The 139,029-nt window shown below is 53.4% G+C and overlaps 1 protein-coding gene and 1 long non-coding RNA gene across 17 annotated transcripts; one reads left to right on the top strand and one right to left on the bottom strand.

Moving 5' to 3' along the window:
• The first annotated feature begins 61,566 nt into the window (after positions 1–61,566).
• Tle3 (transducin-like enhancer of split 3) lies at positions 61,567–101,957 on the top strand. 13 transcript variants are annotated; one of them, XM_013518996.1, is made up of 20 exons: positions 61,567–61,649; positions 62,138–62,238; positions 62,716–62,779; positions 63,634–63,678; positions 79,118–79,180; positions 80,665–80,769; positions 87,787–87,991; positions 89,475–89,491; positions 92,590–92,709; positions 93,465–93,515; positions 94,085–94,237; positions 94,562–94,703; positions 94,955–95,154; positions 95,788–95,864; positions 96,661–96,910; positions 97,176–97,423; positions 98,128–98,275; positions 98,942–99,092; positions 99,366–99,442; positions 100,090–101,957. In XM_013518996.1, the coding sequence occupies exons 1-20, from the start codon at positions 61,626–61,628 to the stop codon at positions 100,195–100,197; spliced, it is 2,349 nt and encodes a 782-aa protein (XP_013374450.1). In that variant the 5' UTR covers positions 61,567–61,625; the 3' UTR covers positions 100,198–101,957. The 13 variants fall into 13 exon arrangements, with proteins under 13 accessions (XP_013374450.1, XP_005393705.1, XP_005393704.1 ...); XM_005393648.2 differs by having other exon boundaries at positions 94,955–95,139; XM_005393647.2 differs by having other exon boundaries at positions 94,562–94,694.
• A 10,950-nt stretch (positions 101,958–112,907) lies between these two features.
• On the bottom strand, positions 112,908–121,608 carry LOC102015069. Of its 4 annotated transcripts, XR_262534.2 has the most exons (5): positions 120,555–121,608; positions 120,032–120,313; positions 119,527–119,807; positions 114,202–114,323; positions 112,908–114,065 (listed from the first exon to the last, which is right to left on the bottom strand). It is a non-coding gene; the product is annotated as an uncharacterized LOC102015069 (long non-coding RNA). The 4 variants fall into 4 exon arrangements; XR_262535.2 differs by having other exon boundaries at positions 112,908–114,323; XR_262537.2 differs by lacking the exons at positions 112,908–114,065; positions 114,202–114,323 and adding an exon at positions 117,502–118,308.
• Positions 121,609–139,029: the final 17,421 nt, after the last annotated feature.

Below are 139,029 nucleotides of genomic sequence, written 5' to 3' on the forward strand. Positions count from 1 at the left end.
ATGCAGTAGAGTGCTCCTGGGTTCTAATCTCTGAAGGGGCAGCCTGGACACAGAGAGCTGCTTGGAGGGATGGGAGGGGCGGGATCCTGGGTCTACACAGCCCACCCTCCCCCCTCAGCCCTCTAGGGAGCTCACAGCCCAGCATCCGGCCCACACCACTGCGCAGAGCCATCCCTCTGGGGCTGAGCCTTCCTACACAGGAAGTCGCCCGTTATTGCATGAAGCCACCGAGCTGTGGGCTTGTGTGTTGCCGCACCTCAGCGGGGCCATCCTGACCGGTGTCAAGCTGGTACTTGTGCGCTGCTTCCTCCGCCCCAGTCCGGCCCCTCTGCCCTTCCCAGCCCAGCCCTGCATGCTGCCTGCGCCCCTGCTGCCTCAGACTCCAGGAGCCCCGTCTCCACTCGCCATATCATTATTCACCCAGCTTCACCATTTTCCCAGAGAAATGGGGAATGTGAGCCTCACTTACTGAGCTCCCAGGGCTAGAATTGGGCCAAATACCTCCTTGCGCCCCTGCTGGATGTGTGGGCACGGAACCAGGAGGCCACGAGCGTGACTGGGCCACGAGAGATCCCTGCTTGCCTGGCCTCTCTCTCTCCTTCGGCCCTTCCCTCCACCCTGCCTCTGGGATCCAACCTAGGGGAGGAGAGAGCCATGCCAGGAGATGGAAAATATTCCTGGTATTGTTCTAAGGCCGCAGCCTGTGGTTGTGGAGGGAAGCGGAGGGGGCTGGGAGCTGGGGAGGAGAGGTTAACAAGATTAAAAAAGCCATAATGAGACCGCAGCACAAACCCTGCAATTATGCTCCCAAATTTAATCAAAACAGCTTCCCGCACTGGGCCTGTAACAGATCTAACAGGCCCCGTCAGGTCCTGCCTCCCAGGCCTGGCGCTTGAGATGCCGCGGAGCCTGGTGTGGAGCGTGCGGAGTGCGAGGGCGGGACGGGTGCGCCCCATCGTCTCCTGCCCTGGGTCCCCCGCTCCTCCAGCCTTTGGGCATGGGCTGAACCTGTGCCGTCAGCTCTCTGATCTTCGGCCTTCAGCTGAACCATGACCTTTGGGCCCCCAGTGAGAACATGGGGTCTGTCTGCCTCTGTGAGCTCAGGAACCAGGACCTGATCACAGATCTCTTCACATCTCTCTCCTATCGGTTCCATTTCTGCAGGGAATATCGGCTACTACAGCCGCTCACCCCGCTGTGGATCCTCCGGGGGCAAGAACGTGCCCCTGACTGTGACCAACCAGGGCGACACGGGGGCGCACGGTTACTGCCCTGCAGCCAGGCCCCGCCTGACTGATAGAGACCTGCTGCTGAGAGAACGGGAGTATTCCCCCATCCAGCAAAGGGCGTGCGTGTCCGTGTATGTGCGTGTGCGCATGTGTGCATCTGCTCCCAGGTCAGGAAACCTGACTTCAACGGCCCTCTCAATCAAAACCTCCAGCACGCCCTTTAACCTCCGAGGGCCCCAGTTCCCTCAGCACCTGGCCTGTGGCGGAGTCGGATGACACCACGGCTTGTCCCAAGACAAGCAATACCAGAGAGGCTCAGGCCAGTGGGGGAAGACCTGCAGTCTCTTTGGGACCTGCTCGGACCGCCGGATCCGGAGTCAAGCAGAGGATGGGCTGGCGATCAGAGGTGACGCTGCCAGCCGAAGTCCTGCTGGCGGCTGAGTCTGCTGGGGAAGGGGGACACGCAGGAAGATGACCATGCTAAAACCCAAAGAGGTGCAGCAAACTGCTCGAGGCGGCACAGCGCCCTAGTTCCACAGGTGCCTCTTGTTCCAGGGTCAACCCCTTTGGCACAGAAAAGCTCAGAGCCCAGGTAGTGATGTGTATCCGTGAGTACTGCCTTGTGAGGTCTATGCCCTGCAAACCACCTTCAAAACCATTGCCTCACCTGGCTCGACATTCCCCTTAAGGAAGTCAGGGAACAGGACAGACCAAGGCTCGGATGGCAGAGGTGACCTAGCGCATCTTCCGGCCCACGGTAGGTCCTCTGCTCTCACACTCCATCTTCCAGGACCAGCAGCAAGGCTCCCTCTGCCCACGGCCCGTTCACAAGAAGCATGGCCACCACCCCACCCCCTTTCTGCCCCTCACTCCTGCTCACTGTCCCCAAGCCCCTTCTGCCTGAGGTCAGAAGTCAAGGGTCCCCTGCTCATCGGAAGCAGCCCTGTGTTTCCTGGGATTGAGCCGAGGGGCCTGGGCGTGGGAAGATGATTAGGTGTCTCTCTGATGGGGACGGTGGAAATGGGGCCTCTCAGCCTCGCTGGCAGGGGAAGGAGAAGGCTCCAGGGCGTTGGCCCAAGATCAGCGGGGAGCTCTGGCCCAGGCAGGGGGTCAGAGTCTGAGTATTTCTGGGTTCTGAGGCAACACCGTGAACTTTGGGACAGTCCGCCAGGCTGGGCTTTCCTACAAGGGCCTTTGCTAGAAGCAGCTCAGAGAGGATTTCATCAGCCCAGCCCTCCGTTCCTCCAGCAGACATGGACGGGGGTCAGAGCAGGGAGGAGGCAGAACGCAAGGCAGGGTTTCCACCTGGAACTCTTTCCAGCCGGGTGGCCTCGGGCTGCTTCCTCAGCCTCTCTGGAACTCCTCTGCAAAACAGAGCTCGTGACAACGCCCAGCTCCCTGGACCTCTGGGCTGGTTTTGACAATCAAGAGACCTTCTGTGACAAAGTGGCTCGTGGGCTGTTCTGAAGAGCACAGAACAAGCACTTGTTGGGAAGGCACACAAGAGAGACAGCCCTAAGTGCTGTTCCAGAGGTCAGATAAGCCGAGCAGACGGAGGGGGCGAGAGGGCTGGGGAGGCGCAGAGCCGGAGCCTGTGGAGCGGAAGGGCAGACGCGGCCCCCTGGGCAGGCACGGCCAAGGCTCTTCCAGCCGGCAGCAGACAGGGACAGCAAAGGCACAGGAGCAGAAGTGACAGGCAGCTCCGCGGGTGTTGGGGGCCGCGGGGGAGATGATGTGATGGTATTTAAAGGCAGTGACAAGAGACAGAGGCACTTGGAGTGTGTGTGTGTGTGTGTGTGTGTGTGTGTGTGTGTGTATGTGTGTGTGTGTGTGTGAGACACAGTAGCTCCCACCTTGCGCCCAGGGCCACCACAACATGTCACTTAAAAGTGTGCTAAAAATGAACTCATGCCTGGTATGGTGGCACACGCCTGTCATCCCAGGAGGCTGAGACAGGAGGATTGCCATGAGTTCGAGGGCAGTCTGGGCTACACAGTGAGATCTGGTCCCCAAAAATGTGTTCTCTTCAGCACAGCTTAGGTCAGGTTTGGGCACCTGCGCCTCACCCGTCCTTCCTCCTGCAGGAGCAGCACCTGGGGAGCAGTGCAGGGATGCCTGGCCAACCCTTGGGCATATTCTCTGGCCATGGAGTCTGCCCTCTCCCAGCATGGGAGCAGTGCCAGCTGAAACACTGGCCCTGGGTGCCCACAGTCACTGGTCACCGGCTTGAAAATGCCCCTGTGTGCAGGGGACGCCTTCTCACCCCTCCCGTGTCCCTGCCACAGTTTTCTGGAATACCTCCCGCAGGAGCCATCTGAACTGACTCTTTCACTCCTCAGCTGGGAGAACCTGACCTCAGACCACTTGTGCGTACGTGTGTGTGTGTGCGTGCATGTGTGTGCATATATGGGCGGGCATGACTGTGTGTCCATGTATGTACGACTGTGTGCATGCATGCCTGTGTTTGAGCCTGTGTGTGCCTGTGTGCCTGTGTGTATGTGTGCGTGCGTGCATCCGTGCTTGCGTAGTCAGGCTAGTGGCAAAGAGGCACCACCGACTTCCTGCCCAGGCAGCGGCACGGGCAGGGAAGAGCTGGGCAGGTGCAGCGGTGCCTGTAGGTCGGAAGCAGGATCACGGGCACTGGCCAGGCCTCGGAGAGGGTGGCAGAAGGGGGGAAGGCCTCTCCTGCAGCACAGCTGCCACGCCCGGGTCCCCGCAGGCCACGGGGCAGGGCCACATCTAACTCTAGCACCTTATCACTGACCATGGCCCGGAAGGAAGAGGCTTGTGGATACAGTCACCTGCCCCAGGCCAGGCCTCAGTGCTGCCCAGGGTCTGGGGTGGCAGACCTATCCTGCCAGGCCCGACTGGGACTTCCGCCCCACCCTGGCCATCCAGCCCCCAAGCCTCATTTACCTGGTCCTGTGTCTGCTGCTCGGGGAGCCTCTGATCGATGGAGTAATCTGGGGTCACCTCTGGACAGGGAGGGGCTTGCTCGGTAGGCAGGGGTCCCCTCCACCCTTTTGGGTGCAATCAGTGGCATCGCTACAGTGTCAGTGACAACTGTACCACTAAGTTAGGAACATAAAGGCTCAGGATTGGGCCTCTTATCAATTGTATCCCCAGCTAATCAGTGGCAGAGCTGGGATTCGAGACTTAAGAACTCCTGGCCCAAGGGCTAAATGCTGCACCCTGAGAGGCAAGGGCACCCACCAGGAACCTGGAAGAGTTTTGTTTGCCCTGTTGCTTTTTTTTTTTTTTTTTTTTTTTTTTTTTTTTTAGGACCAGGTATCGAACTCACAACCTCGCACTTGCCAGGCAGGCGCTGTGCCTCTGAGCTAAATCCCCAGCCCCTTGCCCTGTTGCTTTTTGAGCACAGAAATTTCCTTTAACATCTCCCTCCAGCTGTGGCCCCAGGGGGTGCAGGCCAAGGGACTGTTCTAGAAACCCATCCCTCACAGGGGAGAGAAACAATGTCTTTGAACAGGAATCAGGTCAAGGAATTTGGACGTGGGCTTGCTCGATTGCGACTTTCCTTTGTGACCTTGGGTAGGTCACATGCTTTATGGCCTCTGTCTCTTCATCTGTCAAATGGGCACAAAAATCCCTGTCTCTCTTCCCAGGTTGTAGGAAAGGCTCAAAGAAGAAGACTTTCTTTTCTTTTCTTTCTTTTTTTTTTTGGAGGGGGCAGGGTCTTGCTATATAGTGCAGCTGGTCTTGCATTCACTGTGTAGCCCAGGCTGGCCTCAAACTCTTGGCAATCCTCCTGCCTCAGCCTCCCAAGTGCTGGGATCAAAGGTGTGCACCACTTCAGGAGCCTGTCATTCTTCATGTAGAAATATCTCAGAGCAAAGGATGGAGCAGTTTCAGGAACACTTAATAGGTGCTGGGCACTGAGCTAAGGGCCACAAGTTAGATTCCAGTGGGTCTCACTGGCACAGGGCTTCTCACTTGGAGCTTACCATTCAATGGGATGGATGGGGTGAGAACTCCTAGAGAGATTCCATGGGAAGCCACACTATTGAACAGTGGAGACACAAGATCACTATAGAAGCACGAAATGCCATGGAAACCAAAGGACCTGTTGGGTCTAGCACAAAGGTATCACAGAGGAGGAGGTATTTGGCTTGGGTTTTGAAGGATATGTAGAAGTTTTCAGGCAAAGTCAACAAGGTCTTCTAGAACAAAAGATGTAACAGAGGTAAGGCAGGCAGAAGTCAAACAGCTGGAGGAATCACAAAGGGTCTCAGCCACAGAGAGGCCGTCAGAGTGCACGTGGTAAGCTCAGCAGGCATTTCCCAGCTGTGCAAACCTGAGCAAGTTGCTGAACCTCTCTGAGCCTCGGTTTCTTATTTTGTTCCATGGACCTAGTTGTGCCTGATTCACAGGGTCATTAGGTTGAGATGAGGTAAATAGGGAGAACTTTGAACCTATTGTTTGAGTTTCATCTTTACGGCCCTGGGAACTGAACTGGATGCCAGGGTTATCTCACTTTTGGAGATCAGAGAAGCAGACACTTGCTCAAGGGCCCACAACAGATTCAAAATTCAAACCCCAAAGGCTCATTCCAGAACAACCTGTTAGATAAACACAAAATCTTCAATAAATTGTTAGCAGAGCCAAGCCAACTTTGAATGAAAACATTAATGGTCTATGATCAAGTGTGTTTTTTTTTTTTTTCCAGGAATGTGGATATGATCCAATATTAGCAAATCTGTTAGTAGAAGATGCCATATCAATAGGCTGAAGGAAATGCCCTGGGATTTTGGCTTGGTTCTGCTTTGTTTTCTGAGACAGGATCTCACTATGTAGTCCAAACTGGTCTTGAATTCACTACATAGTCCAGGCAGTCACTAACTTGTGGTGATCCTCCTGCCTCAGCCTCTCGAGTACCGGGATTACCGGCGTGCACTATTGTACCTGGTTTAGAACTAATTTTTAAAAAATAAGATCAACGTACTACACTGATCTTAGCCAAAAGGCCGAGAAGCAATAAAAATAAGATCAACATAAAGATCTCATTTAAGGCTGGGGATATAGCTCAGTGGCGTAAGTGCCTGCCTGGCAAGCATGAGGTCATGAGATTGATCCCCGGTACCACAAAAAAAAAAAAAAAAAAGATCTCATTTAAAGCATCCTAAGTGAACTACAAATCAGAGACTGCCCTAGTTTGACTTAAAAAAAAATGGTTAAAAAAAAAAAACTTTCTCAAATCAGACAGTCAATATGATAGTTATTGGTAGAATCCTGCAAGTATTCCTTCAAAATTGGAAAAAGGAAATGATCTGTATAATATTCTGGTTTTTTTGTTATTTTTTTTTCTGGTACCGGAAATTGAACTGATGACCTCACACTTGCCAGGCAGGTGCTGTGCCACTGAGCTAAATCCCCAGCCCCAATACTCTTTTATTTAACTTATTTAATGCTGTTTTGTGAGCCTTAGCAAACAAAAAAGCAGAAAGAAATGAGGCTTAGCAGGGGGAGGTACAGTTATCAGATGATGCGATTATCCACCTTAAAAAAATTCTCCCAACAAACAATCAAAATTTCTTAGAACTAATAGTACTCAAATGACTAAATGAAAGATAAATAAATGTTTCTCAATTATTTTTCCTCATGTGCCAATAAGAACCAGTAACAATTTAACATTGGGGTAGTCCCCCATCAACAGCAGCCAGAAATACTACCGTAAATGTGAATTACCTAAACCATGCGTGTGCGGGACATTGTGGAAACATTGGAGCAGCAGGTGTGGTGGTGCATACCTGTAATCCCAGCACTCAGGAGGCTGAGGCAGGAAATCACTTCTGAGCTACATAAAGACTTCAAGGCCAGCCTGAGCTACACAGCAAGACCCTGACTCAAAAATAAACAAACAAACAAAAAGTAAAATAAAATTTTAAAAAGTACAGTGGAAGCCAGGTGTGGTGGTGCATGCCTGTAATCCCAGCACTTGGGAGGCTGAGACAGGAAGATCGTTGGGAGTTCAAGACCAGCCTGGGGTACAAAGTGAGCTCAAGGACATCCTGAACTATATAGCGAGACCCTGTCTCAAAAAAACAAAAAAAAGTATAGTGGAGTCTAGGCCTCGGTCAAGTTACTCAAAATTTCTAAATTATTCTAAATTTCATCTGGAAAAATGAAGAGAAGCTAGCCAAGAAATCTGAGGGATTACATGTAATGACAGACAATGTACCCTACAAAAAAAATACAGCACAATACAAAGTGAAAGTGGTTATAAAACAGGATGGTCCTAGCATAAGAAGTATGAGAGAGATAATGAAAGAGGAGAAAAATAACCTGAAGGTAAGGTTGGGAATATCATTGTGCCCACACATAAATAAAACCAGCCGAAATAAGGTGAAAATTCATAGCAGCAAGGCAAGGGAACATTACTGATTAACTGGTATGGGGCACTTGGTTAGCTATTTAGAAAATTAAATAAATTCAGTGATCTTCACTTCATACTTGATGCCAAAATAAATTACAAAGGATTAAAGCGCTAAACATAAAAAGCAAAGCCATAAAAATCTAGGAGAAAAAGAAGATAAATATTTACCAGCTTGTATAATGAGGCAGACCAAAGTCCTAGAAGGAGAAAAAACATAAAAGCGAAGAAGATAAAGATTTGACTGAAGGAAAATTGAAATCTTCTAAACTCTCAGTAACACTGTAAACAAAGCTTAAACGGTTCATCCCAAACTTGAAAGCATGTGTAATAAATAAGACAGAAGGATTGATCTTAGTATATAATTTCATTCAAAATGATAAGGAAGGGCTGGGGATTTAGCTCAGCGGCACAGCTCCTGCCTGGCAAGCATGAGGTCATGAGTTCGATTCCTGGTACCAGAAAAAAACCGAAAAACAAAAAACAAAAACAAATTGATAAGGAAACAACTGATATACCAGTGGAAAATCAACAAGAGTATTCATGCAAATTTACAAGGGAAATGCTAATGAATGGCCATCAATATACAAATAATTAAAACTGTGCCATAGTGTATTTAAAATCTTAAGTGACTAAATTAAAATGTTTCAAGCTGATATTACTTGATATGGACAGATAGAGGCCCATCACGCCTTCATACATTAGAAAGCAATTTGGTATTACCTTTAAAGAACCCCCCAAAAGAGTCAGATGTGGTGGTCCTCACCTCTCTCCCAGCATTCAGAGGCTGAGACAGGAGGGTCATAAGTGTGAGGCCTGCCTGAGCTACATAGCAAGACCCTGTCTAGAAAATCAAAACACAAACAAAAAAACACCCCAAATTTCCTCTGGCACAATGAATCCGCTCTTGGAATCTGATCCAAGGAAATTATCAGCATTCAGAGTATAGATTTATGCAGGTAAAACAATGCTTGTTAGCTGGGCGTGGTGGCGCACGCCTGTAATCCCAGCACTCGGGAGGCTGAGGCAGGAGGATCGTTGGGAGTTCGAGACAAGCCTGGGCTACAAAGTGAGCTCAAGGCCAGCCTGAACTGCATAGTGAGACCCTGCCTCAAAAAGACAAAAACAAACAAACAAACAAAAAACAATTCTTGTTGGAGACCTACAGCAGCAAAAAAATGAAATCTACACAATATGGTAGAAGAACGGCTTAGTCTTCTCAATGCTGGTGGAGCATATTCAAAGGAAATGTAACAGAGAAAATGTAACCATAAAACATTTTGGGGAAAAAAAATCTGCATTTTATAGGCAGCAAGATTTAAACTTTCTAATATTTGTGCTTTTTTTTGGTACTAGGAATCAAACTCAGGACCTTGCATTTACCAGGCAGGTGCTTGTGCTGCTGAGCTATATCCCTGGCCCTTAAACTTTGTCATATTTAAACCAAACAAACACTTCAAGGATTATGGCTAGCTTTTTACCACCGTCGTTAGACCTGTCTGTATTTTTCAGATTTTGAACAATAAAGATGGTCTTTTTATTTATTTATTTTTAAAGCCTATAAGATTACACCTTGGCCTGAAATGAAATCATGTGTTTGGAGATAAGAGGCTCTGTGACAAGCCTGAAGTCCTCTGTGGTTCGTGCTCTTTCTCTGGAAACCTCCCGGTGACATGACAGGCGTCTGGGAGGGCCCCTTCAGGTGTCACTCGCAAGCGTTTGCTCCCGGCCGCCAGCCCTGGCCACGCATTTGGGTTAGAGACCCCTGGCTGCTGAGATCCCAGCTGGCCAAGTCGGCTGCCCTTCCCCCCTGCTGTTATCATTAAAAACAGGGATCTCTCTCACACACACACACACACACACACACACACACACACACACACACACTCACGGCTCTAGTAAACAGGCAGTGTGGGCCAGCCCTGAAGGTCACTGGTTTGACCATGACCCTGGCTGCGAAGGACCTTCATCTGTGCCGCTTCACACTGATCAGCTGAGGCCCTGCACCCCCCTGATCTGTGCACCCCCTCTTTGTTTCACCCCCTGCCCCTGCCTGCTGCCCCTGTGACTTTTCCTGCTCAGTGAGATGGGACAGCTAGACAAGGGCGACTCGCTCCCGGTCGGGAGTACAGCGGACTCCCAGTGGTCCAGCCTCCCTGCTTGCTGTACCGTCCTGACACTCATCCAGCCTGGCCTCCTGGGACCCACCCCGTAGATGTCCCCCAAGCAGGGACAAGCTCTGACTGTCCTCTGCTGGGGATCAGAGAGGGTTCAGAGAGAGAGGGAAGCGGGCACAGAAGGAGGGGCCTGGGGGGCAGAGACTCCAGGACAGCCCCGGTGACGGGAAAGGAGAAGGCAGCCTCCCGGGTCATCTGGACTCCAGTTCCACAGCAGACTGATGACCACAGGCTTGGAAGTTGCCAGCCTTGCTCACGAATTAATGGGCCTTTAAGAACATCTGGGCCAAGAACAGCAAAAGGTCTTTTACAATGTCTCCAGGCCAAGTGGGGGGAGAGGAAGAGGTTGTTCCACTAATAGACAGAACCATGAAGGCGGAAGGAGAGCTGGGGAAAGCAGACCACTTGCTTGTCCCAGAAGCAGGAGGACAAGGTCACCGGGAAGGGTGTCCGCTGTGTGTGGCTTACCACGTGCACACCTCCTGTCTCACAAGACGGAACAAGAGCCAGTGGTGGCGGTGCACGTCTGTAATCCAAACACTCACGAGGCTGAGGCAGGAGGATCGAGGTCTTCCTGGGCTATGCAGTGAGACCCTGTCTCAAAAAACCAAAAAAGAAAAAGACGGAGTAATTCCAGAAGCCGCAGCAGGGGTGGAGTGTGCGGGTTTCCCCACTGCCCGGCCAGCATTCAGAAGTCTTGTTTCAGACCATTTCTCGCTCATTCAGGAAGCTGATTGCTATTCCTCCTATTTGATTCCTATCTGCGAGTTTCACCCAGAGCCCACCAGGTTCCAGGTACCGGATCAGTTGGGGGAAGAACCAAGATGACCAAGATGTGGACAGAGCAAAGGAGCGAGCCTGGGCAGAGGCCAGGCTGGGAGCTTGGGGGCAGAGGTAGCCTGGGCCAGGGCCTGCTCGGAGCTCCGGTGCTCGAGGCTTGGGAGAACTGGGAGATAAAAGAGCTGGTATTTCCTTGTCACTTACCATGCGCTGCTGCTTGTACGCTGCGGGAGGATTCTTGAGGGCTTTATCTCTGATCCCATGGCACCACCCCCTGTAGCCACCCTGCTCCATATCTTGCAGGTAAGGAAAGAGGAGCAGAGATGACATCGCTAGTCCGGGGTGGTGGCCGCAGCCCTGCATACGAGGCCCGCCCAATCCCAGAGCCCGGGCTCCTGTTTAAGCAGAGAGCAGGTCAGATCATGCCAGGCTGTGTGTTGTTTGGCCCGAGTGAGGCTGTTCTAAACTTTAGAAATTTTGGGGCTGGGGATTTAGCTCAGCGGCAAAAGCGCCTGCCTGGCAAGCGCAAGGTCGTGAGTTCGGTTCCCGGTACCGGAGAAAAACCAAAAAAAAAAAATAAAAATAAAAAAAAAAAAAAATAAACTTTAGAAATTTTTACTGAAACCCAGCTCCTGGAGTAGAATATCGAAAAATCTGGCCCATGGAGCTCTAGTGCCGCTGGTCATGATGAGCCGGAGCTTTCTGGTGGCTGGAACCTTTGCAAAGGCCTCTCCTAGGCTGCTGTCTCCAACTCTGAGGGGTCCACGTCATCTTTTTTCCTTTTTTGGGTGTACTGGGATAAACCCAGGGTCTTCACATTGAGCTACATCCCCAACCCTATTTGCCTTTTATTTTGAATAGGATCCTTCCCAGTCGCCCAGGCTGAGCTCAGATTTAAATCTTCCTGTCTCAGCTTCCTAGGACGCTGTGATTACAGGCGTGGGGCCACCACGCCTGGCTCCCCCATTGTTCTTATACATAACTGTTCCCCAGACCCCTGGAGGGACTGTACCTGTGACACCAGACTTGGGGCATGTTCTGACCATGCACCAGTCTTGGGAAAAACTAGAGAATGTGAACCCCCGCGGGGGCAGCTCCGGGCCCCTGCACTTCCCCCACTCCCGTCTCCTTGTCCTCCCTTCCCGCTCCATCTCCTCCCTGTGCTCCCCTTCCTAGCTCACCGCTGGGCTCTGTATGCATGCATACCTACACTAGCATGCACGCTTACACCCGTATGCACACTCAGAAGTGCCCACCTCCCCTCTGGCCGCAGGGCATCTCCCCTCTGCACACAGAGACCTGCAGGAGTACTTGTTTGGGGAGGGGGTTGTAAGTGTTTGCTGCCTCTGGGACCCAGGCAGAGGCTGGTGAGCTGGGAGGGGCACCGAAGGTGCAGGGAGCTCAAATCCACACCTCTCAGCCTCCCCAGCTGTGTGCTGGGTGCTCTGCTGTGTCTGGTGTGATGATACAGGAATTGCATGCAGGCCCCACAGCGCAAGCCAAAAGCCACTGCTGTGATCTCTCCCCCTTTACACCAGGGTCCGGGATTTATGGGCCGGGAATCACAAGGAAACCATGGGCTGCAAGTGAATGTGTGAGGCCCCTGGTGAGAGCTGCCATGGAGGCCGAGACGGTGGCCAGGAGTCACTAAGCCTTGGTGGCTGGGGACCTGAGACCCTCAGGCCCAACTGGAGGACTGCCTGGGTGAGCAAAGCCACTCTTCTGCAAGTGCAGGTCGCAGCTCAGGGCCTCGGAAGGGACTCACCGCCTGCCATTCACACAGAGGCTGCCGGTGGCCTTGAGCCAATCTCTGCCTCAGTTTTCTCCATCTGTGAAATGGGCTCTGGAAACTAGCACATGGGATTGTGAAGCACTGTTTCAGTGTAAAACCCCAAGCCCATTTCCACATCTTTAGGGGCAGGTGTGCGCTTGAGGTCTGCAAAGGAAAAGGAATAGGTCAGGAGCTCCTGAGGCCTGGGTGGCATTGGGTCAGACACCCCAGCCCGTATCCTGGATTTCTGCTCACAGGGCAGCCTGGGCCCACACTGGGGGTCCATCATTCTGAGGTTTCCGTGTAATGGTTTTGCATTTAGCAGAGCTTTTGGGGAACAAACCCTAGTCATGAACAGCATGGTGTACACTCAGGGTGCAATTCAGATCTGGGGCGGAGCCGCCCGGGAAGTGGCCCACATAGCAAGAATCACTACGCGGACCAGCTTCACGGGTACGAGATCCTGTCATCTCAACCCTCGGGAACAGCCTTGGCAGGCGCCCATGTATTCACTGGGCAGGAGAGAAAACCGAGGCACAAAGACAGTAGATCCCCTCCCCGAGAGCAGTAGGCAGGCCAGAGGCGACTCTAGGACCAGGACCAGGACCAGGACCCGCTGTGATGCCTTTCCTCATCCCCTCTGCTGGCCCTAGGCTCCTGGCACCAACTTGCTGCGCACCTGACAGCAAGATCTGCCCATGCGGCCCATGACGGCGGCTGTTGCCGAGACTCAGTCCTGTGGGTTTATTGGTCCCTGGTGTGGCAGAGCCGAGGAGCGGACCTGCTGGAGGACCGGGCTGCTGTGCAACCTCACCTTCTCTCTGGGCTCTGTATCCTCAGCTGTGACACCGACACAATGCCACTCCCCTGGGTTCGTGCACACGGCTCACATGAATTCTGCTGACCCTGAGAACAAGCATTTGTGCAGAAAGCAGGCTTTGCGGATTCCAAGATGCCCAGTGATGATTTATCCCATTATGAGTTTGCTTTTGTGCTTTGAGTCCATGCATTGACTGGCGTTCGGCTTGGTCATGAAGGATACCAACAGTGACACAAAGTTGTTGGGTCGGGGCCGGGGATACAGCTCAGCAACAGAAGTGCCTGCCTGGCAAGCGCAAGGTTCTGAGTTCAGCTTTCGGTACCAAAAAAAAAAGTTGTTGGATTGGCATATAAACAAAACAGACTGTCCTCAAGAGACAGCATGTTTCCCATAGGGATCACATAGAGCCACTTCCAGGAAGGGTGTGGCATCTACCCTGGTTTTTGGTTCTGAGGCTAAAGTTCAATTTGGCTTAGTGATATCGATACCCAGTGTTTTGTTTTTGTTTTGTTTTTGCTTTGAGTACACTTTTGCCATTTTCAAGGCAAAGGAGTGCTTGAATTCATGCAGTGCTATAAAATCTATTTCATATGAAGCACCCGTATAGCAATCCATTACATAAACCTATTTTACATCTGGGTGTCGTGGTGCATGCCTGTAATCCCAGCACTCTGGGAGGCTGAAACAGGAGGATCACAAGTTTGAGACTAGCTTGGGCAATTTAGTGTCTTAGTGAGACCCTGTTTCAAAATAAATTATTAAACAAGTGCTGGGGATGTGTCACCGTGGTAGAGAGCCCCTGGGTTCAGTCCCCAAGTACCACAAGGAAGAAGAAGAAGGAGGAAAAAGATTAATGATCAAATAGTTACATGGGGTTAGATAAAAAGTCTATTCTACATAAAGTTTTAAAGATTATTTGGTATCTAAGTTTTAAGTAAGTTTGCCTGAGTGGTATTCCTTAAGGACTTATTTCAAGGAACAAATTTTTAAGGCAATAAAATTAGTTCATCAATCAACACGAAATAATGTCCTACAACAGTGACGGCGAACGTCTCAGAGCTTTCACTGACACAAACACACGTGCCACAGGTTCGCCACCACCGGGCTCTAAGGACCAGTTCGGAGGTCAGTTGTCCAAATGTAGTTCTTGGAAGTGCGGGTGTTGCTCTTTCTCCTACCCTCACCCCGTGCCAGGCAGCACTTGGCCACCCCCAGCCCTGGGCAATGGCCACCACCACCAGTGCCACCCATGCATGCACCCACATTACCAGGGCACCTAGAAATGAGCACTATCCCATGGCCCCCATTCAAAGATGTTAATAAGAGAGATAAATTATACATAGACTCTCTTACGTCAGCCTCTTCTAATGATCAAGCAAAAACATGTCACCCTTCAGAAGCCAGGAACAAGACTGAAAGAAAATGGCCAATCTGGAGGCCATTGGTCACCCATTTTCCAGCTGGCATTCTGGGCATTCGCTTGTGTTTAGAAATCTCCATGTCTCCGGATGCTTATCCTCCCCCTCATTAGCTGTGTGACCTTGGGCAAATGGCTTAACCTCTCTGGGCCTCATTTCCCTCATTGGTAAAATAAGGAATTGCACTGATCATTGTTTTCAGGACTCCAACTTCATGGGTCTAAAGCAAAGGTCTGCAGTTTGTCTGGAAAAGGCACATTTTTTTTCAGCAATGTAATGCTTGTGTGCAGTGCCTGTCACAATTACTCCGTTCTGCCTCAGTAGCACAAACGCAGCAAGTGAGTATGACTGTGTCCTATGAAGCTGCACAGATAAAAAAACAAAAATCATAAAGTCTGTATGATGCAGCTATCCCTTGCCTGACTATCTTTTCCAAAAGGGTTAAAGACCTCACACAGCGGTGACACATACACACACGGCCACAGTAGTGTAACTCACAACTACACTCTGGAAACAGCCTAGCTGTCATCAAGGACAAATGGACAAAGAAAATGTGCTGTATGCACACGGTGGAATACTACACAGCCATAAAGAAGAAGCAGCTCCTGTCATTTGCGGGAATAGGGGTGGAACTTGAGAACATCAAGTTGAGGGAACTAAATCGGACAAAGAAAGTCCAGTGTCACTTGGTTCCTTTCATACGGGGAAACCTAAAACCTAAAGAAACATAAGTGTGAAATAAAGGCGAGATGGCAGGAAACAAAGCGGCAGATTGAGAGATGGCAAGGGGGTAGGGGGAAGGGCAGCTCCCCGTAACGAAAGCCACCATTATGTATTGCAAACATAACCAATAAAAATCACGTTGTATATATTAGTATGTTCCTGTGTTATAACACATCCTATTACAAGGCAGGGAGCTGGACCTGGCCAATGGGGGTAGACAGTAACGCCTGGTCGAGTGCTGTGCAAGCCAGGACACGCAGCGCAGAGAGAGGAGCGCCTCAGGGCCGCAGCCCCTGAGTACCCTGCTGCCCCGTTCCGGGGCCCCTCCTCCCCACCCAGCACCCTGGATTCTCCTTCTCCTCCTTCTCCTGGGAACCAGGAGCTGCTTGGCCCTTAGCCTTGAGCACCGGGTGTCTGGGCCGCAGCTCAGCTGCGCATGACCTTGCCACGTGACTGCCTACGTCCACTGCAGCAGGCAGCTACAGCCCCAGCGTCTCCCTGAGGCCTGAGGTTGCCTCAACCTCTCGGAGCACAGGACGGGTCTGGGGCCATGCACCCCCAGCCCTTGCCATCAGCTGGTTAATGCCCTTATTTTCACATGAGACAAGACCACCGCCCACCCAATGAAGCCTTTGTGAGAATTATAAACAACTCCCTTCTTTGGCCAAAAAGAAACCCACACCACGCCAGGCAGATCGTAGGACTCAGCCTCTCTTTGACCCCACAGCTGGAGGCCTTGTGCAGTTAGCAACCCGAACAGCCTGACATGGAGGCCCCAGGCCTGTGCCTAGCAGCAGGATTGGTGCTAACGTTGGCACAGTAGAGCTCACGGACCCATCTGGAGATGTCAGGGGGCCCAGCTCTGGGCCACCGCTGCTGTAGAGGAGCACACTCCCTGCGTCACCGGAAATCTGCAGTTTGTAAATGTTGACAAGGGGTTTTTTTTTTTTTTTTTCACCATGGCAGCCCGCGCAGGACAAATCTATGGGCTGACTGCTTCTGCCATCAGACCTGCTCCAAATCTCTCCGAGGCAGGCGTGAGATGACAAGGAAGTCTCTTGTTCCAGGTGACACCCGGAGCAGGGGCAGCATCTTCCAGCTTTCCCTGCGCTGGTGGCAGCCCACGCCATGCGGCACTTCCCTTTCGCAAGTCAGCAGGGATCGAGCGCACACCTCCCTCCCAGCCTGGCCCCGGCCCCAGCTGATATTTTTACCAAATGTCGCAGCAGTTTGCAGGAAGGCCCAGGCCCTGGCTGCAGCCAGGACAGGGCAAGCGCTTGCCAGAGAGCTGTAAACAGGGCTCTGATGAATGAATTGCTCCATAGCCTGCCCCTGGTGTGGCCCTGTCACCCCCGGCACACACACGAGGCAGAGTTGGCCGGGCCATAGGAAGATCTGGGTTGCTCTGTGATCCCCCCAGCTGGTGTGCATGGGACACCAGGGAGTGACATGATTGATCCTCGGGTGAAAATAGATCTGGCCGGCCTCCACGGTGATCTCAGCCACTTGGAAATGTCCTTATCTGAATCCAAACACACAGCCCAGACAGCCTCTCCCCTTCTTCCACAGGTGCTTTGAGGACCCCCTGCTGGATGTCCAGCAAAAGTCTCAGTGCTTGATGCTTGATGCTTGGTGCTTGGTGCTTTGTGCTTGGTGCTTGGTGCTTAGTGCTTAGTGGGCAGCAGGGGCAGACACAAACCTGCTCACGCTCCCAGAGGATCTGGGAGCAAGGAGACACAGAAGGGCACCCGCAGAGAAAGGTACTGCTCAGTGACCTTGTGCCTGTGTCCTGACCTCTCTGGACCTTGCATCCCTGCTGCGATACAAAAGACCTGGAGCCTGAACAACCGCTCCTGCCTTGCTGTCAATCCCATTGGCCACTCTGCGCCGGCTCAGAGCAGCACAGGACAGAGGGGAAGTCACATCTGCAGCCATCGCCACAGCCGGCGTGGCCTGTGAGCCCTGCCCGACGCCCAGGGCAAACCCAGTGCTGCCAGCTGATGGATGCCTACTTTCCTCACTGCTGAGCCGGGACCCTACAGCCTCTCTCAGCAGGGACTTGGGAGCCACCGCCAATCCATCAAGCCAGCAAGTGTGTGGAAATCGATCTACCGTCCGCGGGCTGAATATTTATCTTTTCTGCTTTGGTCTAAGAGTGGCAGCTCGTGTGATGGAAACAGCACCATGCAGGTAGCGGGAGGCTGAGATCGCTGTGGGGCTCTCTGCTCAGCTCCTCCAAGGCCTCTCCTGCTCCCTGCACGGGGACTCAGAAGAGCAGAGTCTTCCTCGTAACAATCCTCGGAGGCGGGTGGCCAGCACCGTGCACAGCTTGCAATAGCCTCCTGGCACATGCGTGACCGCACAGATGAAGAAACTGAGGCCCAGCAAGGTGACGTAAAAAGCCCATGTTCAAGTCAGTCCTGGTGGCCTGTGATCCCAGTACTCAGGAGGCTGAGGCAGGAGGATCGCCCTGAGTTCAAGGCCAGCCTGGGCTACATAGTGAGTTTGCGGCCAGCCTGAACTCCACAGTGAGACCTTGTCTCAAAACACAAAAGGAAAAAACAAAGCCCAAGTTCACACCTTCAGCGAGAGCCGATGGGGGTCATTTAATGACAGATTAAATGCATCAACTCAGAGGCTGCTCCCATGCAGTGGGGGCCCTGTGTCCCCACCCCTGGTGGCCGCATTCATGATGGCTAAGGTAGGCAGTGGGAGAAGTGCTGGGCATTGACCTCAGGATGCTCAGGAGCTGCCCTCCTCCTTCCAGAGGATGACAGCATCAGACTAGTGAGGAGGCCTTTGTGGGTGCTCCCATCCAGCCGCTCCTCCAGCTGAGCCTCCTTCTGCTGTCACCAACAAAGAAGCTCAGTTGCATCAGAGAAGACACCACCCACTCAACTGACAGTTGTCCAGAGTGAGCCACTTGTTACGCAGCAGTAGCTCACTGATACCCGCTCTCACTCAAGAGCTCCACTCTGAAACACCAGAGTGGTGGATAAGTCGGGGACAGCCTGAGTTCAGAGCCCAGATCTCCTCTTGACTCAGGCAGTCCCTTTTGCTCTATGCTGTGCTTCCCCTCTGTGGCGTGAAGAGTAAGGAGAGAGTAACAGCGTGGCTATGGTGAGCAACGAATAAGCTACAGACTAGTAGACACACTTGGCACAGCACCTGTCATTGGGTGCTCACCCATGGTCTCCTGAAAGAAGGCCCCAGGCCCCCTGGCAGCCAGTGTCTTTACCCGGCGAAGGTTCTAGAAGACAGACCAGGAGCCACAGCCATCTGCTGTCTCTTTCATCCTGGTCCCTCAGAAAGGGCAAACACACTGGGAGCCCCGGGGGCATCTGGGGGACCCAGAGAAAGAGCACTCAGAGCCAGCTCCCCTTTCCTGGCCAGGGCTGTGCTGCAGGCCCGCTGGCCTCTCCACCCTGGTGCTGAGGCAGCCACAGGGTTGCCCTGGGTTCCACCCCAGCCTCATGAGCAAGCACTGCAGAGCGGCGGTGAGGGTTCACTTCCTACTGCCCCGGGTCTTGGCGTGGGACGGACAATGATCGGGGCACAGCCGGCCTCACCCTGAAAGTGTGGGTAGCCAGAGGGGGCCAGGGCCAGCAGGGTAGTGCTACCCAGGCTCACCTCTGCAAGGGACCCTAGCTGGGCCTGGTGGCGCACACCTGTAATCACAGGGAGACTGAGGCAGGGAGGATCCTTGTGAGCTCAAGGCCAGCCTGGGCTACAGAGCAAGACCCTGTCTCAAAAAACCCAGTCCATCCTCAATAACAGGAACGCTTCACTGTCCCTCGGGTGGGTCCCTCTCCGTCTTTCTCCATGGTCCTTTGCTCGCGTTGCTCCACACCCCCGTCCCTCCATCTGCAGCAGGATGGCCCTCCCTCTTTCCTCCTTCCGTGAAGCCAAAACCTAACAGAGGAAACGAAACCTAAGATTTGCTGAACATCCACTCCATGCGGGGTGCAGTAGAAACCTCCTCAGCTAACGCTGCAGCCCTAAAAGGGACGCTGATCACTCTCTGTCACAGCGTGGAAAGCAGGGCCCGCTGAGGCGAGGGTGCCTGAGGGTCCGAGCTGGGACTGAGATCCCAGCCCGCTGACCTTGGGGCATGGTGACTTCCCCAGCCCCTCCTGGCATCCCCCAGAGCCCGGCGTGGAAACCGGGTGTGCAGATCGCCCGGTGGAAAGTACATTCATGGGCAGGGCAGCAGCCCAGCCCCCGGGGATGCTTCCCCGTCAGCCCAAGCCCCAGGAGGAGGGGAGAAATTTTCCCGGCATCCTCAGCAGCTCGTTACCCGCCTGGTTTCTTCCTCTTCCTCTGATGTTTATATCACCGGCACCCAGAGCTTGGGTGCAGCCAGGGAAGTGGGGCTGGGGCTGTGGGCGTCCTGGGAAGACCCCAAAGGCTGTCACAGGCCACCACCCTCTGGGGAGGCCGCTCTGGAGAACTGGGGCCCCACCAGCTCCATGTCTGAGGCTCTCGACATGGATTTGTAGCGTTCGTCACAGGACTGCTGTGTGGTCCTTGAGCTGTGCCCTGAGGTCATGCGGCCTCATGACAGTAGTCACAGGTGTCCTCAAGTGTCAAACGCCTCCCAGGGTGGTGGGGCTGGGGGTCTCAGGGGTCCCCACCCAGGACGGGGGCCCTCGGGAAGATCCCTTGGTGCCTAGGCCATAGGGCAAGGCCAACAACCCTGCTGCAGCCAGGTAGGATCTGGGCTAGGTGCCCTCTGTGCCAGTGGGTGGTGGGCAGGAAGGGGTTCATCCGGAAGAGGGGACCTAGTCTATGTCCTGAGAGGTGAGGTTAGTTCCCTAAAAGCTACAGCACAGCTGTTACAATGATACATACCTATAGTCCCAGCTACTCGGGAAGCTGAGGCAGGAAGATCACTTTAGCCCAACTTGGGCAACGTAGACAGATCCTGTCAGAAAGAAAGAAAGTGGCAGTGGTGGGGGCGGTGAATGTCCCACTGTCGTCTAATCTAGAAGCCCTTGCATGTACGTACACATGTATGCATGCATGTGTGCATGTATTGGGTACTGAAGGTTGAACCCAGGCCCTTCACACTGAGTGAATGCCCAGCCCTTTTTTGTATTTTTAATTTTGAGACCGGGTCTTGCTAAGTTGCTAAGTTGTGCCAGCTACGCTAGAACTTGTGATTCTCCTGCCTCAGCCTCTCAGAGTGCTGGAATTCAGCCCCGGCAGGAAGCTCTTATCTTTAAAGCTCTCAGGCTAGCACAAGTCTGGGCATGAATTCTGTCGGAGCCAGGGCAGACGCCATGTGTTCTGTGACCCCTGCTGGGGGCAGGCTCCATGCTGGGCACAGCCCCTCCCCCGAGAGACCCAGGCACTCGCCTTCCGTCCTCCTGGCCTCGGGTGAGGGAGGGAGCAAGGATCAGGGACGTGGGCTGCCGGGGGTCTGAGAATCCTCGGGAGCCAGACGCAGAGCTGGCCAGGTTGGGCAGTGCCCCGAGGAAAGCACTGAACCGGTACAGGCTCTAGCTCCCGCAAGATGGGAGGCTATTTTTAGAGGCAGCCCGGTGGGCTGGCATCTGTCCCACTGCACAGGGACACAGAGAAGCCCTCATGAGGAGGCGGGAGCGCTGCAGGCCACACTCCCACACTCCTGGAGCAGCAGCAGCAGCCCCTCCTCCAAGGAGTCCTCCTGGGTTCCCGCCGCCACCGGCCCAAGCCCCCTGCTCTCCCTTCTGCGGGCAGAGAAGCACACAAACGTGTGTTCAGCGGTTCTCCTGCCCGGTGCCTCACACACACCCTGCTGTGTCATCCTTTCACACAAAGAGAGGCGAAGCAGCTTGCCCAGCATCACGCAGCATGTAATCGCAATGCTAGGATTTAACCCAGGTCCGCCCGATGCCAGATCTCGCCCTCTTCCGCTCCCTGAGAGCCCTGAGCAGTGTCCTCCCGCTGTCTGCCTCTGGTCTGCTGGTATCTCTGCCTTCACTGTTCCTCTGATGTTCAGACCTGACCCACCTCTGCGCAGTAAGACTTCCGGGTAGGTCTGCCCTGGCACATGGCTCTCAGTGTGGGCAGTGGGCAATTTTTTCTGTGAGACAGCATCTCTTCCTGTAGGCCAGGCTGGCCTTGAACTTGTGGCACTCCTCCTGCCTTAGCCTCCCAAGTGCTAGGGTTATGGGTGTGTGCGCCACTGTGAACAGCTAGCAGTGAGCATTTATTAAGTGTCTGCTGGATGCTGGGTCTTCAAGGTCCACCTGGGCCTCTTGGTTCCTCCTGTCCTCACCGTGGTCCGGAGAGACTGTGTCTGCGATCTCCATTTTGTAGATGAGGAAGATAAGGGCTGAGAGAGCACTGGGATAGCTTGGGGGGGACCCAGTTCCACACTGAGGCCTGTGGCCAGGAGCGGAGTGCGCAGGACACTGTTGCAGGGTGGGTGACCTCTTGGCACTTGTCCATTTCAGAGAACAAGCCCAGGGAGAGATGAAAGAACACAAGAGAGCTGAGCATGGTAGCACATGCCTGTGATTTCAGCACTCTGGGAAGCTGAGGCAGGAGGATTACATGTTCTAGGCCAGCCTGGGAAGATTAGGAACTTAGCAAGACCCTGTCTCAACAAATAAAAATAAGAAAGGTCCGGACATACAGCTTAGTTCAAGGGCCCTGGGTTCAATTCCCCAGTACTGAAAGAAGAAAAAAGAGAAGAAGGGTTGGGGGAACACAAGCATTAGGCAGAGAAATGCACAGGAATACTGCATTTCAGCCGAGCACGGAGGCTCATGCCTGTAAAGTAGGGAGGCTGAGGCAGGAGCATCACTGCAAATTCCAGGCCAGCCTGGGGTACTTAGCGTGACTCTCTCTCAAAAAACCCGAAATAACAATAGAGAAGAAGAAGGAGGAGGAGGAGGAGGAGGAGGAGGAGGAGGAGAAGGAGAAAGCAGCCTGTCTGATGGGGGCGATTTCCACTCCACGCCCCAGGACAAGCAACAGCTGGGACTTGGTGAGCGGTGCCGGCCGACAGCCCAGGAGGAGGGGACCCTCGGCAGTGGGAGGGCAGCACCCTCTTTAGATCAGGTGGAGGGCAGCTCAGCTCAGCGATTGCGACGCTCTCTTAGCACTTTAATCAAATGCCTTTCGAATGGGTTTGCCTGATGTCAAAAATCCAATTGGACACATTCATTGGCCTGACAACCAATTTTCTTCGATGCATCACCAGGGACCGTCAGTCCATTCTCGGCGGCAGGGACTTGGCCATGGTGGACCTGGGAGAGCCGACGACTGTGCCTTTAATATTGTTTCAGGTGGAAGCGGGGGCAGCTAGGGCCGCAGGGCAGATGGACAGACAGGCAGGCGGACAATGGATGGACAAGATGGAGACCACGCCCCCTCCCCATCTCCTCTTCAGCGGAAGCAGCGTCTTTTACACCCTTTATGCCCTTGATTTGTTGTCATGGGGGGAGGGCAGGGTGCTCTGGCGAGACCCCCAGGAAGCAGGGCTGCTTGGGAGCGGGTGCTGGGAAATAAAAGGGGTCACCGAGCACCCCAGGGTCTCCCTGCCTCCTCCTGGAAGGCTCTATAGAGCAAGGCTGCGTGGTAAGGAGGAGCAGGCCAGCACTGGCCAGGATCCAGGTGAGTGTCAGGCAAGCTCCGTGACGCGGACGCGTTGGCAATTCCGAGTCTTGCTCACGGCCTCCTCGATGGTTCTGTGCTGGGAGGTTGTTTATCACAGCGAGCGACCCTGCAGCTTGCCCAGGAGAGCCTGGCCAACTCTAGCCATCCCTGCCCTGTGTCTTCCAGGGCAGGGCCCAGCAGAGTGGGCACATAGTCGCGTGACGTATGCTGCCAGAAAGGCCACAGCTCGCAGGGCTGAGATCAGGCCACGGGGTGCAGCTGGAGGCCGGGAGCGGACCTTGAATGCCGACTAATCACAAGATAACACAGGGGCTGCAAAAGCGCCGGGCAGTATAAAGCCCAGGCAGACGCTGAAGGATTAGTCTTATCTACCTGGACCTGCCTCCTAGACACGGGCCTGGAGGCTCGAGAGCTGCCGGCAACGTCGCCAGCCTCCTGAGACAGTCGGGGAGAGAACACACAGCTCCGCAGGAGCTAGGGGACGCCTATTTATCCCAAGGACGCCCCTGACCTTTCCCCACATGACAGGGACAGACGCACAGAGCCGAGCTGCATCCTTCTCCATTCAGAAGAGAAATGGAAGCATTACTCACCCAGCCCGGCCATTTATCATGGTCTGGGGACATCAATTTGACAGTGTGTCATTTTCCATTTGGTTTGGGCCCGGTGGACGCTGCCCTCGAAACACCTTCAATTAAATGCAGCTAATAACATGGAGCTATTTTGAGCAAGGAGGGCCCCTGCCTCCCCCGGAGCTCCATGTCTCCGGTCGGAGAGGGGCTTTCTGCAGGGAGGCACTGCAGACTCCAGCAATAAGATGTAGGTAGGGGAAGTGCAGGCAGGACAGGAGACGGGGTAGGGGGTGGGGGAAGGGCTGCCTAGTCCGGGGGGAGAGGCCATACCACAAGATGACGGAAGCTGTGGTGCTTGCCCAGCCTGGAGACGGCACCCAAGGTCTTGGAATCCTGCAGACTTGGAGGCAGAGTGCAGCTGTTTGGCCTCCTGCTGTGTGACTTCTGCCAAACCCCTGACCCTATCTGAGCCTTGGTTTCCTCGGTTTCCTCGTCTCTAAAACAGAGACAAGCAGCCTTCACGGAATGCTGTGACAAAGCCTATTATTCTAGGAGCTCAAACAGAGCAGCGTGGGCCCGAAGTTGTGAAGTCATTGGGGAGAACTCGTCATAACCTTTATTTTCCAAATTTAAAACCTGGGGAAAGACCAGGAATTTCTCGCACAACTCCAGCTTCAGCAGCCTCAGAAAGTGCAGAGTGCTTTGAGGAACACGTGATCTACAGAGTCAGAAACATTGGCTCCCAGTCCCAGCCTGGCCCCCAACTACCTGTGTGGCTTGGGGACATTTATTTAACATCTCTGCCTCTGTGTCCTTGTCTGTGAGCTGAAGATAATCCTGCCAGCCCTTCCTGGGGATGTGGACAGGGTAAGACAATATGCCCTGTGAAGAACCTAGCAGGTGAGAGACACTCAGTTGGCATCCGCTGACTTCTTCCTCCAGCCCCGAGGCCTGGTTCTAGAGAAAAGCCCAATATCACTCTGAGCAAGGCATCGGGTACACAGGGTCTCATCTGAGTCTGCACAGTGCTGCTGGTCTGCGAAATTGGGAGATAATGCCACATGTGATCTCTGATTTCTATAGTGCACACTGGTTGATGAGCTGGGTGTGGTGGCTCACACCTGTAATCGCAGCACTCAGGAGGCTGAGGCAGGAGGATCGCCATAAATCTGAGGCCCGCCTGGGCTCCATAGTGAGTTCAAAGTCAGCCTGAATTATATAGCAACAGCCTGTGTCAGAAAATAAACAAAAAAGTAGCTGTGCGTTAGCAAGTCCCGGAGATCCATCTCCCATCTTCCCTAGGACTGGTGTAGCCTGGGGCTCAGGGACCAGGCTGTACTCAAGGCCCCAGGGCCAGTGGTAGCACCAAGATGGGCACCTGCCACTGCAGCCTGAAGGCGAAACACAGAGGTCTTTGAGGGGCTCGAAGCTCTGGGGACAGGGACCCAGGGACTCATCCTCGGAGCCTGTAGGAGCTCAGGTCTGCAGCGTGAAGGCTCTTCCCACAGCCCACCTCGGGCCAATACCGACAGCTGTGCGGAGCCTCAGGGACGTACCTTCATCTGAGGGGCACCCAAGCCCTGGCCCCTTCCTGCCTGTCCTGCTTGCCGGCCAGCTCCCTTCCCCCCTCTCGGATCCATCTCCTCCTCTGTACAAAGGGGTCCTGAGTAGATGGCCTCACCCTTCCTCAGCTCTAAAGAGACTCAAGGCTTTTGGTTGTTGTTCTGTTTTTCTGAAACAGGCTCTCGCTATGCAGTTCAGGCTGGTCTTAAACTCACTATAGAGCCCAGGCTGGCCTCAAACTCTCAGTGATCCTCCTGCCTCAGCCTCCAGAGTGTTGGGATTATAGATGTGGGCAAGCATGTCCTGCTTCCACAGGATTTTTTTTTTTTTTTTTCATCTTTTTGAGACCAGGTTTCACTATGGAGTTTAGGCTGACCTCGAACTCACAGCGATCCTCCTGCCTTAGCCTCCCAAGCGCTGCCTGATCAAAAGGATTTATAAGCGGAGTTGGAAGGTGGCTCAACTTCCTTTCTGAAGGATGAGAGGAAGTAGCCAGACCGTCCTGTTCACTCTTTCTGCCCCACTGGGTTGCTCTTGCTGCATGCTTGTTTTCCAAATGCTTTTTTACAAGCTATTTTTCTTTTCCTTGTTCTTTTTCAACCCTCACAGAGGCAGGATTTAGGAAGGAAAAGAACAGGGCAGGGTTTGGAGCTGTTCACCTGTAATCCCAGCTACTGAGGAGTCTGAGGCAGGAGGATCACTAGAATCTGAGTCTGGACAACATATCAAGACCCTGTCTAAGGGCTGGGGATTTAGCTCAGTAGCAAAAGCGCCTGCCTGGCAAGCGCAAGGTCGTGAGTTCGGTTCCCGGTACCGGAGAAAAACCAAAACCAAAAACAAAAACAAAAGACCCTGTCTAAGAAAGAAAGAGAGAGAGAGAAAGAAAGAAAGGGCCAGGGATATAGTTCAGTGGCACAAGTGCCTGCCTGGCAAGTGTAAGGTCCTGCGTTCAGTTCACTGTACAAAAAAAAAGAAATGAAAGAATCAACATTTTCCCCCTACCAGCATTTTTAAAAAACAGGTCAAGACAATCATGAGGACTTTTCTCAGCAAGAAATAAATGTCCCTTTGTCACATCCACAGATCTGCTGGAACTTGGTGCTGGGGTAAACCGAGGAGACCCGAAGTTTAAACAAAGTACCAAGCACAGCCATGGACACGAGGCCAGCGGCTGCTACAGCCTCCCCTTTCACTCACCCACAGGAAAGATGAAAACAAATACTCTGCAAGGCAGGTTCGCACCCTTTGGAATTTATCTGAAGGGAACAATCCAAAGTACAGAAAGGTACATGGGCGTAGAGGTGTTTGTTATGTAAAAAGTTAATGCAAATTAAATGCCGGGCAATAAGGGATTGGTTAAGTAAATCATGCCCCATCTGACTGCTGGGGTATAAAATATCATATAACAATTTAAAAAAGGGGTCCATAAAACTTATGGAAAAATACATATGTTTTAACTCTAGAGGAAAACAAAAAAATCAGGGCTGCAGTCCAGTTAAACATGGTGGATTAAATACACTTTGACCTTGTCTTATAGCAACATTTCATGGAATTGGCAGTAAAATGGAGATGTAAAAAAATCCCAAGCCCACAATGGCCTGCGACATCAGGAGATAAGAGATTTCAACAGCTACCTGGGCTGGGGACAGCAGGGGGATGGGCGGTAATGACTCAGCAGAGCAAGAAAGCTACAGACCGAGCACTTGCAGCGAGGAGACCAGAGAGAAGCGAATTGAATTGTCTTAAAGCATTCCTGAGTGGCTCCGCACTTGAAAGCTCCAAGTCTGCAAAAATCCACTGTACTGTGCAGAGCTGAAGGCCCTGCAGTTTGTTAAAAGTCTACGTTTGGAGCAGCTGCCCTCGAAGGGACCCCTCCCAGCCTCTGCAGTGTCCACACAGCGTCCAACAGCAACCGGAGCCAAGGAAATAGAAGACAAGAAGAATGCACCCGCAAAATGCAGACGGAAACAGCATTTCCAACACAGAATTCTGCACTCAGTCTGATCACAAGGCAAGGGTGATGGTAAAACACATTTCAGACAAGCAAGTAACTGACTTTCCACGCACCTTTTCTTAGGAAGTTACTACAGGATGTGCTTCAAGCAAACAAGAGGGCAAACCAAGCAATGGGAACCCGTGGGACACAGGAAATAGGGGCTCTCACCTAAGAAACTGGCACAATGGCAGATGAGTGTTATCCCCTGGGTCTAGAGCATTCAGAGAGACCCGGACAGCAGAAAGATAGAGCAGTACAAACACAATGATCCAACACGTTATTTCAAACTTTTAGAAAGGAATGTGTATTGATAGGTATGTGGTAGTTTTCTTGGAGCATAGAGAACTGAGGAAATAAAAAAAGTGATACTAATACAAGAAAAACAAAATGATGACCAGACATAGTAGCTCACGTCTGTAATCCCAGCACTCAGGAGGCTGAGACAGGAGGACCGCTGACAATTCCTTTTTTTTTTTTTTTTTGAGACTGGGTCTTGCTATATAGTTCAGGCTGAACTTGAGCTCACTTTGTAGCCCAGGTGGGTCTCGAACTCACAGCTCACAAGGATCCTCCTGCCTCAGCGTCCTGCTTGCTGGGATTACAGGTGTGCACAACCACTCCTGGCAACCGCTGAAAATTCAAGGGCAGCCTGAAGTACATAGCAAGACCCAGTCTCAAAAAACAGAAACAAACAAACAAATAAAACCACAGTGATGTCTAGAAAAGGAAGTGGGAGAAGCAGTATTTTCATAGTTGTACAAATATAAATACTGGTCCAAACGGTGATATAACACAGCAGGATGATGTCAAGAGAAGTAGGGGTGGGAGCCTGTAAAGGAGCTAAATCCTTGGGGAACCAGCACAGCAAGGCATTTAGAGGCACAAGGAGATAACAGAAGCACTGTCTTAGGGAACTGAGACTGTTTTCTCTGGGGAGTGACAGCAGGGTTGAGGAGGAGCCAGGGGGCAGGAGGTGGCTGGCTGCTTATGCATGAAACCTCTTAGAGTTATTTGATTTCTTAGGACTATGTGCACATATTAATTTGGAAAAAGTAAAAGTTAATTTTTCAAAATTGCTTCTCCAGTCTGATCATAGCTGTCAGCACCGTGCATGGTTCCAGAAGCCAAACGGATGCAGCTCCAAATCACACCCCAGTAGAGCTGCTTTGTGCAAAGAGCAGGACTTGCTACCTTGATGATGCAGGGCAGGGTCCAAAGCTATGGCTCCCTGTGGGTTCCCTCCCTAGCTCCCTCATTTTTATGTCTTCTGCCTGGTAGTTCTAGGATTCCCATGTTTTTGTCTCACTTCCAGAGGCTTCAGAGATGCTCTGGGTTTGTTTGAATTCAGCACTTCCATTCTGGTTTTCCCTGCATTTTCTTTTCCCACCCTAACCCCAGAGTCCTGGCAGCCATCTTTATACTCATAACCCTGCCCCCTGGGTCACAGCTGATTGGAGCAAGAGTGATCACCTGACCCAAGCTCAGCCAATCCAGTTCTCTCTTGGGAAAACTTGTAATTGAGATGGAAACAGCCAGACAGCTGGACCACTTCCTTGAGTAGTGGAAATGTAAATGTAGGAGCTGTGGGCTGGAAGATTTCCAACTCCTTGGGCGTGAAGGTCAGACAGTCAGTCTGGAGGAAGAGAGGCTCAGACAGGCGGTGGGGAAGCAGACTCAAGACCCCGTGGAGTTGGTGTCAAGTAGAAAGACAGGCCAGTGAGAAGTTGGATGCTAATTCCTCCTTTAGGCCTTGAATTCTCACGCTCCTGTTTCCTCATGAGAAGCCGCCTTTTCCCATGATGTTAGCTTGAGTCACTTTCTGTCACCTACAACCAGAAGAATCTTATGTGACAACCAACCCAGCCCATCTGCCTGCGACTCTGAGATCCCAGCACCTGTTCCCCGCCCCCAACACTCCCAGAGTTCCTCTTTGTTTGTAGTAAACACAGGAAGGTTGTGTCTCACTAGGAAGGCCGAAGGGACTTTGAGTTTCTTTTGGCTGGGACCTTCCTCCCACTACCCTGTATTAGCAGGAGGACAGACCTATAACTGATAGACTCTCTCCTGGGACCTTTATTTTGTTTTGGTTTGGGTTTTGTTTTGAGACAGGGTCACACTATGTATTACAAACTGCTGTATAACTATGAGATCCTCCTGCTTCAGCCTCCACAGTGCTGGGATTACAGATGTGCATCACCCCACCCCGCTTTCTTCTGGGACTCTGAATCTTGAGTAGAAGCAAGGAAGAAGGTAAGGCTGGGGTTCACTGAGTGCCCCAGGAGAGTGGCCCTGAGAGGAACAGAAGCCAGAGCTCAGGTGTCACCTCTTTCAATCTGTGATTTCTCCTCAATTCTTCCATTAAGCCCATCTGTCTGTCTGTCTGTCTGCGTTAACGCCACTTACTTCCCGTTGGGCACAGCCCCAGAGCCAGGAGGAGGGACGGGAGCACCCTGGACAGATGTGTGACAGACCCTACAGCTCGGGGACTTCCAAGGCCTCGGGGCCACACCTCGTCCTTGGGGACTGTCGGGACGGCACCATGCTTGTTAACAGTGGCCGTGAAGGAGGCTTGGCAGGGCTGGCAGGCAACAGAAGCTTTGGAAACGTAGCCACCTCTGAGGCCATCACGCCCTCCATCCCTTCTCAGATACCGCGTTCACTTCTCATGTGTGCTTGCACGTTTATGCACATGCCAGTGCCACTGTGGACACACAGACACAGAGGCAGGTCCTGTGTTACTCTTTTCCAAAATGTGCATTATGTTACCTGTATTTCTCTGCATCTCAATTCTCCCCTCAGTGTCTTCACCCCCACTCAACCAATGCAGTGCTGATTCATTCTTTTTAATGGCCATATAATAGTCCGTGGGTTATGTACTCACCTCTGTTCAGCAGTTCTCCTGGCTAATGGGCATATGCCATATTCCCTCCGTGTGTGTGTGTGTGTGTGTGTGTGTGTGTGTGTGTGTTTAGGTGCATGCGTAGATGCACAAACACCACTCAAATAATGCCACAATAAACTTCTTTGTACTTACATCTTTACCTAATGGAGCTTTTACTTCCATGGGCTACATTCCCAGGAGTGAAATTGCTGGGCTGATGGGTATACATTTTTTTTTTTTTCAGTTTAATAGATGTTGCCAGACTGCTTCCTACAAATGTTATATCACTTTGCATTTCCCCTAAAACATAAGAGGGTGCGCTTTTCCCACATCCTCCAAGACTGGAAATACCTCAAAATATTCTCAGCCACAGCATTTAGCTATTGGCCCGATGGATGCTTTTCTCTTCTCTATTTCCTTCTCATTTTATTTTCCAATGGTTCCCCTCTGAGAAGAGGAAAGTTGCAGGGTTTCTATGTTAGCCATCCCTGCCCGGACCCATGCAGATCCTCGGGCCCTGGGCGCCCTGCGTCCCCTCACCAGGAGGACAAGCAGTCCTGGCTCCCTTGAGACCCTGGCAGCTCTGCCCAGCAAGTGAGGAGCCCCCGGATGCCTCATTAGAAGTCTCACCAGGGTCACCTGTACGGCAGGTGCGGGGGCACAGCTGAGAAAACCTCCAGAATCAGAAGCAGCCTGATGTGGGGTCAAAGCTGGGGCTCTAGCGAGTCCGTTGGCTTCTCTGAGCCTCTGCTTTACGACCTGGGTGGTGGGTGACAGAACACCCACAACACAGGGTTGTTAAAAGCGCGGTGCTCAATATTTGTAAGTGCTTAGGAAAACGTCTGGAGCAAAGCTTCAGCAGCCAGTTTGCTAAGTAAATAATGTCTGCCCCATCGTAGTGTCTCCGAGAGGTCGCCGGCACCCTGGTGCTTTTCTAGGCACACTTGTTGAGAATCTCTGAGAGCAATACGACAGAGACCCCCACAGAGGGCGTGGTATGGCCACTCCGAGCCTTGGGGGGTGGGGGCCGGCATGGGAGAGGTCACACTAGCGAGTCATCCTGGGTTGCAGCTACCTAGGGCAGCACAGCCTCTGTTTCTGGGGTGTGTGAACGGCCCTCTTTCCAGAGTCCCAATCCGCCCTGCTGTTCTTCGACTGGCCTTCCTGGGGTGCACACCTGGGGATGCTGGTGTGGGTCCCTGTGTCCTAGAACACAGGTTTCCCTTAGTTCCCTTGGGCTTCCCAAGGACCCAGCCTCTTCTGTAGAGGAGGATCTAACCAGCTGCCCTTCCCCATCAGCGACGCCGGCATCCTCCACCTGCCGTAGACACGGCCTGGGCTATGGGTAGCAGCAGTTGGGGTGGAGCTATGGCACAGACTAACCAGTGCCGACCCGCCTGAGTCCTGCAGAAAGGGGTGGGTCCCCAGATGATTGCCAGCATCCAGAATCCTCCAGGGAACTGCATGTGGCCTAAACCTGGGCCTCACAGTGGGCTTGCTGAACCCCAAGAGCCCAGCTGTAGCAGGGTGAATCCCAGCTTGTGTGCCAGACCCAGTCTTTCACATTGGGCGTTTCATGGTGGCTCAGAATAATAAAGGGGTTCTTGGGGATGAATACCTTGAACTCCTGCAGCCTGTCTCATTTGCTAAGAAGTTAAAATTCAGCTGTCAAACCGGGCATGGTGGCGTGGGTCTATAATCCCAGCACTCGAGAGCTAAGGCAGGAGGACCGCCATGAGTTCAAGGCCAGCCTGGACTACACAGTGAGTTCAAGGCCAGCCCGAACTGCATAGTGAGACCCAGTCTCAAAAAGACCAACGTAAAATAATTCAATTGCATCTTGACTCCTTCCAATCTCCACTCCCCACCACCAACACTATCACTTCCCTGTTCTTCCCTGATCCCTGCCTAGGCAGGAACTTCTGTTTTCCCAGGGCCAGGCCCTCCTACCCTGCCTGGGTCCCCATCCATGACCCTTCCCACAGGGTCGCACAGAGGATGAATTCAGAACTTGCATCCTGGATATCAATGGAAGTGAGGAGTCGTGGATACCACAGGACACTGCTTTCCTTCACCGCTTCCTTCCCTCATATCCGTGGCTCTCAGCAGCCTGCTTATCTGCCCTCTTAGAGTCCTGCCCAGTTCCCTCCCGACTGACACGGTGATATGGTAGCCTCGGATCTCTCTCAGCAGAGCAGTGGGCTGTGATTGTTGAGGGCACTCCACTCCCAGTTACTGTCTGTGCGAATCACGTGTCAGAATAACCTCCCCCGGCAATTTGGAGGAGCTTGGTGACAGGAAGACACTGGCCGCAGAGCCGCCCAGAATGGATCGCGTTTGCTTGGTGTCCAGCAGTGGAGCCGGTTTCTGTCGGGTTGTGTTCCTGGGGACAGCGGGTGTTGGCTGTGCCTGAGAAGCAATCCCTGTGCTTGGTGGAGTTTGGTTTTTTTCTCCTCTTCCTCTTGCTCCTTCTCCTGCTGCTGCTCCTCCTCTTCTTTCTCTTCCTTCTTTTCCTCCTCTTCTTCATCTTCCTCCTTCTCATCTTCTTCTCCTCTTTCTTTCCTTTTGAAGGCAAAGGCCTGCTCCACTCCCTGAGAAATCAAGGTGGCTTCAGGTGAGACCTCTGTGACACAGGGTCTGGCCTCTGAATCACAGTTCAAGGCCTCTGAATCACAGCAGGACAGCAGCAGTTAGAAGGAAGAGACTGCGTCAGAGTTGGATTCAGGGATGCCACAAGATGACCTTGGACAAGGCTCCTCTGAACTTCTGTTCCCTCTTCTGGATAAGAGATAATTGGGTGAAATCGTTCCCAAGATTCTTGACCCAGAAAGTGACCCACCAGTGCTGTATCTTGCACTTACAGAGCACTTCCGGCCATGGGATTGCATGTGATGCTCACAGTAGCCCCGGCAGACAGTGGGGGAGGGGAAACTGTCCCCACTGTGCGTCAGCGAGGCATGCCTGTGGTCACACATCCTGCCATGGTGGAGCTGGTCCTCCGGCTCCAGCCCATCACCCTCAGGACAGACAGGCAGACTCCAGAATGCAATGCCTTCCCCTTCATCCCTGCCCAGCGGTTGTGTTCAAGCCAGAATCCAGCTCATGCTGCCCACTTCGGTTTCTGCTGAGATAGCTGAGCTCAGAGAGGGAAGTGAAGGGTGCCTGTCCCCTGCCCCCAAAACATCCCGAGAGTACCCCATGCCCAGGGCTCAGCGGGCCTGGGGACAAGCACACCTATGTTTCTGGCTGCCCTGAGGGTGGGTCTGTAGTAAAGCAGGCATCTGCAAACCCTGGACATATGTGAGACACCAGCACCACCCATGCTGCTGCTGAGGAGCCTTGAGCAATTGTCACCTGGGTCCTCCAGGGCTGGCACGCTGAGAAGTCATGACAGGGTGAGGAGTGTCCACGCCCTGTCCCTGCCCCAAGTGTCTTCCTGACCCTCCACAGGCACGGCTGCTGCCCTTTGGGGTCGCAGAAGCCTGGGCTTCACCCCTCGAGGCCTGGGCCCTCCATCCCTCACTTTTCCAGACCTCAGAGTGAGCAGTTGGCTCCGGGGCACCTTGTGGCCACCCTGCGGTCGCAACAAACACAGCTGGCAGGGCTAGCTGGCTGCTGCAGGGCCTGAGATGCCTCAACTTCCTTCTTCATGGCACCTGCCAGCTCTTCTTAAGGCTCAGCTCAGGGAACCCCTCTTCCAGGCACGGTCCTCCCTCCAGGAGCCCACAGCCCTCCCTAGCCACCTCCTTCTGCAGTCAGCAGGAAAACCCCTTTGTCAGGTCGGCCTGCTGTTTTCCTTTCCCTGTTGACACAGGGAAGACCTGGCAGCCTGCAGAGCCTGAGCTGGCCTCCTGCTCTTTGAAATGCAAACATGGGCCTGTGTGCTCTGGGCCCTTCTGCAGGGCCACTCTGGAGGAAAAGCAGGTTGGAAATACTTCACTCCATGTTTACACTTGGAAGCTGAAGCAGCAGCCGTACATGCCCAGGTCTCTAGGGGCCAGTGAGTCCATCCGCAGAAATCACCAGACATGCAGCTCCTTCCAGCCTTTCCTCAGCTCCCTATCCTCCACCTCCAGGGGTACAAACTTTCCTGGCCAGGCCAGGCAGAGGAGAATGGATTCTCATCTGAGCCCATGACTCTCAGAAGGAGTTGCCTAGGAGGCTGAGGCAGGAGGATCCTGAGTCTCAACTCAGCCTGGGCAACTTAGCAATTTAGCAAGAACCTGCTCAAAATAAAAAGGGCTAAGGGTGTAGTGCAGGGCAAAGGTGCTGGGTTTGATTCCTTGGTTGCGTGGGGAGTCAGGGCTGACTCTAAGGGGAGCCCCAGCTGCCAAGTCCGGGTGCTGGGCTGCACCAGGCCTCTCCACACCCTATTTCCTTTAAGCCGTCTGAAGCAGGCAGGGCAAGGCTGGAGAGTCGATGAGGCTCCTGTCCAGGGTGGGACCCCGGTGGTGGCTCCTTGGAGCTGTCCCTGAGAGCCTGCTCCGGAACCCCCTTGTGTGCAGAGGCTGCTGGGAAGGATTCTCAAAGAAGGAGTGGGGCTTCCAGAGAAGGTGGCATAAAAGCATCATGGGAAAATCGGAGGCTCCAAGGCTGGGACATAAGAATGGGACCGGGCAGGAGCGGCCTGCAGAAAGGCCTCCACCCCTACACAGTGGATCAAAACACACACTGAACGTACAATTGATACTTTAAAAAATATACTACATTGCTGTGAATCCCCCGGGCTCCAACACCTCCTCTTGCTTGAGACACACTGACCTTGCCACTGGCTGCAGCAGCTCTGGAAGTGCTCTTCCGTGAGTGTCTTTAGCTACCCTGTCGGGGCTGCCTCGCTGTCCTGCATCGATCCTAAATGATTCCTCTTCACGGTCATTTTTACTTCGAGGAAGAACCAAAAGTCACACGGTGCCAGGCCCAGTGAGCAAGGCAGCTGAGAACGTTCTGTCACGCTTTTCTCTGACAGAAGTGACTGCTGGATCAATGAAGGGTGATCAAAACTACGGTGGTTATTTAAATTTTTAAAAATTATTATGGTAAAAGACACATTGCCTTAGTTTCCCTCTAGGTACTTAAATACCCCCTCTCTTCTGACGCACTTACTCCAGTATTCTTGGCAATTTGTCCTTCTTTTACTGTGATAAGTACACAACAATTATATCCCCACGTGGAGGTGGCGAATGTATGGAACACATCTTCATTCCTTTCTTCATTCTCTTTCCCTCTCTTCCCTCCCCTCCCCTCCCCTTCTGTCCCTTTCCCTCCCCTCCCATCTCCTCCCCTCCCCTCCATGTCTTGTCCCCTTCCCCTTTGAGAAAGAACTATTTTCCTATTTCCTAACATCTATCTTTTCTTTTGTCCTGTATTTCTAATTTAAGTTTTTCATATAAGAGAAACCATGTGATATTTAAGTTTATGTGTCCAATTTATTTCACTTGACATTATGCTCTCAAGTTGCATCCATTTTCCTACAGATGACTCCAGTTCTTCCCTCTTGATGGCAGAGTAGTATTCCACGGTGTGTTAATACCACACTTTCTTGTTGTTTTTGTTTGTTTGTTTGTTTGTTTCTGGTACCGGGAATCGAACTCACAACCTTGCGCTTGCCAGGCAGGCGCTGTGCCGCTGAGCTAAACCCCCAGCCCCACCACACTTTCTTTATCCATTCATCTTTTCATGGATTTGCAGGCCGCTTCCACAATGTAGGTAGCAAGAGTTGTGCTGCTATAAACACGCGTGTGCATAGATCTCTGTAATATGGTATCTTTAGCTCTTTGGGGAAGATACCTAAGAGCTGGGCCCAGTGGAATTTCTAGTTGTAGTTTTGTGAGGGCTCTGCACACTGATTTCCACAGTGGTCACATTCGTTTACATTTGCACTTTTTTCACACTTGCTCAGGGCCCGTTTGCTCTTGGTTTGCACCGAGTCCCATCAAGTCCCGGGCCATGAAGGATGTGACACGGTCAGAAGCAGGCGCTCGGGCCGCAGGGACTGAACAGCCCAAGCATGGGGAGGAGGGAGAGCTGGCGCAGCAGGTTGGGGGGCCAGGCGGAGCCGGCACCATGACCCTGCTGCTCCCTGGCTGAATGAGGACGGCCACATTCCTGCCACCCGGAGACTCGGTGCCCTCATCTGAAACCAGGCCTGAGCCCGTCAGATAATGGGAGGAGAGAGGAAGCGACAGGGCAGATGGGCCTCCGGGGTCCCCACTGCTGCGCTGCGGGCTGCTTTCAGTGACAGAGAGAAACGCACCACTTCCTGGGCCGGTGGGTCTCAAACTTGTCTATGCATCGGAAGGCCCTGGGCGGCGGGGCACCTGGCTCAGGCTCCCGAGATTCTGAATTAAACAGCTGGAGGTTGGCATGGGCATCGGGACTGTTCTAAAGCTCTTGGGATGATTCCGACATGCAGCTAAAGCAGAGAACCACGGCCCCAGGAGCAGCTGTAACCCAAGCCATCCCGAGGCAGAGGAGTGGCGGAGAAGGGGCCACAGCTCCGTCTGGAGGCCCAGGTTGTACACGCAGAGCAGCGTACTTCGGAGAGCCCTCTGCCAACGCGCTTAATTTCTTTGAAGCTTTGGCTCGTAAGGGAATAAAGTTCAATTATCTGGAAAACTCTCTTACGTGGAACTCCTCATTCCCTGATGGCCCGGGCTAAATGAGGTGTTACAATTCTGTAGATTCTCAAATTGGAGTCTGGGATTCTTCACCCAGAAAAAAAATTATCCAAAGGCGTGTGCTCCAGTGTCCCTCCACGTCCCGCCACCCCCTCAGGCAGCTTGGGAGGACGTGTCCTACGGAAGAGCTCCCTGGCACCGTGGGGAGATTTTTGCTTTGAGACCTGGCCAGCCAAAGTGACATCCATACCTATGTTGGACTCCAAGTGCTCCGTGGGCCCTTTAATCCAGGCTGGCTTTGAACTCACTATGTAACCCAAGCTGGCCTCAAACTCTTGGTGATCCGCCTGCCTCAGCCTCCCGAGTGCTAGGATTATAGGCAAGCCCCCACCACACCCAGCTCTGCCCCCATTTTTAAGGGAAGTATTGGTAAGCTGGTGATCAAGCTGTACTCAAAGCCAGGTCACAGGAGGAGGCCCAGGGCTCGGGTGTTATTCAGTCTTTGACCCCAGGGGCTTGTCTGGGGAGCTGGCAGGGTCGTCTTGATCCTCACCTTGAGCCTGTGGACCCATCTTCCTGGGTAGCAGTGCAGGGTCAAACTTGGCCAAAGTGAGGCAAAGCCACAGGGCAGACCGCTCCTGCCAGGAGCCCGGACTAGTTTGTAATATCACCACTGCAACCCACACCGATGGTCTCCTTAGGTAGGCAAGGGGCCACTTGGTTATTGCAGTTTGGTGCTGGGTTAGATAGAACCCAGGCCCTCACATGTTCGAGACAAGTGCTGCCCTGCCAGTGAGCTATGCCCCAGCCCCGGGGACGGCCCCATCAAAGGTGTCACTGTCCCCGGGTCCCCTCAAGCTAGCGCGTAGTCTTGCATCTTCTTCCCATGCTAAGATGCAAGACACCGGCGAAGTGTAGCCACAAGGAGATGTCACAATCAGCGACAGTGAGGTGTTCTCTCTATCCAGGCGGGGAAGGGATTCTAATCAGGACCAATACCTGAAGCTAAAGCACAGAATTCCCTGGTGTAAGATAGACGTGGGCACTGGCTGTTACAGACCTCAGGGCCAAGTCCTGTGCCGAGCGGAGCTGGGCTCTTCCAGCTCATTTCATTTCTTATTCCTTCTCAAACCTTCCTGCAGGCGGGGTTGGGGCTGGGATGGAAGTGGGAAAGAAAGAGCAGCTTCTGAAAGATGCATGCCTTGGTGCTCCGCTCCTTGCAGTAACATCTACATTATTAACCAGAATACCACGCCCGAGCTGATCTTGCAGGCTGATAAAATACGGGGTGAACTCAGCCTGCCACCAAAAGATCCGGATTGCAGAAACACCCTGGGCCCCTGCAGCTTCTTCTCCAGTGTTGGTTTTCAGATCATTAAGTATTTAATAGAGGGAGAGACCGAAACCCATGTGGTCCGAACCACCACAGATGAAGTATCAATCGGAAATGAAGAAAGAACAAGTCTGAGATGGTAATGATCTTTGGAGGACAGGTCCTTGTTCATTTGGTGGTTTGTTTTATTCTGTTTTGGTCTCGCTACGTAGTCCAGGCTGGCCTTGACTTCACTCTGTAGCCCAGGCTGGCCTCCAGCTCATGGCTATCTTACCTCAACCTACTGAGTGCTGAGATTACTGAGATACACCACCGCGGCTGTCTCAACTGGATGACTTTTCAAAAAACGCTTTGCCTGGCAGGAAACTGAGTGACTAAAGCTCATGCATAAATGCAAGGCGCCTGGTGACTTTGGCATGCAGCTAGGTATCACCCTATCTTGCAGGTGAGAAACCACGTGGTCTCAGAGAGTATGCAAGAGTCCTGGGGCTACAGGACTCGCGAGGAGCCACACATGCAGAGCCAGATTGAGGTCCCACGATCAAACCCATTCCAAGAGGGAAGTGCTCCTGGTCCCTGCCTCTGCAGGCACCAGGATTAAACTCTGATCCCTTCCTCTGGTGTTGCTGAGAGACCCGGGCTTTCCTTGGTAAAGTAGCTGTTATGGTTCATACCTCTATGTACCTTCATACCCCAAAAGCCTCTTGCACTCATAGGCAGGAATGTGGAAGGCAATTGGACTTCCCGTTAGGAGGCGGGACCTGGTCAAAAGAGGCGGGCCTTGGGGCGGGGCCTGGGAGGGGTTATCTTCTTCCCGGCTCCTCCCTTCTCATGCTGCTTCCTGTCTGCCCTGCAGTGAGCCGCTCTCCTCCGCTCAGCGCTTCTGCCATGCCTTGGAGCCATGGAGTATGGAATGAAATCTCTACCAAAAGTTAGCCCAAATAAACATCTCTTTTCAGTGAGGACTGTCCGGTACTGTGTCCCAGCAACCAGGAGAGTAATGGTAGCGGTGGGGTCTAGGGCAGAGACGAGGACTGTAGGCTCACTGAGCATTTCTGGGTTCTGAGATCCCCACACCATGTGCTCACCTACCATCACCCAGGGAAGTAGAAGCCACCGTGAACTCCCCTGTCCTGATGAGAACAGAAGCTAGACAGTGGTGCAGACCTGTAATTCCAGCCCTCAGGAGGCTGAGGCAGGAGGATCGCTGTGAGTTCTGGGGCCAGCCTGGGTTACATAGTGAGTTCAAGGCCAGCCTGAGCTACATAGCGAGATTCTGTCTTTAAAAACAAACAAAAAAAAAAAACCACAGAGACCCAGGCTGGGTAACCTGTCCAAGACGCCTGTGTGGAACACTCTGGATTCAACCTGTGAACCCAGAAAGTTTGTTTCCAAGTGAACCTCTGGGTGCACAGCCGGGTCTTCTCCTGGCCGCAGGCCTCTCGGAGCTCCCAGACCCTGCTGTAGAGACAACAATGATATTTGGTGGCTGCCCTCTCTAACTGGCGCAAGAAGAACAGTGTCCCTGTGACTCAGGAGAGCCAGGTTAACTGGAAGTTGGCCACCCACTTCAAGGAAAAGCAGCAGAGGCCTGATGGAGGGACAGGCCCTGTGCCCGAGTGACTTTGGCACTTAATTGCTTATTATTTAATTGCCATATTGGGGGGGGTACAAAGTGATCTACTGCAAAGTTATTAGCAAATTCCAGTTTTAAGGAAATAATTGCTGAATTCTCCCTCCCTGGGTTGAGTAATTCCTTCCAAGACACTCAGTGACAGTAAGCATGTACGCTAGGGCCGCCAGCAGCTCTGTAATATGCAAATAAAGTAACTCTGTAATTACCAATAAAATGCTTACTGAAGTGACAAATTTTTACTCAGCAGCGAGTTGGGGGGAAAATGGCATCATTTGTTTTTTAAGGATCCTTTAACCTTGTTAGCTGACATCCATTTCTGTGCTGTTTTATGGTCACTTAAAAAGACAAGGGAGCCAGCCGGTCTCCCTCCATGGGGAGCAGGTTCTCCCGGGAGCTCTCTCTCTTCCAAGCAGCCCCGTGCCTTCTGTGGAGGGCACCTCTGCAGCGGGCACAGACGGGCCACTTGAGGTGAATGTGCCAGGCCTGCCCTGGAATCTCTGTGTGCACTGGGAGCTGGACTTTGGCTCATTTCAGGGCAGATCTTTCCAGACAGCCTAGTAGCTGCGGACCGCTCAGCCGGAAGCAGCTACCAGAACGATGTTCCTGAAACCCCTCTTGGACTCTGTGGCTCCCGCGACCCTTGCCTTGTGCCTCAGAGTTCACAGCACAAAATCAGCTGCAGAATGGTGTATTGGTCAGCACAAGGCTAAGGGATGGGGCAGTAACAAGCAAGTTCAAAATCTCAGTGGCTTCAAACAATCAAAGTTATGCCTTGCTCATAGTACACGTCATATCGTGGTCAGGAGGAATTTCCGCTCATTGTACTCACTCAGCAAAAGGCCACACTGCTGGCCTGTCCCCAGGCTGGAGGGACATGAAACCTTATTTACCCTGGAACAGTGGGTTACTTCCTCTCAAACTCCATACCCAGCCCCTACCAGCCGCACACAAGGTCAGGAAGTGAAATTCTACCCTGGGCCCAGGAGGAAGAGAAACAGAGATGTGGTATTATGGTTTGCATCTAGATGTCCCCCCAAAGCCTCATGCAGTCATGGGGGTGGGCTTCTAGAATTTGTGATTCATTCATGGTTCAGTGCTGGGATTAAGGGTGTAAATGCGACACCTGCCCTAGAGCAGGTAGCCTGCATAAAATATAGAAGGGACTGAAAGATTTCTCTCTCTCTCTCTCTGTTGCTTTTGCTGTCTTCCTCCACCATGAATGGTTGCCCCTCTGCCATGTGCCACCCTGCCCTGGAGCCAGCTGAAACCTCCACAAACTGTGAGCTATGTAAGCCTTTTCCCCTTTAACTTTGGGTGTCAGGTATTTTGTCTCAGCAATGAGAAAAGTAACCAAGACATGCAGGATCACTTCACTAACGGCTACCACAAATGTGGGTTTTTAATTCTGTAAGGGCAGGGTGTGGTGACTCACTCCTCTAATTTTAGCACTCAGGAGGCTGAGGCGGGAGGATCACTATGAAGTTTCCCATAGTGAGTTCAAAGCCAGCCTGAAGTACATTGTGAGACTTTCTCAAAGTAAAAATTAAAAATAAATAGATCAAATTGTATAAGCATGATGTCCTTCACAGGGATGCTGAGGGAGTCAAGTGTGTGGGGGCGTGTGGGGTACCCAGCACAGTGCCAGGGCACTAAGGTTGGCATAGTAGGTGCTCAAGGCGCATTTACTAGAAGAGCATTGGCATGGTCCTTTGTCGTCATAGACAGCAGTCCTCTCTCCCTCTTTCACTCTTTCTGGATCCCTATAAACAAGGGTGAGCAGAGAAAGCCTTCCAAGGGAGGGTGACAAAGGGGCCGAGTGTGTGTGTTGCTGTGACATCAGGAGGAAAGGCTGGGAGGGATGATGGGTGAAGGTAGCAGTGGGGAGCATGCCTTGGCTGCTGATAGTGTTTGGGCAATAAAGGGGTCTCCCCAAGGAAGGAGGCAGGGGCCTTCACCCTGACTGCTGCCGGGCAGGAAGACCCGCAGGTGCCCGTGTCTCCCTCTTGGCTTGGAAGTAAGGCTGGAGTTAGATGACCAGAAACTTCTCTCTGCTCCTCAGGGTCCCCACCGAGAACCTGGTCCTCTCTCCCGCACCCCAGCACAGTCTCTGCACTGATGCCAACCTCCTTTCCCCGCTCCCTTGCAAAGGCTCCGTTTCTGGGTGACCGCATCTGCCCCTGAAGTGAGGCTTTTCCTTTCCCTTTGCCTTGGTGACTGCCGAAGTCCCAGCAGGCCGTGGAGCTTTGCCAGCCACATCCGCTTGTGCTCGGCCCATTGTCTGTGGCTAATGCCTCGCTTTTGAACTCTGGCCCTTCTGGGGGAAATGGTTTCAATAGGAGCAACTCCGAACTCTCCCCGGCCTTGACATCTGGGCGTCTGAAGCCCGGATTCCAGGATATGCGGCTCTTTTGAAGGAAACAAATTCAATTGGTGATTATGTCCCATTTTACTTTATGCCTAAGGAGTGGTCTTGTCCTCTGGCCAGTGATTTTTTTTTTTTTTTCCTCATTCAACAAACACTTACTGATCTCATAGTTTGGATGAGACACTGGGTTGGGTGTGGGGTGAGAAAGTGGGAAGAGTGAGCACTTAAAAAAAAATGACCTTAGCTAGGCCTGGTGGCACACACCTGTAATCCCAGCACCCTGGAAGGCTGAGGCAGGATAATTCCAGCCCAGTCTGGGAAACTTAGAGATCAGTAAGACCCGGACTCAAACATATTTTAAAGAAAGAAAGAAAGCACAGAAGTATAATTCAGCAAAAAGCCCCTGGGTTCAATCCCTGTACCAAAATAAAAAAACAGCCAGGCATGATGGCTCATGCCTGTAAACCCAGCACTCAGGAGGCTGAGGCAGGAGGTTTGCCATGAGTTCAAGTCCAGCTTGGGCTACATAGCAAGACTATCTCAAGAAACCCCCAAAATTTGAGTAATAATAATAATACAATTAAAAAATAAAAATAAATGTTAAAAGGGGTAGTTATCTAGCAGCTCATAGACTGAGCTCTCTGTGGGTGAGAAATGGATCCTACTACCATTGGCAGAAGGGCTCAGGGACCCCAGAACAGACAACACCAGTCTCCCTTTGGCCAGCTGTGCATTCCAAGGACAGCAGCCACTCTCTGGGCAGAGCTCCTGGCCTGAGGGTGAGGATGTGAAGGGGCACAGGAAGCAAAACTTCCCTGAGATTTCACTCACTGGGTCCTCTGCGACTCGGGGTCTCCATCATTACCCCCACTTTACAGGGGCTTCGGTTTCCTTATCCAAGCTCGTGTATTGCTTGAAGTCCCTGGAACACCTACCTGCCTGCTGCAGGAGCCTCCGCCGGTCCCTCCCTGTCCGGCTGCCCTGCCCCCCTGAACTACATAGTGAAACCCTGGCTCAAAAAGCAAGCAAGCAAATAAACAAACACAAAACTAGATCCTTGTAGAAGCTGTGACTTTTCATCTGCTGAACAAGGCAGGTGCTGAGTGCCACAGGTGGCCCCCTGGGGTGCCTTGGACCCTCTTGTGGCAGAAGGAAGCAGGGAGGGAGGGCGGTCAGGGCACAGCCCCTCCATCTCAGGCCCAGGGAGGGTTAACCGTGGACAGGAAGGAGGAGGGGAGGCAACTCAGCAAGACCAGGACAGCTGTCGGTTGGACCTGAGAACAGCGCGTCTTCCCACCCTCTGCCACCCCTTACCCTGGGCCTGCCTGGGTACCCGAGCCATGCCAGTCCTCACCTGCCCAAGGTCCCAGGCCATCTGGGGATGGGGAGGCGGTGATGGATGTTGTGGAGTAGAGGGTGTAGGGTGACGGCCCAGCGGTGCCACCCACACCACGGCGTCACTGCCCCTGATCCAAACCCACAGAGCGTTGGGGCTGGGGATTTAGCTCAGCAGCACAGTGCCTGCCTGGCAAGCGCACGGTCATGAGTTCGATTCCCGGTACCGGGAAAAAGAAAAAAAGACAAACCCACAGAACTGCTGCAATACCTTGTAGGCCCTTTACCTCTGTCCCGCTACAGCCCTAGAGCACTGCCCCCCGAGGGAAAAAGCTCCTCAGCTGGGGCAGCTCAGGGAGGGGTCTTCCCGGAAGTGGTCCACGGTCACCGGCTGGAGCAGAGAACTTGACCTCTAAGACTTACCCTCTTCAGAGCGACCTACTCCTTGAACTTCACCTGCACTTGGTTTCCTGAGTGTGTTTCTCTGTGTTCATGCTGAGGTAATTTTTAAAAGTTGTTTTTTAGTTGGGCATGGTGCTGCATGCCTGTAATGGCAGCACTTGGGAGGCTGAGGCAGGAGGATCGTTGGCCAGGAGTTTGAGTTCAAGGCCAGCCCTGACTCAACAAAACAAAGCAAAACAAATTTTTTGTTTTTGTTTTCGTTTTGAGACAAAACTGTGTAGCCCTGGCTGGTTTCAAACTTGCAGAGATCTTCTTGCCTCAGCCTCCTGAGTACTGCGATTATAGGTGTGTGCCACCACGCCTGGCTTGAAAGTTTTAATTGACTTTCTTTTTTTAGAGGAGTTATAGGGTTCATAGCGAAGCGGAAAATACAGAGATCCCCCTGCACGCGCACGCGCGTGCACACACACACGTCCCTGCCCAGAGGGTCCACGTGTTCTGATCTGTCTTCTCCAATGACATTCGGTTATCACTCCAAGCGCATGGTGTGTACATTGATGTCACGCATTCTATGAATAGTTGTGATGATGGGGCCTCCTGTGGGTCTTGACAAATATCTAATCATACCTATTATCTGACAAACACGTAACGGCATATGACGCTGCAATGCAGCGGATGCAGAATGATTTTGCTGCCCTGAGATGCCAGGCTTGGTGCACTTGTCCCCTCATCCCTCAATCCCCGACAACTGCTGACCGTTTTTATTATCTTCATTTTTGTCTTTTCCAGAATCTCCTAGAGTTGGACCCTGTAGCCTTTCTGTATCTTTTCATGGCTGCATAGCTCATGTCTGTGTTTGTTTTGTTTTGTTTTGTTTGCGACAGGGTCTCCCTACGCTGCCCTGCCCAGCCTCGAACTTGTAACCTTCTTGTCTCAACCTGCTGAATAGCTGGGACTGCAGGCGTGCGCCACTAAACCCAGCACGTTTAAGTCTTTTTTATCCCTAAATAATATTCCATTGTTTGGACGCAAGACAGTTTGTTTATCCATTCACCTCTTGAAGGACATCTTGATTCCTTCCAAGTTTTGGAAATGATGAATAATTGAAATATTCAAATACGAGTCAAGCTGCTATAAACATCCATGTGCAGACTCCCGTGAGGACGGAAGTCTCTTGCACATTTGGGTGATCACCAAGGAGCATGAGTACAGAGGCATCCTCCTTTCCTTCTCCCAGCCCCACCGAAGGACTTAGAGGCAAAGGACGCATCTGCTCGTCTATGTCCTCAATAAATGTCTGTTGAAATCGAGAGCGCAGACAAGCCTCAGGTTTTCCAGGATGCAATACATTTCCTATCATTTGGAAAGAGGGAAGCACACTTGGTACATTGGGATGAGAGTGGGGGTGGGGGATAGAGAGGAGGGAGAAGGGGAATAAACAAAGGACAAAGAAGCACTAGGTATGTGTTCCGATTCTCCACCCTGATGTACTTCTCAGGGATTGCAAACATACTAATAAAAAAGGAGGGAAAAAAACCTTTACATTTCTTACCATTGTATTCTTGGCAACAAAGGCGATTTAATAGGAACATGACACAGTGGAGATTGAAAATGCCTGTAGAAGGCTTTCCATCGGAAACTATTTCAGCAACCAGCTTTTTCAAAATATTTTGTGCCAGATCCTGAGATTCTGGGTACGAGGCTCCTGGGGGTTTGAGAAAGGGACTAGTTCTGGGCTCAGTCGTGGGCCGCTGTGTCCCCCGGAAACAAGCACAGGGAGTGGGCTTCCTTCCGGCCAGGCTATTCTAGGGCGCCCTGGCCATGGAACCTCCACCCATGGGCCTCTGGGGGAAACTGAGGCAGAGAAGGCAGCTCTGGGGAGATGTACGGTGTTTTCAGCTTAGGTCCCACAGGGGAGAGGAGGGTGGGAGCATCCTTTTCGTGGGTGCTGCCCCTTTGCCCCTCCCATCCTCTAACCTTTCCGGCTTAACTGAGGGGCCTGTAAGGCTGCTGTGACTCGTACCAGCCTGGTGGACTCGGGCTGCTGAGATTCACCTCTACAGGCTCAGCGTAAGCCACAAATTCTATGCAGTGCATCCCATATGCCCAGGGTGGCTTTGGGGCACCAGGACGGGACAAGGCAGAGTCCCTGGCCTCACGAAGTGGCCACTCCAGCAGAGACAGACAGCAAGCCAGCAGCATCAAGGCCCCACTCTGCTAGGGGGAGAGCGGCTCCCAAGAAGCTCACAGTCGAACCAGGAAGGCGTCAGAAGTAGGCGGACAGAGTGGGCCAAACTTCTACATTAAAGTGGGATGACCGGGGACTTAGAAAGATGTGAGGGAGAAGGGGGCTGAGGGACCCCAGGGAAGGAGTCTGGTAGGCAGAAGGGTCAACCCGAAAGTAGCCCCCAGCTGGGGCTGTGCTGGCCCCCACCGAGGGGGTGGGGGACTTGGGGCAGACTATGGAGCCTGGGGATCGCGTAAGGACTTGGGCTTTTCTCAGACACAGGAGATGAGGGCAGTGACACGGCCATCCTGAACTGTCTGTTAGGACTGGACCAAGGGTCATCATCCCAGCACGCCTGGAGGCTGAGGCAGGAAGATCCTAAGTTCTAGCCCAACCTGGGCACTTTAGCAAGACTCTGTCTCAAAATTTAAAAAATAGGGCTGGGGATTTAGCTCAGGGGCACAGCGCCTGCCTGGCAAGCGTGAGGTCATGAGTTCAATTCCTGCTATTGGAAGAAAAACAAAACAAAACAAAAATTTAAAAAATAAATAAACAAGAAGGGCTGGGGAATGGAGTTTAGTGTGAAGGCACTGTACCTTACAAAAAAGAAAAAAAAAAAGCAGACCAAGAGGTAGTGAGCAGGGTTAGAAAATAAGGCCTTTCGGGGGCCACTGAACGGAGATGAGACAGCTGGACCTGCTGGCCACAGTGGAGGGGAACAAAGAGCAGGCTTGGGACTGGCTCGGCCCACGGAGCTGGTTGGTTCCCTGAGGACCTGGCCCCCACTCTCTAAGGGCTGAGGTGGAAGCCGGTCCTCAGGCTGCCCCGAGTGGCCAGGCGGGGGAAGGGACTGTCCAGGTCTGCTCCACCTTCCACCCGGGGCACAAGGGCAGCCTTCCTATTGTGCACCCTAACCGCTGACCTCTCCATCACCCCACACCTGCCAGCATTCCAGTTAAAGAGGAAGCACAGAACCGGAAGTGCAACGCCTGCCCGGCTCCCGGGCCAGCTGGGTGCTGGGCAGCATGGGGTGGGGACATGGAGGCCGAGGTTCCTCTCAGCACCCCTGAAATAGCCTGAGCTGCCCACCACCCGAGGCGGAACCCAGCTCTTCCTGGAAACGGTGCTGGGGTTCACTCAGAAGTTGGGGGGGGGGCATTGAGTCCTGTACCTGGGAAACCTGCAGGGTCTCCATGGCGTTGTGTCTAAAATAGACATGAGAATCGGCACGCTGCTACACTCCTGTAATCCCAACACTCAGGAGGCTGAGGCAGGAGGATCGCTACAAGTTTGAGGCCAGTCTGGGCTACACTGCAAGACCCTGCCTCAAAAAAAAAAAAAAAAAACCAACAAAATAGTCCTGAAGAAAGGGCAGGATTCCATCAGGTGCAAACAGAGGAAGCGAAGGGTTTGATCGTAGGTAGAAAGGCCTGGGTGTCTGGTGCCGCAGCCCTCTGTGGGAAGGCTTTGGGCAGGGCAGCAGGATGGGTCTGCTGAGAGGTCACCAGGCTTGGAGGCTGGGACGCTGGGGACAAGCAGAGCCTACGGCAGAGGAAGAGAGAGCCTGTCTGCCTGGAGTCTCGTGCCGGGTCTGGGGCAAAGGCAGCCAGCGGGTGGGAGCCTAGGCAGGGAAGCCAGCTGGCTGCCGGTGGCCTCCCCAACCCTGGGAGCCTGAAGACCTGTTTGTTTTCTGTGGGGGTCGGGGGAGCTCTGCCCTTTGTGCGATTTCTGCTGGGAGGGGGTGCGGAGTCTACCTGCGCTGCTGCCTGGATTTCCAGCTATTGACACAGACGCTGACTATGGAAGCGTAGGCCAAGAGAGGCTGGGAGGAGGTGGCTGATTAAAATGTCCTTCCAGGGGGCGGCTGGCCCTGCCCGCCGCAAGGCTGGCTGGAAAACCTGGGCTGGAGCCCCTTCCCCAGCGCCGGACGGCCAGCTGGTCACAGGGGCACTTCGAAAATGCCTGAGGGGTCTGCTCCCCACCCCAACCCCACCCAGCTCTGGTCCACAGCGGACCCATACCTCCTCCTTACAGCCGGGATCATTAACAGCACAGGGGCTTCTCTGAGGTTCAGATTTCTGTTTCTGAAATGGGGGGCAACAGCAGTACCTACTTCATGGGACTGCTTATCTTTTAGACATGGTCTTGCAGTATAGTTCAGGCTGCGCTTGAACTCGCTAAGTGGTCCAGGCTAGCCTCGAACTCACAACAACCCTCCTTTAGCCTCCAGAGTGCTGGGATTAGAGAAATACACCGCCGTGATGCCCAGCATCACGGGGCTTCTTACAGGATCAGGTTCACCAGAAAAATATACATATTTCAGATAAGCGACAAGTGATGTATTTTTTAGTATGACCCAGGCAACATTTGGGATGTAGTGACACTAACAAAAAAAAATCATCGCTTAAATGAAATTCAAACCGGGAGTGGTGGCACACGCCTGTAATCCCAGCACTGGGAAGACAGAGGCAGGAGGATCGTTGCGAGTTCGAGACCAGCCTGGGTTACAAAGTGAGCTCAAGGCCAGCCTGAACTGCATAGTGAGACCCTGTCTCAAAAAGACAAAAAAAGAAAAACAAAAAAAAAGAAAGAAATTCATATTTAACTGATGTCATACTTGTGGTTGCTAAATCTAGCAACTGTAAAGTGGAGGGTGTTCGTGCTCAGGGTGCTGGCCTTTTAGAGCTGCCCTAAACTGAGGCCAGGATACTGGGTCTTCATGTCCCCAAAGCTGTTGCCATCCCGCCACTCTGGAGCTCAGTCCTGCAGGCCCTACAGGCAGGGAGTGTGCTTCCTGTCTGTCCAACCTCCACCCCACCTGGGTCCGCTGATCCTAAAGTTCATTAGGTCTGAGGGTGCCGTGTCATCACTGGCTAACTGGGTCCCCCACCATACCAAAAATGGGGCACTGGCTCCTAACCCCTCTGTGCATCAGCTGGGGTGGGGGCAGGGCTGCTGCTCTAGAAGAGCAAGCCCCACCCCCTCCTCTTTCCCCTGCACACACCTTCCCGTCCTGCTGAAATCTCAGCTTCTCCACATCTCCCTTTTTCAAGGGCTCCAGGGCCTTCTGATTAGCCCAGACTTCTAGCACTTGGGCCTCCGATTACCCAGTATCCCTTCTTTGCAGTCTCCTGAGGCATAATTAATGTGAGGCATAATTAAGTCCCACAAACGGAAAATGCGACTCCAGGTAGCAAATGTCCAAGCCTGGGTTCAGACAAAGAGCTGGGAATCTGGGTGCTTTGAGATAGATCGGCTGACACGCCCTCGTTCATCCAGCGTGCTGCCAGTCTCAAAGAGCTGCCACCAACCCGCACTGGGCATCCTGCTTAATATCATAACTATTCTGATTCCCATTTTATAGATGAAGAAACTGAGTCTGAGCAAAAGCTAGTTTGTGCCCAAGTGTCTCAGTCACTGTTGTCACTGAGACACAATACACAACACCTGAAACTTACAGGAGAGAAGGTTTATTTTGGACCACGTTTCAGTCCATGGTTGGCTGGCCCCTTAGTGGAAATGGCATGGCAGAGGGCATGGTGGGGAAGAACTGGTCACAGCATGGCGCACAGGAAGCAGGGAGAGAAGGGAGGAGCTGGGAAGGGAGAGAAACCCTCTCAGGCCATGCCCAGGGCACGCCTTTTCCAACAGCCTCCCCCCAACAGCAAACCAGCCGTAAATCCAATCAGCTGTAATCCAGTCAGCTTCCAAAAGCCCTGCCTAGGATCGAATGAGGCTTTAGGGGACATTCAGATATAAACAAGGTGTCTTGGTTACTTTTCTCTCCTTGCTGAGACAAAATACCCAATGCCCAAAATGAAGGAAGGAAAAGTTTATTTAGTTACAGTTTGTAGAGGTTTCAGTCCATACTTGGCTGGCTCCGAGGCAGAAGATAGCAAAGCAACAAAAGCAAAGGGGGGAATGGCAGCCGAACAGCAATGCAGCCAGAGCAAAAGGGAACAATCGCAGCAAGCAGCTTCTTTTCCCTGCCTTACATTGTAAACAGGCTACCCCCACCTAAGGGGCGTGTAGCTCTCACATAATCTCCATGCCCTCCTCTTCCACAGGCTCAGGATGTATACAAAGTAAGCACCCTGGCTCCCTGCTGAGTCACTTAGCCAAACCTCTAGACTCCCCAGGTTGACACAATGTATCAACCATAACACTAGTTTCCACAGCCAAAACAGTAGGAGGGTCAGCAAGCTACCAGTGTCTCTGTCAGTGGCTGGGAACCCTCTGCCAGGTGCGTGGAGTCTTCTGTCCACGCAGGTGCTCCTGGGGCCCATGCGCCATCAATATCACTGTCCTTATCAAACAGTAAACACGAGGAAAGACAGAATGTCCTCAAAGCCCCCATCAGGCTGAGATCTGCATGGTAGGGATTTGCTGGAAGAAGCAGAGCTTGTCACTGCAAGTCCAGAGGCTGGGAACCGGAAGCTAGGACTCTGTTGCTTGTCCTGGGTAATCTCTGCTAGAAGGAATTAGTGTCTCAGGCTGGAGGGAGGCCGGGGGTTGGGTCTCTACAAACCGTGGGTAGCTCACAGAACTCCCTGCAAAACACATAACATCACTCTACCATCTTCACCCTTTCCTTTGGTTTGGTTTGGTTTTGCTTTTTGAGACAGCATCTCACTGTGCAGTCCAGGCCAGACCTGAACTCACTGTGTAGCCCAGGGTAGCCCTGAACTTTCGATCCTCCTGCTTCAGCTTCATCTTCACCATGTTGGAGTACACAGTGTGGTAGTGGTCACTGTATGTATAATCTTGGACAACAGATTTCTAGGACTTCACCACTTGCAAAACTGAAACTCTGTACCTGTTGAGTGGCTCCTGATATCCTCCTTTTCCCCAACTTGAATTGTTCATTTTGGGACTGACTTATTTCTATGTTCAAAGTTCATCCATGCTGTAATATGCCAGGATTCCTATCTTTTTCAAGGCTGGGTAATATTCCACTATGTGTGTGCGCACATATATATCACATTTTCTTTATCTATTCACCTGTCTGTGGCCTAAATTATAATTGTTTCCATCTCTTGACTACTGTGAAAAATGCCACAATAAAACATAGGTGTGCAACTATCTGAGAGTCTGCTTTCAATTTCTTTGAACATACACTAAGAAGTGAGATTGCTGTAACAGGTGGTATTCTATTTTTAATATTTTAAGGAACTTCATACTGTTTCCAGTAGTGGCAGTAGCATTTTACATTCCCACCAATTGTGTACAGGGCTTCCAGTCTCCCCAGTCCTCACCAACACTTGTTCTTTCTTTTTCATACAGTGGCTATTCTGATTGGGTGTGAAGTGATGGCGCCTTAGGATTTTAAACTTGTATTTCTCTAATAATTAGTAACATGGAGCACACTTTCATATGCTCTTTGGCTGTTTGTAAGTCTTCTTTGGAGAAATATCTTTCAAGTCCTTTGATCATCTTTAAATTGAGTTACTTGGTTTTGTTGTTGTTGCTCTTATTGTGAAATTGCAAGTTCTTTATATATTCAAGTATTAGTCCCCCTCAAATACGATTTGCAAATATTTTCTCCCATCCTGTAGGCTGCCTTGTCAGTGTGTGAACTGCTTCACTCGATGCAATCAGTTCGATCTACATCCATTTGTCTGTATTTGCTTTTGTTACCTGTGCTATATCCAAGCCATCATTGTCCACTCCAATGTTGTGACGATGTCCCATTAGGTTTTCTTCTAGCAGTTCTATGGAGGTAAGGGGCTACCTGTTCTGGGACAGTCAGGAGGCTGAGGAGACAGGTGGCCACCCCGTACAGCCTCTCACTTCAGGAAGATCTCCTGTCACTAAGATAAAGAGCTTAAAAAGCTGTTAACCCTCAGCACACATGCACACGGGACTCAGCTCTGACATTCACAAAGGGTGTGGCCATGCACTGAAACGTGGGTGCAGAAAAACTCATCTCCAAAAGCAAATGACTGTGGCTAGCAGCTTCCCGATGCTTTCTTCTCTTGCTTGGGAGGGTCTTACCATGGCACTGAGTTTTCATCCAGAACCTGGCCACGAGGGCTCTGGATGCGTGATGTTCAGCTGTAAGCCTCTGTGGTACCTGCAGACAGGTCCCCAGGAAGGGGACTGGAGTGGATATTGATGGCCAGGAGATGAAGGTAATAAATTAGATGGCACAACACAGGTGCCAGGCTCCTGCTTAGCAGAGAACAGAGCATTGCTTCTTTTCCTGGAGCCTTTGCTGGCAGGTTGGTGAGGCCAGCTGGTTTGGGACAGGTTAGTACAATGGTTATGGACACAGACTCACTCCATGGCTGGGCAGGGACGTGTTGGAGGCCGAAGTCCTCCCTCTGGAGGCTCCCCAGGCCCTTCCCACTGGGGTCAGCAAACCCTGGGCTTGCTGGGGTATGCGTGGTACCCCCTCTTTGCAGTCCCCTCTCCTTCCTGATCATCACACAGGAGCAGAGGGGTGCTAAGTTAGGAGGCACAGCTCCCTGAGCATGACAACACAGCGTCTGAGGATGTCTGCCACACCTGGGACCACACCCTCCTCTGTAAATCCTTCAGCCACACTGAGCTGTCTGAACAAAAACTATGTAGCTCTAGGTTTGCTTTTGTTTGTTTGTTTTGGTTTTTTGAGACAGGGTCTCACTACATAGCTCAATCCTTCAGGCTGGCCTTGAACTCACTACTTATGTAGCCCAGGCTGGCCTCAAAGTTTCAGAGATCTAATACCAGCCGGAGCTTGCCATTACGGAGTATCATGAGGGACACAAACCCCGTGACTGTCCGTGGTCCTCAGTGTGTTCACCCATCAGATGAGCTCAGTTTCTACACCATGTATGATGTGACTTCCCTGTGAGTCCACAGATGTGGGCTTCAAGTTGCAAACACCGGACAAACGTGAATCGGTATTTATTTCTGCTTTTGGTATCATACCTTGCTTTAGCTTTGCAGTGGGTTAGTTGTTACACAATGAATTGGACTTCCAGACTTCCCAAGTGAGTAATTTTTGCAGTTCTGCTCCAGAATAAAAAACTGCCGGGCGTGGTGGTGTACACCTGTAATCCCAGCACTGGGGAGGCTGAGGCAGCACGATCGCTGAGAGTTCGAGACCAACCTGGGCTACAAAGTGAGCTCAAGACCAGCCTGAACTGCATAGCAAGACCCTGTCTCAAAAAGACAAAAACAAAAACAAAAAACTCGGTACTCATCCATTTGCCTAATTTCTTCCTTACAACTGAAGTCTCCTTACTCCTTTTATCCTCCCATCTCTCTGCGTGCCCAGGACTCCAGAGTCTTCCTTCAGCCTGACCCTACAGAGCCTCTGCTCCCACCCACCCCTTTCTGTCATGCTAGTCTTCTTCCCTAAAGAAAGAAAAGCGCAGCCCCCCACTAGGCCACCCGTCTCCACCAAAAGCCACACAATCTAATTCTACATAGTCTTTTTCTCCTGACGTCATTTAATGCTGGGCCAGCAGCAATGGCCGTGGCCATTTTCCAGGGTCACACAGACCCCTAGAGGGCCCAGACCTACTGTCCTTGCTTGCAGGAGCTGCTGGGGACTTCAGGACTTGTCCAGAGCCAGCCCTTCACGGACAGATTTTAGTGGAGTAACTACAAAAGTGTTAATGTGTAGGGCGATCTTTTAAAACCGCTAAAACCCCACACAAGGGGACCCACAGCTGGCTGGTTTGAACTGCTTTCTAAAAAAGAAGGTGCTGGGAATTCAGAAAAGAGCGGGCTTTGCAGACAGAAATGGGGTCCAACAGCCAGCATCTTGGTTACACATGTGACACTTTCTGTATTTCAGTTGCCTTGTACAAAATAGGGGCATGGAACCACTCCACTTTCTGACTAGAGAAGGTTATGTCTTCAGTATTGTTGGCATTTGGGACCAGATAATGCTCTGTTGTGAGGGCCGTTCTGGGCATTATTGGATGCTTAGTGGCATCCCTGGTTTATACCTGTGACAGATGCCAGGAGCACCTTAATCTTGAATTTTGGCAACAAAAATATCTCTAGATACTGTTCAATGTCCCCCAGAAAGCAAAATCCCTCCAGTCGAGCATCTTGTGGGCAGCACAGATAAACAATCAAACTCCTCACTACTACTATGTGTGTGCAACAGACACATTTAAAATTCATTTAACAAAAGGTTGTCAAATGGGTATGGGGGCATAAGCCCTATAATTTTAGCACTCTGAGGGCTGGGGATACAGCTCAGCGGCACAAGTGCCTGCCTGGCAAGCGCAAGGTCCTGAGTTCGATTGCCAGTACAAAAAAATTTTTTTTAAATAAATACAATAAATTCAAAGAACACACTAATATATAGTGTCCTTTATAATTTTAGAATTCCAGGAGGCTGAAGCAGGAGAATCAAAAGTTTGAGCCCAGCCCAGACAATTTAACAACATAGTGAGACTCTATCACAAAATAAAAACTCAGTGGAAAGGGTTTTCAATCCTTAGTACCAAAAAACCTGCCCCAGTCTCCAGGGATCCCCCTGGCCGTCATGTTTGCCCTACTGGCCGGGAGGCCTGGTTGGCCCTCACCCTTGTGAAGTCGGACGCATTGATACCAGCAAACTATTTCTTAATCTCCTTAGCTTCTGCTCTGAATTCTCAAAAAGGAAGGAAAGAAAAGGCACAAATCTCTTAATTAGGGCGCCCAATCACTTCGATAAATATTTACCCGGTTCTAGCATGAGGAACAGAGATCCCGCGCCGTGAGTCAATAGAGGTCAGCAGAGTGTGCCTTGGGGACCTCAGGCGGCAGTTCAGCTCAGCTTTGGAGGACGTGTGGGGAGAATGTTTCTAGCCCCGTGCTCCTGCTTCAGACAGGTGAGCAAACACCTTCCAAGCCTGCTCCGCACACCTGCCCCCTGCCGAGTCCCAGGTGGCCAACAGGGCCTCACTGTACATCATCGCCCAATAGTCGGACGCCTTAGCCTTTGGTTTCCTTTGTCTGCGGGGCCACCAAGCACACCAAATATCCTGTGTTCTCCAGAGTCTCCTAGCAGGGCGCCTTTGCTCCTGTCTGGAGGGCTCCTGTTCTACTCTCAGCCACACTCAGGGTTACAATGTAGCGGCAGCTCCCCTGGGCGTTCCTATGCCCCTGCTGCCCAGTGCCACTTCCTGCGCAGCCTCTGTGGAACACGCAGGACCTATGTGGAGCCCAGAATCAGAGCAGTTGTTCCTTAAGTGTCCCAAAGTTAAGGACTTCCCTTAGATTTCACTACTTGCACAAAGTCTTGCACAGAACACACAGGTTTTCTGTCAGCTCTTGCCAGGCAATCAAACAATCAGTACTTCGATTCGATTCCCATTTTACAAATGTGGGAAGTGGGACTCCCCCTCTCAAGAGTTTTGAGGTCCTGCCCAATATCTTGCAGACCCCACACTTCCTGAGCCCTGGCCAGTGCTGCTGCAAAGTACTGATGAGTGAATTCCTCTCTCCTGACTTTAGTAGCCTTTAGGGACATCTTTCATTAGCACTCTGGGAGGCTGAGGCAGGAGGAATGTAAGTTCAAGCCCAGTCTGCACAATTTAGTGACTCATTGAAAGCTTGTCTAATTAAAAATGACTGGGGATGCAGCTCAGTGCAAAGGCCCTGGGTGAAACCCTCAGTATTACAAAACAAAACAAAAAAGGAAGGAAGGGTTTTTGGTAGAAGGATTTGTCCCTCCAGGCCCCCCTGCCCACTGGAACTTCTGCCCATCTTTCGAAGCTGAGTTTAAACTCTAGGTCCCCAGGAAATCCTCTGAGAATCCCCTTTCTCACTAGAATAAACAAGACTAGACTTTTATCTACTCTTTTCTTGGGCTTATCTTCTCCGAGCAGTACGCTGTCGCTGTCGGGGTAGCTGGCAGATCTGTCTGCCTACACCTACCCCACACTCCTCTGGGGTTAGCTTTGAATGGCCCCTCCCGCTTCTCTCCTTTCCCTCCCCCACACCCCCCAGGAGTCCAAGGTCCTCTGAGGACCATGGTAAGGTCGGGGTGACCACCTAGTTTCCTCTCCGCTGCCCAGGACCAGGACTCAACGCCAGGCCTTCTCATGGGCTCCTCCAGCTGGTCTTCTATCATCATTGTGACCGCCATAGCTAACTGCTATTGATCACTTAATGTGCCAGGTCTGTACTAAGTACATCGCATGCATTATCTCCATTGATCTTCAAAACAGGCCTCTGAGCTGGACAGGATTGTTATCTCCACTCTACAGATGAGGAAATGGAGGCTTAGCAAGATTAAAAAAGTCCGCCAAGGTCAGAGCTTGATCCAGCCAAGGGGTTGGGAGAGGAGTAGGGACACCCTGGGAAGTCGCTTTATCATGGAGGTCCCCTCCTGTGCCTGGGCTCCTGGAATGAGGACTCAGGATGAGCTCTATAGGGGCTCTCTCTGAGATTTCTTAGGGCCCTCCAAATTTCTCCACAGGTCTGTCCTGTAGCCCTGTTCTGCTTTTCCGGGAAAGCCAAACTTGTAGAGATAGCAGCATTAAAAGTATACAGATTCTAATAGCCCAGCATGGTGGTGCACACGTGTAATCCCAGCACTCTGGAGGCTGAGGCAGGAGGAGTGCCCTGAGTTTGAGGCCAGCCTGGATGGACTACACAGGAGAGTTCAAGGCCAGTCTGCACTACATAGTGAGACCCTATCTCAAAAACAAAACAACAACCAAACAAAACAGCAAAAAGAGTACATATAGACTCTACAGCCCAATTGCTTGAGTTCAAGTGAATCAGCCCCTGAAGTGACCTTGGACAAGTCCTTATCATACTGCATGTCTCTTGTGCATCTGTGAAATGGGATGATACTAATGGCACCCACTTCTTTCTATGGGTGAGGGTTAAATATGTTAGTATTTGTCAAGGGGAGAGGAAACAGCAACTGGGACAGAGTAAGTGCTACCTAAGAGTTTGCTAAATAAATACAAAGTTCCCTTCCCCTTGTTTATAGTGAGGTACTGGCTTGTGAAGGAAGCCTGAAGGCCTGGGAGGGTGGGGTAGAGGGAACAGATTATTTCTGCAATTAAGGCAAAGCCCAAGAATCAGAGGAACCCTGTATAATCAACCAAAAGGGAGAGGTGGTCAGGGAGACTTCTCTCTCCCTTGGGCTGTTCCAAAGAGGACTCATAAATGAATGAATGAAAAAAATGAATGATCAAAGCCGGAGGAGGCAGGGCAGGAGACCACGGCCTGATGGCCTCTAATTCCCGAGAAAGGGGTGGGAACGTATTTATCCAAAATGCTTGACATTTATTTTTAAAGAACCAGAGGAGTGGCTCTTGGGGCTGGCAGAAGCTGCCCATCAATAATCTTGAACCCCCAAATGAGGGGCTGGGGGAACCTGCACTCTGGGAATCCAGGCCGGGCTTTCAATCTCACCGGATGACTTTTTTGTGTGTGTGTGCCAGGAATTCCTGTCCCACGTGGGGTGGACTCCGAGGTACTCCATTAAGCCGCCAATGAAAAGTCAGCTCTCCGGTAGCAAACGTCCCTGACACTTCTTGTAACATAAACAGTTGAAACGTTTCCAATTAGAACTGGAGACAGAGACGTTTGAACTCTCTCTCCACCACTCCCCTCCTTCTTTAAAATAATTGTCAAGCGCTTTGGACAGGGTGTTGCATATGTTTGGTTTTTTGGGGGGGGTTTAATTTTCTTTTCTTTCTCGAACGTAAAAGAAATATACTTTTTTCTCTTTGCTTTTCCTAATGTGTGGGGTGGCTGGGAGCTGGGGCGGGGGTAGAGTGGCGGCGAGTTTAAAGGGGTTCATTACCTCCTCGCTCCCTTCCTGCTCGGGTTTGGTAACCTGGGAAGCGGGGTGCAGCCAGAACCTCAGAAAGAGCTAGGGGTGAATAAATGAAGGAATGGGTAGGGATGAATGTTTTTTCTTAGTCAAACGCTCGCACAGACCCTGCTTGCCGCAAGCAAAGAAGATCCTGAGGTTGGCTGTGGAGGCGGCTGCCCAGGATTCCAATTCTGCCCCTGTGCCCTGCTTGGAGCAAATGATTACGCTTTCTCAGCCTCTCTTTTCTACTCTGCAAAATGGGCCAGCAGCCGCCCCCCCCCCCCGTGGGAGTAAGGGGAGGTGGCACCAGTGACCCCCGCTCGGGGCTGTTCTTGCTGGAGCGCTCTGGCTCCTGGGGTCTCCTGGAGCACTGCCGTCGGGGCAGTAGCAAAGCACAAGCCTGAGATCGAGCACAGCCCGCGCAGACCCGACCTGGGGGCGCCGTGGGAGTCGGCTGAGAGGCTGAGAGGGGGACTCTGGACGAGGCGCGCGTCCCCGGGCATCTTGAAGGCATTCCATTTAATAAATCTGGGCAACACGCACACCGCTCTCTCCCCCCAAGGCTCCCAAATCGAGACCTGCTGTAGGACCCCCAGTTTACGGGGTCTTAAAACCCCCTGCACTTTGATTAGCAGCTTCAAAGAGCTCCCTTCAAAGTTCGCCCTGCTCCCTGCCCCCACCTCCCCTCCCCCGCAGGCCTCCCCTCCCCCACCGCTCCCGGTCTGCTAGAGCGCTACGACAACAAAACACTAAATGCAAGTTGAAGGAGTGGGGGTGGGGAGTTTCAGGCTTCCTCCCGAAAGTGGGCCGCAGAAATTACCTATTGGAGGCGTGTGTAAGTGTTGGAATACTGTGGCGTTGGGGTTTTCTTTTCCTTTTCCTTTTCTTCTTCTTTCTTTTTTTTGTGTGTGTGGGGGTTTGTGTGTGTGTGTTTTTACCTTTTATTATTTAAATTGATACGTTTCATTACTAGGGAGAAAAATAAAATATTCCTTTGATACACAAAATCAAATTGATATTTAGCCTCTGCTTACTTTTTTATGCATGGCTCCTTTATACCACATGGTAGTGACAGATTGTTTGAGCTGGAAGGAAAAGCCATTCAAAGCTAATTAAGCAGCCATTCCAAGCACTATTTGCAAGCGGGAGGCTCAGAAGCCTCGGCATTTGTCAGCGCTCCCCCACCCCGCGTGGTTTTGACTGACAGCTCTGGCCACCGACTGACAGCGCCTGGCAACTCCACCAATCAGAAGTCGAGAATCCTTCTAACTGTCTGTGATTGGTCCCTTTGGGTGGCTCAGGGGGCGTGGTTGACGTCCCCCACGTGGGGGCCCAGCGAGAAAGGGGCGGGGCAGGTAGAAGGCGGCTGCGCCCACCCGTGACGTCAGGGGGAGGGAAGAGAAGGAGGAGGGGGAAAAGGAAGCTCTAAAGAGGAGCCATTTTGTGTCTAATGAATGCTGCGGCCAGATGCTCGCATCTGTCGACCCGGGCTTCTCCCTGCCCCCCACTTCAGTGCGCACCGCGCACGATTTATGTTTTTATTTAGGAGAATAAATAAATGAAGAGAAGAGCGCGGTTCGGGGCCGGCGGCCGGAGCGGGCGCTCACGTGTAGCACCCAGCACCGGCCTCCGAGCGCCGCGCGCGCTCAGCTCATTAAGATGCAAAAGCGAACCTCCGGCTCCTAATGAGGGGAAAATATAGATCCGGGGGCTCGCGCGCTCGCCGAGCGGCCGGGGAGGGACCCGGGGGCCACCCAGCGGTGCCCTCGCGGAGGCCCGCTGGCCCGATCGCGTCCCCTAATGTGACTCGGAGCTCTGGGCGGCCAGACCTTCGGGGTGCGGGGAAAGTGGCCCCGAAGTGGAGTGGTCTGCGTGACCGCGCAAGGGTTCGCGACTGGCGCGGGAGCCCGCCGGGGGAGCCTCCGTACCTCCCGGGGCGTCGAGGCTGGCGACAGACGCCACAGGCTACTGTCGCGAGTAGGCTGAGTAGACCGGGTAGGAACTCGGAACTCGCGGGTTGCGACCCGAAGGACCCCGGTCCCAGTACCGACTCCATCCACTCCGTAGGACTCCGGCCCGGCGAGGCTGTGGCCGGGACGTAGCTGTCCTCAGGGGTCTAAGAAGCCTCTAGGGAAACCAGCCGCGAGGTGAGCCCGCTGCCCGCCTAGCCAGAGGGGCCCAGGCTTCTCGCAGGCAGCCGCCGCACATCAGAGGCGCTGTTTATTTGGCTTTCTGAAAACAAGGGCGAAAGAACAAAGAAGCGAAGCTGGGGGCTCAAAGGGGAGGGGGCAAGAAAGGGACCAAAAAAAAAAAAAAGGAAAAAAGAAAAAGGGACATCCTCATTTCCGAGCAAAATTTTAAAGGTCAGAGGCAACTTTGGGAGCCACCATTTTATGGGTCCTAAATCTTGTGAAGTGAAAACATTAAAGTGACAAAGTGATTCTGTTTGTTTTATAGTATCTAATTGGGCTGCTTTGCAGACCTAATGAGATTAGAGGGAGGAATCGTTTGCTGCCAGTGCAGAATAAACTGATACATTACTATAAGCCACAGGTTTGGAGGACTGTATAGCTTGTCTTTTTTTCTTTTGTTGTTATTCCTCTGTCTTCTCTTTCCCCCTTCCGCCAAATAATTATTTGCAAGTAGATCGTGGGAAAAAAAAGAGAGGAGGGGAAAAAACCCTAGCAGCCCAGGACTATAATATATATCTATTTATTATATGTCTTTCGGTTAATTCCTGATCTGAGGAGCGCTGTTTTTCACTCCCATGCGAAAGTCACCAGCGGGTAGGGCCTGATTGCTACTTTTCATGCATAGTTTTAGACACAAGAGGGCATTGTGACGTCGCGCCCGGCGGCACCCAATCGCAGGCCGAGTTCTGCTGCCCCACGTGGGGGTCCCGCGCTCCCATTGGCCAGCGCCGGGCGAAGCTGCCACATTATTTTGTTACTTTTCAGTCCCTATTTGGAACTGCTCTCGCGGCAGTTCAGACCTCGTGCTCGTCCCCCTCGCCTGTCTGTGTGTGGTATCCGCAGGTCCGAGGCACTTTTTTGGGTGTGTGTGTGCCTGTGTTGTGTGTGTGTGTGTGTGTGTGTGTGTGTGTGTGTGTGTGTGTGTTGGGGTTTGTCGGGCCGCAGAGAGGAGAGCCGGGCGGAGGGAAGGAAGGAAGCCGCAGAGCTCTCCGGACTCGGGCTGCGTCTCCTCTCCAGTGCTCTCCTGCCTGCGCGCTCCGATCGCTCCACGCCAGGGACACAGCGCTCGAGCTAGGAGCAACGAGGACCCTTGCCTGAAGCTTCCCGTGCCCGCTGGAGTTAGGATGCTGCTTTGCACCTACTGAGCCCGGAGTTCCTCCCGGCCCCGGGAAGGGCTTACAGAGGCGGCGGCAGTAGCAGACGGAACAGCAGGCTCCTCTCCGAGGGGGGGCGTCGAAGCGCCCGCGCCGGGCCCCAACCCGCACCCACCGGCGCTCCTGCGGCCCCAAACCGCCACCTTCTTGCCAGCTTCCTTCCTGTCTTCGCCGTGAGCCCCTGGCCCCGCTGCCTGTGGGATCTGACCCGCCAACCCCGGATGCTTGGGGCTGCCCTGGCGCGCCCCCCACTAAGCTCGACGCACTGAGAGATCCACAGGGGCTCTGCGCTCGCCCCTGGAGGGGCCCCCGGCCTCGGGACCCCGCGCCGGACCCGACGATGTCCGCGAAGCCCCCGGCTCTGACGCTCTGCACACAGCCGGGGGAAGGCGGCCGGCCGCAGCCCGCCGAGCCCTAGGCGCACAAAGCCCGCTCCCGCCGCCCGGCCTCGGTACCCGCCGACGACTTTGCCGCCTGCTCCGCGGCTCTTTGTCTCCGCTTGGGGCGGGCGCCCGACTCTGGGATTCCGCTGCGAAAGCGGGGTGGGGGGGCCGGGGGCGAGCTCTCGGTTTCCCGGCCGCCCCCCGCTCGGGCTCGGCTCCCCCCTCCCCCGCACCTCCCCGGCCCGGGCTCTCGGCTCCTCCACGCTCTCCGAATCACGACCCCTCCCTGCCATGTATCCGCAAGGCAGACATCCGGTGAGTAATTGCAACTCGGTTTATTTAAGCATCTATCATGGCAGGGTAAACGAGGCAGTTTATCTGGCACCTCCATTTTGCTTGTTGCTACCTTTCTGGTGTGTGTGCGTGTGCTTGGGAGCGCGTGTGTGTGCGCGTGTGCACACAAAGGGGCCGGGGCTGGGGGGGTGCCGTGGAGAGGTGAGGGTGATTCAGCCCAGCGGCGCGGCGGGGGGGTGCGTGCGGCCTGGGGGAACTGTCCACGCTCCCCGCCCCCTCTCCTAAGTCAACCAACTCGCCCGGCGGGTCTCCCCGCCCCCGCTTACTTGGGAATGGGGCCCCTCGGTGCAAGAGGTGAGCCCCCCCCACCCGCGCCCCATCCTCGAGCTGGGAAACTTGGGATGGCCTGGGCGGGGAGGGTGGCTGCGCACGGTGGGGAGGGGCCGGGGTCGCCGGAATTCCCGTCTGATGCCTCCTCCCCGCCTCCGTCTCGTCCTCGCCGGCTCCAGGCTCCCCACCAACCCGGCCAGCCGGGATTTAAATTCACGGTGGCTGAGTCTTGTGACAGGATCAAAGACGAATTCCAGTTCCTGCAAGCTCAGTATCACAGGTAAGGCCGGTGGGGGCGACCCCAGGGGCTGGCGGGGAGGGGCAGCCCGGAGCCGCTCTTGCCACCACCCCCCGCGGGGACAGAGGGCTGCCGACCCCGGGGCGGCGGGGCCTCCGCCTTTTGTTTCCCCTTCCGAGCGCGTCTCCTTAACCCCTGCCTGCCCGCAGCCGGCAGCTCCCGGCGCCGCCTCCGGGTGGGGTCGGGTCGCCCGTGGGTTTGTTGTGGCTTCCGGGGGTCGCGAACGGGCGACCGGAGCCGGCCCCCCCGCTGCCGGAACAAACAGGCCTCCCGGGCCGTGCAAAGTTTCGAGTTGTTCGAGCACCACTCTCCCCAAGGCGGGGACCCAAACCCCCAGTGCCCCGAAGATAATGGGGTGTCCCGAGGATGTCCGGGAAGTGGTTCTCGGGGGCCCTTCGGTAAGGCCCCCGGAGGAGGCTCTGCAGGCGCGGGCCTGAGCAGCTCCTCCTGCCCTCGCAGCCTCAAAGTGGAGTACGACAAGCTGGCAAACGAGAAGACGGAGATGCAGCGCCATTACGTGATGGTGAGAGACGCGGGAGGGGAGCGCAGGCAGGGCGCACAGAGCTCCCTGGGATCCGCCGAGGCGGGCGCGGGGGACCCCGTGGGCCAGGGGCAGAGAGCGGGTAACAGGGCCCTCCGGGAGTGCTCTCTGCCCCACCAGCTTCCCTTGGCCTGGGCCACTGGAGGAGGGGGCCTGGGAAGAGGAGGGGCAGAAAGAGCGACGCAGATTTCCAACCGGGGACCTCTGTCCTGGCTTTGAGCGCCGTTAATGTGTTTTGAGGGCCTCCCAGAGGGCTGCTTGCCCTATCTTGGCTAGAAAGATAGGATTGGACGAGCCCGTGGCAGGGTTGGATAAAGATCTCTCTGGGAGACCTCCCGGGAGCCTTTGGAAACTTTCTGCCTGGCAGCCCTGGGATCTAGCCAGAGTGGGACAGAAAAGCCCTCCTTCCTCTGGGTTTTCAGAGGGGTGGGAGAGCCTCTGGAAATTCTCTGCCTCTGCTTCCCTCCTCGGGGATCCCCGGCTGAATCTTTCCTGCCCTTGGACCCTAGGTAGACTATCTCCGCTTTAGCCAGAGTCTGTTCCAGCCGGTTTACATTTTCTGTTTCCCAGAGGGCCCGGGAGGCACTTTAAGCGCGCCTCTTTCCACATAAGAGGCCTTCCACATCGTGCTAGATAACTCTCAGAGGACAAGAGGGGGCCCAGTGTACACAGCATTCCCTGTCGAGGCTGCACCTTGTATAAACAGAGAAAAAGGCAGGGACCGTGCCGGTGGGAGGACCCGGCTGACGCTTCTCACTACTGTGTGTATCATGTTGATGTTGAAAAATAAAGATTTTGTAGATTGTCTTGTTAATGGGAATTTTTTCCACTTTTAGTACTATGAGATGTCCTACGGCTTGAACATAGAAATGCACAAGCAGGTAAGAGCTTTTCTTGTTATGAAAGCTGTTTCAGTGTTGTGAAAAAAGCCTTAAAACGGCACCCTTCTCTGTCTCTTCTGGTTTGAAAATAAGTTTGATTCTTGACTTGTAAGGTGCTGAGGCTTTGCTGATTTCTTGGCTACACTGAGCTTTTAGCATTTGAGCTTGTGAAATGAGTGCTGTTCTTGGATCTTGGTAAAAAAGAATAAAGGACCAAAGGAAAAGTTGTACCTCCAGAAGCTGCTTTACAGACTCCCCAGAACCTAGAGGTGGCTGGCTGCTTTTATGTGTTTTACTGTAAGATTCTCAAGAGGCAATGTGGGAGGATTTTTTTTACCCTCTTTTTTCTTTTTCTTTTTCTTTTTTTTTTTTTTTTCTAGCAAAAATGTGATGTTCTGCCTTGATAAGATTAAACTTCAAGAGCCTTTTTAAAAGCCAGACTCGGCTATTGAAACTTAAGGAAATGAAGCCGCTGGTGGTTTAGGAGTGAAACGCAACTTTAATGCCTTACATTTAGGAGGCAGTTTCTCATCTGTCTCTTAATAATTGAAGGCAGCCAAGTTCCCATTTTACAGAGAAGGAAGCTGGGGCTGAGGGATGAAGTCAGTTTGCCAGAGGCAGCCAGGCCTGGCCTTTGAGATGGCTGGGGGTTGAGCTCAGCTTTGAAATCCTGAAGTCAAACCAGTTTAACTAGTGTGCCGTCGTTTGATGGATATGTAAACTACCTCGTATTGTCACTTTTCTAATAACAGTATACCTCAAACCGAGCAAATACAAACACTCTTTATCTCACTGCCTATCAGTAACGAGCCCCAGTGCTAGGCCGGGCTGTGGGAGAGGCATGTTTGTGTAGTTTTGTACCAAGGAAAGGCTGCCTGTAATTTGGCTTGGCCCTCGATTAGCGTTGACTTGGCACGTATAAATGGCGCAGGCTGGTTGTTCTTTTTAACAATTGGTGTTCTTGAAATCTCAGAAGGCTGTTGACTCATTCTAGCCTTTGGTGACCGTGACTTGAATGGATTTTCTGCTCTAAATTAACAGTCGTTTACAAGGTTTAAATTTTGCTCTTTAAAGGGGGCAGGACCCAGGGCAGGTGAGAAGGGCAGGTGACCCAGGAAAGCGTGCTGATTCCTGCCCGCTTGAGTGGCTTCCTATAGAGGCTTTTGAATGCGGTTCTTCCCCCTCCTGGAGGGAACTCCAGCACTGGGTGAAAGGCAGCCGGGGAAGGGCCTGAGTTTACCGAGCAGTGTGGGAATCTAGCCTGTGGCTTCCTAAGGGATTAGTTCCCTAGGAGGGCACATGAAGACTACCACATATAAACTCCTCAGTCTGCAGAAATAATAAACAGACGTTACTCTGTGTTAGAAAGGTTTTCCTCCAGAGAACACAGCAGAGTTAGATTCTGGCCCTCTCCAGGCAGAACTGACCCAGTCTCACTGGTCCAGAAAGGAAGCATAAAATAAATGAACCAGGGGTTGTGGGTATTTTGAGAACCTTTGCATATTATTCAAGGTGTCACTTCCTCCCTTTCTCCACCCCCTCTTTTTTTTTTTTTTTTCTTTTCCTAGGTGCGTGCTTAGTGTCTTGGGTGTGTTTAAAGAGGGTAATTGTACCCAGGTTTAAAATTTATAGCAGCAGTTATCCTAAGAGCTTTGTAATTAAGGTGTAATATGTCGCTGCATGTTGAGGTCTGCATGGGTGGTGTCCCCTGAGCCGTGAGTGGATGCTTTTGGCAGAAAGAAGCCACCTTGGCTGGCCGAGCAGAGCAATACTTTTGAGGCCAGGGATGCTCTGAACCCACAAGAGTTAAACATCGCAGTGCATTTGGTGGAAGAGCAGCTGTGTGCATCTGGGATTTCTGGCCATTCCCCAAACAGGATTCTTGGGCGGCGGGGGTGGGGGGGTGCCTGAGGTTTGTGGTTTCATCTTCTCTTCTAATCCCCTCAGCTGCCAGTGCCAGTGGGATTTTTTGCCCTCTTTTTCTAGGTGGGGAAACTGAGGCTTCAGGGAGACCAAGAAGGCAGGCGGAGGGCTCAAATCAGAACCCCTGCCCTTTCCCAGCACGGCTGGTTGCACATTTTGCATTTGCCTTGAATGCGTCTGCCCTGGATGTAGACCCACCCCAAGCCCTGGCAGTCTGAGCTGGGTGAAATCACCCTATGGCTGTGTAGGACAAAGAGGCAGGAGGGTGAAGAAACCTTGCTGAGAAATGCAACCCTGACCTAATGGCGCCGGCCACTCCCTCCGTTTGGTTTGTGAGGGTTCTGCAGAAAGCCCTGCCACTAATTGCAGCGTGGGTCTTGGGTGTATTTGGCGGATGGTGGTTAGGCCTGAGCAAACAAGTTTATCAGCTGACCTGTTTAGCGGTTGACTGGTGTTTTATCTGCACACACAATCAAGTGACTTGGAGTGCTTGAATTATTCATGCAGTGTCCTGCCCTCTAGACTTGACTATTCGTGTGATTACATCGGCCTGGAACAAACAGGCTGGATTCTTCATCTTTGAGCTCGGGGTGGGGGTGGGGACTGTCTGTACTTTTATATAATGGATGATCTACACAGCTAGCACCTTGGGAAGTGTGGTGGGGCTCAGCCTGCACACACACACACACACACACACACACACACACTTTCTCCTCCACCACCATTTTTTTTTTTTTTTAAAGCACTTCTTTGCTGCCTTTCTGGGAAATGGCAGTTAGTTGGGAACCTCAAGTTTGCCAGATGGGCCCGAGAATTGACAGAGGGCAACCGGTAAAGGTAGATCCAGCCCTTTTGATTTTCATGAGAGGTTCAGCTCACTGTGGTTGACTCCTTCCGTGGCTGTTTTTTTCCCCCTACCCTCCAGCTCTCTTGCAAGCTGTCAAATAGCAGAAAAGTAATAAATGGTTTCTCCTCCCACTCTTCTGCCTCGCTCCCTAATTATGGCAAAGCAAAGATTACAGAATCACAGGCCTGGCCCAGGACTTCAAGGGGTCACCCACCTCCTCCTCCAAGCTCCTGCTTCCAGGCAGAAAGTCAGGGGTGATTCAGAGAGGCCAGGGAGGGGATGGTGGCTGACCAGCTCTTCAGAGTATCTTTGAATGCCTACCGCAACTGCAAAGCCGGTTTACAGGCTGGGGACCTGAGCACACACTTACCTGCCGTGGTCTGAGGCACCGATAACTATGAGAAGGTGGGTCACACTGGCCCTTCGCCTTCTGTTGGTGAACGTGGCTGCTTGGAAACTGGATGTGAGGCATTTTGATTTGCAAATAGCATCATGCCCACACTAGACGGTCACCTTTTTCCTGAGACAAACAACCCCGCCTTACAGTTTCTTTTGGAGTCCTGGAACCGAAAGCCCTGTGGCTTCTCATCCACATGTTTCAAGTTCCTGAAGAGGACACTGAGGCCCAGAATGAGGAGCTGGCTTCCCCTCTCCCAACCAGGCTCACGCAGGCTTCCCTCCCAGCCCCAGACGTTTTTAGCAAAGCAGGAGAAACGAAGAGGGCTCCTTTAGCAACTGCCAGCACCCTGTGTCTTTAATGACTATTGCTTCTCTGCGATATTATCTGAAGAGGCTAAGGCCACAAACTGGGCTCCACCAAAGTCCAAAGTACCCCATTCGGGTTGTATAACCGTATCAGCTGAACCCTCTGTCCACAGTCCTCTTCTAAATTGCCAGCTATTTACACAACTAATGATTTTTGATGTGTGTAGTAATAACACAGAATGCCTGCCTAGCAATCCCAGAGGGAACGTTCGCAGCCCAGGGAGGGGTGGTAAAACCTGTGAACTTTTTATCCTAGCCACGCGGTGGCCATAAACCCAAGGCTGAAGTATGATACGGGAAATCTCCTCTCTGAGGCTTGTCACCTAAGTAATAATACGGGGTTCAGGCTGCAAGACCTCCAGACAGCTTAAGGATCTGTCGTCATGGTGAAGCCACCAGGCAGCAGGGTGAAAAGACCCTGAGAAGGAGTTGAGTCTAGTTGGTGGTGAGGAGGTGGGGCCTCCCGTCTAGGAGGAAAGGGACACACAGGTCCTTAGACTAGGGCAGTGCCTGCTGGTGTGGCACTTGAGTTGAGCTTTGAAATGCATTTTGTTCTGCAAGAGCGCTAGAACCCAACCCCTCCCTGGTTTCCACCTGACTTCTGCCTTTTTGGTGTCCACCTGCCTTGCTTGCTCACCTTTGGGGTCTCTAGCCACCCTGGGTCTTTTCCTTCTTGGACATTTGATGGTGCACATGATCGTGGGGGTTGGGTCCATGGTTCCTATTCTCGCCGTACAGGTCTAAGACCCTGAGCTGGGCAGGAACCTGGCTCCTAACTCTACTCCCGCACAAATTATCTTTCTCCTCCTCTCTTTGGACTTCTCCCACCGGGCACTCAAAGGGCCTAATTTACAGAGGCACTGCATTTCCATTTTGTAGTAGCAGTGAATCAATAAGGGGTAAACTCCCTTTTCCTTTCTGCATGAGAGAGTGTATTTTCTGTCTCATTGTTTGTACAAAACACTGGGACACCAAGGGCCAAAGGGCAGTAAAGGCCCTGTCTCAGCTGGCTTTCCCCCTGGGATCTGCTACAGATATGCCTTCCTCACACCTCCTTATCTCATTTCCCCAACAAGCCTCAGTGTCCAGGTCTCTGCAGCGCCTAGCGTGTAGTAGGTGCTCAGTAAATGCACTGGGCCCTCGCCACGCAGATTACTCTGGTTGTCTGAAGGCAGAGTTCTGCCTTAGTTTGCCCCTGGAGTTGGAAGGAGGGGGTTTTAATTGTGAGCTGGCTGCTAGCTCCTCAGGCTTCTCTGGCTGCATCCACTTTCTTCATCAGTAAAATGAGGGAGTTGGAGTCATTCCCAAAACGGTCATTAGGGGCCTGGGATGTGCTGGGGGTGTGTGGGCTGGGGTTGGTTACATAGAGGAATAAGACACCATTCCCCCCGCAGGAGCCGGGCAGCTAAATAAGTAATTGGAGTACAGTGAGGTAAGTGCTAATGCGGCTGCGGGGACACGGCCTGCTCGCTCTGCCTGGGAAAGGGGACGCAGCCAGGAGGTCTGTGGAGTAGGCAGGAGCCCAGCTGGTGAGGGAGGCTCCTTGGGGTGGCAACAACCCCCAGGAAAGCCCTAACCGGAGACTTTGTTCTGCCTCCGGAAGCCAAGGCTTCCTCACATGGCTGTGGGGCGGAGACCGTACTTGGGAATTGGGAAGTGAGACGAGGTGGTGACATCTAGCAGCAAAGCGATCTCCTAGGCCTCTCTGCCCTCACATTCACCACCCACGAGGCCCAGCTCGGCCCCATATGGCTCTCCAGGGCTGGCCCAGGGCCATATGGTGCTGGTGCGGGTGGGGGCAGGGACCGCGGTGGCCTCCTCCTGCCGGCTCCCCCCCACCCTCTGCTCCCCAAGTGGCTTGTCTCCTTCCTCCCATTGGTAATTCCGTAATGACTGGTTGTGACCCGCCCCCTCCCCCATATTTAATTCTCATCAGCCCGGCTCTCCACTTTGCTATTAATGATAGCAGCCAGCAAAATAGCTTTCAACATGCCATTGACAGTCTGGTTTAAGAGTGCACTTGAAGTAGTGCTAGACAGCTGAAAGCACCCATAATTGTGTGCCTGAGTGAGAACTGCGTGCTCAAGGGCCTTGTTTTTATATGCTTAAAGGGACAATATCTTGTTTTCCACAAATGCACGGTGAGACACATCGGAGCTCTCCCCCTTTCGCTTTCTCTCCTCTTCTCTCGGGTCTCTTTTGTTCTCTGGCCTTTCAGGATAAATGCTCCCCTCCGGTGGGGGCTGAGAGAACTGGAGGGAGGGAGGATGTCCTGCCTCCAAGGATCTGTGGGATTGTTGCTCTGACCACTCAGACATTGGGACCTGGACCCTGATCCGCCTCCTCTCACCCACGGAGGGCCCTCAGTACCTCCTGCGTCTCCAGGAAGTCAAGGCGGAGTCTCCAGAGTCTCCATCTTTCTTGATGCTGATTTTGAATTCTTTTGTTCGCTAAGGCTATTGCGCCATCAGCTAGAATATGAGGGATTCGGGTCTCCCATTTCTCACTGTGAATGTTGAGGAAGAGACTGCCTTTACAGGGATGTGGGAGACAAGTCCTGCCTGTTGGAGAGACGGTGGGGGGCGCAGGTATGGTGGCCCACACTTGTGATCCCAGCACTCAGGAGGCTGAGGCAGGAGGATCAGCATGAGTTCAAGGCCAGCCTGGGGTCCATAGTGAGTTCAAAGCCAGCATGAACTACGTACTGAGTGAGACGCTGTCTCAAAATATCAAAAAGAGACGGAGACTCGGACACCAAGTCCCTCTTGATTAGGTTCCAGGAGGCTGTGGTCCTCCTTCCTCTGGGCCTATCTGAAAACAAGCGTAGGCCAGGGAGGTCCCCACACACAGGTTCCTGAAGGATGACATGAGACCAGGGGTGAGACCTGAGGGGCCAGGGACATCTGAGGTTCTCCATTTTGTGGTTGTGGCCGGTGCCTGAGCTCCGAGGCCTGCTTGGGTGGACTTGAAGGTCTGTGAGTGACACGGACACAGTCCAGGCTCCTGGGGAGGCTGCTGCTGCAGCCAGATAATCCCAGGGAAGGCCTTGATTTGAAGATCAAGTGGTTGAAAATGTCATCCTCCAAGTAGGAGAGATGATAGCAGTAAGAGCGCCTTCGTGTTCTGCGGCACTTGATTGCGAAGCCCAGTTGCCACTGTCATCTGGAATAAAGGGGCGTTTGCGTCCACGCTAAACAGCCACCGGGACAAAAAGCCACAGAACACAGCGGGTTAGGGAGGTGCACATGACCCACGTACACCCTGGCACTGGAGAACTGCAGCCTCGGTTCAAGAAGGAAGGATCTGTCCCCAGGGACAGGACCGTTTAATATCGATTGGCCCCTGAGCCCTGTGTGGCGCTTGGCTTGAACTGGGTGACCCTGTGGATGTTGCTGGGGACTCAAGGATGAGGATAATGTGCCTGCGGGATTCACCCCCACCCCGTGTGCATCGCGGGCTTCCTGGGAAGGATAGTGGCTTCCTTGGTTTCTGAGAGGCCCGCGGGCTGCAGAAGTTGTGCCTGTGGGAAGTGTTGGAGAGTCACGTGCCTGTGAAGTGTGTTGAGTGTCTCTTGAAAGTTTTTTTCCTTTTTGTTTCACCGTGGACAGTTTTATTTGGGAGAGGGCAAAAGGACAGGTGGGAGGGAGAGGCAGGGACCACACCAGAGGGATGACGGAGGTGGGTGGTATTAGAAGAAAACTGGGTTTAGAAGAAACGGAACAGTGGATTGAGTAAACAGAGCTTGTCCGCCTGGGTCGCCTGGTTTATCTCCTCTGCTTTTGAAATCCTTGATAACTTGTTTTCAGCTTTTCTACTGCTTTGGGAGTGGTGGTTGTTATTATTTTTTGATTCATAGTGAAAACTACACCAGCTGGCTTGGGGAGAATCCTTTTTCATTGGCACCCAGGGCCTCAAAGGTCAAGAGAATTCTTCCCACTGGTCCTGTAGAGCTGAGAGTCCAGCGCAGTTGGGCGGAACCCCAAAGCCTTTGGGTTTGGACTCTGCCCTGCCAGCTGAGTGATTGAAAGGCGAGGGAGGGGGTGGCTCTCTACCTACCCATCCCGACCTGGTCTGAAATTAAGAGTTTCCATCACAGTGGCAGGGGCACAGCGTGACATTGGTGGGGCCCCCCGCTGCGGGAACTCGTGGTGATTTCCTTCCGGGAAGGGAAAGGCACGGGGTAGACCAGCGGATGAGGGATGGGGTTGGCCCTTGCTCCCCTCTGAGTGTGGTGCAGGAATTTTCCACCATCCGGGCTCTGTCAGGAGCTCCAGGGGTACGGCAGGTGGCCCCTTGGTCTGCAGTGGGTTAGGGGACAGGGTGAGGGTGAGGACAGGGGCGGCGGAGGGAGGAGAGCCTGGCAGAACAGTGGTGCGCGGGTGCTCAGCTCCTCCTTAAGCCCTGTCCTGCCCCTTCCTTCCTAGAGGACATACCCCTTCTTCTGACCCCTCTCCAGGGAGAAGGCTGCAGTCCAGTTAGCCTGAGCGGAAATCCCATGGAAGGTCTAGGAGTTGAGGTGCGCTCACTCCTCGATCTTCAGGATGTCATATTTTTCATCAAGGGGGAGAGAGGAGCTCTAGGAACCTGGGTGCCATCCGGTATCCTCACTTAGCAGCGTGTGACTGGGCACTCACTGAATCTCTTTGATGGCAGTTGGGGATGATAGTGACACCTGCCTGCCACCCCTGGCCGGCAGCTTTCTGCACAGCTTACTTCCCTGACAGAAGCCTCCCTGCGCTATCTCTGGCTGCCATAGTTTGTTGTTGTTGTTGTTGTTTTTTAAGGTAGAGTTTTGCTGTGTATTTCAGGCTGGTTCTGAACTCACTCTGTAGTCTAGGTTGGCCTTGAATTTGAGGTGATCCCCCTGTCTCAGCTTCCCAAGTGCTGGGATTACAAGTCCATTACACTACCACATGGAGCATCAGTAGACCATTCCAGGTCCTCCAGCCTTTGATTCCAGTGCTGGGCACTCCCTGGACAGAACATCTAAGCATCCAGTAAAACATGAACATCAGCATGTGCGGACCCAGGCTTCTTGGCCTGGGCACCCTTGACATTTAGGCCTGAATAACGGTGGGTGGTAGGGTGCCGTATGTGTGGTTGGCAGCAGTAGTACCGCCCTAGTGTGACCCCCTAAAATGTCTCTAGACTTCGCCAGATGCCCCGAGGGGGCAGGGTTACTGAAACACCACTGGTGGTTAATCTAGATCTGGGAGGCTCAGTTACTTCCATTTTGCTGTGTGTTTGGGGGCCAGTCCTAGTCTCCTCTGGGCCCTGTACGCTTCCTCTGTAAAATGAGACGTTGGATATGGTGATTGATGGTTTGGAAGAAGGCCGACTTGAAGGGGAGCAGATGCTTTAATACAAATTTCTCAATAACTTCTTGATTTTCAGAAGCTATGAAATACCACCACTCCTGCTAATAACCCTTGTTTGGGGAAGTGGGACTAGCTGACCCTTCTGATTGTAAGGAAGGGATATGAATTTGGGGTGGGTCCATAGCATGGGCTCCGTTTCTCCCCCTGGTCTGTCTTTTCCCCTCCCCGCCTCACTCTTACTTTCCCCTTGTGCCACCCGGATGTCCTCAAATGCCCCTTGCCTACATTTCATTTGTAGCCCTGACCTGATGGGGAGACCCCCAAAATGTAATGAGCTGCCCCTGCGAGAAAGAATAATGTGACTTTCAACAGCCTGTTGAGAGGCCAGGAAAGATTTGCATAATGTTGGGGGGGGGTTAGGTGGCTGGGGGTTGCCATGGCAACCCCACTGGGATGAATTGAGCGAATTTTGCCTCGGAGAGGAGGCCCTGGCCGCCTTGGAGTCTGGGAAGGTGGGGGAGGGGCGGGGGTTATCTGAGGGGAGGGAGGAGGAGGGGTGGTGCCCGGGATGAATGGGCAGTGTTGGGGGAAGGTGTCACAGGCAAAGGCTCTTCCTGTTTTGTCTGTACAAGCAGGCTCTTTGAGAGCCTCTTCCCCCAAGCGAGGGTGGGAGGCAAGCAGAGTTTAATGTGTTTGGGAACCAAGAAATTAAAGTGAACAAATATTTAAAGATTATTGGATCTTGTTAACAGGAAGCCCGATGGAGGGAGACTGGGTTTTAGAGAAATGAAAGTCTTAGGAGTCATAGGAACCGGGAGGGACTGAGGCTGTCATCTGGATCCAGTTCCCTCACGGAGTGCCATCTGCCTCCGTGTCCCCATGGGTGCCCCCTCACGGGCACAGCGCTCTTGTGCACGCAGTACCCCACTTTGTTTTGTTTTGTTTTGGCTTGAGACAGCGTTCGCTGTGCAGTTCAGGCTGGTTTTGAATTCACTTCGTAGCCCAGGCTGGCCTTGAATGGCGATCCCACTGCCTCAGCCTCCCATGTGCTGGGATTACGGGCATGTGCCACCGTGCCTGGCCTGTTTCACTCTTGAGCACCCTCAGGATTACACCGCGTCCTGGACCCTCTCCTAGACAGCCTCATAGTGCAGGGCAGCCCAGGGACAGGGAGTGCAGGTCCTGGCCTGGGTGGCCAAGTTGGGTCAGTGACCCGGATGCACCCTCTCTTTTGCACCCCCATTCACAGTTCTCCTATGCCACAGACTTCTTGAAAGAAAAGGGAAGGTGAATTCTTCCAGGGAGTGTACAGAAAGGTCACAGTACACCCAGAAACCCCAGCTGTCTTCTGGACCTAGCTGGGGAGGGGTGTGTGTTTCTCCTCACCCCCTGGGCCCCCCACCGCGTCCCTTCTTTCCCAGGGAGGGCCTTGGGTACTCTCCGGGGAGTCTTAGATCATGGCTTGAGGAGACACATCCTCAGGGTCATGCTGGGGACTGGACCTTCCTAGTACCAAGTCCTCCCCGCATCAAGAATTCAGCCGGCATCCTCGCCAACATAAATATTTAATAGGATTGTAGGTATATATAATTTGATCAATATGCCAGTGCTAAGAGGGCCTTTAAGGAAACTCACCTATCATCGAGTGATCGGGGGTGGAAACCAACCCCTCCCAGAGCAGGAGTGCTGCCTCCCAGTGGCTGCTGCGGGGCGGGGGTGACCATTGCTTTATCCCAGAGTGGAGGGGGGCCTACCGGTGAGGTCTTCCCCATCCTTTCTTCCCTGGGTTTCTCTTCCTCTGTGGTTAAACATCTACTGGCCCAGTCCAGAGAGAAACTGCCTGGCAAGGCATATCATCTGACAGTCAGTCTTTGAGGGGCTGTCAGTGTAGAATTGTTTAGAAAATGCAATGGGGATATTTCAAGTTGAAATTGCTCACACGTTGTTCTGGAATCTTCCGATATCTGATGACCGGGCGGTTGGGGTGCCTGGCTGCTGGGGCTGTTAGGGCTGGAGCTGCCTCATCCTCCTGCACTGCACCTCTGATATAACTCAGCTCAGAGCACAGGCGCCGAGACTGCGTTGGACAGAAGTCGTTGAGAAGCAGATAAATAAAACCTGGCTCCGATCCATGGCCTCCAGAGCTGCCTGAGACCCCAAACACACAGATCTACAGAAGTAATCTAGAGACCAGGACCTGGCCTTCCATAGGTCACACAGGCAGCATGCTGGCCTCAGAGCCCGGGTGAAAACCATGGTTTTCTACATGGCTTTGGGGTGTTGAGTCACACTTCAGGCCAGCAGGTGTCTGCCCTTTATCTCATTCTGAGCGCTGCCCTGATTCTCTGAGGAAGAAGTCCTGATTTCAGAGATGTGACCAGGACCCTGAAAGGGTCGGATGGCCACTTCCCTGCCTAACAGACATGAAATTACTTCCCACTGCATGGAACTTCAAACAAGCCCTTGCTTGGCGTCAGAGGGTCACCAGCCAGCCTTCCTTGCAAATAACGGCAGTGTGACATCACGGGGGGCGGGGTGGGGTGGGGTGGTGTATGACATTTGTGTGCAGTTTTGCTGGTGGACATACTTGAGTGGTTCGTGCTGTGAAGACAGGACCTGGGGACCCGGCCTAGCGTTCACGCAATCTTGAGGCGGCGTGGCTCTTCCCCACTGCTGTTTAACATCACCCGGTGCCCTGTTTCGTGGAGCTGCACATCCGGAGGAAGTGACACGTCTCAGAACAATTCACAAAGGTATAGCATTCGAAAGCTCTGAATCAGGGTGCGCAGACCCAGTGGGTTATCTAGTTCGTCTTTCCTATTTTGCAGGCAACAGCAGCAAAGCCCAGAGGAGGGAAATGATTTGCCTAAAGCCACGTGGTGAAAAGCAGAGCTGACAGAGTAGGAGCCAGGTCGCTCTGTGTGGCTGTGGAGCGGAACCTGCTCATTCAAGTGCCGGGGCGCTCTCTCTGGCCTTGTCTTCCTTTGGCTGAGGTTAAAATGAAGTGTGCAGTCAGAGCCCACAGGGACAGGCAGCCGGGCAGTGTGAACCTAATTAACAGAGAGACTGTCTGGAGTGGCCTCCGGGTGGCTGTCCAGAGTGTGTGGAGTATGCTCGGTCACAGGAAGCATAAAGAATCAGTAAGTGGGGACCCACGGCAGGAGCCTTGCCCCAGTTTCAGTGCTGTGGGTCAAGGGTCAGGGATGGTCTGAAATCTCAGCATGGGTGGATCAGAGACCATAGTAGGAGAAACACTTAGGATGCTCAAAGCCTCCTTGGCTTACAGCGTGGTATTCAGAAGTCCCGTGTTAATGAGTGTGCAAATGGGACCCACTAGAGTGCAAGGAACAGATTGCACTTTGGGAAATGGCGCCTGCTCCCCCCCAATCTCGTTTTCTGTCATTTATTTGCTTAACAATCTCGATGGAGACTCGGGGCAGATGTTACTCCCAGCGCCCGGTTGGTAGTGCAGATTCTGAATGGAGTGGGACCTCTGCGCCCGCTTCTCTGAGCCGCCTCTGTGTGTGTGGAGTAGATTAGTTACTTCTGAGAAGCCGTACTCTCTGCCAGCAAAGCTGCCCGCTTTGAACCGTACTTCAAAAGCAACTTTCAGAGTCTGCACCTGCCTTGCCAAACACCTATTTCCAGAAGGTTCCAAAGGAAGCCGTCTCCTGCTCCTGCCCCCTTGCAGATGCCTCTGAAGGTCTGGCTCAAAGGCCGGAGCTCAGTGGCCCCCAGGCAGAGGGCGGGGCGGGTGGAGTCCACCTGCTGGACCACAGCCGCCCTGTTGATAACGGACTTTGCCCAGTTGGCAAAAGGAGTTTCCCAGCATATGATCTAGTTCCAGTCTGTGATTTGTGACCTGTCCCAATTGTCGAAGTCACACGTCTTGATGCTTTTTCCAGAGCTGAGCTGTAGAGGTTTGAGTTGGATCAAATGCTCTTTGGACAGCTGTTGGAAGCAGTGGTGCTGTCGGGCAGCAACCCTGGTGGTCATTTTTTCCTTCATACGTATTTCTATGAGCTCTGTCAAAAGGCTCATGTTTGGTTCTTGGCAGGAAATCGTTTTGCAAAATTGCTAAGTATCAGTTTTCCCATCTGAAAAATGGGCATTTTAGTAAGAACCTTCCTCCTGTAGTGGTCAGAGCTCACCCTGTGAAAAGCCCAGCCAGCTTTCCATTCCTAGTAGCGAACAGTTTTCCTGTATATTCTCTGACTCCTGAGAATGTGCAGAGCCCATTCCCAGGGCAGAGTAGCCCATGTACAGATGTGAATGGCTCAGTGCCTGCTTCTACTTTTCAGGGAGACCAAGGGTACAGCACTCAAGAGCAGATGATGGTGAAGTTATAGCTGGAGGTGGGGACAGTACCCCCCAGAAAACCCAGGACGCAAGGGCAGGCAAGCCCTGGCATATTGTACGATTTTTTTTTTTTTTTTTTTTTTTTTGAGACAGGGTCTTACTATTCAGTTCAGGCTGGTCCTGAACTCACTTTGTAGCCCAGGCTGGTCTCAGACCTGCCACAATCCTCTTGCCTCAGCCTCCCGAGTGCTGGGATTATAGGCATGCACCACCACATCCAGCTCTAATGTAGAAGCTTTCCAGGTGTAGAGTGCCTCCCCTTCTGCCTGCTCCAGTTTTGCTGGTGACCTGCCAGTGTCCTTCCTCGCCCCTGGTGGTTGGGCTCCAGGAAAGCCAGGCTGAAAAATCACAGCCTGAGCTTCATCAGCAACCAGGTCTCTGTGGCCTTGCTCTGATGACCCTTGGTGATTCTGTGTGTGTGGGGGTGTGGTGTGTGTGTGTGTGTGGGTGTGTGTTTGGTGGGAACTTAATCTGACACGCCCACGCACAGGGCTTCTTGAGTAATCAGCCATGGTTACGTGGTGGCCTGAGTCCCCAGCCTGGATGTAGGGATAGCTGTGTAAAATCTGAGGATCCCTTTTCCTCATAAGCAGAGGGTGCTGGGCTGTGGACCAGGGGAAGATGCGTTGAGGCTGAGAACCCTGAGGTATGGTGCCCTTTTGAGAATGTACGGGGCTGGGGATTTAGCTCAGCGGCAAAAAGCGCCTGCTTGGCAAGCGCAAGGTCGTGAGTTCGGTTCCCGGTACCGGAGAAAAACCAAAAACCAACAACCAAAAAAAAAAAAAAAAAGAGAATGTACGACCAGCGTGCAAACACCACTTCTCTGACCTCCGGGAACCTTCAGAAGTGGGGACGATTACTGACACACTTGGGTCACTGGAGGGTGAGGGACAGTCCTTGAGAATGAAGAATTGTTTCCACCCCACGTGTCAGAGTGGTGTCTGCTGGGAAACACTGGCCCTGTGCCCAAGGATAGGGGTATCTGGGCAGAGAGCTGCCCCCAAGGACCCAGTCCCCACCCAGGAGCCCCGCTGTCGCGGGCACACTGTCCAGGGTATGGAGAGCCTGGCCACAGTGGCCAGCAGCCCCAGGACGCCGGGCTGCACAAGCCCATGAGGCTGTTTAGTCCAAGGCCTATTCTGTCCACACACCAGAGGTCCTCTGGAATGGCTGGGGTGGAGGAGGGTGCCGGCCCCAGAAATGCCAGGGTCTGTTGATAAGGCTTGTGTGGCATCCTTTTTTTTAAGTATGGGTAGCTCTCTCATCCAGAATCATTTGACATGCAGATGATCACAGATTTTTAAAGGCTGTTGTCATGGTTTTGTCTCTGAAAGATTGTTCTGTGCTGATGAAAGCTTCGAAGCCAGCTCTGGGACCTCAGTCCTAGTCCTGGCTGCTGAGGCTTCAGAATGAGATAAGAAAAGCACTGCTGAGAGCGACCTGTCAGTGGTTCTAGGCCTTCCTGACTGGACTCCGTTAACCATCCAGCACCACTCTTGATCTGAGATCTGGGGGGCTCACAGGGGACCCTGATGGAAACAGATTAGTTTTTTGTGATTTTTTTTTTTTTTTTTTCCTGGGGTGTTGGGGTGAGGCAGAGAAAACCGTCTGCTTGTCTATGAAAAACCTCCATGAGGCCCTAGGGAGTGAAGGGCTTCCCTCGGTGGACAAGGCAATGCCGTGCCCTCAAAAGAAGACTTGACTGCGGGACTTGGGGCTGGCGACACATATGGGGGAGGGATGGATTGGGCGGTATGGGGGACAGGCAGCAGAGAACAGTTGGGGCTGGGGGAACCCAGTAAGAAGCGTGGCCCTGCGTGTGAGGGTGAGGCTGGGGCACCCTTTGCCCCACGCTGCCCAGGCATACCCACTCTCTTGTTTGTGGGCACCATTAACAGGCTGTTTCCTTCCTCCCCAAACTCTGTTTTGCTCTTGTTCTGTGTCTTCCTGGAGTGCAGGGCTGGTTTCGGTTTTGCTTTGATTTTAATTAGGGATTCTGTTTGAACCACACCTCTGGGCCGTCTCTGTGGGAGATGGGGTTCCCCAGAATGTAGGGAGGTTAGGAGGGAAGGATTCTTCATACTGTGGAGTTCCTAGGGGTGGAGAGGATGGAGCCCCTAAGGGGAGGGGCTGTGGGTTGGGAGGAGTTGGCACTTGCACTTGTCTGTGACATTTCAGTGACCTGATTTATTCGCGGGAGCTTCATGGGGTCTCTTTTCCTTTGCAGACAGAGATTGCGAAGAGGCTGAATACGATTTTAGCCCAGATCATGCCTTTCCTGTCGCAGGAGGTAAGGCCTTTTCTTCCTGTTGCTTCCTTTGCTTTCCAGTGCAGCCCTGTCCATTCCGACTGACCGAGCTGCTGATCAGGAACATACAGAGCCTCCTCCATCTGAGCGGGGATAGGGACCGCATCCGAGGCCTCAGATAAAAATGGTCCTCTGCCACCACCCGGGTCCACCCCCAGCCTCCACACCTAGGAGCACACAAGGCCGGCCAGTCTGTGCCAAGGGCCATGCCAGGGTGTGACTAATAGGTGACATCATTGGGTGCCTTCCAAGGGACCAGCTAGGGACTCTGGGGGAAAAGGACAGGTGGGCTGACCTTAAGGGCCTTTGGCCCCATGTCTGTCCAGGGTCACTCCTGGGGAACAAGCCCTCCTCTCTCACTTGCCCTAAGTGCTAGGAACCACATCAGCTCCCCTGTGGAGTCCTGGGTCTCTTAGGCAGCAGCGGCCAATCTACGATTGGATTAATCCAAGAATCAGCAATAGCGATGCCCTGGGCGCTTGCAACCCAAGGAGAGGTGGCGGTGTATGGGGCTGGTGCTTCCTCAAGGCCAAAGGATTGAACACCACAGATTTTTAAATACTAGATCTGTTTTGTTAAGAGTAGTTTTAGGCTCAGCAGAACTGAGTGGAAAAGCTCAGAGATTTCCCATAGCCTCCCCGACAGGCTTCACGGCAGTGGATGAACCTACATTGACACTCAGACACCCATAGTCTAGATATTAAGGTTCATTTTGCTACCTTTCCTTTTTTTCTCTCACTCACTCACTCTCTCTTTTGTGTGTGTGTGTGTGTGTCTTTTTGAGGTAGAGTCTCGCTATGCATTTCAGGCTGGCCTTGAGCTCGGGACAATCCTCCTGCCTCAGCCTCCTGAGTGCTGGCGTTACAGGCGTGCACCACCATGCCCGGCTACCTTTCCTTTCTCATCCTACCTAGATACATACCATTCTGCTTCTGTGTTTTTAGTTGGATGTAAATTAGGACCATAGACCATACACTATCCATCTGAATACCTCTAATGTCAACTGGGGACAGTGACAGTTTGCCACTAACTGCTACAGCTAAAACACGGGAACGCCTTCCTAACACAATTACAATATTGGTGCTGTGTTTAGACGCTCAACTGTTCTGTAGTATTATCTAATATCCAGCTCATATTCAAATTGCATGAAGCAGATTTTTTGTATGACCAGTTGACGGCGATGTTTGACTCTTGCTGTCTGTGGTACTCATCGCTATTAGAAGATGTAAGATAATTGGAAGTTTTGATTACATTTGTAATACACATGATCATTTGAAAGGTTTAAAGAAGAAAGTAAAATTGCCTGACCCCTCACCATCGCTGCCTTAGGTCTGTTTTGTGGGTCTCCTTCTGTCTTTCTCTGGGGCTGTGTCCTGAGGTCCCCTCTCCCCCCGTGCTCTCCTGCCCACCCGTGCCCTCTCTGCTGGGGACAGTAGCTGCATCTAACCACGCCTTCTTCCCTCCAGCACCAGCAGCAGGTGGCTCAGGCAGTAGAACGCGCAAAGCAGGTCACCATGACGGAGCTGAACGCCATCATTGGGGTACGTGGACTCCCCAATCTGCCTCTCACCGTGTGTATAGCCCTTTTATTCCTCTCATTTACCGTAACCAGAGGTGGACCCTGAGCTTAGCTGGCCTCAAAGAGTGGCGGCCCCAGGGCTTTGGCTTCCCCTAACATCCCACGGGGTTGGATCTCTGTCTGCCCCCGATGACTCCCCATTGCCTCCTAGTCCCCAAACTAACGGGACACCGGACACACCTGAAGTTCACCTCTAAACCCCGGAGCCTTGTTCCCTGGCTTTGGGGCCTGGGATCAGTGCTGAGGCCAGGCCGACCGGCCCTTTTCTCCCTGGGCCTGGCTGTCTAGCCTGACAGGGGCCCGCCCTTCTTTGGCCACTTGAGATCAGAACCGTCTCTGGTGTACTGTTGATACGTACTGTGCTATGGCATTGGGGTGTGGGTCACGCTGAGCTTCATGGCTGAGCATCCGTCATGCGCCCTTGTGAGCTGAGTTCCAGATAGGCCGGCTGGACAGGTCATTCTGGTATTGTAAGAGTCCCATCTCACCAGGACATGGCCCCTGCCACTGGCCCAACAGGCAGTGCAAAGGGGAAGCCCTTCTCTCCGCTGCAGTGCCCTTCCCTGGCTTGCAACTTAAACGTATGCCTTGGATTCATATTACATGTTTTTTTCTGCTTGCTACTTGGATGTGAGGTGAAGGGCGTTGGAGATCAGTGTCTGAGCACAGCGGTTTTTATTTTCCCCGCTGTGACTGTGGGGTGCACCTCTTCCTCTTGTCCCTGAAATGAAGGAGCTAAGTGGGATCACTGCTTCCCCAACCTCAAGCAGCCTGGATATCCTCACCCAGGGAACTTGTGGGGCCATACAGGCTCCCGGATGCTTGCCCAGGGTCCTTCGATGTAGATCTGGAGCCAGGGCTTGGAATCTTGATGCTGAAATTCTGCAGATCATTCGGAAGTGTAGGCAGGCTTGAGAAGTAGTGGGCTGGTTTGCCGGGGTCCCTTCACCCTTACATTTTCTGGGATGTTGGTTGGTCTTCATTATTCTTCTTTTTGTTCTTATGTGGGTTCATTATTTCAAGATGAAACCAGAACCCCCCCAGGAATTTCTTCTGCTTGGGAAGTGCTAATAAATGGTGACTCCGGGATTGTCAGTGTGGGGCAGAGAGTTCAAGGCCTGGGCTTTGGTCATGGCTCTTCTCTGTGTGACCTTGGGCAGGCCTTTTTTTATGTCCTAGGGACTGACTTCTGCATCTACAAGGTGGTGGCCCCAGAAGGCAGATCATAAGATTTTCCAGTTGGCAATGTCTGGGGCAAAAGGACCCCAGTTAAGGACCATGTGCCTAGCCCAGGCCCCTTGTTTTACACAGATGCTGAGAAGCCAAGCCTGCGTCCTCTGTCCTCTTGGGGGTGGTAGAGGGGTGCAGGGAGGGGCGTCGATACACTGGCAGCCCCCCTCTCTGCAACCTCCTCTTGCAGCTCCCTTGTCTCGGAGGTCTCCAGGCCCAGGTCTCCCTTCTGCCTCTTTTTTTGGGTTTAAAATCCTCTTAGGAAAATAAAAAAAATTTTTATTTGAGTTTTAAGAAATCTGGAAAGATAGAGGAAGAAGCGCTGGTTGGATTAGCTCCACTTCCTTTAAGTAGCATTTAGGAAGCCACAAGTTAGGTCAAGGCAGCTCAAGGCAGATATTGGAATTCAATTAAAGCCGACGAGTGGGGCCTGTGACCCCCATTTTCAAGGTAATTGCTTCTCAGGCTCTGAGTGAATGCAGTCATCCCCCTGTCATTAAGCACGCAGCCCTCTAATCGCTTCGCCTGACAGAGGCTCCTCGGGAGGCAGGAATTACGGACAGCTGAGGCCACCATGCCGGGGAGCCCTGCTTGACTGCACCGCAGAAGGAGGCGGCTAATCTAGTCAGGGCATGCTTTATCTCCTCCTGGAGGAGAGGAGGGTAGGGGAGTGCAGTGCAGGGAGGGGGTGCAGAGAGGAGAGGCCAGAAGGCTCCAGAGCAGACATCAGAGATCTAGAGCAAAGATCAAAGGTCACAGATCAAAGATCAGAGACCAAAGGTCAGAGGTCTAGAGCAGACATCAAAGGTCAGATCAGAGATGGAGAACAGAGAGCAGAGATCAAGAGCAGAGAGCCGAGAAGAGGAGAGAGGGAACAGAGCCCCGGAGGCTCCAGGCAGCAACTAGTGGCTGTTCTCAGGCGTTGTGGGACGCAGCCTAGCAACCTGGGCTACGAGTTAGCAAGGCTTTAGACATGTCTCTTTGTCCCCGCAAGCCTCAGTTTCTCCACTGGGTAAAGATGGCGGAGGCCTAGGCATGCTTCATATGACACACCTCTCCTGGTCAGTTGCTTTCACCCCCTCTTAGGCTTGGAGTTGAAGAAGCTGAGGTTGTGCCCATAGAGGGCTTAGAGATGTCTAGCACGGGTATGGGTGTTGCCCGTGACCTATTGCCATGAAGATGAGTGTGTTTCTGTGGTCTTCTCATCCGGAAAGCCTGGCTCCAAGGTCCGGGTGGTGTGTGCAGAGGGGACAGGAAAGGAGAGATGAAGGGAAGGATAGTGTGCTGGCTGAGCCTACCCGCCCTTTGCTGGTCCACAGGAAGTTGCGGTGGTCCCAAAGCTTTCTCTTCTATTTGGGGCCTGGTAAAAACAACCAGGCCTCAGCACCTGCAGAGCTGCTGCTGGTATAGCCCTTATTTCCAGGATTCACGTTTTTTTGTAGGCTCCTTAGAAGAACAAGGTTCCTGAGCATGAGGAGGGAAGCATGACCCTCGGTCAGCCACTTACGCAAGGCAGTGACCCAGGACCCCATAGGCTGATGGATCAGCTATTTCCAGAATCTTTGTTTTGTTTTGTGGTACTGGGAATCGAACTCACGACCTTGGCATTTGCCAGGCGGGTGCTGTGCCACTGAGCTAAATCCGCAGTCCTCAGAACCTTCTTTTATGGTGTTCTGTGATAGACTTTGGCTGGAGAGGTGGAAGGGCTGTTGTCCACTGACAGTGTGGCTTGCATTCCCTGGGGAATCTTAGTGAGACGTTGTAAAGCATTCGTTTGATTTTTGGTTTTTGCTTTTTGTTGTTGTTGTTTTTGTTTGTTTTTAGGTAGAAGGCTAGGGAGGAAAAGGGAGGTTGTAGCTTGTCACAAACTACAAAGGTAACTCCTGGAATTCACATAGGCATTGCAAAGAGCTGGATCCCCTGAGGGAATCCGCTGGTGACGACACTGTCTTAGACTCCCTCAGTTATAGCCGTGAACCCGTGGTAGAGAGAGAGGTCCTGCTGGTACTTGGCTCTGGCTGCTGCTGGCTTAGGGGAGTCTCTAAGGCCCTGGAGCCTGCACCCCATCTCTGGCTGTGAGCTCTGATGGAGCTATGTCCTAGGAAGGACACTTGGAGGCTTAGGGCTGCACTCTTTCCTTGGGGGCTGGGAGCTGTCAGCTTTCTGCGTCAGGACCCTGCGTTTGCGTTCTCTGGTGGGAGCCCTTGGCCAGTGTGGCCTTGGAAATGAGGCAGTGAGACATCACTCAGTTGAACCCACATCTGAAGCTGCAGAGTGAAGCATTAGGCCAGGGATTTAGCTCAGCGGCATAGCACCTGCCAGGCAAGTGTGAGGTTGTGAGTTCAATTCCTGGTACCAAAAAAGCCCCAAAACAAACAAACAAACAAAAACACAGCGAAGCATTAATTAGATCAGCGAGCAGAGGCGTAGAGTGTGAGGTGACCCAGTCCAGCAGACCGTACACCTGTTGGTGTGACCAGGCCACAGGTGCGTGGCCCAAGCAGGGAGGAGGAGGACTCCTGCACTCCCTGGGGGACACGTGGTGACATGTTCCTTTTGAATGTGACATGCCCAAGGAGGGAGACGTGGGCTTGGTTCAGGCTCTTGTCTGTTTTTTGGGGGCTAGGGGTGGAAGAGGGAGTCTCCCTGGCTTCTTTTCACGTCCTGGATGGAGAGGTACGAGTGACACTTACCTGTTTCAACTGCTGCTGTAGCTGCCTCTGATTAAGCCTCAGAGGAGGCCCCAGATCTGGAAGGTGGTTGGTCACCTTTGGACAGAGCTCTCCGCTGACTTCCGTGTACTACATTTCACTTAATTGACCCAGAAAAATGCGTACAGGAACCATGCCAGGCCCTGTAAGAAGTACAAGGATACATAAGACAAGAGCCTTGCTATCCTGAAACTCCCAAGTTGCCAGGCATACGTAAAGATGGATGAGGTGATTGTACCTGTGACCTCTCCATAGCATTTGCGGATGTTGCCTGAGACATGCTTTGTTACTTCATGTGGGATCCCTGTACAACCCAAAGAGACTGATGTTCATTTTGCAGATGAGAAAGCCGAGGCCCACGGAGGTCAGCCAGCTTGTCCCGGAACTCATCTTTGATAAAGGATAGAGCTGGATTCCCCTTTGGACTATATGGCTCCAGATTCTGAGCTATTAGAACACTCGGAAGGGAGGAGATTATTCTTACCAGGAAGATGAGGAGGTGTGTCCAGAGAAGGTGGCATTGGGCAAAGTCGAGATTAGAAGGCGGGGAGGAGAGGAGATCTTACCTAGTAACGTGAGAGAGAGCCAGGCATTTGGACCTATTCGTCTTTCCCCGGATACCGATCCTCAGTAAGTTTTGTGTCTAGATGCAGAATTGTGTGTAGAGAAAATGCCAACAACATTGCTACTTGAAAACCACCTTCCCCTCTTCTTCTTTTTTTTTTTTTCCAGTACCCGGAATTGAACTCACGACCTTGCGCTTGCCAGGCAGGCGCTGTGCCGCTGAGCTAAATCCCCAGCCCCCACCTTCCCTTTTTCTATCTCTGCCCTTCCTTCGGGAGCTTACACACTCTGCATGATGAAAAATGGATGAAACGCCTCATCCTTGCTTTCTGGGCTTGTGCTAAGTAGTTATGAGTGGCAGAATTAAAGGGTCTCCCAGCAACAGGTTTAAATCAAGGGGGCCCTGCTGGAGACCCCAGGATACCTAGATGGTCCATCTGTACCAGGGAATGCTAAGCAGTCATCAAAAAAGGATAAGATTTCTTCTGAATACTAAAATCAAAATCAGGTTGTAAAGCAGTATGGCCAAGAAAACCCCATCTGTATAATAATACATTTAAAATTTGTAGATATAGAGGCACAGTAGAATCTTCTAGGGGGGTGGGATTGAAAGGTAATTAAAAAAAAAAAATCCAAACTTTAAGCGCTGGGGATTACAGCTCAGTGGTACAGTGCCTGCCTGGCAAGCATGAGGTCATGAGTTTGATTCCTGATAGCAAAAAAAAAAAAAGCCCAAACTTTTAAATTTATATGTATTTTTAGTCTTATCTTACAAGGAGCATGTATTATTTTTGTAATAGGGTCTACAAAATAACATCTTTAAAAGAGAAGGTGGAGGGGCTCTGGGCAAGCTCCATTCCCAGCAGAATCTGAGTTCCTTAGCTGGGAGGGTTGGGTGTCTTTGATGAGGATGTCTTAATTTTGTGTCTCAGGCAGACCTGCGGTCACGCCCCCTTGGGACCAAAGCCACTAATGCCCAACAGAGGACATCCTGGAGGTCTGAGCTGCAGGTCTTGAGTGGTGGTGGCGCGTGTTAGCCTTTCATCCAGGGCTGAGAACTGGAGCCCTTAGAGGCTGGGAGCTAGACAGCTCCCATGGCCGCGTCAGTTTGGGGTGCCATTGGCATCTTGGTTGGGAGAGCACAGGGTTTCTTGACCCTTGGAACAAACCCTGGTGGGCCTTCCTGTTGTCCTGGTGTCTGTTAGCAGCTGGCGGAGGGGTGTTGCGTATCGACACGTGAGCAGCTCCCCTTGACCCGTTTTTTTAGGCACAGTGTGAGGTTGGTGGTTGACAGATTGGAGCCTGAATCTCACTTAGCAGTGGCAAGACTTGGGCCAGTTCCTGCCTGTCCATTGCAGCCTTCAGTGCATCCATTTGCCATGTAAAAAACAAGCATAGGCTCCCTTGCCAGGTGGTGGGAAGGATTGAAGGGAATGTTTGAAAGTGCCCAGGCATTTATAAAGGTATTCAGCAGGTGGGTTCTCTTCGCTTGCACTGGTTGAGAAGAAAGATGAGACGGGCATACCCAAGTCCCCAGCTGCTCCTGAGTGGTCCACGCCGGGAACTGTTTGGCATAGTCTTAGCATAAACACTGGAGGGGTGTGGAGGCCACTGGAGCTGGTCACTTGGCGTGGGGAAGAAGTGTGAGGCTGGTGGTGGGAAGGGATATTTGGGCCCAAGAAGCAGAGTCCTGGTTGGGTTCAGGAGGAAAGCGCAGGATTGTTGATGCTGCTGTTGATGAGAGAGTGGATGGATGCTTGTCAGACTGTTGGGACAGTCAGGGCCTGTTGTAACTTGGTCAGCGCCAGCTGCTGTCCTGCTGCCTGATGAGCAGTGTCTGTGTGCCCCATGGCCCCTGCGTAGGTGCTCCTTTCCTGCTGTTACGGATGGGGAAATTTGAGGCTCAGTGAGTTGGAGTAACCTGCCCAAGGCCACACGACTGAAAACATGACAGATCTGGGAATGCCGTCCCAGTCCGTCTGGTTCCCAAGCCTTCCTGGTGCCTGCTGTCCGCATAGATGCCCAAAGATGTCAGCTTTTATTCCAGTGGCCCCAAACTCATCAGGCTCCTGACCCTTTTCTGCTCTAGCCTACCCTGCCCTGGCTTTCTGTAAACCGAGCTCAGAGTTCTATGGAACTAGAGGGTCTTCCTAGCTTAAGGGTGGCAGACTGTGGCTGATGATGATAATGGCATGGATGCATGAGCTGCGAGCTTCAAAACGATTCCCCTCAGCTGAGAGGGAACCCTGATGACTGTGGTTTTTTAATGCATGCACTATTTATCTTGGGCTTGGAAACAGAGAAATTCCGGTCTGAAGCAGGTGCATGGGTAGATGGGGCACTTGGAGATATAAATCTTATATCTACATTGCAGTCCATTAACAGACTTCCGTCAGCAAGATGAGCATGTGGACTGAGCTGGGGCACAGGTTTTGGGGGTGTTTTTCCCCCTGCTGGCTCCCCACCCATCCCACTCAGCTCTGCTCACACCAACTTCATTGCAGCAGCAGCAACTCCAGGCGCAGCACCTTTCCCATGCCACGCACGGCCCCCCGGTCCAGCTGCCACCCCACCCGTCAGGCCTCCAGCCTCCTGGGATCCCCCCAGTGACCGGGAGCAGCTCCGGGCTGCTGGCGCTTGGTGCCCTGGGCAGCCAGGCCCACTTGGCGGTAAAGGACGAGAAGAACCACCATGAACTGGACCACAGAGGTACGGCTCAAATTGGGGCAAGGGTTTGGGTGGGTGCTGGGGCCCCTTGGGGAGCGGACACAGCAAATGCTGCCACCCCGGGACCAGCAGTGAACTGAAGACTTAGAGCCATCTCTCTTTCTCTCTTTTTATTTTATTTTTTTTTTTGGTGGTGGTGGGTTGTGGAACCCAGGCCTCAGGTGCAGCAAGCACCCCACCGCTGAGCAGCACCACAGCCCTGGAGCTAGCTGTTGAATCCCTGGTGCATGGAAACCAGAGCCCCATTCTGTGTGCCATGCCCCATCCCGAATATCCCTGGCGCCTGTGCCCTGGCATGCTTGTGCCCATTTACCTGGAGCCTCCCTGCTTCTTCCTGGTGGTACCCAGCCATCCTTCCAAGGGCCAGCCCCGTCCACATTCAGGATGCCCCGCTGATCATTCCTGGGGTCTTTTCCAAATTCCTGCACTGCCCTTTGTTGCTGTCCTCTCCTGTCTCATCCCCAGGAAATGTTTGTCTTCAGGATTATTATCCATCCTTTGAGAAGCAGGGCCAAGTCCTAAGCAGGGGGTTGGAAGGAACTTTCCCTAGCCCTTCGCTCGGCCCTTGCCACAGACACCCAGATTGCTGCACTCGGCGGGCCTCAGGGTGGTCACAGCATCGGCAGAGGGCAGCCCCCAGCTCCCTGGCACACCCTTTGCAGATGTTGCCAGCTCTGTGCTCTGCCTTCCATGTTTTTTTTTTTTTTTTTTTTGGTTTTTCTCCGGTACCGGGAACCGAACTCACGACCTTGCCCTTGCCAGGCAGGCGCTTTGCCACTGAGCTAAATCCCCAGCCCCTGCCTTCCATGTTTACTGGGCCATGTGGCCTGTGGCCTGCGAGCCTCCTGGGCACAGAGGCCACCTTCCTGCTTTGGCTGGGCCGCCATCTTGGGAACCAAGCGGCCAAGTTTCTTGTGCCAGTAGTAGGGTGATCCCCTTTGGCAGAGGAAGAGAGAGTCGGGAGCAGACAGGAGCTGCTGCTTAGCTGGCGAACCATCAGCCCCTGGGGGCTTTTTGGCAAAGAAACAGAGAGTAATGGGGTTAATGTAGACAAAAAAACCCTCCCAGATTCCTTTCTTTTTAACAACAACGTTCTCAGCTCCCCCATCCTGAGTCCTCCTTCCCAAGGTTGTAACTTTAAGAACTGGTCTTGTTGCGGAGTGAATTAGTGTCCTTTGGCACAATGGGGCAAACAAAGCCACACCCCCCTCCAGCCTACTCTGGGGACCTAGGGGGACACTGGCATTGGGGTGGTTGATTTCCAAACTGAGAAGTGTCACCTAATGTCCCCGAGATGGCCAAGCCCAAGAGACTGAGAGGCAGGCCTCTGCCTGCTTTAAAACCAGGAAGGGATTTTTAGCAAATCTCCAAAGCCAGCTAGACCAAGAAAACTCACTGTCTTTCTTTTTGTCTTTTTCTTTGGGCATCTTGACTCTCTACCTGCTCCGGCCTTCCTTCCCCGAAGAGAGAGATTCCGGCGCGGTAAGTATGTTGCTCTGGACACCCTGGGGTGTGTGGAGGTGTGGGGCTTGTTCCTAGGACCAGCCTGTGGGTGACCAGAGTTGGCCTTGCGGTCCACTCTCCTGCTTGGCGTAAGCTAAAGTGAATGAGCTCTGACCCCTTTTCAGAGGAAATAATTAGCCAGAAAGGTCAGCTGATCAGGCCTGGGTCTGGTGCGGTATTGTTGAGCTGAGGACCCAGGTGTCCCACACCCTGGGCCAAGGTTTTTAACCCACCCTGCAGCTGGCTGCCTCCTGCAGGATTCTGAATCCTCAGTTCGTTCAAATGCCTGAGTTTTCTCCCTGTTCTGAGCTCTCACGTGGTTTAAGAAAGTGCTAGCAAGCAAGCAAGCATTAAGGGCTGGCCGCCTGCGTGTCTGCCAGCTCTGAGATTTGTTGTAAATCTTTCTGATCACACCGAGGCTCCGAGGTTCTGTTTCAAGTGAATAAGCCTTCTGAATAAGCGCAGTGGAGTCTGGATAAAAAAAAATCCTCCAGCGATTAGCAGAGCTATTTTATTCCTCATCACCCTGCTTGTATCTGGGGCCATCTAATCTGTTAGGATGGCTTTGGTTATTACCTCGTGTTAAGTAGGACTTGGAAGGTCAGGCAGTTAACTAACCATCCAGACGACAGCCTCTTGGGCAGCTCTGCCTCGCCTTCCCTTCTGGGCCTGTCAGCGATGACGCTGCTATCTTTTCTTGCCCTTCTGCCTACGTGCTCAGAAATCCAGATCCCTATTTCCGCCCAGAAACGGCGAGGTATGGGAGAAAGGAATAATTGAAGCTGAAAATCCACTTTGATTGCTTTAGTGCTGAGGCTGCGACAGCGGCATTTGGGGAGAAGCAGTTCGCTTAGATAAGAGTAAGCCCAGAGTGGTCGCTGGAAGGCTCAGCTCTGGTCGCAGCTTGGTGAGAGGCGGTCTCCGCCTCAGTTTCCTACATATGTCATGGAGTGAGTCCTGCCCAGTTGGCTCTCAGCTGTGTTCAGAAGTCCCCTGGGTGCCAATCACCTGGTCCAGAGAGATCTTCTCCCTGGAAATGGTGTTCGAAGCCCAGTCCCTCCTGTCTCCATCCTGCTCATCCTCACCTCTCTTTGCCTTTGGCTTTGTGTCCCTGTCACAAAGGCTTCCTGCTAGAAGCCCTCGGGCAGCCGAGCTCTTCTTAACACCCACCGACATCCTTGCGGGCTGACTCACAGAGCAGCGGGTGCACACAGGCCCTGGAGAACTGAATGAGCATGAATCAGATGCCGGGCTGGGGCTGGGGCGGGCAGGACGCCTGGGCCCGGCCGCTCAGGGTCAGGGCACCGGGGCCGCGCGCATGTGGTGATGGCGTTGGAGGCTGCAGACTGCAGCAATGTGCCTTTGGAAACCAGGTTGTCAACAGATGAGGCCCAGGGCAGGAAGGACAGGGCTGTGTTGGAGCGGGAGGGGGCCGGGTGGATGGGCTGGACGCTGTCCCAGAGGGGTTAGTCTGGAGTCCAATTAGAAGTAGCTTCATTCATATTTCCTTGCCTCGCTGAAGCAATAAAAAATACTTAGTTTTCTGGCTGCCTGCCAGCCAGAGGCGGGCTGGATCGATGCCGCTAAATGCCTGACATGACTCTCCGGTAGCGGCGAGGGTTTTCAGCCTGACTGCAGGAAAAGAAAGAGCTCACTGTTCTCCGAGCCGCACACCGGGTCGCAGGGAGAAACGCGGGCAGCCGGGCGTCCCCCTCCTCCCTGCCCGCGCGCCCGCGAGGGGCAGCCAGCCCGAGGGGCTGGAAGCATTTCTGCTTAGCATGGGGTGGCCGCCACCGTCGGAGGAAATGAAATGAAATGACGGTGATTTTTTTTTTTTTTTCTGCTGGCGCTTGCAGCAGCTAATTGAATTGCGGCTGTGCGCGCGCACGGCCGCGGAGCTCTCACGGCTGTGGGAAGGTTGAGCTGCGGTTCCATTATAACCTCCCATTTTTTTCTTCAAGGCTTGATAACTCTGCCATTTTAATTTGCTTCAGGCAGAAACTTGGCAGGGAAGGGCTGCCCAGAACCCGGCTTAGGAAAGGAAATTAGGTTCTGCGGCAGCTGGCTCCCACACCGTGTCCGTCCTGGTGACCCCTGCCCCCGGGGCAGCACTGGCCTCTTGATAAAATGGAGATGAGACAGGAAATACGAGAAGGTCGCTTTTGACACCCTTCTCTTCTGGACAGACGGCGCTCTGTGTCCCCTTGTGACCTCGTCATGCATCTCTGCACTGCCTGGGGCCCAGATCGGCTGGCACTTCTCTTCCCTGTGGCTAGCCTGGCAGCTGGGGAGAGCGGGGACTGTCTTTACTCCTTTCTCCACCCCTGGCATCCAGAGCCAGGCCTTCTGAGCATCTGGGCAGAGGATCAGAAAATGGAGCTGGGGAGGGAGGAGAGGAAAGAGGCTGGGCAGGTGTAGTTGAGGCTTTGAAAACAGTTCTCCAAGGCACACAAGAGGAGCCTGGTCCCCAAAGCCCCGGCCCGCTAGCAGCCACAGGGCGCACATTGTCGCCAGGCCCACCCGTCCTTGCTTGGCCCACCTTCCTTCTTCATAGGCCTGCACCCCCACAGGTTCTGTCCTCACTTGCCCTGTAGTTGAGGGAGAACTCTTGCAGCCTGAAATCCTTGGGTTTCCTCCTGCTTGGGGGGAGACCATGGACACGGTCCCCAACTTCATAAGGCCCCCAGGAGGGGACGCTTCTGCCTTACATGATGAGTTGCCTGATTTTCAGAGAGAAGGCTGTGTGATCTTGAGTTCTTGTTTGTTCGTGGCCCTGAGGGTTTCGTTTGTGGGATGCAGCCTCTGGGGCCAGGAGGCAGGTGGCTTGCTGCAAGGTTAATTATTTAATTGCAGTCCCTTGCAACAAAGGGATGCTCCCGCCAGCTTGTGGGACCAGGCTGAGGAGCTGGGGAAGAGCTCCCTGGTGCAGCTCAGGGCCTGTTGGTTCTGCAGACATGGCGCGGAGGTCCTCCCCCTCCCCCGGCCTTCGTGTGCCCTGCACTTAGCTGCGTGTCCGTGTCTGCGTGAGAGGTTGCATCAGCACAGGTTTTGACCTCGAGTCCTCTTCTTGCTTCCAGAATAATTCGGTGTCACCCTCAGAAAGCCTCCGGGCCAGCGAGAAGCACCGGGGCTCTGCAGACTACAGCATGGAAGCTAAGAAGCGGAAAGCAGAGGAGAAGGACAGCCTGAGCCGATACGTACGTCTGCGGGTTACCAGCTGGGACAGGAATGGGACAGCGCTGTGGCCCAGGAAGTCTAGGGTCAGACACTGAGCCAGAGAAGCACTGATGGGACAGGCGTTGGGGGCGTTCACAGACACAGTGAGCGCAAGAGCAGTAGGGGCTGGAGTGGGCATCAGTCATTCTGGCCTCTGAGGTCTGGGGAGAGCTGTGGGCTCTTCCATAGGTGGCCACCGTGATATTCCAGAGTCCCTGGCCCAAGGGACTGCTGCTGTACCCCTCTGCCTTGGAGTCCTCACCATCTGCCCTCAGTGTGATGAACCGGGCACAAGAGACCCAGTGGGCATGGGGCCATTGTGCCTCCATCGCCATGCCAGAGCTAGGACGGAGGCGAAGGGCCCTCTCTAGCCACTTGGTTACTCTGTGGTTTGGGCCACATTGCACACACAGGGCTCGACTGCACCGGGGTGGTGGCCCTCGGCAGAGCTGTGGGCATGCAGACAAGAGAGGAGACGGTGCATTGTGAAGGGTGGGAGGGACAGGCGGGTACGGTGGGGCAGAGGAACCCCAGGGAGGCGGGGCTGGCACCCACCCGACCCTGGAGGAAGTCGGCTTCCGCCTGGAGCCTTGCTGGTAGAGGGCGTGGGGTGTGCTGGATATTGCCCAGACTCGGGCATTTGGCTGGGTTCAGAGCCAGGTGGGTGGAGCGGGCCGTGGGTCTGGGTGGGAGAGCATGGCCTCTTACTGTCTGCTGTCTTCTGTCTCGGGTATAGGACAGTGACGGGGACAAGAGTGACGATCTGGTGGTGGACGTTTCCAATGAGGTAAGGGCAGGTCCGGGCTGCCGGGAGGCTGGTGGATCGGAAGTGTCCCTCCCTGGGGTGGGGTCCACACTGTTGCCGGGGCAGGGCAGCGAGGCCTCTGGGCTTAGGGCATCAGGAGGAGCAGGGCAGAGCCTTGCTGCATGGTGGCTGGGCATTCGTGGGTGCTGATGGTGCCCTGTGATGGTGTCCAGAGGAATCCCTGGAAGACCAGCAGGGGCTTTCTGTTTCCCCTAGTGCTGGGGGCCGGGGGCGTGGCCTCTGCAGAGTGGGAGTTGCTGGAGAGAAGCCACACAAGGCCACGCCCCGTCTCAGGCTTCCCGTCCTGAGCTTGGGTTTGAGCTGGGGCAGGTCATTGCTCCCCACATTCCAGCCTCGATCTCCCCACCCGTAGACTGAAGGGGTCAGACTAGATTATTGAGAGTGGGCTGCCTGCCCTGGGGGAGACCTTCAGTCTCAGCCAGGCCATCCTCCCATCCTTCACCCATGCCCTCCCCATGCCGTTCTCGGGGTTGGCGGGCTCTAGCCTGGCCGTGACCTTCTCAGCATCTCTGTACCCCTTGTGCCTTTAGGACCCAGCAACGCCCCGGGTCAGCCCCGCACACTCCCCTCCTGAGAATGGGCTGGACAAGGCCCGAGGCCTGAAAAAGGATGCCCCCACCAGCCCTGCCTCAGTGGCTTCCTCCAGCAGCACACCCTCCTCCAAGACCAAAGACCTTGGTCATGTACGTGGGGTTCACCGTGGCACCTTCTGAGGAGTGGGAGAGGGGTGGGAAGTGGCGGGGTGCCCAGGCAGAACTGGGGTGGTGCTAGCCAGAGGGAGGGCAGAGGGTGGGAGTAGAAGGACCTAGCCACCTGCTGCCTGGGCCCTGTGCTCCTCGGGAGCTGAGACTTGGTTTCTGTGTCTGTGAAATGGGAACCATCACCACGGCCCTTGCATTGGGGCTGGGGCTGGGTATCATGGGGGACCCTTGCCGGGCGCCGGGCTCTAGCTCTTGGGATAAAGGAATCTTCATGGCTTCCTTGGTGTGTGCGTCTTCCCTCTTCAGAATGACAAATCCTCTACCCCCGGGCTCAAGTCCAACACTCCAACCCCAAGGAATGACGCTCCGACTCCAGGCACCAGCACGACTCCTGGGCTCCGGTCCATGCCGGGCAAACCTCCGGGCATGGACCCGATAGGTATAATGGGTAGGCGCAATGGGTGCTCTGATGGCCGGGGAGGGTTGGCTGGGTTGGGACTGAAGCCCCACGGGTGGGCAGGGGCACAGGGGCTGTGCGAGCTGAGGCTGTCCCAGGGCTTGCACTTGGAGGCTTCCCAGGTCCGGTTTGCTGTGGGGGTAACAGGGCCCCTGCCGGCTCAAGAATATCCAGGGAGCATCCGCCAGGCCAGGCACCCTCACCCAACCACTCCCTCCCCGCTGACACCGCCCTCCCCACAGCCTCGGCCCTGCGCACACCCATCTCCATCACCAGCTCCTACGCGGCGCCCTTCGCCATGATGGGCCACCACGAGATGAACGGGTCCCTCACCAGCCCCAGCGCCTACGCTGGCCTGCACAACATCCCGCCGCAGATGAGTGCGGCCGCCGCCGCCGCCGCCGCTGCCTATGGTCGATCGCCAATGGTGAGCTTTGGAGCTGTACGTAGACCTTTTGGCTCCTTTTTGGGGGACTGGGTAGGGAGTGGGGAGCTGGTAGAGGTCACAAAGGCGAGCAGCTGCCCTGGGGGCTGAATTCGGATCACAGTGGGCGGAGCCTGAGCTGATGCAGCCCCAGGTTCCACCCCTGCTCACCTGTTAGCTGCGGTGCGACCTCCCTGTGGGCAGCCTGGGAGCTGATTCTTGCTGCTGGGCTGGGACGGATGAGGAAGCCTATGGGAGGGAATGGAGGCAGGTCACCCAGCAGGGCTTTGCTAAGCGGTAAGAATTGCCTGTCTATGGAGGAACGCTTAGGATTCAGGTCGGTGGAGAGGGACTGTGTTCCTGCCCCTGCCTGCTGTGTGGGGCCGCCCCTCTTTATAGGATGGGCCTACCGGAAAGAAAGGGTAGGAGCAGAGCGGACCCTGCTGCAGAGTGGAGGGTTTGCTACCCACTCCCTGCTGCCGACCTGGGCAAAGCCCTTGGGCCTCCCTGGCCTGTGCTCTGCCCTGCTGATGGCGCGCTGTGTCTGAGGAGCCAGTCAGGACAGATGGTGCCGCTGGGGTGGAGAAAGAAGAGGGGAAGGGGGCAGGTGACCGCGTCACTAACCCGGGGCTGCCTCACCTTTCTTTACAGGTTGGTTTTGACCCTCACCCCCCAATGCGGGCCACGGGCCTGCCCTCGAGCCTCACTTCCATCCCAGGAGGGAAACCGTAAGCTCTGGCTGTGGGTCTCACAAGCTTGGCAGGTGGTGGGCAGGAGTGTACGGCCCACCCACCCCATCCCTGGGCTGGGGCTTCCCCTCCAAAGCCACATAGGCCAGGTCTGACCCCAGGGCACTGCTGCCAGGGCACACTCCTGCCCAGCCCCAGAGGTTCCCCCTACCTGGGAGCTGGGGAAGCAATTGCTGCTGAGCACGTGGTCTCTGGGTGCTGGTGCCGGGAAGGACGGTGTTTCCTACCCCAAGTGCACAGAGCTGCCACAGACCTTGGGAATGCCATTGGGTTCTGCCTGCTGGTCAGTGCCGTTCAGCTCTGTGGGTTGTTGGGACACCGAGGTTGAGCATACATATACTGTGGCAGCCATACAGCCCCCAGGCTGCCCATAGCTCAGATGTGTTCTCTGCAACCTGCTTTCAAGGGCACAGGCAACCTTCCCCCCCGCCCACCCCCACCCCCGCAACACTCCTGCCTTCTAAAGCAGCAGTGTCATTTAGCTGGGACCTTTCCAGGGCTGGCATGTCAGGGTACATTACAGATGGTGGCAAAGGGCATTCCGAGGTGCCTGTGAGGCTCCCCATCTGATCTGGAACAAGGATTGTAAGTGGGAGAAAAATTCAAAGCTGGACTGTGAAGTCCTTCCCACCCCGCCGGAAGCATCCCGGGAATGTGGGGTTGCTGGATGTGAAAGAGGTGGAAGAGGGGCCAAGTTCAGGGTAGCCTACCAGGGGCCCAGGGGATGCACAGGCAATGGGAACGGCTCAGAGTAACGCGGCTCCTGCCTTCGCAGTGCGTACTCCTTCCACGTGAGCGCGGACGGGCAGATGCAGCCGGTGCCCTTTCCACACGATGCCCTGGCCGGCCCTGGCATCCCGAGGCACGCCCGGCAGATCAACACCCTCAGCCACGGGGAGGTGGTGTGCGCCGTGACCATCAGTAACCCCACTCGGCATGTCTACACGGGGGGCAAGGGCTGCGTGAAGATCTGGGACATCAGCCAGCCAGGCAGCAAGAGCCCTATCTCCCAGCTGGACTGCCTGGTGAGCACTGTGGGCTGCGGGCATCACCTGCAGCGGCTCGGGGAGGTTTGGGAGACCCTGGTGAGTTGTTTGAGCCACGCAGGACCAGCTGGCTAAACTCGGGGCCCCAGCTTTCCCACCTGCAAGCAGGGGTGACCTTAGCCTCCTGGAGTCTGTGAAGGTGTAAAAGGAAGGGGCTGCCGTGCTGGGTGTCACGACGTAGGACTTTTCTGGTCCCCGGGAGGGAATACATGGGCACCTCTCAGCCCGCCCCTTCTCCCTGCAGAACAGGGACAACTACATCCGCTCCTGCAAGCTGCTCCCTGACGGGCGCACGCTCATCGTGGGCGGCGAGGCCAGCACGCTCACCATCTGGGACCTGGCCTCGCCCACGCCCCGCATCAAGGCCGAGCTCACGTCCTCGGCGCCCGCCTGTTACGCCCTGGCCATCAGCCCTGATGCCAAAGTCTGCTTCTCCTGCTGCAGCGATGGGAACATTGCCGTCTGGGACCTGCACAACCAGACCCTGGTCAGGTGAGGCCGGCTGGATGCTGCTTTTGTGTCTCTGGGACTGTGGAGCTGCGCCCTTCCGGCCCGTTGACCTTGGCCAGGGCGTTCAGATGGGGGATGGCGAGGGAGAGAGACCGGCAGGCCTGCTTCTGTGAGGGGTAGCAGAGGGAAGTGGAGGGGTCGTGGGGGGAAGGGAGAGCCCCACTCTTCCCCCAGCACAGTGGCAGCGGCCAGCGGTGTTGCCTGGAGTCAGCTCTCAGTACTCCCTGGCTGTCCGTGGCTCATGTGGCACCGGGCACATTTGTGGCCTGAGCCCCACAGTCTGTGCAGGGGGTGGAGGGTGATGTGATGGGGAATCCGGCAGCCTGCGAGTCCCGTCTGCCGGGGCTGCTTTATCTTTCAACCGTCTCACAGAGTTCTCCAGGGTCGTCTTCACCCCCAGTTTGCCTCCTCCAGAGTTAGATGGGCCCCCTGTGGAGGAACTGGGTGTCAGAAACCTGTACCGTGTCCCCCAAAACTCCTTGTACCCTGGGGGCCTGGCCCTGCGCAAGGCCGGAGAGAGAGGGTCAGGCCAGTTCTGCTTCCAGCTCACTGAGCAATTGTGGTACATGTTGACCTGCTCTGGGCTTCAGTGTCCCCCCTCTGCTCGCCTGCTCCCTGGAGTGGCTACCGGCCTGGTGGTCAGGGGCTCCCTGAGGCTCATCCTCCTTCCCCCTGTGGCTTCATAGGCAGTTTCAGGGCCACACGGATGGGGCCAGCTGCATAGACATCTCCCACGACGGCACCAAGCTGTGGACCGGGGGCCTGGACAACACTGTGCGTTCCTGGGACCTGCGGGAGGGGCGCCAGCTGCAGCAGCACGACTTCACCTCCCAGGTGTGTGCCCGGGTCCCTCCCTTCCGGAGCCCCAGTGCACGGGGAAGGGCCCAGAGCGTCCCATAGGGGGGCACTGCCCGAGTCTGGTGTTCTGGCTTCCTGAAGGAAGCAGTGATAGACAGGCTGGATAAGGCCTTGGAGTCGGACACGCCGGACCTGCCTGTGGGGGTGGGTGGGCCCCTGCTCCACTGCTGTCTTCAGCTTTCCCGCTGAGAGGTGGAATGACCGCAGCTGACTCCTGGGTCTGGTGGGGGCACCTGGCATGCTCCCTCTAAAAGCCTTGGCCTTGCGCCTGGCTCTTAGACAAGCAGTCAGTAATGCTAGGCATTGCTCCTTCTTGTTATTGTCATTACTCTGCTATTTCAGTCTTAAATGTTTAATAACTTAGTGTTTTATCACTTAGCGTTTTTCCTAAGGAGGGCCCAGAGCCGCCACAGAGGCAGAGGGTGCCCTTGGAAGGGGCTCGTCTGTGCTCCCGAGTGTGAACCCTCTCTGAGCCTGGCTGTCACCCCCAGAGGGTGGGCCGGAAATGGCATCTATCTCTGGCCCATGGGCAGGGAGGCTCTAGGGACTGGTTTGCAAGTGGCAGGGGCGGGGGGGGGGGGCCTTGGGGCGCCGCCTGGCGCAAGAGTAGAGGGTGCTGAGCCTCCTCTTACCTACCCGCAGATCTTCTCACTGGGCTACTGCCCCACTGGGGAGTGGCTGGCCGTGGGCATGGAGAGCAGCAACGTGGAGGTGCTGCACCACACCAAGCCGGACAAGTACCAGCTGCACCTACACGAGAGCTGCGTGCTGTCCCTCAAGTTCGCTTACTGCGGTGAGCGGCTGACCTCTGCTTCCGGAACCCTTCCAGGGAGTGCAGTCCCTGTGTTTAACCTCAGATCCTCCTTTCACCCAACCCAGCCCCCCTCCCACCCACCCCTGGCTGGCAGAGAAAGGCATTCTGTGGATGCCCATGGGTCTTGCAAGTGGACAGTCACGTTGCGCACTGGTTAGCAGTTCTCAAAATGTGTTGCCATGGCAGCTGACCACATCCAGGGTGGGTCCTGCTGGAGGCACAGCCTGATAATGCTTTTGCCTTTGCCTGCAGGCAAGTGGTTCGTGAGCACAGGGAAAGATAATCTTCTCAATGCCTGGAGGACGCCCTACGGAGCCAGCATATTCCAGGTACCGCCCTCCACCTGGTGATGGGGGCAAGGATGGCGGAAGAACCTGGAGCTGGGATCGCACCTGCCTGTCCCCTTCCCTCCCCTGGGGGCAGGATGGCTGCTACAGAGGAAGCGCAGGGACGTGCAAAGCTGCTGATGGTTTCTGGCCCCTGAGGGGGAGGGCTTTTATATGCAGGGCTTATGTGGGCTCTGGAGAGAGACAGTAGGCACATTTGGGCCCCACTGAAGTAGCCCTTTTGGCCAGTGGTACCTGTCCGGGTGCCCCTGGCCACCCCGCCTCATGGACACGTGCATACACTCACGCACTTGAGCCCCCTCGGCCGCTTTCTGGCTTCCTGTTGAAATGTCCATCGAACCGTGTGTCACACGCGTGCCTCTGAATCTCTAGTTACGCAGTGTCCCAGCTCAGGATGGTCCTGGCTGTAACGAAGGAGAGGCACACATTTCCTGTTTCCACCCTTGAGACAACCTGCTAATAAGCTGCTCTTTAGAGAGAGGCTGGGAGGTGGGAGTCCGCTGTGCCCGAGGATGGAGTTCCAGGCAGGCGGGCAGAGGGGGGCAGAGCCTCATGGGCAACACTACAAATCAATTCCTGTCTTTTTTCTTTCCCATGCCTTCCTGCTTCTCCTCGTCGTCGTCCTCCAGTCTAAAGAATCCTCGTCTGTCTTGAGCTGCGACATTTCGGCGGATGACAAATATATTGTAACAGGCTCTGGTGACAAGAAGGCCACAGTTTATGAGGTCATCTACTAAACAAGGACTCTAACAGGGCTGTCAAACTCTGGGAGAAGCCGCCTCGGCGCTGACAGGGAGACCTCGTGAGCCCCCTGAGGTTGCAGAGGACAGGCCACCGGCAGCGGGGATCTGGGCTGTGCTGTGCGGGCTGCAGGGGGCGTGGCTCGTCATGGCCCGGACTCTGGGTGTGGATTGATGTGTCTCATGAACTCGGATGGACTTGGTCCTTCTCGCCCAGAGCCATGCTGGCGGATGCTACAAATAGATTCATCTGGAGGCTTATGGCTCCCATTCCCCACAGACACCTTCATGAATCTTGTTTGTTCTTCCCCTTTCTTTTTCCCTGTCCCCTCCCTGCCTTGGGTCGGGGACACTGGAGTGGACCACATTGTTGTGCCGGGGAGGGGGGGATCCGGTTCCCGATTGTGCAGTGCACAAGGTTTGTGAAAAATGTAAATAACAGACTCCTATCTGGGGCTGGTCAGCGGGGGAGGTGGCCCCTTCCCACCAGAACCTTGCCGTGTATTTCGCCTGCTGTATTTGCAAACCACGCGTGGTGGTGGCTTGTTTGTTTTGTTTTTGTTGTTTTTCCTTTTTTCTTTCCTTTTTTTTTTTTAAACTGAAATTCCCACGGGGAAAGAGGGCTGGAATGGGAGGAGAGCCTGTGGGGTGCAGCGGGGAACTGCAGTCTGCAACCGGATACCCCAGGTACCACCCGTGGGATTTGGGCGGCGCCAGAAGCCTGTCCAGATGGAGCACTGGATGGACGTCTGCGGGAACAGCTGGGTTTTTCTGTGGGTCTCTTCCCCCGCGTCGCATCTTCCCCTGTCTGTGCGCCCTCCGCCCTTTTCTTGGTGCACGCTCTTCATCCGTGGGGGGCCCGGGGGTTCTGAGGAACTCCCTGCCCAGCCTTTCTTACTTTCCGGGTGCAGCCTGCAGTGGGCTCACGTCAGAGGGAAGTGTAGCCACTCAGCTCAGGGAGCCACCAGAGACAAACAGCAACTGACGTGGGTACATTTTTTTTTTTTTTAATTTGAATAAAAAGAATCAGAAGTGATGTCCTTTTATAAAATGCCTTCTCCCCTTTCCTGTCTTCAGCCTCTTCACCTCCTGTAGGAGGAGGAAACGTCTTAACCTGAAGGGTTATAAGTCTGAGAAGCGGCTTCCTGCACCCCAACCTGGGCAGAGCAGTGGGCTGCGGGCTGTGGGGACACAACCTGGCACACTGGTGACCCTGGCAGCCTTCCTGCCCTGTCATGGGCCCCGCAGGTGGCAGGGACAGCGCCGTCTCCTGCGGGTACCAAATGTTCTGAGGCGTTAGGATTTTGTTTTTGTTTTCGTCCTTTCTTTTCCCTTCTAATTTGAAAAGAAAAGCAAAGGGCCGTGTGATTCCTGGTGGTGGGCTCTCTGTGGATGTAGCATATGGAAGATAATTTTTATACGCATTTTTATGGATTATTTTATAACACATGATTCGCTCTGGTGCGAAGGAAGGAGGGGGCTCCGAGGAAAACTGCCCGTCTCCGCAGCTCCCTGGCTGCGCAGCTGCCCGGCGGGATGTGGAGTTGGAGGCGGGAGCCGGCAGGGCACCCTGGATCTTGTTGAGATGTGGGGTGTCCAGGGTTTCTTTCACTGGATCCCAGAGCGTCATCTGCCACTTCTTAAGGTTCTGGCCAGAAGGGAGGGCGAGGGTAGAAGAAAGTTATTCCTGGAGAAAAAAAAGAAAAGTCATTGTAATGAGCTGTTTTTATATTTTTAAAAGTTATTATTTAAAGGTTGGTTTGATTGTTGTGTTTTAATTGCTTTTCCCCCCCGGTGTGTCATTCACCTCCAAGAAGATCCGGGGCCAGCATCCCACATCCATGCCTTTCCCGAGCCACCTCACCCCTAAGAAGGCCGATCGTGCGGGGCAGCCGTGGGAAGTGATGTCCACGGTCTCATGCTTGTGTCACCACGGGCAGTGGTGGGGTGGGAGCTGGGCTTTGCTTTTGTACAGATGACGGGGAAGAGAGACCAGGGCAGCACCCGATGAGTCTTAGTCCAGGCAAAATACCTTGGGAGTAAAAAAAGTTAAAATAATGAACTTCAGGTGAAACTGAAGCGCCTGAGAACGTCAGAATCCTGAAATACCCACCTATTCTTAATTTTTTTTTTCTTTTAAGCCTAATGTGAAGACCTCAGTGGCTGGGCCACAAAGAACGGGTGTTTTTGAGAAAGGATTTGCAGAAGGGGCAGCCCGGAAAGGCAAATGTGAACCTTTGATGCTGGTACAAAATACCTGACACCCAACTTGAAGTTTATTTTGGCTCACGGGTTTAGAGGGTTCAGTACATGGTAATTTGGTCTCCAAGGCACAAACATGGTGGAAGGAATGTGTTGGAGGAGAGCTGCTCAACTGGCATTCAGGAAGCAGAGAAAGGGCCTAGAGATGGAGGGGGGAATATATATATCTCCCCTTCCATACACCCTCAATAAGCCACTTCTTCCAACTGGGCCACACCGCCTGACAGCCTGTTTAGGTGTAAACCTATAAACCCATCAAGGGTGAGCTTCACACCCTTGGGATCCAGTTGCCTTCTGAAAGCCTCGTCTCTGAGTACATTTTATTTTGTTTTTTTTTTTTCCAGTACTGGGAGTCGAACTCACGACCTTGTGCTTGCCAGGCAGGCGCTGTGCCGCTGAGCTAAGTCCTCAGCTCCTGAACACGTTTTTGACCTAAACCATATCTAAACCATTTTAGCAGGACATGGAGGAAAGGCATGGTGGGAGGTGGAGGAGAGAGCTGGGGCCGAGGAAACCCTGGGGTTTGTTTCCCGCCCCCTCACTTAACTCCAGTAGAAATGGAGATTTATGTGGACACCAGCGCCTTATTTTGCCAGTCATTATAAATCAGTACAAATAGTAGCTTGCTATCATTGCATACAAGGAAGGAGGTAACATTTAAAAGAGAAGTGGCGGTCTCAGAATGAAGTGCTGCCTTTACACCTAGAAAAGGATCGGTGTTTCCCCAACTCACAGGGGTCTCGGGGTCCTCAGGTTTACAGAGAAGCTCCCGCAAGAGGAAGTGCCTAGTCTGAGCCCCCAGGCATTGTTTGAGCTGTGTCCTGACAGGTCCTGTGGCCTTGAATAAGACCTCTAGACTGTCATTTTTCTCTTCCTGGTCTGTGGTTTGTAGTAGGGCGCTAGAGGACCATGGCAGCCTCTGGCCAGAATAAAATTCTGTGTGTGCCCTGGATTTGAATTTGCACTTGAGTGCCAAATAGGGGTGAAGGCAGGGTTCACAGACCCCAGGTGGGTAGAAGAAGAACATGTCTTACCTGTGGACATGCCTCTGGGCATAGCCGGCTAGGAGAAAAGGCCAGTATCATACGCGTCTCCAGGAAGGGAAGACAGTGTCTGGGAGGATGTTCTACCTTGACACCCTGGGCCTGGTCAAGGGTGGAGAGATAAGACTCAGTTCCTGCTGTAAGGGTAGGAGAGACAGGAGGCAGGACACGGCCTCCAGCAAGCACTTGTAGTATCCTTGTTTCCCCTACACATGGGCTTCTCATTTCTGCCTCTTCTCCCACCGCTCTCCTTCCATGCAGTGGGGGAAACTTGTCAGAAATCCAGAATCTCAGCCTTGCACACCTCCCCACAGGTCTTACTGAAGTTAAATTTGCGTCTCCCCGCTCTGTCTTTCCCCTGCATGAGGAAGTGCTCTTCTAGTCCCTGCAGTTTGTCCACCCTCTCCATAGGGTGATAGGAGGCCTCGATACCACTTTTCTAGCCTTTTATTTTTACTTATTTTAAGCCAGAGTCTCACTGTGCAGCCCAGGTTGACCTTGAACTGCAGCGATCCTTGCCTCAGCCCCTTAGTGCTGGGACTACCGGCGTGTGACACCATGCCTGGCTTCTAACCTTTTCAAAAGTCACCTCCTAACTATTCTTTTGCTGTAAGGCAGGCTTCTCACCAGTCTGAACTTGCAGGACGCCCTGCACCTGTCAGCCTGTGTGCTCCACGAGACCAGTTTCTGGAGGCCACACACATGATATCCTCTGCTTAGGGCAGTGCTAGTGACCAATGACCCTTTCTTAGCTCAGAATTTGTCTTCTAATTCACCGTACCTGTAGTGCCAGCAAGTGATATCTGGAGTTCTTTGGAAAATATTCTGCTGGAAACAAGCTCTCTTTAGAAGGGGATGCAGGCGTGACCGTGAGGCAGCCATAATGGTCTTAGTTCCCATTGGGTTAGATACAATGTCCAGGTCACGCCAGACAACAGCTAACCCAGCCATGCCTTCCAGCCTCTCACCTTTCCTGTCCCCAGCATGGGCAAAGTTATCCCCTCCTCTAAATATCATGTCTCAGTGAGGAAGGACATGAAGCAAGGAAGTAGCTGTCCGGTGGTAGGACTCAGTGGCCTTGTTAGAGGATCAGTTTCCAGGGAGGGAGACCTCTTGGCCCTTCCCCGCCAGGACTGGTGAGGAAGTTCCTCTTGGAAGGGAGGTGGCCCAGAATAGTCACGGAAACCAGGGGCCTGCCTTGAGGACATCCTCAAACTCTCCCACCTGTCTTTCCCACTCTTGCATCATCCATCCATCTATCCATGCATCCATCTATCTATCCATCCATCCATCCATCTAGCTATCCTTCTGCCCATCCATCCATCCACCCACCCACCCATCCATCCATTCATCCAGCTATTCTTTTGCCCACTCATCCATCCAATGTTTATGTCATGAGAATCCAATTTGTGCCAGGCATGATTCTAGCTGCTAAGATGCCAAGATCAATAACGCAGTATCTATCCTCACAGAGCTCTGGACCACAGGGGAGGAAACAGCCATGGTACCAATGACCGCTGTGTGGGTTCTCCAAAAATGCAAGCCACATGTCATGGCACGGAGCTAAGGCATTCACCTGGCAACAGAGAGGAGGGCAGGGGACACTGCAGTCCTCACAATATACCCTGGCCCAGCCCTATCTAGTTCTTACCCCAGTGCACTCGATTCCAGTTCTTGCTGCCTGCCCCACCAGTCTCCTTCAGGCCTGAAGCCAGGCTAGGTCCCAGGCTGAGCAGGCTGGGGAGACAGCAGATGGGACCTGGGCAGAGACCAGGGGTCCAGGCTGAGTCGAGAGAGCGGGGGTAGTGGAGAGGAGAGGGCCGCAAGCCTCCAGAAACTCCAGCAAGTCTCCAGAGAGGCGGGTGCAGCAGATTTATCGGCTCTTTGTTTGAACAGAAGTCATGAGAGCCCACCTATCCATGAATGGGGGAAAGGACTTTTACAAAAACTATGCACTTTCCTATATAATAAAATTGTTCATAGGCATTAAAATGCATAAGCCAGATTTTTATATATCAACTTGGATAGGTCTCAAAAACACAATGTTGTGTGAAAAGAGCAAGTTGCAAAGAGAAATATATGATATGATTCTATTTATGTAAAATATAAATCTATACAAAACAATGCTATATTTGAGTATATATATGTATATATCCACATCCACAAGTAGTGAAAACGTCCCCCACCCCATTAGGATAATAGTGGTTTTCTGGAGGGGCGGGGAGGGAAGGAAAATGAAAGTTGGCTAAAGTTCAGCTCCACCTATCACATTTTATTACTCAAAAAAAAACTGAAGGTGTTAAATTATGCACACTTTAGAAATTTGTGTGATGACTTTGCTACTGTTGTGTTCTTCTTGTTCCCCACATGTCTGAACTATTTCATAATTAAAGATTCTTTTAAAACAAAAAAGCCAGAAAGATGAAGGCTCAGTCTGGACACGGCCCCTAAAGGGGCTGGGGTGGGGGGACAGGGACTAAGGAAGTCTGGGGTGGGGTGGCAGGCCCAGTGACAAGATGGGAAGCCTCCAGCTCACTCGTCACCTGGGCCACACACCTCAGCAGGTCTCACCGGTCTTCGTCTTCTGGTCCACTCTGTGATACTAAGGCTGCGTGAATCACCCCTGGTGCTTGTGATGCAGTGGCTCTGAGTATGTGGGGACAGCTGTCCCGCGCAGGACGTGAGATAGACTTGTTCAGCTCTTCACTGTGAAAAATGCCAAGCAGATACAAAAGGAGAGAAGAGAGGGGAAGGAACCTCCAGCCCTCTCCCTCAGGCGGCTCACCTCAGGGACCCCATGTCTTCTGATCCCACCCAAACCCACCCACCCTCCACCCGGAGTGTTCTCCAAGAAACGCCACATACTTACCCCTTCGCTGAATTAGGAAATGTTCTACCAAATCCAAGAAGTAAGTCCCATTTTTAAAATAGAACCTTCACAACGCTAAACCAACAAATAAGTTAACAATAATTTCTAATACCGTTAAAGATACAATTTACAGGGCTGGGGATATAGCTCAGTGGCACAGTGCCTGCCTGGCAAGCTCAAGGTCCTGAGTTTGATTCCTGGTACACACACACATAAAAAGATACAATTTACAAAGTTCCCTTATTGTCATAATTTTTTTTTTTTTTTTGGTTTTTGTTTTTTTTTTGTGGTACACGGAATCGAACTCATGACCTCGCGCTTGCCAGGCAAGCGCTGTGCCGCTGAGCTAAATCCCCAGCCCCTATTGTCATAATTTAAAAAAAAACATTTGAAATACTATCACTGTCTGTATGGAGCAAATATTAATAAACTTTTTAGGTTTCTACTCTTGCCTCCTCCTCTTCCTCCTCCTCTTCCTCTCTCTCTCTCTCTGATTCATTTATTGAAGAAACCAAATTATTTGTCCTTAGAACTCCGCACAGCCTGAATTCTGCTGATTGCTAAATTGTAGTTAGATCTTGGAGCTTGATTAGATCCAGGCTTGATTTTCAGGGCCTGACAAGACTGCTTCATAGATTCATCAGGAAACGCCTAGTATCTAGACGCTTCTCCCTTCTGCAGGCTAGCACTCACCACGATCATTGTGCAGATCCATTAATTCCTTAGGGGCTACAAAAGGGTGCTATGCAAATTGTGCCTTCTCCAATTTCTTGCTACAAAGAGAATCTACTCTCCATCAACCCTTTGGGCACGTTGAAGCAAAGTTTATAGAAAGTGCAGGATAACTGTTTGATTTTTTTTGTTGTTATATTTCCAGTTTTCAAAATAGGGCGTTAATTCACTTGGTATTCTCAAAAGTTGCCCAGTGAGATTTTCTTTTTAAAAAGTATCATCATGAATGTGTGGATTTAAACAGATTTGATGTGTTTTGGGGGAGCCTCTTCTCACCTTCTTCTAGTGGGGCTCCTCATGGTGTCACCATGTTTTTTGGGGAAATATCCACAGTAGCCTTTGATAACTTTATTGCTCTGTGAGAAAAGATGATTCCTTTGTCCCGTCCTGTATATCTCTGTCTCAGAAATGGAGTCAGCCACTTCCCCAGCAAATCCTGGATCCTTTTACTGGGAGGTGGAATTAGAGACCCTAATCTGGATGCTAAGGGTGCTTAATACTAATAATAAAAGGCCAGAGATTTAGCTCAGTGGCACAGTGCCTTCCTGGCAAGAGTGAGGTCCTGAGTTCGATTCCTGGTACCCCTCCCCACAAAAAAACCCTAATAATGCCCATTGTTTTGGGGCCTTTCCTTTACGTATTTTTACTAGCTCAGGGACTGCCAATACTTCAAAGGTCATAAGTTTTGAAAAAAAAATCTAACCTTACTTGTCTTCTATCAAAATCTCTTTTCAAAGTGGATTCAAGTGGTTTGCATCGATCCTTCCTCACTCTGCTGGGAGTTTCCTGAAGGCAGAGACCAAGTTGGGCTCTTTGTATTCCTGATCCCTACCAGACTAAGAATCACAAGTACACTGAAGGAATCTGCAAACTCAAGAATTTGAAGCCGGTTCTAGCAACCCACCTGCCCATGCATGCATTCAATAACATAAACAGAGCAGGCTGGGGGGTGGGGCACACCTCACACAATGTGCTTGTTAAAACAGGAAACAAACTACAATGGTAACCCAGTGTTACCAATCATCAGGGACCTGCACAGAATGCTGGGGGTGCTCAGCAGGGGACCAGCAATTCTTAGAAGGGGAGGTTTGTTTCCATGAATGCTTTGTAGACCAGATGCTCTGAATTGGGTGTTGAAGGGTGAGTAGGAGTCCTCTGCGGGTTTCTCCCTGCAGTGCTGAGCTAGTCTGTTCCCCGAGGAGCCTGAAGCGTCTGTGGATCCCTTGTGCTGGGGCGGGGGCTGGGGCTACATGGGCTTGCACAGCACTGTTTGCAAACTGCTGCCAACTGTTGTGCAGCCTCTGTGACCTTGGTTATTTGTCAACGAAAGTCATTTGCATTTACGCTTGTTTGGGGACACACTCCCTGGCCCCTGGGAAGCCCCGGGACAGATGTTACCCGAGATCACTCTTTGACTCACCGGCACCTTCTTCTCAGGGTGAGCCACCCTCCTCTAGCCCTGCTGGCCCTGTCCCAGAGAACAGGTGCTCGAGCCTTGCAGTCCTGCCCACAACCTGGGCAGAGCCACCTGGGTCTACGGAACCCAGGACTTCCCAGTCATCTATCCATATGCCCATCTAAGGACATGTGGTCTGGTCAGCTCATGACTGACTTAATATTTTTCCTTTAAGTAACTTCACTTTGAAAGCAAATTTAAATATCTAAAAGGGGAATTTTATATCACGATCTTAAATGAAAAACCAGGATCATTTAGTTTAAACAAACTGCACCCTATGTTTTTGTTATTGTGCTTGCTGCTATTCTTTGAGACAGGGTCTCACTGCGTAGTTCAGACCGGCTTTGAACTCACTATGTAGCCCGTATAGGCTGGCCTGTAATTTATGGAGATCCTCCTGCCTCAGCCTCCCAAGTGCTGGGATTACAGGCGTGTGCCACCATGCCCCATTTAGAATCTGCATTCCAGTACATGCAATGAGAACAAGTCTAACTAGCTGTGCCTCCAGCCCTTCTCACTCCTTTTTTGGTAGAAAGAAAGAGTTGGTCCAGCGTTTAGAGCTGCGGACACCCATCAGCACCTGCGGCGGACAAGCTCAGGGGCCCAATGCGAGTGACCGGGTGAGAGCAGGAAGAACAGTAACTGGTGCTGGGTGTCTTGTCATTTTACAGACCCCTCCCCACGTCCCAGGCTGGGAAGCCCAGATCTATTCCAGCATCTTCACTCTGGATAGGGAAATGGAACCCAAAGAGCGTGATCATTTGGAAGAGATGCTCTGGCCCCCCTGAGCCTGATGCCCAGGACACCAGGCAGAAGGAAGGCCGAAGAGCCCCGTGGGTGCTGGCGGGCCGCTTCGGCCGCTGCGCTGGGCCAGGCTTCGCACCCTGAGCAGTTTTGCATCTCAGACCTTCCAGCTCCCTCAGCTTCCTCTTTCGCTCTTCTGGGGAATTCCAGGGACAGGGCTTCTCGGGCAGGGAGGTGCAGCCCCACCAGGGTCTGACGCTTTCTGCAGTGCCTGGGCTGCCCCAGGTGGGTCACATCCCGTCCCCGTGTGGTGTGAGCGGTGAAGTGCAGGTGAGAAGGCAACCGTGCCCTTTTGCCCATCTATCCTCCAGTCTCCAGGGCGGGACAACCCTCCGTCCCAGCCACCCACAGGGAGCCCCTTGGGGGTTCACAGGAGTGGAGTGAGGAGCCCCAGGGGAGATAGGGGGCACCTGTCCCATACCTCTGTCCTCTTCCGGCCAACTCCACCCCTCCATTTTCAACATTTTTGCAGTCAACAAACATTTCCTAGGACTCACTCCATCCATGCCTCAGACTTTGGACATAAACAGGACCCAGCCCAAAGCTGCTGCTGGGGGTGCGGGTAAGGAGGAGTCCTGTTCCCCAGACGACGCCAATATTCAGGGTTCCCGGGTCACTTGGACTGGGGTGTGGGAGCCCAAAGAAAGGATAGCCACGGCCTTAGGGCGCAGACGGCTTCCTGGCAGTGGGGTAGGTCTGAGCTGGCTCTGGAGAGGAAGTGGGAGGAGAGAGTCCCCCAAAGAGGGCACAGGGAGACTCTGGAGATGGGGCTCAAGCCTGCCCAAGCTTTACCTGTGCTGTCGGGCCACGCAGGGCAGGGCGGGGGACAGGCCGCCGGCAGCGTGGATGCTACCACGTGACCGTGGTCTCCGCCCCAGCGCAGGGAGAACGTAAAATGTTCCGAGCGAATGAATAACGGGAACCAAGAGAAGACGGCGCCGAGTCCCCCTTTCCCGCGTGGTGCACAGGGGCGCAGAAGAGGCGTGGGCAGAACGGCGTCCTGTCCCTGGAAACCACGGCCGGAAGCCCCGTGTTCTGGGGTGCCTGCGTCCCCGCTGTCCCAGGAAACACGGCCGGGTCCTCAGACGCCAGCCTTGACCATGGGCTCCACCTCCCCTGTCCCGCTTCCTCCCTGCTGGGGTCACTGCATTCCTCCCTGTCCGAGTCCAGGGACCCCCGACCTCCCGCCGTGGCACTGCCCATGATGCCTGCTGAGTCCCCAAAGTCTCGGCATCCGCCTGCCCCTGCCCGCTCTTCACCCGCTCCCAGGGAAGCTCAAGCAGGTCTGAGCCAGGCCTCTGCCCCCAGCTTCTTGGGGTGATCCTTTGTTCAACTCTGCCTCAGTTTCTTTCTTTCTTTCTTTCTTTTTTTTTTTTTTGGTCTTTTTGAGACAGGGTCTCGCTATGCAGTTCAGGCTGGCCTTAAGCTCACTTTGTAGCCCAGGCTGGTCTCGAACTCGCAACGATCCTCCTGCCTCAGCCTCCCAGTTGCTGGGATTACAGGCATGAGCCACCATGCCCAGCCTGCCTCAGTTTCTTCACTTGGAACGTGGAGGGGGAAACCGGGTCTCAGAACGACAGCTTCTGCCCTGGTGCACACAATTCCGGAACAGCTTCCCACACCCCCGTTCCAGATGTCGGGTATGGGGCTGCCAGGTGTTAGGGGAGGGGTCCAGGTGTGGTCCCCACCCCACACCGTGTACCCCTCTCAGCAGCTCCGCCACAAGAGCCACCATTAAAGTAGAGGCAGCCCTCGCCCCTCGGGCGGCCCGCGCCAAGCAGATGGCAGGGGAGGCAGCAGCCGCGTCAGCTGCTGTTATCTCTCGCTGATGACACGGAGTGTAAATTCTGCTGGCAGCTCTCCCCTGCCTCTGCATGCCACCAGCTTTAATCACTGTAATTGAGTTATAATGAATGATTGTGCCTTCGCATTGTCTGAGCCGGGCACCGCGGAGCGCACCAGCGAGCTGGGCCCGCCCCGGTGGGGGCCCTCTCTGCTCGGGCAGGGGACCCGGCCCGCTCTGCCACCTCGCCTCAGGCTCTGGTCCCCAGCTCTGCCCATGCCGGGCACCCGCCCCCAGCAAGGAGGCGGCAGCGCAGCGCAGCGGGGGACAGGCTTGCTTTTCACTTTATTATCATTTTCAAGGGATACAATGAATTCAGGCGCATAGAGGCATATTTGGGAAATTCAGATAAGCGAGAAGAAAAGAGAGGAGAGCGGCCGAAATCCTGCCCCTCGGCGATACCCTCCCCCGGCTGCCGAGGGCCCCTCTGCACCTTGAACTCTTTCAGGCTCTTTACTCGGCTAGTAGAGCCACGGCGGCCACCGGCCCCACGGCACCGCCACAGTGCCACGCGCTGCCGAGTGCTTGGCGCAGGCCTCACCTCGCTTGGCCTCTCTAAGCAACTCCAGAAGCTGGCTCCTGATTGCTCCCATGCCATCGAGGCGGTGGTAGAGGCTCAGAGAGGCTCCTGGGCCTCCCGGACTCCCACAGCGGCCAGAGAGCACCAGATCCACACCTGGGGCCCTGTAAGGGCACCTCTCCGTGCTGGGCCCAGCAAAGCAAGGCAGTGCCTGGCTTCAAAAGTCCTTTCTCGGGCCCACATGGCAGTGTGTAAAATTCAAGGTCGGGTCTGCACAGAGATGCAGCCAGCCTGCCAGTGGGCGGCTAGCTGGGGTCCTCGGCAGGTCGCTGCCCCACCTGGCAGCAGAAGCGGAGGAGCCTTCTGGGGTTACAGGCAGGTCCTGCTGTTCCCAGGGCCCCCGCCTGCGGGCCACGGATGGTGTGGCCCCAACCCGCCTGCATGTGTCCGCACTGACAGAGAGAGTCACCTCGCCCGGGGACAGCAGGTGGGGAGCCGGCCACCTTGCGTGCTGGGAACATGGCGCTGGCACCCTGCGGATGGGGACCAGCCCAGCCCCAGCCCCAGCCCCAGCCTGGCCCGAAATCAGCCAACCTCCTCTCTGCATCTTGGGTCTCTGGTCTAAAACAATCAACGCTGTGGGCACCTGGTGGTTTCCTCCACTCTCTCAGGCCGTAGCATTCATTTTTGTCAAGTGACAATAATATTATTAGAAAGGAATCCAGTATTTATATTTACTGAAATATATTTATTAAATAGTGTTTACAATACATAAATAATAAATACTATGGGCCATGTGTATTGAGTACTCTGCAGTATGTACTGGGCATCTCTGTTTACATTTCTCTTTGGTTTTATGGCACAGTACAACACTTTTCTCCACCAACAGCCATTCATACATAGGTGTTCAACCTTTTCTTTGGGGAGGTACCGGAAATCGAACTCAGGAACTTGTGCTTGCCAGCCAGGCACTTGTACTGCTAAGCTATATCCCTGGCCCTTTTGTTTGTTCTTTTTTAAGAAGAAAAGGTCTTGCTATGTTATTCAGGCTGGCCTACAAATCACTATTTAATCCAGATTGTCCTTGAACTTGCAGCAATTCTCCTGCCTCAGCCTCTCAAGTGCTAGAATCAGGGGCAGGTACCACCATGCTCAGTTTGTGCTTGGCCTCTTTTTTTTTTTTTTTCCCCAGTGCTGGTGGTGGAGCCCAGGGCCTCATGCATGGAAGGCAAGTTCTCTGTCACTGACTAACAACCAGCAGCCCTTGAACTTATGGCAATCCTGCCTCGGCCTCCTGAGTGCTGGGATTACAGGTGTGGGCCACCATACCTGGCTTCAAATCTTCATTTTTAAAGCCAGGAGGAGTTGGCCCGGGCCCTGACCCTTCATCTCTCTCATCTGGACAGAGGAGTTTTTGGATGCCCTAGTCTGAGCCAGCCTCCATGCCAGACACAGGACTGCCCTTCTTGGAGCGTTTCCTGGGAAGGCCTTTCAGGTGCCCGGTAGAGGACGCTTGGCAGGGTAAACAGTTACCTGAGTGAAGTGTTCGCAGTAACCAGCTCTCCCTGAGGCATATGAGTCTCTCAGAGCCCTTAGCCTTCCTTTTCCATGATTGTTCCTGATCCCAGGATCCAAGTCTCGGGCTGGTTATGCAGCTCAGTGACAGAATGCCTGCCTAGCACCACAAAACAAACAGACAACAAAAATGTCCCTTCTCCTGCTGGCCAGGGAGCCAGAGGACCACAGTTCTGTGTGAGTACGAGGGACCACAGCAAGGGGGGGTCATACTCGGTCCTTTCAGGGTCTCAGCAAATCTCCCAGCCCCTGTACCAGCTCTGTTTTACAGGAATGAATCTTAAGCCCAGAGAGGTTAAGTCACTTGCCTGGAGTCAAACAGCGAGTCAATGGTACTAGGTCGTGGGTACCGAGGGATGAGCGAGACACACACAGCTGCTGTCCTGACACAGCCACAACGCAGAGCTGTCAGCTGACCTCTCCCACGAGTTACCCCGGCAAGTACACACCTGCACACACCCACGACTGCGCTGTTGGCTGCAGCTGGGAGGCCTCCCTCTCCACCATGCGCTGCCCGAGGCTGGGCCTGTCCTTCCAGCCTCTGGGAGTGAAGGAGGAATCTACTTCCTCTCCGTAGCCCCCGAGTGTCCTGACCCTCACGCACAGACTGCTGAGGTCATAGCGCTTCCCAGTCTTCCCATTCTGTCCTCAGCAGGGCCCGGCTCCAGAGGCTCAGCTGCTTTTCCGGGATCAGGGCTCCGCTCCACGCCGGGGAGGCCGTGCCCTCCTTGGTCCCTGCTGGTTGCCAGCCCTTGGGGCACCTGTGTGGGTGTCAGGAAGGGACGCAGCCAGCACAGGCAGGGTCACAGGGTGCAGGGAAGAGGTCAGCATCCATGGGAGCCTGGGCTGGGGCCCCCAGATTGCGGTGCACCCCCCCCATCCCTTTCAGTGCCTTACCTGACTTCATCTTGGGGTTCTTCTTTGGCCCCAGGACACCTCCTGTGGGCACACTCTGAACTGCATCTGGGGGAGCCTCTCTGCTTGTGGCTTGGAGATGCTGGACTCCCTCAGTTTACCTCCTCGGAGGGTACACGGGTGCTGGGATTAGGTGCCATGCAGTGGGCAGAGCTCCCAGCTGGGTCCAAGCCCTGACCTACCCCTACCGTGCTGGCACAAAGGGGGAGGCCAGTCTCTGGCCCAGTGTCTTCCCCTGTGCGCTGTCTAGCCTAGCGGTGGCAAAGCTATGGCACGTATGCCACAGCAGGCTATCTGCATCGCTGAAAGCTCTAAAAGGTTCGCCATCACTGGTCTAGCTATGAGGCGTGGGAGGAACAGAGGTGAAGGCGTGCTCTGAGGGCAGTCACATGCTGTCCAGGGAGTATGACGTCCCGAGCTGGACCACAGCCACCCGTGGGAGTCAACCAGGTACATCCCCCCCGGGCTGAGCTCAACCTGCTGGTGCTTATTTTGACATCAGCCTTCTGCCTCTGCCTGTCCTGGTCCTGTCATGCCCTGTGCCTGCCTTTATAAGAGAGGGCGCTCAGCTAGACATCTGTTCTCTCCAAGAAGACGCTGGAGTGGGCAATGCATAACCCAGGGCTGCCCTGCAGGGATACCATGACTCCTGCTCAGGGGGCATTTCTGGATGAAGCTCGAAGATGCTTTTTATTTTTTCCTCTAGTACTGAGGCTTGAACTCAGGACTTTTGCACTGAGCTACATCTCCAAACTTTTTTTTATCTATTTTAAAAACGTTTTGAGATAGGATCTTGCTAATTTGCCCAGGTGTTACAGTTTGTCTGTGTGTCCCTCCCCAAAGCCTCATGCGGCCATGGGGCAGGCTTTTAGAGTTTGATTGATTAGGGGTATGAGAGCTACACCCGCCCTGGGGTGGATAGTTTGCATATGTAAGGGAGAGGAAAAGGGTGCTTGAGGCCATTCCACCCTGATGTGTGCTTGTTGCTTTGCTGTATTCTGCCAACATGAGCTGTAGCTCTCTGCCATGTGCCACTCTGCCTTATAATCTGCCAAGTATGGACTGAAACCTCTACAAACTCTAAGTGAAATAAACCTTTCCTTCCTTAATTTTGGGCGTCAGGTATTTTGTCCCAGCAGGGAGAAAAAAGTAACCAAGACACCAGGCTGGGTTTAAACTTTTGATCTTCCTACCTCAGCCTCCCAGGGTGTGGAATCACAAGTATGTGCTACCATGCCCAGTTGAGATTGCTTTTAAAAAGTGCCTCAAATGACAACCAATAAGTGACCATCTTCCTTCCCTGGTGGGATATAACAGGTCCCCCCATTTCTTAGCAGGTGGAGCTGGGACGTAGATATGGTCAGCTGCCCAAGGTCTCAAAGTGATATCTGCCATCCTCCCTTGTCCTGCCTCTACAACATCCTGGGACGCCCCTCTCCCATCTCCTGTGACCCACCAGGATGCCCCGGGCAGGCATGTTCCTTGGGAGTCTGGAGCAATGCTCAGGTCAGGTCAGGCTGACCTGTGCTCAGCTGTGCAGGATGAGGAGGCCCAGGACGCAGCTGCAACAGCTGTGGTATAGACAGCCCTCTCCTACAAGGGGCGGGGGGGGGGGAGCGGGTGCTGAGTGCCACCAGCACCCTTGGGCAGGATAGTGGGGTGTGCTCAGGGTACAATGGTCCCACTGTTTGGGTGGCTTTCAGGAGAAATAATGGGTGAAGGATGCAGAATGGGGCTTGGAAGAAATAACCAGGAAGCTTTGGGAGAGAGGGAGACAGAAGCAGGAGATAGAGACAGAGACAGAGACAGAGACAGAGATGAGAGAGAAAGAGACCACTCTGGCTTGATCCATGGGCTCAAGCCTGACAAAGGCCAAAGGCCCCCAGAAGGAGATTACAACGGTTCCAAGGCTCGAGAGCTGCTACTCAGTGTCCAGAAGGGACTCGGATCTGATTGGAAGACGCAGCAAGCGAGGCAGCAAGGCCAAGGGATGGGACGCTGCCCAAGATCATTCTGACCTGGAAAAGGTGTTACGACTGGCTGATGGGGTTGGTGGGAGAATGAAGTGAATCAACATGGATAAGACCCTTGGCCAACTGTGTGGGTGCGTAATAGGTGCCCGGTAAATAATGATGAAGAGAAGAGTATGTTTAGGGGTTGATTTCTCCAAGGCCCAGTGTTCATGACTTCAAGTATCCTCCAAAGGGTCCTCTAGGACCTGTACAACCCAGAGTGCTTTGGGGACTGGGGACACCAGCCTCCTTCTGTTGTCTGTAGGGAGTGGCTGAAGCTGGAAATCAATCACACGTGTGGGGGAGAACAATGAGAGCTTCTCCAGCCGTGTAAACAAGCTGTACCAGCTTACAAACAGGTTGCTAGGCAGAGAGGTTGAAATTGACACCAACCTCCTGAGTATATAAATAAAAGCTCTACAGATCTTGGGCAGTTCTTTTCCTCCCATCTGGAAAGAGAGGGTTCCACCTGACCCCAGCTTTCATCTCTTATCTTTATTTCTGCATCTTCTTGCCATTTTTCCCTGGGCACATCAAGAGCTGCGTTGGTCCACAGCAGTTATCCTTCCCTCCTACATCCTCTGTCCTCTCCCCTCTCCAGCCACCAGTGCTCACATGCTTGGTTTCTGACGAGGCAGAGGTGGTGTCTTCATCACCCTGCATCCTCAGTGCCCAGTGCAAGGTCTAGGGACACAGGCTGGGCAGGGAAGGGAAGGAGGGACCCGCAGCCTCCTGAACTCTCTCAGCAGGACAGGGGTTGCTGCCTACCACACAGGCAAGGCCAGAACTTCACTCGTGTCTGCTGTGTCCCCCTGTCTGAGCCCAGCTGTCCCTGCAGGTAGCCACTGCCTCCAGAGGCTTGTAGAGCTGGACTGAAAGAGAAGGCGGCAGCCACTGCTGGGCAGGCCAGGATGGAGACAGGGGCAACGGGAGCCAGGCTTTCTCTGTGGGCCTAGCCTAGAGTCCCCAGGTAGGGCTGTCCCCATACAATGACTCACGCACCAGCAAAGCATTTTGTTGTTCGTTTTTGTCTTTTCTTTGGAGTGGGGGGGCAATACATTTTTGAGTCCGCAGAATCTCAGTGTCCACTTTAGTAACACCATCAGCTGCCTTCTTCCTGTTTACTACTCATTAAGTACAGATTTACATCTTTAAGATCTTGAAAACGATATGAGTTAGCCACATCATTTTAAAAGTTCATTGGACTAAATATATATATATATATAGTCCATATATGTATATTTGGACTAAATATGTATATATATGGGGCGGGGAGAGAGAGAGAGAGAGTTGTAAGCCAAGCTTGATGGGAGATTCTAGTCAGAGCTCAGAGCAGAATGCTAATAGAAATGCGGACAGTAACGGCCAGGCTCAGGTTTAAGTTGGGAACAACGACCCCACTGGCATTTGGACTTGAGGCCGCTTAGGTTACACTCTGGCAGAAAAATTTGTCTACATTTTTTTCATGTCCTGAGACTTTGCAGGAGACTGAGATTAAAGGTGGTGGGCTAATTAACCCTTTGAAGGAAATTTCGAGGCAGGCCGACGCTCAGGCTGTGGCACTGGTACTGGTGGTGGCTTTTTAGTCAGATCTCAGTGAGAAACAGGAGGAAAAAGCAGATGTGAAAATTTTGCAGTTTCATCTGAAAAGGAGCAGCTGCGAAGTTGGGGCCTTGAAAAGTATGTTTGCTAAAAAGGTTGGCATTAAAAAGAAGCCAAGCACTTTGTGTCAAGACAATAGAAAAGATGTCTTGAGGGAATTTCAGGAATCAGCAAGATCCAAGCCTTCCTCAAGGGCTCAAGGGTGCAAACTTCTGGAGTTTTCATTCTAGAAGAGAGGATCTAGGACCCCTGCTTAAGAAGAGACACCCAGAAAATGGGTTCCTCAGGATTGGTGTCACAGGGCTCAGCTATCTAGGCACTCAGAGACCTCTGTAGCCATGGCCCAAGGGGGCCCAACTACCACTCGAACTGGCAGCAGACTTTGGCATCATCTGCATGGTGCTGGTTCTTCAGGCATGCAGAGTGCAGGAGTTGTGGAATCAGGGAGGCTTTCATCCAGATTTCAAAGGAAGGCCTAGGAGATCAGTGCATGAAGTTGTGAGAGTGAAGCCAAAAGTGTAATGGAGATCCCAGGAAACTGGGGATGCTGGGAATGTAGAACAGCTGCTGAGGAAAGCCACAGGCAGTGAGCGAAGTTACTTACAAAGAGGCCATGAGGGCTGCAACCAGCAATGCCACTAGGGTAGGCCATCCATGCCCTTTGGAGCTTACATACTGCCCCAGCTGCAGGACATGGAACTAAAGGATCTAATGTTTGCCCTGGTGGGTTTTAATCATGCATTGGCCTCATACCTTCCTATTCCCCTATTTCTTTATTTTGAATGAGATTGTTTGCCTTGTGTCATTGTATGTTGGCAGTGTTTTATTTTCATTTTGATTTTTAGAGGTGCTCACAGCTGAGAGTCTGCCTTCAGTCTCAGAGGAGATGCTGGACTTGGACTTTTCAGCAGTGCTGGAACTCTCAAAATTCAGGTGACTCTTAGAGAGGGAATAAATGCATAAGAGATGGACATGATCCATTTGGGGGATGGGGGCAGAATATTACACTTTAGATCTAACATGTCCCCCCACATGATCCTGTGTGTGGAAGGTGATTGGATCCTGGGGCATTACAGGGGACTACAGCTGACTTTCTGTTAAGGGGTGGGGGGTAGTTGGAAGACACAGGTCACTGGGGACATCTCCCTCTCCATCTCCTCTCCACCCTCTCTGTTGCCTGACTACAATGATATGAGCAGGCCTCCTCTTCCAGACCCCTCGGAGCCAGCTGCCTATGGCCTAAATCCCCTAGAAACTGTGACCCAAAATAAATCTCTCTTCCTTTAAATCACGGGTATCAGGTATTTTGTCCTAATGATCAGAAAGTGACTAAGGACAGATCCCGCATAACCTAATCGCCTCATTGAGGGTCCTGTCCCTCCATACGGCCACGATGGCAATTTGATTTCAACATGTTTTGGAGGGGACAAGGTTTCAAGCCAAAGTAGATGTCAGATGTGCCTTTTCTGTAATATGAGAGCTTGGTGGGGTAGAGGTGAGGGTCCCAGGGGGATAACACCTGGGCAGGAACAACAACAGCAGGACAGAGACCCCTTTGTGTCTCAGCCGTGCGGACACGGATCTGCCAACTCAGCAGCTCTCACTTCTTCCTCCCACCCCTGTGCCCTGCGTCCTTGATCCTCCCAGCACCACCCACACTGCAGACAGAGCTCGCAATGTCGAAGACACTCACCTGCCGCCTCATCCCAGCTCCCAAACTCCTGAGCACAAACTCCTGAGCTTTGCAGCCAAACACCACCTTCTCGGTGGCAGCTGATAGCCTTGAGCGAGTTCCTGAACCTCTCCGAGCCTCCTATCCATCCCTCGGATGAGAAAGGCACGCTGGTGGGGCTGAATTGTCCCGAGTCACAGAGCCACTGCTTTCAAAATGCCAGCCACAGGGTAAGGCACATGGTGGGTGTTCATATAGCATTAACTCACGCTTTTCCAGAAATATTTGGCTATACATTCACTCTATAGAAGAGAGAAGAGAGAGACAGGAGAGAGAGAGAAGGGGCTCCTAGAAAAGGGGTTAGAAGGGCAGCATGTCATTTAATAACCCCAGATGGCTTAAAGCCAGCTCTGGGCATCAACCCCAAGGCCAGCCAGAGCAAAACAGTCCCTTTGCAGAGTCTCCCTGCCCCCAGTCCCTTCCTGCCCCACCTAGTCTTGTCCCCCTGCCCTCGAAGGCAGCTTACTAGCCAGCTGCTCCTGTGGCCTCTCATCCGGGCCTCCCCAGCCACGTGGGTGAAGACTCTGCTAGTGATGGTTGGGGTCGCCTTGGCAACAGACATCTATCTGGTGGTGATGGGAAGGCAGCTGGAGTCCGTCTTGGCCTGGACTTGGCACCAGAGCACTGGCTTCCTGGGGGTACCGGTGTTGGTCATGTGAAGGCCCCAGGATAATTAAAGGTGACGTCTGTTAACTTCTCTCTGATGCACTGGTCTTCACGAGATCTGCATCTTGCTGCCTGCGGAGCCCTGAAAATGTTGGAAGGGGCAGGTCAAGCATTTCCCACTCGTAACCAGCTGGGGAAGGGATCTACATGTGTCTGCATCTCTGTCTTCCTGCATGCATTGAGCCTGTCACTTGTCTGAAGTACTGTTCCCAGCCAGTGTGTGTGTGTGTGTGTGTGTGTGTGTGTGCAGCTTTGCCTCTAAAATCAAAACCAAACACACATTTCTTCCTGCCACCCCCCGCCCCACCTCGGAGCCCGCGTACCTGGGCACACGTCCTGCAGAGTCTTTGGAAGGCGAGGGCTGGTCTTCCTCTCCAAAGGTAAATTCCAGGGGGATAAACGCTACAGAGGAATTGTCCCGGAGATAGCTGGCTGGTGGCCAATTCGTCTTGTAAAAAAGATCCCTGGTGCCCGAGGAGCCAAGATGAAGCAATTCTTTGGAATTAACCAAGCTAATTTTGACGAGCAAACATTTTGCTACAATGAAAGTTTTTATTGTAGCACATAAAAGTCAAAACAACACCCAGTCCCCTTGGGGGAGACAGGCGGGTGGGAAGGAGAGAAACAGCAGCGCACAAGCTCTAACTAATCATTGTGAAATCAAAAGTGCTCAGCACCGCCAAATTAAATGCAACTAAAAATACCCGGGGAGAGGAGCTGCTGCCGGGCAGCCCCCAGAAGCTGGGATTCTTTGGCTGCTTCAAGGATCCCACACCCCCGGCTCTATCAGCACCACCATTGTGTTCCCCGAAGGAGAAGCCCGGGGAAGGAGCTTCGCCCTCTTCTGGAACATCCCCTGGGCACGAATGCCTACATCGAATCAGAACCGAGACCACGGCGTGCCAAGAGTCACAGCTGGATGCTATTAGAGGTGCAAGGATCTCAGCAGCACCACCCACCCCCGCTAAGCAGCAAACCCACCAAGCACACGTGGCGTTCGCCTTTGCAGCAGAGATTGCATAGGGACTGGGGTCCCAGCTCGGTGGCCTCCACCTGTCACATGGCCCTCTGCAGGTCCCTTGGCTTCTCTGGGTCTTGGTTTGCACCCTCCTACCTCTAAAGGGATCACGTCGCCCTGTGGATGCCACAAAAGGTCTGTCGGCATGAAGTTACTGAAGTTCTGGACTTACTGAAGCAGGTCAAGGTGATAGGGAGACGTGATTGGTGACGCAGTTTGGGGATGGTGCTCTCAGGTCCTGGGAGTTGACAGGTGGTCCAACCAGATGGGTTCTAATGAAAAATTCTGCCTGTTAGGTGTGGTGGTACACGTCTGTAACCCCAGCACTCCGGAGGCTGAGGCAGAACAATGGCTGTGATTTCAAGGCCAGCCTGGGTTACATAGTGAGTTCAATAGCCTGAACTGCAGAGCGAGACCCTGTCTCAAGGCAAAGAAAGAAAGAAAAAAAGAAAGAAGCACTTTGTTACATTCTAGCTATGAGTGTGTGACCTCTGGCCACATTGCTTCACTTTGCTGAGCGTCAGTTGTTCCCATCCACAGAAAGCAGGGTAACTATGAGGTGTGTGTGGTGGCCCTTGAAAGAACACCTGAGAAACATGTACAGAGGGTGCCCGGCACCCCAGTCACTGCTGGACAAACTTGAGCTCTTACTGTTGTGTTATTATTTTATATCATTTTCCCTGCTACCTCCCAAATTAAAGACAGTTATCCAGTCATTTTATAGATCGGGCTCTGCGTGGTGAGGGCACTTCTTGGTGAGCCCTCAGCCAGTGCAAGCAGCGTGCCTCTGAATTTCCTTTCTGTACCTTAGATCTTGGGTGTGGGTGTAGCTCTGGGAAGATGCGGTGTCCAGGACCTTGGGACACTATACAAATCATTTCCTCTTGCTGAGCTCTGTCTAAATGAGGAAACTGGGGTCCCCAGAGGCCCCTTCTTACCGCTGCAGCCCCTCCCGGCCCTGCTGTGTGCTGCCCTCTTGGTCTCTGTCGCTTGCACACAGAGGCACACACGCACACACAGACACACACAGATAACACCTCTTGTGTCACACCTGCTTCCTATTTCCTGCAGGCTCAGACACCATACAGCTGACCTCTGAGTCCACAGTCTGTGGTTCTCAAACCTGGCTGCGTATAGAATCTTCTGGGAGCTTCTAAAAATCCCGTATGTGGAGCCAGGCATGGTGGCACATGCCAGTAAACCCAGCACTCTGGGACACTGAGGCAGGGGGGTCGCAGCTTCCAGTCCAGCCAGAGTAATTTATTGACCGTCCAAATCTAGTCTCAAAATAGAAAAGGCTGGGGATACAGCTCAGTGTGAAGCCCTGGGTTCAATCCTCAGTACTGCCCCCTCCAAATCATATTCACCAAGCCCCTCCGCAGCCTTCCCATCCCAGTCTCTGAGAGCTTTCAAAGCCCTCTAGTTGACTCTGCTGTGTAGCCAAGGTTGGGAACCAGTGGCTCCAATTCATTTCCTCAGCCAGCTAGGAAGTCTGGCACCTGCGTATCAGACACACCGCCCGGCCCATGCTGCCAGGCCCGGCCGCCTCCCTCCTGTCTAATAAACTCTTGACCCCACCCGTCCCAGACAGGAGCAGGGTAGATCTACAGCTTCTGCCTCTACACCGGGGAAGGCTGTTTCCCAGGCCCTCGGAGAAAACTACCAGGAGTCCCCACTGCTCACCAAAAGGCAGAGCCCCAGGCCCAGCCAGTCCCGTCCCGGCCCGTCCTGGCTGAGTCGTCTCTCAGGGCTGTTCTCAGGGCCTCCCAGGGTCTACACGGTGGGCGTGGCTGGAGTGAGGAGACAAACAGGTCTTCTGCAATCCTTCCTCTCCAGATTCTCCAGAGAAGCACACAGGCTGTTGGGGATGCGTCATTGCCAAGATGGATGCCTCCTTGGAGCTGGTGGGGAGAAGGCGGAGAAGGGAGACTCTGAGGAGATGGAGGTGCTGGGGTCGGGCTATGGCTCGGGAAGGCTGTCCCCGATCTGCGATCTGCACCATGCCAGTGGCCTGTGCGTGGGTAGAGGGTTCCCAGGCAGCCTCCCAGCCCAGGGTGGGTTCAGCGGAAGCCCCGAGCCCTCTGGGAGCTGTGTCCCGTGATTCTGGGAGCCAAGCCTGCCTGCTGCTCCAGTGTCCCGGCTGCCTGGCCGGGGTGGAACATCTGAAGCCACTTGTTCCTGATGACACAGGTTCAGAGGAAGATAAAGATCAAAGCAGGGAGGTCAGAAAAGCCAAGGCCAGAGTCCCCCTCCCACCCCATTAAAGCCAGAGAAGCTGCAGCCCGTGGCTGAAGTCTCCATCAGAACTGCCCAGGGCGCAGAGATCTCTGGAGCTGGGATCCGGCATCGGTCAGCTACGCGGTGATACCAGGGTGGGCCACGGACAGACACAGACAGCAGGGCAGGGGCTCGAAGAGAGGGAGGGAGAGGTACACGTGGAGAAAGCAGGACAGACCCAGCAAAGCAGAGAAGGAGGGAGGGAGAGAGACAGACTCTGAGAAACAGAAAGTGGGTGGGGGAGAGAAAGAGAGAATCAAAACTGAGGAACAGAGAAAGAAAACCCCCCAAGTCAGAAAGTCCTCACCCAGATACAAGGAGAAGCAGTGAGGCCTAAAAATGTCAGTGGGAAGATGCATATGAGAGAGAGAGAGAGAGAGAGAGAGAGAGAGGCGGGACCCAGGCTGGCACTGGTGGCCCCAGTGTGCGGTGATACTTGTGTCTCAGCCGCCTCCTTCCCCCGTCACTGGCTGCAAGGCAGAGGCTGTGGGGCGGCAGCTGGGAGGCTGCCCCCGCTACGGGCCACAGGACAGGCCAGTTGCAGGTCCTTGGGGCCCTGCTGGCCTCCTACCAGCCTGTGTCTTCCCTTCGCTCTCCTGCGCCCCAGGCCCGCAAAGCCCAGCCCAAGGCTCTCCCAGGCTCCTTGCTCACAGCCACACCGACTCTGAGCTGTAAATGCCACGCGCACACCCCTCCCGCCAAGTAGACTGAAATCCTCTGTGTCCTCTCCTTCCCCAGTCTCCGAGAAGGCCTGGAAGGCGCCTCGATTTGTACGGAGCACCTCCCTGGTTCTGCCCGCCCACGGGGCCTGGGACAGCATGGTGCCACTGGGAGGGCAAGGAGACCCGGAGCTTGCCCTGGCCACAGGCCACCGGCTCCTCCTCCTCGGCACCGCTCAGGCCCACAGCTGCCACCCATGTGGGGGACGGGACAGTTCGGGCTGTGAACCTGTCCCCAGGCCTAGCCTGCCACTAACCCTGCACCTGCCCTCTCACTTCTGCTTCTCACAGCAGCACCTGATCCCCATTCTGTCCCCTTCGCTGGCCACACCCACTTCCTTCCCCCAGGGCCCCTGTTGGGCTGGTCATACTGGGCCACTTAACCTACAAGGGAGGGGAAAGCAAGGAGCGTGGCAGAGCCACACGTCACCCCACAGTCACGGCACTGTCCCCACCGTCTGGGGCCTGGAGCCCCAAGCCCAGCACAGGAGTAGCGGCCCAAGCAGAAGCAGTCTCCCCCTAGTGTCACCTGGCACTCGGGGACCATGCCGGCGATGGCAGTGATGATAAATACACTTCACTGGGCAAGGTACTGAGGTCCACAGCCAGTGCCACACCAGCAGGGGCCACGGGGGCTCAGACACCTGCTCAAGGTCACACGGCTGGGGAGTGCCGAGGGACAGACTGAGACGCGGAGTCTGAGTGCTTGAGGACTCACTGGGCAGAGTCCTTCCTTGTGTGACCTCGACTGAGTGAGTCGCACTTCTCCGAACCTCAGGGCCCCAGGTGTAAAAAAAAGACTTGGACTCAGCAGATTTGTCCATCTTCTTTCCTTTTTCTCTGCTGATGTCATTTCCTGGTTCTAAGAGCACGACCCCGCCCCATCCTGAGGGTTAAGAATCAAGCCATGACGGGAAGTCGTGGTGGTGCTTCCCTGTCATCCCAGCACTCGGGAGGCTGAGGCAGGAGGATCGCCATGAGTTTGAAGCCAGCCTGGACTACATGGTGAATTCAGGGCTGGCCTGAACTACAAAGAGAGACCCTGTCTCAAAACAAACAAAAAAAGAATCAAGCCGTATTTGGAGGCAGGACCCTTTCCTTCAGAGATCTTCCAGCCCAGCTGGGGCGAGATAAAGTCCATTTCATGTCCAGAGGAGGGTAGGGTTGGGGCCCTGGGAAGGTGGCATTGGGCTGTGTGCATGATCAGGAGAGCAGGGAGGGCCCCCAGGAGTGTGGCCGGCTGAGGAAGGAGGGGTTTGGCAGCCTGCGGAGGACGCTGGCCAGCAGGAGGACAGGAGGCAGTGACTTTCCAGAAATGTCCCTTCCTCAGCCCCCTCTTGCAAGCCAATGTCTTTAATTTATGAAGGGACAGATTTTAAATCATCCTCCCGCTCTGTCTACCCACCCTCCGTCCTCCACTGCCTATATTTCTCCTGACCATAAATTTTTTATTAATGACAGTTTAGAAAATGAGCAAATCTTTGGTGACACTTTTATCACCTGCAGAATACTTTTAATAAGAGGTTTCAGGAGATTGCATTCTGGGGCTGGAGAGGCAGGAGCAGCCCCAGCCACGCAGGCGGAAGGGCTGTCGCTGTCCCACCCCTGCCATCTCAGTGCCACTGTCTCTGCCCCACCAGGCAGAGGACCCCGCCCCAGGCCCCAGCTTCCGGTGCCACCCGCAGCCTGGCAGCCTACTCAGCGGGTGGTGCATCCCTCCCCGCCCCGCCCCATCTCTCCTCTGTGAAATCTTGCCTCCGTGCAAGACATAATTGGTGCAGACCTATTAATAATGCCTAAAAGTAATTAGCTGTTGACATCAGTGCCACACCTAGTTACTCAGGCTGGCAAATCAGGCCCAGAACCTCCCTCGGCCTGAAGACAGAGCCAGCTCTGAAGGACTGCAACGCCGGGGGCAGTGCCCATGGGTAGTGTGGGAGCTGGGCTGCTGGGTGCTCCCGGGGCCCTGAAACATGACATCATCTTTGAGAGTTCTCAGTGGCACTGGGGACAGGAGACAAATGCTCTGGGTGACAGAAAGAGGGCCTCAGAGGGGCAAGGGCCTTTGAGAGCAGAGGGAGCAGGAAGGGCAACAGGGCACTGGGAGGCCTGGGAACGGGAACAGGGCACTGAGAAGGGAAGGCACAGGAGTCAGCGCTGGGGGCAGTGCAGGTGAGGTGAACAGTGCAGGGGGTGGTGACTGCACAGAAAGTAACCCCAAAAGTGTGAGTCGGTCCTTGGGTGACCTGTACTGTGACTCTGTCCGTTTTAAAAGCTGCAGGGGAAGAAATAAGTTTTTTCTCGAAGAAACGCATTGTGGCTGGATGTGGTAGCGCACTCCTACAATCCTGGCATGCAGGAGGCTGAGGCAGGAGGATCACTGTGAGTTCAAGGCCAGCCTGGGCTCCAAAAAACCAAAACAAAACAAGAAATATATTGTCATGGGCAGTCCATTTGGTGCATCTCATTGAATCATGGTTAAAAACATAGCAAACCAGGGAGGGATTGTGTGTTAATTAAGTGAGAAATCTACTCTGTGCCCAGGGACCGACATTTGCTGAGCACCTACTATGAGCTGTCATCGGTCACCAAGCTCAGCACTGTTAGGTGTAGGTGCACTGAAGTAGTTGAGAGTTGTGTGACTGTCAATGTGAGTTATCCCGCCTCTTGATTATTGGGAGGAGCCATTATGGCTGTGGATGAAAACTGACCATTTCCGGCAGAGAAAATAACCCTAGCAGCTAAGAGCCCCGGAGCTCCTGCCATGCACCACACGTGGTTCTAAGTGCATTCACTGCAAGTGTCCATTTGACGTTCAGCTCACAAAACCCCCAGGAAGTAGGTGCTGTAATCATCAACTTCATTTGATAGATGAGGAAGCAGAGATGCACAGACTGGTTGAGGAACTTTGCTAAGACCACACAGCATCCAGTCAGAGTTTGAACCTGGTAGCCCGGCTCTAGCACCCACGAATGCAGCGATTCTTTAGACTGTAGCCTCTTGCCTATTTCTAACCGAGTCGGATGCTTCACAGCTGTCCTGGCCTGGAAGCAGAGCCAGTACCAGAAACAGAGGCCTAGAAATGGAAGACTAGGTTCCGTTTCACCAGGAATGGGAGACACTGAACTGATTGGGAGGCGATTTATTTTTGTGCCGAGTGTATGGAAGGGCCTAGCCATTGGTGTAAGAAGCCATAGCGAGCCCATGGCCCTGCCTGAGCCGGATACCTGGTTTGCAAAATGCCCCACGCATCCTGTCCCTGAAGGCAGTGGCACACACGTGCTTAGCTCCTGGTCCAGACTCGGCCTTGCGTATTGTGTAATTGGTAGCTATTATTATTATGATGGCTATAGCTGTAGATCATTAATTTAGAGTTTAAAAATGCTTCACCTATTTCATTTTGCACTGTTATTTTATTGGAGAATTAAATTTTTATGGGAAATTCTTCTAATTGGCTGGATTCAGTGACAGCTCTGCTTCTTCCAAGTATGAAGCGCAGCTAGGCGACCATAGCCTCTGTTGCTCTGCGGTGACCCCCGACCCAGGCCACCATCTTGCTTCAGTGTCTAAGCTGAACAGACACGGCTGCCCACGCGGACGCCCTAGGGCCCATCTTGCCTCCAACTGAGTCCCTGTGTGGTCATGGGAAGCGAATTAACCTCTCTGGGCTGCAGTCTCGTGGTGCCCCAAACACTCTGAGCATACAAAGCTTTTTAAGAATCCATCTGGCAGCTGCAGGAAATCTTTATCCGTGGACTGTGAGTATACGTTCATTTTTCTGCAGAAACCTTGGCGAATTTTATCATAAGGCTTTGTCCCAGATCCCACTGGGGTGGGGGTGGGGGTACAGAATAGTAGCCCGCCCTCTTTATTCCATTTCTGAAAACCTAAAAAAATATTTCGGGTCTTGAAACGCTTCCAGCCCCAGGGAATTGAAATAAGGTGTTATGGTCCTGAGAGTTCTCTTTTCCTCCTAATCCTGCAAAGCAGATCAACTTTATTCTTTATTCGTCTTGTATAGAGACAGCAACTTGGGCTTGGAGTTCAAGAGCTCGTCCTGGATGCCATGAGCCATGAACGCAAGGCCTTGCACACTCACCCATTCGTGCCCTCCAGGGCTGGCCTTGCACACCCAGCACTCGTGCCTTCTGCAGTGGTCAGAGACTCAAGCCCCAAGGGCCCGTGTCTGGCAGGCACTGTCCCCCAGGGTCTTGAAGGAAATGGGGACATTCAGAGGTACCACACTATAAGCCAGCCATCCGTGCCCGAGGCTGTCAGGCTGGTGCTGGTCCTTTTCTGGCTCTGCCACCCTCTCCCGATGAGCCCTGGGCATCTGCCTGAGCCCCTGTTGTATCACTGAACCGAATGGTTCTGAACAGCGTCATCCGGGGCAGGCACTGGGGGGTGCTAGGGAGTGGTTCATGGCCTTCTGGGAGCATAGGGATGGCTGAAGCTGGCTGACCAGCTGCCATTCCCAAGAGACTTGCGGCCAGCTCCTCCTGCGCCTGGAGAGAAGCTGGGCTCCTCTGTGCAGAGGTCCCTGAACCTCCAGCGGGAGTGGGCTGTGGGACGGGGCTGCAGCACAAGAGCCTCATGTCCCTGGCTCACTGCAGACCCTGCTGCCCTTCCTCCCGCCATGCACCTCCACCAGAGGAAGAGCCCCAGGAGCAGGCTTCCAGGGGACACAGAAAGTGTCACCCATCTGCCTACTGTCTAGGGACAGGAAGGTGCTGGGGACAAGAAAACATCTAAGAGGTTTCTGAGTAAGAAAAGCTGACAGATCTGCTGGGCGTGGTGGCACACGCCTGTAATCCCAGCACTCGGGAGGCTGAGGCAGAAGGATCATTGCGAGTTCAAAACCAGCCTGGGCTACAAAGTGAGCTCAAGGCCAGCCTGAACTACATAGCGAGACCCTGTCTCAAAAAAAAAAAAAAAAAAGAAAAGCTGACAGATCTGTTGGTTGAGCCTCTGGTGCCTGCTGGTCACTCCCTCAAACCCTACTTTTCCTATCTGCTGGGTCCCTGTTGTTACCTTCCCCTGCCCATGTACTGGAACCCGGCCCCTCCTGACCAGGAACATTCAGCTGTGGCTGCGAGACCCTCCCCGCTCCAGCCCTCCCAATCGCACAGTTGGAATAAAACATTCATCATGTTCCATTTGCCTAATAAGCCTCTCTGCTGGCTGATTACCCAGCCAGGACACCATGAGCTCCCTCTGCAGGCTTCCGGCCACCGCTGGCCCGCTGGGAGGGTTCCCTGGAGGGCCCCCGCGCCAGTACAGGGCAGTCTCTCCCTCCCGGTCCACCTGCCCCTCCTTTTCTTCCAATGAAAAATGACCCAGTGATTCCATTAAGTTCCCGTGCAATAGCAATCATTCCGGAGAAATTGATTGTGACTCTGTTAATGACCACTTGGGCGGATGTTAATGTAGCAGGGGACAGTTTACACTGTCTTGCTGCTGCTGCCGGAGCAGGGAAGGAGGCCCCAGCTGGGGCAGAGGGGCCATGGAGACAAGAAGGGCATGGCACACACCCAAGGGGTGGGGTGAATGGACCCCAGGCCCTGGGCTGGGTAATTTGTTGAGTACAGGGCTTTCTCAGAAAGGATTTCTCCAGCTGTCAGCAGCCTCTGTGGGGAGTGCAGTCGCTTCCCCCTTGGCCTCGGGTGGCAGGGCCTGGGCATTGCTTCCTGCCGCTGCCCCTGGCCCACATATCACTACAGGGCTGCCTGTCCTGAATAAGCAGGGCCTCCACAGGGCTCAAGAGCTGGCCCAGCTCTGCGGTAGCCGTGTGACCTGGGATGGGTTTCCCACCTGCCCGAGCTAAGTGCAGGCCCTTCTTTATCTGTCATTCGAGTCCGTCCAGGAGCACACCCCCTGCTCCTGCCCTGTGAGGGGGTGTTGAGGGGGTGTTAAGGGGGTGCCAGGCAGTGCATGGCAATGAGGGTCTCTCTCTGCTCCACCAGAACTAAGCGCTCCGCCCCCGTGGGCCAGCAGTGCTTGGCAGGGCCAGGCCATGAGCTGTAAGAACGGTGACCAAGGCTCGATTTTCACTCTTCATAGGCCCAGGGGCTTGGGCATGGAAGCCACCCCAGAGGGAGTCTGCACCCTCCCAGACCCTGCCGGGATCCTTCCTCCCAGCTTCAGGATGAGGACGGCAGGGACAGAGGGAGACCGGAGGGACCTGACCCTCAGGAGCTTTTAAACTGAGTGACGTTTATAGCAAGGATTAGAAACTGTTGTTAATATTTTTCTTAATTGATTCTTCTAATTGTTAATCGATACGACTGATTTGCACCCTGGCTGGGTTTGCTCTGCTGGGAGGTGAATGCAAGCCCAGGTCGTGCGTTCTGGCGGGGCCTGGAAAGCCTCGCTGTGAGAGGAGGACTCGAAGGAGGACTCCCACCCCTGTGGGAGGAGAGAGAGGCTGCTGGGTCCTCCCCTCTCTCCATACTTGCAGTGTGCACTGTTTATGTAGACAAGGAGAAAACAAAATCAAAGATCAAATAATACTCTAGCGGCTGGAAGGGCTGGTTCTCAAGCTGCTCCTCAGCCCCAGGGGACATCTTGGTGGGAAGTGTGACCCAGTTCGAAAGCAGCTCTCCTGCCCAGGTTTCTCAGAATCGGTGAGGAAGCTCTGGAATTCGTCCATGTGGTCCGGACGTCACTAGTATTTCCTGAGCACCTACTATGTGCCTGGCTCTGGCAGTAACTGGGGATCCCATGACAGACATAGGGACTGTGGCCTTGACTCTCAGGAACACACTGGTGTTAGCAATGCAGCTGACCAGGGCTCAGCTGTTAAGAGCAGAATCTGCCCATGGTATGAATGCAGAGAGCAGCTCATCACCCGGGTGCAGAGCTCTTGCCAACCATGAGGTGCAGGAAGGGACACAGGATGGGCTGTGACATTGTCCTGGGAGCCATGCGGGGGTTGTGGGGGTGGGTAGGAGGAATAGCAGACTGCTGGCTGGGCAGAGGGAGTGGTTTTGAGGCAGGAGGCACAGCTGCCTGACCTTGCTCAGGTCCCCTCCTCTGAAAAGAGGTGATAATTGCTCTCCCTGTCTGATTGGGAGGATTAGATCAGATTAGAGGAGACAATACACATGCAAGACTTAGCCCAGCCCAGGAGAAGGGGCAATAATAGCTTGTTGACTGATTAAACAGACGCACTGTTTGGACTAGGGTTTGGTGACAGAGTGGAGAGGACAAAGGGACCTTTCAGGCTGTGTGTCCTCTTCAGCTGCAGGGTTTCTCTTTAACCTAAAAGAATAAAGAAAAAGAAGCAAAATTAGCGGGAGCTGTAGGAACTAGGTTATTGCCATCCTTCCAGAAGAGATGTCCCCAGATGAAAGGGACACACAGGTTTAGTCAGCCTGGCATCGGTAGCAAGAGGTGGGCAAACATTGGCCTTCCCGTTCCTCCCGCCCGTGCGAGCCAGCGTGTGGGTGGGCTTTAATTTAAAGCCAGTGTTTAGTAAGCTGAGAAACAATAGTCTATACCACATTCCCTCCCACACCCTGAGCCCCAGCAGAACAATTATCCTTGGAGAGAAGAGAGGGGAGCATGTGGAAATTAATTCTAATGATATGGAGTGAGCCGGCAGTGCCGATTTCTGGCGTGGTTTGAAAAACACCAGCAGGTGACCAAGTTCAGCTAGGTCTCTGAACTCTTTCATTCTGCCAGCTTGATTTCAGGCTGCTGGGTGGAGGTGGGCCAGAATTCTCTGATTCCTTTTTAGTTTTTATTTTTATTTTTTTATTGTATAAGGCGGGGTCTCACTATGCAGTTCAGGCTAGCCTTGGATGACTGTGTAGACCAGCTGGCCTCAGATATGCAGTGATCCTCCTGCCTCTGCCTCCTGAATGTTGGGATTACAGGTGTGTACCACCACACCCGGCTCTCTGACTCCTTATTAGCCATGTGGCCTGAGTCAAGAGCTCTGCTAAGGCCAACTGTGTGTGTGGATTATCTGTGTGGGAAAGGCCGAGTGCATATTTCTTTGCTTTCTTCCAAGGGCAACACAGATTGGATACATAGGATCGGTCCTGGGCCCCCAGATCGAGCTTAGAAAGTGGGAGTTTAAATTGTGAGTCACAGTTTATGATGATCCATTTTAAAACAGTCTTACAAAGAGGGAATTTATCAAGCCATGGGGTTGAGTTACCAGAGAGCGGGGTGGTTCACCAACTTCACCAACTGCCGTTGCCAGTGTGACCTTGTTGTCTCCTGTCTCCTGCTGTTGTTTGTCTCTCAAAGTGCAGGTTGAGCACCAGGACTGCCTATGCCTCCTACCCATGGGTTCTAGCTATGCCAACAGAGGAGAAAGACCCTTTTTCTCTGGTCCCCAACTGGAACATCTCTGGGAAGGGCTCTGCCTGGCCCAGTTTGAGTCATGCACGTGCAGTGGCTGGGGTTGGGTGCTCCATTTGGGGGTCCTCTCTGTAACTTCACTGGTGGGTGTATAATGGGGCAGAAGAGAAGTGGATGCTGTCACCAGAAAAGAGGGGAATGCTGGACAGACCACATGCTAATTAGCCCACATGGCCAAAAAGTCCTAAAGGGGGTTCCTTGAGTTATTCATCTTATTTCCTTAAAGCCCAATAGGAGTGGAATATCCATCCATGCCAACCAAAATGTGGGATGCTCCCGAGGAGCACAGTCATGTCCTGTACCCTCCTGTTGCTCGAAGTCCATCTTAGGAGTTTTAAGCCTTTGATGATTAGACTTGAAGCAAAAAAAATTTTTTCCCTATGAATGCAGTTGGTCTGTAGTTGCGACTTCTTGAAGACCGGTATTTCAGTCCTGAGGACAAAACTTGGGGAAGAACTTTACCTGTGAGTGCTGCCCGAATCAGGGGATACACAGTGACCAGATTCCAGGGGCAAAGAGTGGACTTTGTAGTCTTTAGCAACACACCCAGCCTGACGTAACCCTCAATCCCGGTGACCTAAATGCACAGGCCACCCCTTACCTGAAAGAAGTTTAGAAACATGCACCGAGAGGAGACTGTGCTCGTCAGCTTTACGTTGCTGGAACAAAAACATGACACACACAACTTCAAAGAGACAAGGTTAATTTTGGCTCATGGCTTCAGAAGTTTTAGTCCATGGTCAGTTGGCTCCAAAGCAGAAACATCATGGTGGAAGAAGCTGCTCACTTCATGGGAGCCAGGAAGCATAAGGGCAAAGAGCCACAGAGGGCGGGGTCAGGAACAACATGCAGTTTGCAAGGTTGCAGACCAGCTCAGACCCATACAGGCATATGCTTCACCAATCTCCTATGCTACCTGTGCTTTCCACGGGCACCTTCCTTTCCAGGATGTTTTATAGAGAATACACTTGGGAGTTAGAGACAGTACCCTCTCTGGGTCAAAGCGCAAAGGTCCTTGCTGTCCATGACAATAAGGATAACATCTCACTCGGGGCATCAATGTGGCAGGGTTGCTAGGAGTTCCATTATGAAGAATTGGGGAGTTCCAAGCTTGGGGTTCCTTAGCTGTGAGCTGAGCCTGTTGTGTTTCTGTCATCTCCCTGGACTGCTCTGCATTGCCCCATGGGACTGGAGGGCAACAGGAATGAAGGAAAATGGACACAAACATGAACCTCATGCTTTCTGCTGGGTCACGAGTGATGAGGTCCTTTGTCTCTGGCCATCATCCATGAAACTATGGCAGGCTAACTCTCCACAGTTCCTGACAGTGTACGGTAAACTGCTGGAATGAGGACCACAAAGTAACCAAGGCCAGCCTACTTTTGCTTTCCACCCTCAAAGTTACTTCATAGTCCAGGATGGCTGCTGAAGCTCCAATCAGCACATTTCCCTTCCAGGGAGCAGAAAGATGGAAGGGGAAGGACTACACCCTGGAATTCCCATGCACTGACTGGGCCTCACTGCAAGGGAGTCTGGGTAATATAGTCTTTAAGCTGGGCACAATGCTTTCACAGACAGGATTTTGTTACCAATGAGGGAAGGAGTATGAACGTGTTGGGCAGCAACAAGGGATCTCTGTCCCATTCCCAATATTCTTCCATCTACTGTCCCTAGGCTGGTGGTGGGGATAGGAAAGAGTTCTTGGGACAGAAACACACTGAGTATGGAGGAGGGGAGGGGAGGCTGGGAAACAGGTGTACGATGCCTACCCACTCCCAGTCAGCTGAAACACCCTCTCCACCATCCCAAGGGGCTCAAAAGGTAGCAGGAGAGATGGGCAAGTGGACCACGTATTACTCACAGTAGTGACCTGACCTGGGTAGATGTCAGCAGGGCTGGGCAGTGTAGCTTCATTGATTATGGTGGGGGATCAGGAGGGCTTCCTAGGGGAGGTGACCCTGGAATGGATTCTAGAAAGTTGAACAGACGTTTGCCTTGCCAGACTTATGAGTTGGGGGTAGGGCTTTGTAGGTTGCCAGGTGAAATTTCAATTTTTAGATAAAAAACAAATAATTTTAGTAGAGTTTCTCATGTCATATTTGGGGAACACTTATGCTAAAATATTACCTTATTTATTTGAAAGTGAGACTTAGCTGGTAGCATTCTGCGTTTTGCTAAATCTGGTAGCTGTCTGTGGGTGTTTGGGGTTTGTGGAACTGCCGCAGAAAAGCACAGGGAGGCTGGGGTGAGTGGATGTGGGGTGGGGCTGGGACAGGAGACAGGCCAGGGCCTCCTGTGGCTCCTGAAGATAGGAGTTGACATTTCCTGAGCTCTGACAAGCACTTTGGTAATGACTCACTTACTTCACCCTCCTAAGAAGGGAGGGAGTTACACTGTTCCCATTTTACAGATGTGGAAGCCCAGAGGTTACGCAAAGCTTAGAGGACAGAGTCTGTCTCCACGCCCTGGTGTGTGGCAGGCTGCACCTCCTGGCATTTCCCATGGTGCCTCTGTGCATTACATCCACTGCTCTATTTTTTGTATCCTGGCGGGTGGGGCAGGGTTGGCAGCCACTCAGCCAGCCCAGCAGGGGACGAATGGATGGGGCCTCCCTAGAGGGGATTGAATTCTTGAAAAGCTGGCTCCCCTAAACTCTGAGAAGAGCTCTTGCGGGATTTTCCACACTCGTAACTCAGCACCCTTACAGGAAGTGGATGCCTGTCTTTGGAGGAGCCTTTCAATGGGAGATAGAGGGAAGGGTGGGGCCCCAAACAGAGGGTTTTGTGCACTTTGTATAGGGCATCTGTGCCAGGCTTCCCTTGAAGTGATGGCTTTGTGCTCCAGAAGAGCACGGTCGTTTTCCAGCAGAGGAAGTTGAGTCTCAGGAGGGGTGGGGCGGGGGCCCTATGTTCACCCAGCACACAGGGTCTCCAGCTAAGTGCCGTGCAGCCCGAGGACCTCTCCTGCTCCCATTCACTGCCTCCCAGGGCTCCCAGACTCTGTGGTGTGTGCCAGGGGGTTGTGCACAGCCTGGCACCTCCATCAGACAAAGGCGCCAGGCTCCACGCAGTGGCGGGCGGTGGGGGGCTGCAGAGAAAGAGCAGGTCCCAGCCTGGCCTGCCCCAGGAGCCACGGGTGACTGTGCGGGGCCACGGGTCTCCCACTGCGGTCCTTCTCCGCTGGGCACCACCCAGTCACCCTCTGCCCGCTATGCCAGGACCATCCCAGGTGACAGCTTGCTGGTCTTCAACTTTGGCCTGGCTGAGGCTGGCAGGATCCCAGGCTGACAAAGCTCAGCCAACCAGGGCGGTCGTGCCTGGGACCCGGGGGCCAGGAGACCCCCATCTCTACCTGCTGTAAGCCCCCCACCTCCCAGCTGCAACTGGGATGGTGGCTGGGCTCTGGCGGCCCATTGTTGTCCTAGAAATGTTTAGGAATCAGCCATTTAATGAGAACAAAAGGAATTAATTGGTGGTTTAGGCCTAATGAGACCGCTGTGCAAATTAACAGTCCTCATCAGCAGAAACAAACAGAGCCCTTAAATGAATTGCCGAAGAGCATTAAACTGAATAAGCTTTTGCCGGGATGATAAATAGCAGGTCAGAGGAGACCATCTGGCCCTTCCCGCAGTTTCCTTCCAGAGAGCGGGAGCGCGCAGGCAGGGCCTGGGCGGATCCGCGCGCACCCTCACGCACACGCGCACTGCGTACCCTTAAGCGCTTGTGCGGCCCGTCCTACTCGCACGCAGCTATATGCACTCTTCATGCACGCCCATGCTCGTTCACGTACATTTACACACTCACAGCCACAAACACACACGTTTATTCACACGCATTCGTAAATATTTCCAAAAGGACTTTTAAACACATGCAGATCGATTTGCACACGCATTCACACCTGCACATTTGCACAGGCTAGCGAGCTGCTGGGCTAGGTGGCTGCACGCACCTCTGAGGGGTAGAGGATGAGCTGTCTGGGGCTTTCAGCCTTCCCTGCACCTGCAGCTCAGGAGGCCCTGTGGGTACAAGTGTGCCAGGCTCCTCCCCACAGAGGCCCTGCGGGATAGCGTTTGGCTGGTGAAGAAGGCCCTGGGGGTAGCACCGCTGCAGGACAGCAAGATCTCAGGTAGCGTGGGCAGGGCCCCCATCGTCTCCACCTCCCACCCCTGCGCTGCCGCGGAATGACCAGGGTGCAACAGTAACTGAGGACGCAGGACCGCACGTGGTTTTGAGGCGCAGCAGTTAGAAGTGTACGGTTCCTCCCAGAGCTGACATTCCGGACAACCGGTGCACTCTGTTTTATTATTTCTGTAATTTTAAAATGTACCCATCCTCTGCGGCCTTACATCTGCCTGTCTTCTGTGCATAGCGGTCTCGGCAGTGACCGGCACACTGTGGCAGCTTAATAATTACCCATTGGTCGCACGAGTGACATCGCACTCCTTCAAACAGGACTGCAGGAATCAGCCAGCCTGCGGTTCTGCTGGAGTTTGGGGGAAGCACCCCTGCTGTACTCTGGGCAGGGAGCACCGTGTTAGTTAGAGCCTCCAACTATCTGGAGCCTTCCTGGGGCCGGGTTTCTGTCCTCAGACTCTCCGAGGTTGCTGTCCCCTGCATCCGGGCATTCCAGCCCGTTGTGCACAGGCCAGAGGTGGCATCTTGGTAGTAATGCACGGGGCAGAGTGGGCATGGAAGCCGTTGATGACCTCTCAATGCAGATCACTCCGTTTTTTTAATGAGTTAATTTGCATATGTGCCCATGCACCTGGCAGGTCTTTTTGAGGGATTGGCACAGTGCTAGCTGTTGCACGACACAGTAATGACTTAAACTGGCCTTGTTTCTGATCTCAAGGGACTCACACGTGTTGAAATGGTTGCATGAAAGACCACAAAGACACGGTCACACTCTGTGCTGAAGAAACGGCATCAGGCTTCCCTTCCTGCCTGGATGTGGAGACCCAGTGAGTCTGGAGAACCAGGCACCTGCTGCGTGAACTGTGCAGAGAGCCTCCCACAAAGCAGTTAGATCGCCAGCCGACTGATGACCACCAAGCGCCACTGAGTGGGGCTCTTCGATAAATGCTAGAGGCAGCAACTGGGTGTGGTGGTGCCCGCCTGTAATCCCAGTGCTGGCGCCTGCACACACACACACACACCCCTGTAATACCCCCTGGGAGGCAGAGGCAAGAGAGTTGAAAGTTCCAGCCCAGCCCAGGTAATTTAGTCACTTAGAGAGATCCTGTCTTAAGAAAAAGAAAGGAAAGAAGGAAGGGGTGGGTGGTGCCACTCAGCGGGAAGGTGCTGGGTTCATCAAGTACCACCGGCACACACACACAAACACACACACACAGTGTGCATGTGGGCCTAGGTGCTAGCGACAACTTGCTATGACCTAGCAGCCTTTCCACACCCAGGGTACAGCAAGTGTGAGCGTAACATCACAGAGATCGGCTGAGGCTCCTGGGGCCTTCGTGCCACCCACAGCCCCAGACTCGAGGGAGGAGGAGCCTGGAGGTGTGGAGCTGTGAGGAGCACCTGCCTGGGCGAGGGAGCGGGGAGCAAGAGGCGGGGTGGCGAGTGGGTGACAGCTGTAGGAGCCAGAGCTGCTCTGCGGGGCGCTGTGCACACCCGTAGCCTCCTGAGTGCCTGCGAGGTCTGGAGCACCGGTCCACTGTGCAGGTAAGGAGCTGAGGCGGGCAGGGGACGAAGGAGCTGGGGAGTGAGGGCTTGGGCTGGGTTTCGGCCCAGCTCTGCGGGGCTGCTTCTGCTCTCACTGAGAGAGTATTGAGACCCAGTGCCTAGGTCAAGGGCCCTGGGCTTTTCACCTCCTGGGTCCTTCCTCTATAAAAATAAGAATAACATATGTACACGTACAGTATACAGTATTTTTATTACTGCATTGGTATAAAGATGAATAGAATCCAGAACGGATTATTTTCTTCTGATTTTATCTATCTATCTATCTATTTATTTATTTATTTTTGAGAGAGTGTTGGCTGGCCAGTTTTGGCTGGCCCTGAACTCGCAATGTAGCCCAAGCAAGTCTCGATTCTCTTGCTTCAGCCTCCTGAGTGCTGGGATTACAGGTGTGCACTACTACCCCCTGGTGTTCCCCCACCTCCATTGTAAAAGGAATGAGAACATTCTATGGCTCATGAGCACACTGTGGTCCCCGGTGCCCCTACTGTGCCTAAGTGGATACGCCGGCCCTGCTGAGGACTCCCTCTCCCAAACTGAGGCTCAATGCCTCTGTGAGACTCGGCTGCCAGAGATGCTTGTATTGAGATGGGTCCGCTTGTTCCCATGTCAGCTGCTTGCAGATGAGGTGGTCCTCTGTCCACCTGTCACCCATCCATGCATCCATCCATGCATCCATGCATCTACCCACCCACCCACCCATCCACTCACCCACCCA

Source organism: Chinchilla lanigera, unplaced genomic scaffold, assembly GCF_000276665.1.
Source record: "Chinchilla lanigera isolate Chin_1 unplaced genomic scaffold, ChiLan1.0 scaffold00049, whole genome shotgun sequence".
NCBI classification, from domain to species: domain Eukaryota; kingdom Metazoa; phylum Chordata; class Mammalia; order Rodentia; family Chinchillidae; genus Chinchilla; species Chinchilla lanigera.

What these genes read in the sequence shown, in the direction of transcription:
- Tle3 (XM_013518996.1), top strand. Translation starts at nt 61,626, where the DNA reads ATGTATCCGCAAGGCAGACATCCG. An exon ending in TGGTGGACGTTTCCAATGAG is followed by an intron (nt 93,516 to 94,084) that starts GTAAGGGCAGGT and finishes TTGTGCCTTTAG; the next exon opens with GACCCAGCAACGCCCCGGGT. An exon ending in AGCACGACTTCACCTCCCAG is followed by an intron (nt 98,276 to 98,941) that starts GTGTGTGCCCGG and finishes ACCTACCCGCAG; the next exon opens with ATCTTCTCACTGGGCTACTG.